Consider the following 122,254-nt stretch of genomic DNA (forward strand, 5'->3'; position numbering starts at 1 on the left):
GGTGGTAGTAGTGGTGGTAGTTGTGGTGGTGGTGGTAGTAGTGGTGGTGGTGGTGGTGATAGTAGTGGTGGTTGTGGTGGTGGTAGTAGTAGTGGTGGTGGTTGTTGTTGTTGTGGGGGTGGTGGTAGTTGTGGTGATGGTTGTTGTGGTGGTGGTAGTTGTGGTAGTAGTTGTGGTAGTAGTGGTGGTGGTGGTGGTAGTTGTGGTAGTGGTGGTTGTGGTGGTGGTAGTGGTGGTAGTAGTAGTAGTTGTAGTTGTGGTCGTGGTAGTAGTAGTGGTGGCAGTGGTAGTAGTAGTGGTGGTGGTAGTTGTAGTAGTAGTAATGGTGGTGGTAGTAGTAGTAGTAATGGTGGTGGTAGTAGTAGTAATGGTGGTGGTAGTAGTAGTAGTAGTAATGGTTGTGCTAGTAGTAGTAGTAATGGTAGTGGTAGTAGTAGTAATGGTAGTGGTAGTAGTAGTAATGGTAGTGGTAGTAGTAGTGGTAGTAGTAGTAATGGTAGTGGTAGTAGTAATGGTAGTGGTAGTAGTAGTAATGGTAGTGGTAGTAGTAATGGTAGTGGTAGTAGTAGTAATGGTAGTGGTAGTAGTAGTAATGGTAGTGGTAGTAGTAATGGTAGTGGTAGTAGTAATGGTAGTGGTAGTAGTAATGGTAGTGGTAGTAGTAGTAATGGTGGTGGTAGTAGTAGTAATGGTAGTGGTAGTAGTAGTAGTAGTAATGGTAGTGGTGGTAGTAGTAGTAGTAATGGTGGTGGTAGCAGTAGCAGTGGTGGTAGTAGTAGCAGTGGTGGTAGTAGTAATCCAGGTACTAGCAGAAAGTATATTGACACCTGTCACAGGTATACCTCAGGTATCCCTGGCACTAGTGGTCTACCTGTCACCCAGAGTGTGTGTTGTAGAGCCAGCATCCACAACACACACTCGATTACATTATTTCACATCAATTTTTAGTGCATGTAACACCACCTGTGCCTAAAAAATCCTAGTATATCTATCTAGTATATTTATCTAATATATCTGTCTAGTATATCGATCATTTTGCGACTATGGCTGTTCCCTTCATTGATATATTACGCAAATTTGACCAATTTGCTTGTGACAGATAAGTGAACTATGGATATAAGTCCAGATATACTCTCATGTTGACATTTTAGAGGCCTAGTTCCTAAGCCTTTCTTGAAGCTGTTGAGGGCTCTTTATTCTTGTAGTGTACTTAGTGGTAGTTGTAACAGATATCTGAGCTAGGTGACCAGCAGCAGCAGCAACCTGGTTCACCAGACAAGTCTGGTCCAGGACCACCAGTAACAACAATCTGGTTGACCTAACAAGCACGAGACAATCCTGGTACAGGTCCACCAGCAATAACCTGGTTCACCAGACAAACCTGGTCCAGGACCACCAGCAACAACAACCTGCTTGACCTAACAAGCACCAAACAAGCCTGGTCCAGGACCACCAGCAACAACCTGGTTCACCAGACAAACCTGGTCCAAGACCAGGCTGCAAGAGTAGGGCAGACTCTTGAAACCCATCAAAGGTATATCGATATACCACATAGGTCACTGCACTGAAGTAATCTGGCTAGCTGGAACGATTACCACAAACGAGGTTATCATACCAGCCCACCACCTCCCACCTGTCAAGTCAGAATGCCACAGCATACACAGCAGTTACCAGAAGATCTAGTGGTGTATATCACCACTAGATGGCTCTGGTTTCCTTCCTCACAGAATTTGTGGTTGCTTTTTGTGAATTCTGAAATATACAGTTGGTACATGAGACACCACCACTGCTATTACCACCACCACTACTACTACTATCACCACTACTACTACCACCACTACTACTACCACCACTACTACTACCACCACTACTACTACCACTACTACTACCACCACTACTACTACCACAACTACTACAATCACCACTACTAGTACCACCACTACTACTATCACCACTACTACTACTACCACTACTACCACCACCACCACTACTACCACCACCACCACCACTACTATTACCACCACCAACACAGCTACTATCACCACCACTACTACTACCACCTGTGGCATGCAAAGAGTACGTAACCTTTATTCGGCGCATGTACACACCCTCATTTACAGGCTATCTCCCCCAACCAGCGAACCAGGTGACTGAGGGATGATGATGGGGCCCCATCGTTCAACCAGTACTCAGGTTCCAGCCAATGAGAAGATGGTTTTGGCAATCGTGTGTACCACTCTCCTGTCTGCCCTTGTCATTCCCATTCTAGAGCTGGTTGAAGCACGGTCTGCTCTCTAGTGGCTTCTATTCTGCCTTGCTTACCGTGGAGTGCACTAATACTTATTGCTGTACATGGTGTATATAGTGTACATACTTCTGTTCTAAATTGGTGAAGGATAATATAGGTCAAAAATTTTCTGCCGTGTTTATTTTACTCCCTTTACACCCAGGATAACAGGCCATTTGGACTCCTGGGTTGTAATATGGGTAGCCTGTCCGAGAGCTGGAGCTAGACTTAGAGAAAGGGTTGAGCCTAGGGTGAAGCTGGTAGCAGGAACATTGTGTAGCTTGCTGTCTGGCATTGCATTAGGTTTGCCAACGCTTTACAAACTTTGTGTGTCAGTTGCTTTGCTATGGTCAGCCTCGCTATTGTGTGATCGTTCAACAGCTCGCTACTAGCTTGTTCAGTGTGCTCGCTTTGCTATGGTCAATCTTGTGTAACAGAGTGTAGCTTGCTGTCTGGCATTGCATTCAGCTTTGCCAACGCTTTACAAATTTTGCGTGTCAGTTGCTTTGCTATGGTCAGCCTTGCTATTGTGTGATCTTTCAACAGCTCGCTACTAGCCTGTTCGGTGTGAAGATTTTGCAGTCAGCCTTGCTATTGCATATCCACCTTGTAAGCGTATGTGTATTCTGCAATTGTACTGTGCATAGCTAAGCGTGTTCTGCAAATAATGTGTTACATTGGGGTATTCTGCAATCGTACTGTGCATAGCAAATAACTTATACATTGGGGTATGCCACCTAGACGAGTCAGACATCTGGTGTCGGCATATACTCTGTTTAACCTACCTAAATTGTCCCTACAGCGTTGTTGGCAAATTGCTCGTTCCATTGGCATTGATTATGAACGCACTCTCACGGCTGCACAACTGCGTTCACTGATCACTGACAAACTTCGAGAAGAAGAGATGGCACATCAGACTCCTCCCTCTACGGGAGCTAGGAACAAAATTCCTATATTCTCGCAGGAGGAAGATGATACATCAATGGAGCAAAATCGTCAGTCTAGCGTAGCAGGGTTGTCTCAAGGTGAATCAGCAGCGTTGGCACTTGAGCTGGCAAAAATCAGTCTTGAACAGACTAGGGAACAGAGAGCATTTGCAAAAGAAGAATTTGATAGGGAAAAAGAAAGAAGGCAGTTTTCGCATCTTGTAAATGATTTTAGTTTACAGAAAGCAGTACAGCTTGTTCCCCGCTTCAATGAGGCTGAACCAGAAATTTTTTTCGAAAGCTTCGAAAATCAGGCTTATGCCTTGAGGTGGCCGGAACAGCATTAAGCATCGTTGGTTCACACAGCATTGTTTGGTAAGGCACAGAAATTTACGTCAGTGTTAAATGACACTGATTTTTCCTATTATAAAGTAGTGAAGACCAGTGTTGGGAGCATATACTTGTATCCCAGCTAAGTATCGGAAGTTTTCTAAACTAAGCAGGAGACAGCTTGGTCAATCCCTGGTTGATTTTGTGGGACAGCAGAACAAAGCTTTTACCAGCTGGTATAAAGCAAGTGGTGTTGCTACCTTCGATGATCTTGTGCAGCTTATCCTGATTGACAACCTGCTGGAGTCTGTGGGACCAGAGGTTCGAGTCTTTCTGCAGGATCGTGACTTAACCACTGCATTGGAGGTAGCCAGGTTGGCTGATACCTTTGAAACTAACCGCTCCTTCTCCGAGCGGTCCAGTCTCTTTTCAACAGCCTGGCATGAGCAGAGATCGTCAACCTTGGAGAATGAAGTGCCAGCCAGAGGGAGAACGTCTACGTCAGCCAACTAAAGTCACCTGGTGAGCCACGCTTCTCAACTTATGGTCCTCCTGGTGAGAGACAAGCCCCTCATCATGGTGCAACTCGACAGCAGTATCCAGAGAGATACCAGCCAGAGCGACACCAGTTGCAACGTCAGCAGGGAGTTAAAGGCAAACCTGTCGTCTGCTATATGTGTAACCAAGTAGGTCACATCCGTCCCAACGGCCCGACAAACCCCAACCCATTGGGAAAATCTAATATCCCTAGTAACATGTCCCTAAAAGAAGTAGAAAAAGGGATGGCCCCTTATTACTGTAAGAGTCTTATTTCCCTTCAGGAAAACTCCGAAACAACTGAAGTCAAAACCTTTAGAGATACTGGAGCATATTGCTCACTTATAAGAGGGAATATTACCCCTTTCAAAGAACACTTCCTTGAATTCCTCTGTTTTATTGGAAGCATTTGGAGGAGCTATATATTCTGTCCCTTTGCATAAAATTTATGTACAGTGCAAATATTACACTGGGTACTTGACTGTGGGTGTATCCGAAGGATTCCCCGTGAAAGATGCCATGTTATTACTGGGTAATAACATTACCACTGCTAGTGTATGTCCCGAACCCATAATGATTAATTCTTCTCTGGTGTTGGCCATAACTCGGGCAACATCCCAAGGGTTGTCTGGCGAGAATGCTGACCTATCCTAGGACGACTCCGATCTCGGAATGGCCACATTGTTTTACGAGGAAAACTGGCCAGAGCCTCGTAGATCAAGTGAACAGACCCAGATCAAGCCTTCCTATTCCAAGGTTTTCAGGCAGCCATGGGTAAATCCTCTTTGGATCATCCGGTCAAGTATGAACTTAAAAATGACTATTTGATCTGCACTGAGACTGGTAAGGAGATAGAGGGCCGGCAATTGTCTGACAGGTTAGTAGTTCCAACAAAGTTTAGACCTCAAATATTGAATATTGATCATAATACTTCATTAGGAGGTCACTTAGGAATTACTAAAACATTATATAGAATTACAAAAGAATTTTATTGGCCAAAATTAAAGCAGGATGTGAAGAATCATATCCGGTGTTGCCGAGAATGTCAGCAAGTAGGGAAACCTGGACATTCCATTGCTGTATAGCCCTTGTGGCTTAGCGCTTCTTTTTGATTATAATAATAATGGACATTCCATTAAACCTGCACCTCTTCAACCTATACCTGCTGATGGAGAACCTTTTGCAGATTTAATTATAGATTGTGTAGGTCCACTACCTAGATCTAAGTTGGGAAATCAGTATTTATTTACCATTATGGATAGAGTAACTAGATACCCTGAAGCTGTTCCCATGCACAATATTAACACTAAAGCTATTCTTAAAGCTTTAACTAGATTTATTTCTTGTTTTGGCATTCCTAAAACTATTCAAAGTGATCAAGGTACTAACTTCACTGCCAAAGCATTTATGGAAGCATTAACTAGGTTAGGGATAATCCACAACTTATCCACTGCCTATCATCCTCAGTCCCAAGGCGCCTTGGAAAGATTCCATCAGACGTTAAAAACAATGATAACTTTTTGCATGCACTTTCCTTCAGACTGGGATGAATCATTACCTTTGTTGCTGTTCTCAGTGCGAGAAACGGTGCAAGAGTCTACCGGGTATAGTCCGTTTGAGCTGATCTTTGGGTACAATGTACGAGGTCCTCTTCGGGTGCTCAAAGAAGGATGGATGGGAGAAGACGTTAGCTCAACACTCTACAACCTTTCTTCAAGGTTGCAGGTGGCACATCAGTTAGCCAAGGCTAACCTAAAGGCAGCTCAAAATAAGATGAAACAGAGGTATGACAGAAATGCACAATTCCGCTCCTTCCATCCAGGAGACAAGGTGTTGGTGCAGGAACCTATACCTGGCCACACCTTGAAAGCTAGATTTACGGGACCTATGCAAATTGTAAGTAAATTATCTGGTGTAAATTATGTGGTAGCTCCCCTTGATAAGACCTCAAAAAACTAAAACTTACCACATTAATCAATTGAAATCTTTTCATACACCAGATAAAGTCCCAGTAATGACTCTGTCCTCTTCCTCTGAGGACGACTCTGACTCTTTGCACTCTATTTCTGAAATTAATGTCAAACTTCCAAACTCTGTCCTCCTCAAGGACCCTAGCCCTTTAATGGTGGGACTATCTGAAACTTAAGCAACAAGTTTAACTGTGCTTCTACAGTCATACCCTGATATTTTTTCGGATGTGCCGAAAAAAATGCACATTAGGTTATCATGATGTAGATGTGGGAAACTCTAAACCTATTAAACTCTCCCCCTACAGAGCTAATCCTGAAAAGCAGAGACTACTTCAGCAGGAAGTAGAATTTCTATTAGAGCATGGGTTAGTGGAGGAGTCGTCTAGTCAATGGGCGTCACCGTGCATCCTTGTTAAAAAAGCTGATGGAGGGTTTTGTGTGTGTACAGACTACCGTAAGGTGAATGAGGTCACAATCACAGATGCTTACCCTCTTCCTCGTCTGGATGACATAATCGACTTTGTGGGTAAGGCTACTTGTGTCCAAGTTAGATCTCCTTTAAGGTTACTATCAGGTACCTTTGATGGATAAGGCGAAGGAAATCTCTGCCTTCGTAATTCCAGGAGGTCATTATCAATATAGTTACCCCTTTCGGAATGAAAAACTCCCCCTCTTCGTTCCAGAAACTTATCCATCAGGCTATTAAAGGACTTGAAGGCATGGCAGCGTACCTGGATGATATTGTTGTGGTGTCTGATACTTGGGATCAACACCTATTTAGACTTAAGGCTCTTTTTGAGACCTTTCAGAGTTCCCATTTAACTGTTAATTTATCTAAGTCTTCCTTTGGCCAGGCCACTGTCACTTTTCTAGGCCATGAAGTAGGTAGTGGCAAAGTTGCTCCTAAACTTGCTAAAGTTCTTGCCATTAAAGATTACCCAGTTCCACATGATAGGAAATCTCTTCAACGTTTCCTAGGCATGATAGGATTTTACAGAAGATTCTGTAAGAATTTTTCAGACATTGTAGCCCCTCTTACCTCTCTTACCAGTCACAAAGTTCCCTGTAATTGGACCCCAGAATGTCAAAGTGCTTTTGATAAAGCAAAAAGATTATTGTGTACTGCACCCATTCTTTTGTCTCCAGACTTCTCCAAACCTTTCTCATTACAGGTTGATGCTTGTGAGTCTGGGGTTGAGGCAGTACTATTACAAAACGGGGACTAGGAGTTGCAGCCTGTAGCCTACTTCTTGGCCAAGTTGGAGCCGCATCAGAGGGCTTACTCTACCATTGAAAAAGAAGCCCTCGCACTGGTACTGGCTTTGGAGCACTTTGATGTATACGTGGGACAAACTTCGCAGGTGGTCACTGTCTACAGTGATCACAATCCTCTAGTATATCTCCAAACCATGAAGAACCACAACACTAGGCTCATGAGATGGACGTTGAGACTGCAACCCTATTTTTTGAAAATTGTACATATTGCCGGCAAAGAAAATATGTTGGCAGACTCTTTATCAAGAGTCTAACAATATTATTTATAATAATTATATATTAGGTTAGGATGTGTTAGGTTACTTGTGGTAACCCCTTCCAAGCTCTTTTTTTTATCCCCGGGTGTGGGTTTTTTTTTCTAGTGAGGGGATGCGGGCTACCGTCCGCCCGTGTCTTGGACCTAAGCTAGCCCGACTGTCTGCTGTCTCGCTCTGAGTTTAGGGTTTGGCTTTTTGTCACGAGAAAAGCTGAGCTCTATCAAAGAGTTGGATGGTTGAGAGGAAATGCGGTCCCATTATTTTGTGCCATGGCAGCATGGTTACCACTGGGAGGTGGGAGCCTAATCCTGAGCCTTCTCGGGGTGTGGGTGTGGCATGCAAAGAGTACGTAACCTTTATTCGGCGCATGTACACACCCTCATTTACAGGCTATCTCCCCCAACCAGCGAACCAGGTGACTGAGGATTGACGATGGGGCCCCATCGTTCAACCAGTACTCAGGTTCCAGCCAATGAGAAGATGGTTTTGGCAATCGCAGAGGTTATGTGGGTACCGCTCTCCTGTCTGCCCTTGGCATTCCCATTCTAGAGCTGGTTGAAGCACGGTCTGCTCTCTAGTGGCTTCTATTCTGCCTTGCTTACCGTGGAGTGCACTAATACTTATTGCTGTACATAGTGTATATAGTGTACATACTTCTGTTCTAAATTGGTGAAGGATAATATAGGTCAAAAGTTTTCTGCCGTGTTTATTTTACTCCCTTTACACCCAGGATAACAGGCCATTTGGACTCCTGGGTTGTAATACCACCACTACTAGTACCACCACTACTAGTACCACCACTACTAGTACCACACTACTAGTACCACCACTACTAGTACCACCACTACTAGTACCACCACTACTAGTACCACCACTACTAGTACCACCACTACTAGTACCACCACTAGTACCACACTACTAGTACCACCACTAGTACCACCACTACTAGTACCACCACTACTAGTACCACCACTACTAGTACCACACTACTAGTACCACCACTACTAGTACCACCACTACTAGTACCACCACTACTAGTACCACCACTACTAGTACCACACCACTAGTACCACCACTACTAGTACCACACTACTAGTACCACACTACTAGTACCACCACTACTAGTACCACCACTACTAGTACCACCACTACTAGTACCACCACCACTAGTACCACCACCACTAGTACCACCAGTACTAGTACCACCACTACTAGTACCACCACTACTAGTACCACACTACTAGTACCACCACTACTAGTACCACCACTACTAGTACCACCACTACTAGTACCACCACTACTAGTACCACACTACTAGTACCACCACTACTAGTACCACCACTACTAGTACCACCACTACTAGTACCACCACTACTAGTACCACCACTACTAGTACCACCACTACTAGTACCACCACTACTAGTACCACCACTACTAGTACCACACTACTAGTACCACCACTACTAGTACCACTAGTACCACCACTACTAGTACCACCACTACTAGTACCACCAGTACTAGTACCACCACTACTAGTACCACCACTACTAGTACCACCACTACTAGTACCACACTACTAGTACCACACTACTAGTACCACACTACTAGTACCACCACTACTAGTACCACCACTACTAGTACCACCACTACTAGTACCACACTACTAGTACCACCACTACTAGTACCACCACTACTAGTACCACCACTACTAGTACCACCACTACTAGTACCACACTACTAGTACCACACTACTAGTACCACCACTACTAGTACCACCACTACTAGTACCACCACTACTAGTACCACACTACTAGTACCACACTACTAGTACCACCACTACTAGTACCACCACTACTAGTACCACACTACTAGTACCACCACTACTAGTACCACACTAGTACCACCACTACTAGTACCACACTAGTACCACCACTACTAGTACCACCACTACTAGTACCACCACTACTAGTACCACACTAGTACCACCACTACTAGTACCACCACTACTAGTACCACCACTACTAGTACCACCACTACTAGTACCACACTACTAGTACCACCACTACTAGTACCACCACTACTAGTACCACCACTACTAGTACCACCACTACTAGTACCACACTACTAGTACCACCACTACTAGTACCACCACTAGTACCACCACTACTAGTACCACCACTAGTACCACCACTAGTACCATCACCACTAGTACCATCACTAGTACCATCACCACTAGTACCATCACTAGTACCATCATCACTAGTACCATCACTACTAGTACCATTACCACTAGTACCACCACTGCTAGTACCACCACCACTACTACTAGTACCACTACTAGTACCACCACTACTAGTACCACCACTACTAGTACCACACTACTAGTATCACCACTAGTACCACCACTACTAGTACCACCACTACTAGTACCACCACTACTAGTACCACCACTACTAGTACCACCACCACCACTACCACCACCACTACTACCACCACTACTACCACCACTACTACTTATTACTATGCAGTTATCATTCTAACACTATTTTACTACTACTACTATGGGTATTACTATGACCACTACCAATGTTGTATCTTTGGAAGACAGGTGTATCAGGTCACAGGTGACCTTACCTGGAGGGTGTTCCAGGGGGTCAGTGCCCCCTGGCCCAGTCTGTGACCAGGCCAACCATATACCAGCAGCCAATGTTGTACCTCTAATGAGTTTAGAGTCTACTCCCAGAGCCCAGCCATGAGCCAGGCTCGTCTGGTGCTAGCCAGGTCATTCCTGTGGTATACCTGTGCCCCATCTCCAGAGTTCTACCCTCACTGTCCACTTGATCAACCAGGCTGTTGCTGCTAGCAAGCTGCACACCCACAGTTATCACAGCCTGCTGGATCAAGCACTTTTAGCAGAAGGTAGAATTTACATGTATGTGACAAGGAGTGAACTGGTCTCCTCTTGACAACTTCGTGTATTCCCACAATATTTCTGCTAGTTACTGGGCGCAGTTTTTACGAGTCTTGGTCCTCACATGTTTAATATACATTATTCTACATGTGTGTACAAAATGTTTGCAATGCTGATGTTTATACTTGTAAACAAAAGTTGTTTATATAGACAATAGCACAGGGGATGGTTATGTCTGACTTGTTTGGTAGTTGTAACTTGTTTGTAAGTGTCGGTGTGTGTACTTGTGTTTGTAAGTGTCGGTGTGTGTACTTGTGTTTGTAAGTGTCGGCGTGTGTACTTGTGGTGTTTGTAAGTGTCAGTGTGTGTACTTGTGGTGTTTGTAAGTGTCAGTGTGTGTACTTGTGTTGTTTGTAAGTGTACTTGTGTTGTTTGTAAGTGTCAGTGTGTGTACTTGTGTTTGTAAGTGTCAGTGTTTGTACTTGTGTTTGTAAGTGTCAGTGTGTGTACTTGTGTTGTTTGTAAGTGTCAGTGTGTGTACTTGTGGTGTTTGTAAGTGTCAGTGTGTGTACTTGTGTTTGTAAGTGTCAGTGTGTGTACTTGTGTTGTTTGTAAGTGTCAGTGTGTGTACTTGTGGTGTTTGTAAGTGTCAGTGTGTGTACTTGTGTTTGTAAGTGTCAGTGTGTGTACTTGTGGTGTTTGTAAGTGTCAGTGTGTGTACTTGTGTTTGTAAGTGTCAGTGTGTGTACTTGTGTTGTTTGTAAGTGTCAGTGTGTGTACTTGTGTTGTTTGTAAGTGTCAGTGTGTGTACTTGTGTTTGTAAGTGTCAGTGTGTGTACTTGTGTTTGTAAGTGTCAGTGTGTGTACTTGTGTTTGTAAGTGTCAGTGTGTGTACTTGTGTTTGTAAGTGTCAGTGTGTGTACTTGTGTTGTTTGTAAGTGTCAGTGTGTGTACTTGTGTTGTTTGTAAGTGTCAGTGTGTGTACTTGTGTTTGTAAGTGTCAGTGTGTGTACTTGTGTTTGTAAGTGTCAGTGTGTGTACTTGTGTTGTTTGTAAGTGTCAGTGTGTGTACTTGTGTTGTTTGTAAGTGTCAGTGTGTGTACTTGTGTTTGTAAGTGTCAGTGTGTGTACTTGTGTTTGTAAGTGTCAGTGTGTGTACTTGTGTTTGTAAGTGTCAGTGTGTGTACTTGTGTTTGTAAGTGTCAGTGTGTGTACTTGTGTTTGTAAGTGTCAGTGTGTGTACTTGTGTTTGTAAGTGTCAGTGTGTGTACTTGTGTTTGTAAGTGTCAGTGTGTGTACTTGTTTGTAAGCGTCACTGTGTGTACTTGTGTTTGTAAGTGTCACTGTGTGTACTTGTGTTTGTAAGTGTCAGTGTGTGTACTTGTTTGTAAGTGTCAGTGTGTGTACTTGTGTTTGTAAGTGTAAAATAAACCCAGTGAGGAGCAGGGGTGCTGTGGGCACAATAAGAGAACACTGTATCAACATCCGTGGACCAAGACTGTTCAACATCTTACCAGAAGATATCAGAAACACTGCTGGAACAAGTGTGGAAGCCTTCAAGAGGAAACTGGACAAGTATCTTTACCAGGTGCCAGACCAACCAGGCTGTGATGGATGTATGGGGCAGCAGGCCACCAGCAGCAAAAGCTTGGTTGACCAGGCAAGCACCAGACGAGCCTGACCCATGGCCAGGCTCAGAGTAGAGAAGCTCTCGAAACTCTTCAAAGGCATATCAGAAGTATACATGTGTATACTAAGGTATATCAGAGGTATACATGTGTATACTAAGGTATATCAGAAGTATACATGTGTATACTAAGGTATATCAGAGGTATACATGTGTATACTAAGTAGAAATCCCTTATATTTACTCAGTCATCTTGTGCTGAGGAAACACAAGACAAGCCTCGATAAATCTACCAGAGTGTCAAACATTTAACACGCTTCAATTTTGTACAGATAAAATCTCAGTTTACTAGGAAACATAGCTAGGTGTAATAGGACAGACAGATATAACTAGCTATAATAGGACAGGCAGACATAGGTAACTTTTGTTCCCACAGTGTTAACGGGGGGGGGGGGGCTAACGGCACACTGCTGGTGTATACAATTTTGGTAAGTAAATATAAATTTCCCTCACTACAACATTATGTTCACTTGGAAAATTAGGTTAATTTGATTCCAGGAGCCCTACCTCTACCTCTCTCTGCCTCTCTTTACCTCTCTCCACTTCTGTGCCTCTCTTTACCTCTCTCTGCCTCTCTCTACCTCTCTCTGCCTCTCTTTACCTCTGCCTCTCTTTACCTCTCTCCACTTCTGTGCCTCTCTCTACCTCTCTCTGCCTCTCTTTACCTCTGCCTCTCTTTACCTCTCTCCACTTCTGTGCCTCTCTTTACCTCTCTCTGCCTCTCTTTACCTCTCTCCACTTCTGTGCCTCTCTTTACCTCTCTCTGCCTCTCTCTACCTCTCTCTGCCTCTCTTTACCTCTCTCTGCCTCCCTTTACCTCTCTCTGCCTCTCTTTACCTCTCTCCACTTCTGTGCCTCTCTTTACCTCTCTCTGCCTCTCTTTACCTCTCTCCACTTCTGTGCCTCTCTTTACCTCTCCACTTCTGTGCCTCTCTTTACCTCTCTCCACTTCTGTGCCTCTCTTTACCTCTCTCTGCCTCTCTTTACCTCTCTCCACTTCTGTGCCTCTCTTTACCTCTCTCTGCCTCTCTTTACCTCTCTCCACTTCTGTGCCTCTCTTTACCTCTCTCCACTTTTGTGCCTCTCTTTACCTCTCTGCCTCTCTCTGCCTCTCTTTACCTCTCTCCACTTCTGTGCCTCTCTTTACCTCTCTCCACTTCTGTGCCTCTCTTTACCTCTCTCCACTTCTGTGCCTCTCTTTACCTCTCTCTACCTCTCCACTTCTCTGCCTCTCTTTACCTCTCTCTGCCTCTCTCTACCTCTCTCTACCTCTCTCTGCCTCTCTGCCTCTCTTCACCTCTTTCCACCTCTCTGCCTCTCTCTCTACCTCTCACCACCTCTCTACCATTTCCTCATCCACTCCCCCTCCCATAATCTCTGTGTCTTCTTCCTGTCCCTCTTCATCCTTCACGTCCTTCCATCAAAGAAAAAAAATGTATGTAGTGACCATATCTCCTCACTTTGTCTACTCCATTCAGTCTATTGATCCAACCTTGTCAGTACATTTTAGTATATTGTATATTATTTAAAAAATTATTTAGTGTGATATACAGTGGACCCCCGGTTAACGATATTTTTTCACTCCAGAAGTATGTTCAGGTGCCAGTACTGACCGAATTTGTTCCCATAAGAAATATTGTGAAGTAGATTAGTCCATTTCAGACCCCCAAACATACACGTACAAACGCACTTACATAAATACACTTACATAATTGGTCGCATTGGGAGCTGATCGTAAACCGGGGGTCCACTGTACTTAGTAGCACTGCACACACAGTTGACATAGTTGTCTCAAGAAATCGTAATGACACGATTGCAAATAAACTCTATGACCGCGGGTTCAATCCCGGCCGGGGGTATGGTTGACATAGTTGTGTTTTATAAACCCCGGTGATGAATTTGAAGTTATGTGCAGTGATAGGATGCGTATACAGTGGCATTAAAAACATCTTCCTTCTTAGGTACTCTGTTAGCTGGCACACAACAATACATTCAGTAACCCAAATCTATTTTGGTCATTAATTCTTACAAATGTCAATATTCTGGTGATATATTACAGAGATACATTTTCTGAAACGTAAAATGGACCCAGCTCTGAATCAGAATACAGTGTGTATTTTTACATTATTTGTGGCACTTCAAGAACATAACCGTGTGCGAATTTATAGGGATGCCAGCACTGTGGTGCGAGGACTATTTTATATTAAAACATAACCTCGTGTAAATTTGTGGGTGTATACAAGTACATACTCTGGTGTGATAGGACGTTTTACAGCCTCTGCTCACTTAGCAACGTACTCGTTTACCGACAACTCGAACTTATTTCGGGCTCTCTGACCAGTATACATACCTAAATAATGTATATTAGAGCTGATTTCCTCTATTCTGTTTATTACAATATACAGTATGGTACTGTATAAACATTTAAAAATACACTAAAAATGTTATAAATGGTGCAAAGTTGACATTAAAACAATATTAAAGATGGTTGACACAAACACACTACCATTATAGTATGCTTCTTGCTTAGCGACGAATTCGTTTACCGACTTGGACTTAGGAATGGAACTCTGTCGTCAAGTGAGGAGAGGCTGTATGTTCAAATCATAACCTTGTGTGAATTTGTGTGAATGCCAGTACTGGGGTATAACAAAAATTTTTACTGACACTGTTTTGTGTTTTCACAGATGAGCAGCTAGAGGGAGGAGAGATTGGAAGGGACAGCAACAAAGCAGCGGAGACAGCGGAGGAATCCCACTCGAAGAGTAGAGATGCTAACAACTGGGAAATGTCTCAAGTTGTGTCTGGCAAGGATGTGCGAGTGCCAGTTAATGGACAAGTGGTGCATGTATCTGTCTCCTCGCTTGACCCCATGAGTGCCACGTGTGCCAGTCATTGTGCTGGAGCAGCTACCGAACCAGTCAGTGTTACTTTAAGTGGGCCATCCAAAAGAAATATGCCATCTGGAGTGAGTGTAAGTGGACTCGCTCATACAACCGTGACGGACTCTGTACACAGAAGCTTGACCACGCCATTAAGTGTGACGTTAAGTGGTTCTACATCCACTTCTATCAGTGCCAAAAATGGACTGGGTGGTCTGGGAGCTGTACACAATGAGTCACCCAGTCCACCAATGAGTAGCAGTGCCATAACTTTACTAACAACTGTAACCACCAGTGCCAATTTAAAAAGAGTGCCAGCAGTAAGTGATACTAGGAAAGAGCGGGCAAAGGTGGACGATGATCATAGTCAAGGAAAGTGCCCCTCAGAATTACCTTACACTTGTCCTGTATGTCAACAACCTTTTAAATCGAAAAGATCCTTCAATGCCCACATCATTGTCCACTGCCAAGTGAGTACATATACTTCACCTATACGACTCTATAGTATACTTCACCTATATGACTCTATAGTATACTTCACCTATACGACTCTATAGTATACTTCACCTATACGACTCTATAGTATACTTCACCTATGCGACTCTATAGTATACTTCACCTATACGACTCTATAGTATACTTCACCTATACGACTCTATAGTATACTTCACCTATACAACTCTATAGTATACTTCACCTATACAACTCTATAGTATACTTCACCTATACAACTCTATAGTATACTTCACCTATGCGACTCTATAGTATACTTCACCTATACAACTCTATAATAATAAGTTCTATAAATTTCTATATACAGTGGACCCCCAGTTAATGATATTTTTTCACTCCAGAAGTATGTTCAGGTGCCAGTACTGACCGAATTTGTTCCCATAAGGAATATTGTGAAGTAGATTAGTCCATTTCAGACCCCCAAACATACATACACACACAAATGCACTTACATAATTACACTTACATAATTGGTCGCATTCGGAGGTGATCGTTATGCGGGGGTCCACTGTAGTGCAGCTTTTTGTAAATGTGATTGAAAAAGTACATTCAAAATTGAATACCACAGAGAAAGACTTTCATAGTACATCTTGTTGAATTTTCAGTCATATCTTTCAATTGCATTTATGACAAAATGTATTGTGTAGAGAGCTGATTGTATTATTATTTATTATTGTATTAAACCTATGTGGTTCACCAGTACTGCTTCACAAGTGCTCATTTCAAGGATTGTTTTGATGGTATTAAAGGGTTCTTGATCCAAGGAAATTGGACCTACCTCCCCTTCATCATATACAGTGGACCCCCACATAACGATTACCTCCGAATGCGACCAATTATGTAAGTGCGTTTGTACGTGTATGTTTGGGGGTCTGAAATGGACTAATCTATTTCACAACATTCCTTATGGGAACAAATTCGGTCAGTACTGGCACCTGAACATACTTCTGGAGTGAAAAAATATCGTTAACCGGGGGTCCACTGTATCTTGATACTTTGTATTCCTCAAGAGCTGCATGATCCGTATGGGCCAACTATTATGTTCATTGTAATCAGATTTTATACAATACGTATATGTTCCAGTGTAAAAATAATTTTATAATTTTTAAACGTCATAAGTAACAGTTTTTATATACGCAAACTATTTATTTCTGCTTTCAGAAACGGTCAGTTATTATTATGAAATAATTATCGTAAATCTGCAAACATCGTACAGCGCCTGATTGTCAGCAGTGACTTAATGGTCCAGCATGGATTTAATTTTTTTCTTAACACAGTGACCAGCGCTCAGCGAGGCAGTGATCCAGATAAAAGAGGAAGCTTTCACCATCATTCTTTCAGTCTCTGAATGCATTGTCTAAAATTTTTGTGAATCACAGCAACTTTACACGAACGACTGACAAATTGGTTTATACAAACGACTGACAAATTTCTTGTTACAGCTGGTGAATGGCTCCAGCAATGGATCTAAACGTACAATAGACCTCTCAGCTAGTCCATCCCCTGATAAAAAGCGCTTGAAAGAATGTACATTACACGAACAGGTGAGTATACTAATATTTATTGTACTCTTTTCATATATGTACTATATAAATTTTTAACTGAAATATTTAGAGGCAGTCATCACCTAACACTTCAAAGGGGGGAGATTGAATGACTCTTGATCCAAGAAATGGAGCAATCCTCTCTATCCTTGAATCAAACCTGGATCAAATTAAGAGTTGATTTTAATTCCTATTTAAAGGGCCAAATTATTAAGGGTGTGATTTTAAAATGAGACACAAATAATCCAGACATAGACTGAAGCTCATGATGACATTTCAGTCAGACTTGGACCATTAACTAGTCACAGGGGTTCGAAGGGAAGGGAGCCAGTATATTTACCAGAGGGGGAAGCTGGGATTAATGGAATGAGAGGAGAAAGAAGTTGTAGTAGTAGTTGTTGTTCAACAGTGGCAGAGGGGGACAGTAAGAAAATATTAAGTGTTAGTGTAACAAGGGTCAGAGAGCAGAGTACAGTGGACCCCCAGTTTACGATCAGCTCCCAATGTGACCAATTATGTAAGTGTATTTATGTAAGTGCATTTGTGTGTGTATGTTTGGGGGTCTGAAATGGACTAATCTAATTCACAATATTCCTTATGGGAACAAATTCGGTCAGTACTGGCACCTGAACATACTTCTGGAATGAAATAATATTGTAAACTGGGGGTCCACTGTATTAGCAAAGTAATGGTAGTAGTGGAGGTGGTATAAGAACAAGTTAAAAGAAAAGAGAAAAAGGAGAACTAGTGAATACCATGAGGGTATAACACAAATCCAGAGGATAACAAACATAGAACAGAACCCCATCAGGTACAAGAAAGGAAAGGCAAAGAAAATACAGTGGACCTCCGGTTAACGATATTTTTTCACTCCAGAAGTATGTTCAGGTGCCAGTACTGACCAAATTTGTTCCCATAAGGAATATTGTGAAGTAGATTAGTCCATTTCAGACCCCCAAACATACACGTACAAAAGCACTTACATAATTGGTCACATTCGGAGGTAATCGTTATGCGGGGGTCCACTGTACAGGTAAGGAGAGGAGGAGATAAAGAACAGGTCAAGTCATGAGTGTCCTAAAATTTGGACCATCTGACATTGTAATGATAAAGGAAGGCATCTACAGAGACAAAGCCACGACTAAGTTTCATGTTAGGAAAGTTGTGTATAAGGGACGATTCAACAAGACAGTGATTGTGAAGACTCAAAGAATGGTAGACAGTTTTGGCAGAGGATCAGTTAATAGGATGACTGGGATCTCTGACATGACAGAAAAGAACATTGTTAATGTCAGCAAGGCTAACACTTATTTTGTGCTCTTAGTCTGTTAGAGAGTAGCTAGTTTCTCCAAAGTATTGGGGAGGACCAGAGGAGAATGAAATGGAGGAGATTCCAGAAGCATCAGCAGCAGGAGGAAAGGTACAAACTAGATTGCTACAAAGGGCAAAAAGTACGTTTGATGTCTAAGAAATGGAGAGAGTTGTAAAGATTTCAGAGACTGGGAAAATAGGGAAGGAACAGAACAGATTTCAAAGGAGTAGAGACTGGGAGAGAAGTCTGTTTAGCAGGTGAGAAGGCAGAGCTTATAAAATCAGAAGGGTAACCAAAGTGAGAGAATGAACTGCAAAGAGTGGAAATTTCTCAGTCAAGTAACAGAGGGTCACAGTTGTGGAGGACACAGAGAAAGAGAGAAACAAGAACACTTGACAGAGGAAGCATGATAAGAAAAGTAGTGAATGTACACGTCACTGTGCACTGGCTTGGGATAACAGAAAAAAGAAAGGCCTGTAGCTGAGCAATGGACATGTACATCAAGGAAAGGAAGCGAAGAGTTAGATTCCCAATCAGTTTTGAACTTGATTGCCTCTCCTTTTGTCTACCTGGTGGGTTCTTTGTTTATTCTCCCCTGGGTTTTTGTCCTACCCTTGTGGGCCGTTAGTTCTCCCACAGTACCCCTTTTTTCTCTTCTCTTTTCTCTTGTTCTTTGATTACCTTTACTATTACTACTATTGTTTGGCTAACAATACTACCTTTACTGTTACTACTATTGTTTCACTAACAATACTACCTTCGTATTGCCCCCCTCTGCCACTGTTGCACTACTACTGCTAGCTTTTCCACTACCAGCACCACCACTACTACACTACTTCCTGCTCTTGTTCTGCTACTCCTAGCCCCGCTCCTCTCTCATATATATATACTGGCTCCCTTCCCTTCCTGCTTCTGTGTGATTAGTTAATGGTCCAAGCCAGACCAAGTTTCAGTCTTAGATGTATGGGTTATTTGTGTATTGTTCCAGTCACAGTATTATGACTGTTCATTGTAAAACAAGGTCCCAATGATTCCTGAATATTTGAAAAGTTTTAATCATACTAAAGCAAATGTTGAAATATAACATTAATGGTCTTGATTCACAAAATCACAACACGATTGCAAACAAACCATGGATGGGTTGGGTTTGAATCCATGGCGAGTGGCTTATGCACTGGCCTAGAGTTTTATGACTCGGTTACCATGGGTTCAAACCCCACCTGTTCTGTGATTTATTAACCCTTTCAGGGTCCGTCCCGTAGATCTACGGCTTTACTTTCAGGGTCCAAACCGTAGATCTACGCCATGAGCTCAGCTCACTCTGATAAACTGTGAGTGGTACATTTGGGCCTAGATATGAGAGAATACATCTATGTGGTATGTGTGCACCACATAAAACAGATCCTGCAGCACACTGTGTATAATGAGAGAAAAAAAATGAAATCATGATTTTTCGATTAAAACAGCAACTTTGCAGTGTTTTTTCGTATGTTTTTTATAGTTGTATTTGCGATTTCTTGGTCTCATTTGATAGAATGGAAGACATATTACAGAAATAGAGATGATTTTGATTGGTTTTAGCACTGGAAATGGCTTGAAACTGAGCTCAAAGTAGCAGAAATGTTAAATTTTTGCCGATATTCAAGAGTAAACAAACGACCTCACACGTCTAATACACATCAGCTGGTGGGTCTAATATACATTCACAAATATGGTGATGATATTTATACAATTATTACAGTATTGCATAACAGTAAATCTTCTATTTTTTGGTGTGAATAAAAATTCATTATGTGAATAAAAAATCAAAATGGAATTTATTTGTAAAGCCTCAACACATAACTAATGAACAGAGGAAATGTTAGTTTAGTGCCAGGAATGCCTACATTGTTCATTCTGGACCCTATTTTGAAATTGGAATATTTTAAACTTTGTGTTAAATTGGCCAAATTAACAATTTCCGATCACTTTATTTTGTAGTTGAAACAGTTGACTTGGCGATTTCTTGTGCTCAATCGATAGAATAGAAGTAATACTAGTGAAATAGCTAAGAATTTGGTTGATTGGAATAATATAATTGGCCTAAAATAGGAGTCAAAGTCGGCAAAATCGCCGATTCGTAAATATCGCTGACACATCAAAATTCGCGAGAGCATAATTTCGTCAATTTTCCACCAAATTTCGTACTTTTTGTTTTATTACCTTCACAAAAAGATTCTCTACGATTTTATAAGAAAAAATAACAAATTTGTTTTTTGAAAATTCTTGGACACTGGTGCGTGACTCCAGATTTGGGCCTTGGACCCTGAAAGGGTTAATGGTCCTCATGTAGTTGATAAGATTTAAACCTAATAAAGCAAGCCATATAGGTAGTAGGTTGGTAGACAGCAACCACCCAGGGAAGTACTACTGTCCTGCCAGATGACTGTGAAACAGAAACCTGTAACTGTTTTGCATGATGGTAGGATTGCTGGTTTCTTTTTCTGTCTCATAAACACGCTAGATAACAGGGATATCTTGCTACTCCTACTTACACTTTGGTCACACCACAGACATGCACATGCATATATATATATATACATACATCTAGGTTTTTCTCCTTTTTCTAAATAGCTCTTGTTCTTCTTTATTTCTTCTATTGTCCATGGGGAAGTGGAAAAGAATCTTTCCTCCGTAAGCCATGCGTGTCGTATGAGGTGACTAAAATGCCGGGAGCAATGGGCTAGTAACCCCTTCTCCTGTAGACATTTACTAAAAAAGAGAAGAAAAACTTTATAAAACTGGGATGCTTGAATGTGCGTGGATGTAGTGTGGATGACAAGAAACAGATGATTGCTGATGTTATGAATGAAAAGAAGTTGGATGTCCTGGCCCTAAGCGAAACAAAGCTGAAGGGGGTAGGGGAGTTTCGGTGGGGGAAATAAATGGGATTAAATCTGGAGTATCTGAGAGGGTTAGAGCAAAGGAAGGGGTAGCAGTAATGTTGAAGGATCAGTTATGGAAGGAGAAAAGAGAATATGAATGTGTAAATTCAAGAATTATGTGGATTAAAGTAAAGGTTGGATGCGAAAAGTGGGTCATAATAAGCGTGTATGCACCTGGGGAAGAGAGGAATGTAGAGGAGAGAGAGAGATTTTGGGAGATGTTAAGTGAATGTATAGGAGCCTTTGAACCAAGTGAGAGAGTAATTGTGGTAGGGGATCTGAATGCTAAAGTAGGAGAAACTTTTAGAGAGGGTGTGGTAGGTAAGTTTGGGGTGCCAGGTGTAAATGATAATGGGAGCCCTTTGATTGAACTTTGTATAGAAAGGGATTTAGTTATAGGTAATACATATTTTAAGAAAAAGAGGATAAATAAGTATACAAGATATGATGTAGGGCAAAATGACAGTAGTTTGTTGCATTATGTATTAGTAGATAAAAGACTGTTGAGTAGACTTCAGGATGTACATGTTTATAGAGGGGCCACAGATATATCAGATCACTTTCTAGTTGTAGCTACACTGAGAGTAAAAGGTAGATGGGATACAAGGAGAATAGAAGCATCAGGGAAGAGAGAGGTGAAGATTTATAAACTAAAAGAGGAGGCAGTTAGGGTAAGATATAAACAGCTATTAGAGGATAGACGGGCAAATGAGAGCAGAGGCAATGGGGTCGAAGAGGTATGGGGTAGGTTTAAAAATGTAGTGTTAGAGTGTTCAGCAGAAGTTTGTGGTTACAGGAAAGTGGGTGCGGGAGGGAAGAGGAGCAATTGGTGGAATGATGATGTAAAGAGAGTAGTAAGGGAGAAAAGGTTAGCATATGAGAAGTTTTTACAAAGTAGAAGTGATGCAAGGAGGGAAGAGTATATGGAGAAAAAGAGAGAGGTTAAGAGAGTGGTGAAGCAATGTAAAAAGAGAGCAAATGAGAGAGTGGGTGAGATCTTATCAACAAATTTTTGTTGAAAATAAGAAAAAGTTTTGGAGTGAGATTAACAAGTTAAGAAAGCCTAGAGAACAAATGGATTTGTCAGTTAAAAATAGGAGAGGAGAGTTATTAAATGGAGAGTTAGAGGTATTGGGAAGATGGAGGGAATATTTTGAGGAATTGTTAAATGTTGATGAAGATAGGGAAGCTGTGATTTCGTGTATAGGGCAAGGAGGAATAACATCTTGTAGGAGTGAGGAAGAGCCAGTTGTGAGTGTGGGGGAAGTTCGTGAGGCAGTAGGTAGAATGAAAGGGGGTAAGGCAGCCGGGATTGATGGGATAAAGATAGAAATGTTAAAAACAGGTGGGGATATAGTTTTGGAGTGGTTGATGCAATTATTTAATAAATGTATGGAAGAGGGTAAGGTACCTAGGGATTGGCAGAGAGCGTGCATAGTTCCTTTGTATAAAGGCAAAGGGGACAAAAGAGAGTGCAAAAATTATAGGGGGATAAGTCTGTTGAGTATACCTGGTAAAGTGTATGGTAGAGTTATTATTGAAAGAATTAAGAGTAAGACGGAGAATAGGATAGCAGATGAACAAGGAGGCTTTAGGAAAGGTAGGGGTGTGTGGACCAGGTGTTTACAGTGAAACATATAAGTGAACAGTATTTAGATAAGGCTAAAGAGGTCTTTGTGGCATTTATGGATTTGGAAAAGGCATATGACAGGGTGGATAGGAGGGCAATGTGGAAGATGTTGCAGGTGTATGGTGTAGGAGGTAGGTTACTGAAAGCAATGAAGAGTTTTTACGAGGATAGTGAGGCTCAAGTTAGAGTATGTAGGAAAGAGGGAAATTATTTCCCAGTAAAAGTAGGCCTTAGACAAGGATGTGTGATGTCACCATGGTTGTTTAATATATTTATAGATGGGGTTGAAAGAGAAGTAAATACGAGGGTCTTGGCAAGAGGCGTGGAGTTAAAAGATAAAGAATCACACATTAAGTGGGAGTTGTCACAGTTGCTCTTTGCTGATGACACTGTGCTCTTGGGAGATTCTGAAGAGAAGTTGCAGAGATTGGTGGATGAATTTGGTAGGGTGTGCAAAAGAAGAAAATTAAAAGTGAATACAGGAAAGAGTAAGGTTATGAGGATAACAAAAAGATTAGGTGAAGAAAGATTGGATATCAGATTGGAGGGAGAGAGTATGGAGGAGGTGAATGTATTCAGATATTTGGGAGTGGATGTGTCAGCGGATGGGTCTATGAAAGATGAGGTGAATCATAGAATTGATGAGGGGAAAAGGGTGAGTGGTGCACTTAGGAGTCTGTGGAGACAAAGAACTTTGTCCTTGGAGGCAAAGAGGGGAATGTATGAGAGTATAGTTTTACCAATGCTCTTATATGGGTGTGAAGCATGGGTGATGAATGTTGCAGCGAGGAGAAGGCTGGAGGCAGTGGAGATGTCATGTCTGAGGGCAATGTGTGGTGTGAATATAATGCAGAGAATTCGTAGTTTGGAAGTTAGGAGGAGGTGCGGGATTACCAGAACTGTTGTCCAGAGGGCTGAGGAAGGGTTGTTGAGGTGGTTCGGACATGTAGAGAGAATGGAGCGAAACAGAGTGACTTCAAGAGTGTATCAGTCTGTAGTGGAAGGAAGGCGGGGTAGGAAAGGTTGGAGGGAGGGGGTAAAGGAGGTTTTGTGTGCGAGGGGCTTGGACTTCCAGCAGGCATGCGTGAGCGTGTTTGATAGGAGTGAATGGAGACAAATGGTTTTTAATACTTGACGTGTTGTTGGAGTGTGAGCAAAGTAACATTTATGAAGGGGTTCAGGGAAACCGGCAGGCCGGACTTGAGTCCTGGAGATGGGAAGTACAGTGTCTGCACTCTGAAGGAGGGGTGTTAATGTTGCAGTTTAAAAACTGTAGTGTAAAGCACCCTTCTGGCAAGACAGTGATGGAGTGAATGATGGTGAAAGTTTTTCTTTTTTGGGCCACCCTGCCTTGGTGGGAATCGGCCAGTGTGATAATAATAATAAAAATAATACAATGTTCTATATCCACATATGCATGTTTCTGCCTACAGATATGATATCCGTATTTTTGTTATATATTGTTGAGTCTGATCCACATTTTCAGTTTGAGTCAGTTCAACATGAACTTGCAGCCCCAGTACAGGACATGAGCTTGCCTTTGGACCTGAGCTGTCGAGGGTCAGCGGCAGCTAGGAGTTACGAGCGACCTGCGGCATCATCAACGCCAGAACCAAGGGACTGCATTATCATTCAGGAAAATGGAACACAAGATGAATTTGATCTTTCTTCATTGCCAAAACATGACCCTGCAGGAAATTTAGATCATTCTGTACTCTCTGACCGCGGGCCATTAGAGGATGAAAATGAAAATTTGGTGAATGAAGCCCGAGAACGAGAAAAAGCGTTTTTTAACACAGCTCAGAATGAGCAATATTTAACTGAAGATTCAACTGGCTTGGATCCTCCTCCACCTCTGCCGCTTTATGGGTCTGGAGGCGTTGTACGGCGGATTCACGTGAGCAGCGATGATGGACCTCCTATGGTATACAGTGTCCGTCTCCATGCAGAACAGGTATGTGTCACAAACTGTTTAAGTAATTTCTGAAGATGTTGCAACACATGTACAAATATGAGAAAATCCCAGTGAAAAAATAAATTCAGAAATAATTGACCACTTAACGTACATTTACTCATGCATTCTCATTATATTTTAGCATTAGTATTAGGCTGCCTATTACTAAATGTAAAAAGAAAAACAAGAGTTTTTCTTTTTAGGTCACCCTGCCTCAGTGGGATAAGGCCGGTTTGTTGAAAAAAAGAAATAGTCTACCTGAAATACACAGCATGTTAGTGGTTTTCTTTTGTGCCGAACAGTATTTTAATACATGTAAACTACATGACCTTTATACTGCAGAAAAGAAATTATTTTGCATATGTAACTAGCTCATCCAAAGATGCGTTTAAACAAATGAAAATACAGTGGTACCTCGAATTTCGAACAGCTCCCAACTCGAACAATTGTGTAAAAGTGTATTTTTGGGGGCCTGAAATGTACTAATGTAATTTACGTTATTCATTATAGGAACAAATTCGTTTGGTAACGACACTCGAACAGCCTTCTGGAACAAATTATGGCCGAAATTGGAGGTACCACTGTACTCTGTTTCATTTTCTGATATTTTTTATTAGGTAATTTGTATAGTAGTGTCAAAACTAATAGTTCATTTATTTGTAGCTTAAAATAAGTTAACAATGGCACAGCAAAATAATTAGAAAAAAAGGCATTTATTGTCAAGTGCAGTAACACCCATCATGGAGGAAATATCATGAAATTGGAGCTACACTTCCCTTCCTTGGATCAAACTTAATTACTTCTCATTCTGCATGAGCTGAATTTTCCCTACAAGTTTAGTAATTCCCAGTAACAATAATCTTTCAGTGCACTGGCAGTATCCAAATGAGGCAGGGTGACCTAAAAAGAAAAACGAAAGTTTTTCTTTATAAATTTAGCTATGTATACAGGAGAAGAGGTTACTAGCCTCTTGCTCCCGGCATTTTAGTCACCTCTTGCAACATGCATGGCTTATGGAGGAAGAATTCTGTTCCACTTCCCTATGAAGTATAACAATAAGGTAACAGAAAAATAAAATGTTGTATGCTCTTCATGGAGAAATATTCAATTAGTATCTCACCGCTCAGAAATGTATAATTCAGGGGTTCCCAACCTAGGGTGCACGCATCCCCTGAGGGTGTGAGACGGCATTTCAGGGGGTTCTACAAAGAGTTCTATCGAGTTCAATTTGTTCACCCACAATACTGCATTTGGTTTAGTTTGTGATTCAAAAAAATTAGAAATTTAACTTTATCTTCAAATGTGATATATTACTTTTGTAGGCGGTGCAACATTAATCCAACATTTGTAAGGGGGCGGGATATAGAAAAGGTTGGGAACCCTTGCACGTAAGTGGTTATACAGCAAGTGTATGAACCTTATGGGTTGTGCATGTACTGTAAACTTTTCTATAAAACTAGTCTATACAGTACAATTTTTTGCAAATTCAATTGAAAAGGTGCATTCAAAATTGAATAGCATATGCTGTGAAGGTCTTGTTATGGGCTATTCAATATGGATACACTTTTCAAGGGGTAGGGATCTTCCTTGGATCAAGAGCTCTTCACTAGCATTAAAGCATTCCACCTCTGAAGTCATCAACTGTTTCCAGGTGTTGGTGTCGAGGATTCTTGGCGTCAACGATGAGACGGGCGACAAGATGGAGCTTTACAAGTGTTTTATGTGCAGTGTTGCCTTTCCCTCAGTTTCACGGCTACAAGCTCATCTCTCTCAGCACAAGCAAAGATATGTGTGCTGTAAATGCAGTTTTTCCTGTGATTCACGAGTCCAGTTCTCCTACCATGTTCAGCGTGAACATCTCTCTCCTGTAATACAGTCTCGCAGGTAAGCACCTCCTTACAGTCCTTACCTGAGGCCTCTACATACAAAAATTTTGACGTTTTTTTTCTTGTTTGCTCTCCTTTTTTATATATTTTTTTCAAAGAACCGGCAGTATCCCACCAAGGCGGGTGACCTAAAAAGAAAAGCGAAGGGTTTTTCTTTGTAAATTTAGTAATTTATACTGAAGGGGTTACTAGCCCATTTCTCCCAGCATTTTAGTCGCTTCTTACGACACGCATGGCTTACGGAGGAAGAATTCTGTTCCATTTCCCCATGGAGTTTCGTCCTCTTCTAATTCCTAAATTTATTGTTTATGAACCCTCAGAGACCATATGTACATTTGGATGTATTATATTATCTTATTATCATATTGTCTGCATTGGAGATTGGAGGAAGAGAGTATGGAGGAGGTGAATGTATTCAGATATTTGGGAGTGGACGTGTCAGCGGATGGGTCTATGAAAGATGAGGTGAATCATAGAATTGATGAGGGGAAAAGGGTGAGCGGTGCACTTAGGAGTCTGTGGAGACAAAGAACTTTGTCCTTGGAGGCAAAGAGGGGAATGTATGAGAGTATAGTTTTACCAACGCTCTTATATGGGTGTGAAGCATGGGTGATGAATGTTGCAGCGAGGAGAAGGCTGGAGGCAGTGGAGATGTCATGTCTGAGAGCAATGTGTGTTGTGAATATAATGCAGAGAATTCGTAGTTTGGAAGTTAGGAGGAGGTGCGGGATTACCAAAACTGTTGTCCAGAGGGCTGAGGAAGGGTTGTTGAGGTGGTTTGGACATGTAGAGAGAATGGAGAGAAACAGAGTGACTTCAAGAGTGTATTGGTCTGTAGTGGAAAGAAAGCGGGGTAGGGGTCGGCCTAGGAAAGGTTGGAGGTAAAAGAGGTTTTGTGTGCGAGGGGCTTGGACTTCCAGCAGGCATGCGTGAGCGTGTTTTATAGGAGTGAATGGAGACAAATGGTTTTTAATACTTGACGTGCTGTTGGAGTGTGAGCAAAGTAACATTTATGAAGGGGTTCAGGGAAACCAGCAGGCCGGACTTGAGTCCTGGAGATGGGAAGTACAGTGCCTGCACTCTGAAGGAGGGGTGTTAATGTTGCAGTTTAAAAACTGTAGTGTAAAGCACCCTTCTGGCAAGACAGTGATGGAGTGAATGATGGTGAAAGTTTTTATTTTTTGGGCCACCCTGCCTTGGTGGGAATCGGCCATTGTGATAATAATAGCTTCACACCCATATAAGAGCGTTGGTAAAACTATACTCTCATACATTCCCCTCTTTGCCTCCAAGGACAAAGTTCTTTGTCTCCACAGACTCCTAAGTGCACCACTCACTCTTTTTCCCTCATCAATTCTATGATTCACCTCATCTTTCATAGACCCATCCGCTGACACGTCCACTCCCAAATATCTGAATACGTTCACCTCCTCCATACTCTCTCCCTCCAATCTGATATTCAATCTTTCATCACCTAATCTTTTTGTTATCCTCATAACCTTACTCTTTCCTGTATTCACCTTTAATTTTCTTCTTTTGCACACCCTACCAAATTCATCCACCAATCTCTGCAACTTCTCTTCAGAATCTCCCAAGAGCACAGTGTCATCAGCAAAGAGCAGCTGTGACAACTCCCACTTTGTGTGTGATTCTTTATCTTTTAACTCCACGCCTCTTGCCAAGACCCTCGCATTTACTTCTCTTACAACCCCATCTATAAATATATTAAACAACCACGGTGACATCACACATCCTTGTCTAAGGCCTACTTTTACTGGGAAAAAATTTCCCTCTTTCCTACATACTCTAACTTGAGCCTCACTATCCTCGTAAAAACTCTTCACTGCTTTCAGTAACCTACCTCCTACACCATACACTTGCAACATCTGCCACATTGCCCCCCTATCCACCCTGTCATACGCCTTTTCCAAATCCATAAATGCCACAAAGACCTCTTTAGCCTTATCTAAATACTGTTCACTTATATGTTTCACTGTAAACACCTGGTCCACACACCCCCTACCTTTCCTAAAGCCTCCTTGTTCATCTGCTATCCTATTCTCCGTCTTACTCTTAATTCTTTCAATTATAACTCTACCATACACTTTACCAGGTACACTCAACAGACTTATCCCCCTATAATTTTTGCACTCTCTTTTATCCCCTTTGCCTTTATACAAAGGAACTATGCATGCTCTCTGCCAATCCCTAGGTACCTTACCCTCTTCCATACATTTATTAAATAATTGCACCAACCACTCCAAAACTATATCCCCACCTGCTTTTAACATTTCTATCTTTATCCCATCAATCCCGGCTGCCTTACCCCCTTTCATTTTACCTACTGCCTCACGAACTTCCCCCACACTCACAACTGGCTCTTCCTCACTCCTACAAGATGTTATTCCTCCTTGCCCTATACACGAAATCACAGCTTCCCTATCTTCATCAACATTTAACAATTCCTCAAAATATTCCTTCCATCTTCCCAATACCTCTAACTCTCCATTTAATAACTCTCCTCTCCTATTTTTAACTGACAAATCCATTTGTTCTCTAGGCTTTCTTAACTTGTTAATCTCACTCCAAAACTTTTTCTTATTTTCAACAAAATTTGTTGATAACATCTCACCCACTCTCTCATTTGCTCTCTTTTTACATTGCTTCACCACTCTCTTAACTTCTCTCTTTTTCTCCATATACTCTTCCCTCCTTGCATCACTTCTACTTTGTAAAAACTTCTCATATGCTAACTTTTTCTCCCTTACTACTCTCTTTACATCATCATTCCACCAATCGCTCCTCTTCCCTCCTGCACCCACTTTCCTGTAACCACAAACTTCTGCTGAACACTCTAACACTACATTTTTAAACCTACCCCATACCTCTTCGACCCCATTGCCTATGCTCTCATTAGCCCATCTATCCTCCAATAGCTGTTTATATCTTACCCTAACTGCCTCCTCTTTTAGTTTATAAACCTTCACCTCTCTCTTCCCTGATGCTTCTATTCTCCTTGTATCCCATCTACCTTTTACTCTCAGTGTAGCTACAACTAGAAAGTGATCTGATATATCTGTGGCCCCTCTATAAACATGTACATCCTGAAGTCTACTCAACAGTCTTTTATCTACCAATACATAATCCAACAAACTACTGTCATTTCGCCCTACATCATATCGTGTATACTTATTTATCCTCTTTTTCTTAAAATATGTATTACCTATAACTAAACCCCTTTCTATACAAAGTTCAATCAAAGGGCTCCCATTATCATTTACACCTGGCACCCCAAACTTACCTACCACACCCTCTCTAAAAGTTTCTCCTACTTTAGCATTCAAGTCCCCTACCACAATTACTCTCTCACTTGGTTCAAAGGCTCCTATACATTCACTTAACATCTCCCAAAATCTCTCTCTCTCCTCTGCATTCCTCTCTTCTCCAGGTGCATACACGCTTATTATGACCCACTTCTCGCATCCAACCTTTACTTTAATCCACATAATTCTTGAATTTACACATTCATATTCTCTTTTCTCCTTCCATAACTGATCATTTAACATTACTGCTACCCCTTCCTTTGCTCTAACTCTCTCAGATACTCCAGATTTAATCCCATTTATTTCCCCCCACTGAAACTCTCCTACCCCCTTCAGCTTTGTTTCGCTTAGGGCCAGGACATCCAACTTCTTTTCATTCATAACATCAGCAATCATCTGTTTCTTGTCATCCGCACTACATCCACGCACATTTAAGCAACCCAGTTTTATAAAGTTTTTCTTCTTCTCTTTTTTAGTAATTGTATACAGGAGAAGGGGTTACTAGCCCATTGCTCCCGGCATTTTAGTCGCCTCATACGACACGCATGGCTTACGGAGGAAAGATTCTTTTCCACTTCCCCATGGACAATAGAAGAAATAAAAAAGAACAAGAGCTATTTAGAAAAAGGAGAAAAACCTAGATGTATGTATATATATATATGCATGTGCGTGTCTGTGAAGTGTGACCAAAGTGTAAGTAGGAGTAGCAAGATATCCCTGTTATCTTAGCGTGTTTATGAGATAATAATAATAGATAATGATAATTATGGGAAAGTAGAGAAGAATCCTTTCCCTGTAAGTCATGCTGTTATAAGAGGCAACTAAAATGCCAGGAACAAGAAACTAGTAACCCCCCCCTCTTTTCCTGTATAAATTACTAGATATAAAAAGAAGAAAACTTCACATTTCTTCTTTTATGGGTCACCTGGCCATGGTGGGAGATGGCCGGTGTGTTAACAAAAATTATCAAAAAAAACATGTAATATTGAAGACTAAGTAAAGATTGTTAGGTATGATCTGTTATATCATGCTATTTTTTAGTTAGTAATAGATACTGATATAAATGCTGGAATTTCTACATGCTATATCCTTCAAGGGTGCGGTGCCTTTATGCTAGTGCAGGGCTCTTGATCTAAGAAATTGGAGCTGGCTATCCTCCCTTGGATTGACCTTGATTACCTCCCATTCCCCAGACACTATATGACCATTATTATGGGTTTAACACATCCCTATAAATATACTAATGTAATCTACTTCCCACAGAGACAAAGTTGATGTGAGATGTGACCTGAGTGATGACTCGAGCAGTGCAGAAAACACAGTGACAGTTGCTGCACTCTTGTCAGCTTTAAGGGAGAAAGCTCAGGAGAACAGACCTATAAATTTAGCACCAAAGGACACATATGAGGAGGAAGAAGAGGATCATGGAAGTGAAGATTCCTATCCTGTATCTCCTTCTTCAGAATCACAGGAGGCTGCAGATCTGCAGGAAGGAGGCAGTGGAGAGGATCTTTTTAAGATGTATACATGCAGGTTTTGTGGCAAAAAGTTTGATCGTGCCTTTTCCTGCAATCGCCACGAACGAGTGCACACGGGATACAAACCGTGTTTTTGTCGTGTTTGTGGGCGGGGATTCTCTGAGCCAAGGAATCTCAGACACCACGTTATTCGATTTCATAGTGATGGATCCCTGCGTCATCTCATTAAGAGAGACAGGCGCAAGAAAGGTGATGAAGATTCACCAACTCCCTCAGTGTCTCCTGTACCTCTTAAATATCCTGAAAGTCGCTTAAAAGATGTCTTGAAAGAAACTGCAAATAAACTTATTTCAAGTTCCAATATTGATATGACAGGACTCTCAGGGAAGACTAATGGTTTAGAAATCACACTTACTAGTAAAACACTTCATGATACTTCTAGCAATTATGACGATGGGAGTAAAATAGGTGTGCTTCGGTCACCGACCCCACCGCAAGCAGATATAATGAAAGAACGGACAACAGGTGACGTTACAACAGCAGTCACAACGTACACTACCAACCTCACCAAGATTATTGCTGCCTCACTTGACAGTAAGTTACATTATCTTTTCTTCATATTTTTATTAGTGGCTTTCTTTTGTCCCTAACAATATTTTATTACATGTAAACTACATTCCCTCTATACCCGGAGAGGGTTTCGGAGAGCAACACCTCCACAGGCCTCATATACTGCAGAAAAGAAAAATTATTTCTATTTGTATCACTCATTAAGTAGCTGTTTTGACAGATAAGCATTGTGAGGAGTAGTAATAATCTGGGAGATCTGAACTGTCATCTCTGTGCTCCTCTGGCATGATAGTGATGGGGTGAATGATGGTGAAAGTGTTTCTTTTTTTCGGGTCACCTAGATGATATCAGAAATGCTGCTGGGAGAAGTCTCAAAAGGACATTGGGCAAATGTCTTCGCTAGGCTGTGATAGATATGTGGTGCAGCAGGCCACCAGCACTAGCAACCTGGTTAACCAGACAAGCACCAGATGAGCCTGGCCCATGGCTGGGCTCCGGAAATAAAGACTCTCGGGTATAAAGATATATCACCCTGCCTCGGTGGGAGATGACCAATATAAAATACAAAAATTGAGATTTTATAATTCTTGAGTACCTAACTATAAATACAACAACAGTAAAAAAAGAATACTGAATGTTATTAAATAGCTCGGAGGTTCATTTGAGCTGTGATGTCAACAACTGGGCGAGTGATAATGTATTTTCGTTTCTTGGGGCTCAACCTACCTTGATGTGACATGACTGGTGTTAAAAAAAATACAAATACAAATGGGACATCAAATACTTATTTTTTTATTTTCCATTATGGTGTATTCTCATAATAATCATTATTTGTATTATCATACACTTTAGTATACTAGGATGTTTATTATTATTATATCTAGGTAATAGGTTGGTAGACAGCAACCACCCAGGGAGGTACTACCATCCTGTGGTAGTAGGTTGGTAGACCAACCACCCAGGGAGGTATTACTGTCCTGTGGTAGTAGGTTGGTAGACAGCAGCCACCCAGGGAGGTACTACCGTCCTGCCAAGTGAGTGTAAAACGGAAGCCTGTAATTGTTTTACATGATGGTAGGATTACTGGTGGTTTTTTTCTGTCTCATAAACATGCAAGATTTCAGGTACGTCTTGCTACTTCTACTTACACTTAGGTCACACTACACATACATGTACAAGCATATATATATACATACCCCTCTGGGTTTTCTTGTTTTCTTATTAGTTCTTGTTCTTATTTCCTCTTATCTCCATGAGTAAGTGAAACAGAATTATTCTTCCGTAAGCCATGCATGTCTTAAGAGACGACTAACATACCGGGAACAAGGGGCTAGCAACCCCTTCTGTATGCATTACTAAAGTTAAAAAAAGAAACTTTTGTTTTTCCTTTTGGGTCACCCTGCCTTAGTGAAATACAGCCGGGTCGTTGAAAGAAGATTACTATTGTAATCATGGGGGAGTGCCAAACCTGTAGGGATTATACAGATCCTGTGGAGGGGAAATAGAAGGCATTCAAGCCTAATTTAGAGAACTGGAACACAGATTCAGTTCCCTAGATCAACAGCCCCTCACCAGCATCGAGGAACCTCCCTTGAGGGGCCTAGAATGTTTGTTAGTATACTAGGATGCCTGTGTATTATCTTTCACTTGTTAGTATACTAGGATGCCTGTGTATTATCCTTCACTTGTTAGTATACTAGGATGCCTGTGTATTATCCTTCACTTGTTAGTATACTAGGATGCCTGTGTATTATCCTTCACTCTAGTTTATTTCATAATTTGTTCTTTGTTTTTTATTTGCTTCTTATTCTGCTAAACTTTCAGTAATTTGACTTGTGATGCATTTATTGCTGAAGGAATGTTGGAGTTCGATGGATTGTCTGAACTGTAATATCAGCTCGCTTCTGGCAAGACACTGATTGATTAACAGTAAAAGTGTTTTATTCTTTGTCTGGTCACTCTACTTCAGTGGGAGGTGGCCAAAATATTTGAAAAATTATTTAAAAAAAGCTACATGCATATTAAAAATGTTTAAATTAAAACTTTGCCATCAGATTCAACACGTGGGAGCAGACGACATCCAGTTTTTGTGGACAGTTTCCGTAATGATGAACTTGAGCCTGGAGAAATCAGATTGGATCGACGTACGAAGATTATCGATGATGGAGAAAGTGGACGCCGCTTGGTTATCGCAGATGATCAGTCTGACGAGAGCCTAGACCATTCACCTCATTTTTCTAATTATGCTCCAAGGTAGGATGTAAATGTTATGCAGTGTACTGTCAGATGAATTTTGAAATGCCTCATGTTATCCCAGCATATAGATACAAGTATACTATTATTATTATAATAATAATCAGTCCAACTTGTGTACAGGTTCTAAAGCACCACATCAACAGTGTTTACTCAGACTTACAAGTATACTATATTTTTGTGCAGATTGAATATTGTGCAAGAGCCCATAGACCGGGACAAAGCCTTGATGCCCATCACAGACGACATTGGTCGTACCTTCTTCGAGTGTCCGTACTGCCACAAACTCTTCGGCAGTACTTCTGATATGAACCGTCATCTTGACTTTCACGAAGGTATGTCCTTGCTTCGGTTACCTATGTGAGTAGTAATTAGTGAAACGAGATGTTAGAGCGTGAGGAGGGTAATATTTTGTGAAGGGATTCAGGAAAACCAGTGAGCTGGACTTGAGTCCTGGAAATGGGAAGTACAATGCCTGCACTTTAATTAAAGGAGAAGTTTGGGATATTGGCAGTTTGGAGAGACTTCTGAACTGTCATATCTGGGCGCCTCTGCAAAGACAGTGATTGTGTATGAGTGAGGTGAAAGTGTTGAATGATGATGAAAGTATTTTCTTTTTGGGTCACCCTGCCTCAGTAGGAGACGACTGACGTGTTGAAAAAAAAAAAATTCAAATGGAAAAGTTAAACTTAGTGCCTGGAAAATGGAAGGTAATCAGGTTTGATACAAAAGGTAATGGTAGCTCCATTTCCTTAGTTCAAGAGCCCTTGGTTGGCATCAAGGCACCCCATTTGAAAGATAATGAACAAGAAATGTTAATTTATCAAGAATCGTGTATTTGATTGCATTTGTACTTTTGTGATTAAATTTTAATATAAGTTCTCTAATAAAACTATTCTATATAGTGTAATTTTTTTGCAAATGCAATTGAGAGAGATATCCAAAATTGAATAGCACAAACAGTGGACCCCGACTTACAATATTAATTCATTCTAGAAGGCTGTTCGGGTGGCGTTACCGAATGAATTTGCTCCCATAAGGAATATCATAAATTAGATTAGATAGTTTCAGACCCCCAAAAATACACTTACAGAAGTACTTACAAAAATACACTTACTTACATAATTGTTCAAGTTGGGAGGTGATTGTAAGTCTGGGATCCACTGTATTATGAAGGTCTTTTACTTGCTATTCAACTGTGGATACAATATTTTTTATTTCATTTTCCCCCAAAAAATTGCTACATAGAGAGGCTTTATAAAAGAGCTGACTGTTTCCCATTTCTGATGCAGAGTTTCAGAAAATAGGAGGAGACAGGAGTCCCCTTTGGGGACAGGAGTCTCCTTTGGGGACAGGAGTCTCCTTTGGGGACAGGAGTCTCCTTTGGGGACAGAAGTCCCCTTTGGGGACAGGAGTCTCCTTTGGGGACAGGAGTCTCCTTTGGGGACAGAAGTCCCCTTTGGGGACAGGAGTCTCCTTTGGGGACAGGAGTCTCCTTTGGGGACAGGAGTCTCCTTTGGGGACAGGAGTCTCCTTTGGGGACAGAAGTCCCCTTTGGGGACAGGAGTCTCCTTTGGGGACAGGAGTCTCCTTTGGGGACAGGAGTCTCCTTTGGGGACAGAAGTCCCCTTTGGGGACAGGAGTCTCCTTTGGGGACAGGAGTCTCCTTTGGGGACAGGAGTCTCCTTTGGGGACAGGAGTCTCCTTTGGGGACAGGAGTCTCCTTTGGGGACAGGAGTCTCCTTTGGGGACAGGAGTCTCCTTTGGGGACAAGAGGAGGAATGAAAGTTTTACTTTTGGGAAAGATCAGAACTTCATGTTTTATGCTAGTTTTTAAGACCATTGCTACAGGAGAGGTGCATATGTTTGCCAGATGATGAAGAATTAAACATGTGCAACATCTGGGTATCTTTATTTGTAGACATTAAGGTACCCAGATGTTACACATATCTAATTCTTCATCTTTGTTGGTATTATGTACCATTCTTGACAGATAATGATAGTTTGTGGAAATTAATGAACTTTCATGTTACAGATCTGCGGCCCTACAACTGTGAATACTGTGACTACTCTGCAAGAACTAACAGTCAACTGAAGGTGCACAAGATGAGACATGAAGGTACGTACAGTTAACCAAGCGGCCACGCTGGCGGGAGATTCGTCTGTAAAAACTTGCATTTGTAGTCACAGTGGTGCCTATGCTAACCTCCCTATGGAGTATAAATATACCTAGTTGGATGAATCTTATTGTATCCATCTGGCCCAGTGGCTAATGCATCTGTCTGGAGTTTTATGACTCTGACCACGAGTTCTGTCCCCGCCCATGGTATGGTTTGCCTTTCTCTCTCGAGTTGTCATCACTCTCTCTGTTTAACACTGGTGCGGCTCTACTACTGAGGGTTTTGGAAGTTAGCCATTCCGTGATGCTGGGAATGGGTCTTACAACTTGTCATCCTAGGAACCTAGGGCACCTGCATATGCCAGTTGTTCCAAGAACCTAGCCCTAGTTACTGTACCCAAACACTGAAAAATTTGAAGCCTGTGCAGAGAAGCACAGTATAAACCATAGAACGGGTGGGGTTTGAGCCTAAGGCACGTGAGTTCTAAAACTCTAGGCCAGTACATAAAGCACTGGGCCAGCAGCTACAATAAGATTGTTAAGTAAAAGGACACAAGTGCAACTAATGTGACATTTGATTGTGGCAAAGTTTCACTTTCCAGGAGCTTTGTCAAGCTGTTATGTATCAGCTTGACAAAGCTCCTGGAGAGCGAAACGTTGCCACAATAAAATGTCACATTAGTTGTACTTTTGTCCTTTTACTTAACATCTTCTTTCAATGCACCGGCTATATCCCACCAAGGCAGGGTGGCCAAAAAAGAAAAACAAAAGTTTCTCTTTTTAACTTTAGTTATGTGCACAGGAGAAGGGGTTACTAGCCTCTTGCTCGTTTACTTAACATATTGTCAGTAATTCTACCAACTTTAATACAAAAAGATTCATGCAACTAGGTATATTTATACACTATAGGGAGGGTAGCATGGGGCACCACTGTGACCACAAATGCAAGTTTTTACAGACGAATCTGCTGAACTGGCTGTGGTGAACTCTACCCCACCATTTCTGTGGTTTGTTTGCAATCGCATTATTACGATATCATAGACCTTGATATGATGCACTTTAAAATAAAGGAAAAAATCCACTGAGTAAATTGTACTTTTAACTCCTTTATCTTGAATGTTTATTGCATTATATCTTAAAGGAGGGGTTTGGGATATTGGCAGTTTGGAGGGATATGTTGTGTATCTTTATATGTATATGCTTCTAAACTGTTGTATTCTGAGCACCTCTGCAAAAGCAGTGATAATGTGCGAGTGTGGTGAAAGTGTTGAATGATGATGAAAGTATTTTCTTTTTGGGGATTTTCTTTCTTTTTTGGGTCACCCTGCCTAGGTGGGAGACGGCCGACTTGTCGGAAAAAAAAAAAAATCTATAAATTGTGTACAGTACCTAAGTACCTTTTTTAACATTATTCTGATTTAACAGCACTTGTACAGTCTCTGCCTTAGTTGTGTTGTTATTCCAGAGGTTTACTGCAATTTTATTTTTCATCATCTTTTTCTCTTTCATACATTGTTGCATTTACATGGTCATTGAAATGCAATATTTGCACATTTATGGCAAAACAGCTATTGCATGAATGATGGTGAGTGTGTTGTTGCTAGTGAAGGGCTCGGAGCTACTTCTTGGATCACACCTGATTACCTCTCATTCATGGGTGTCACATATTAATAACAATATTGTTTCAGGTATAAAACTCTACAGCTGTGATGTTTGCAACTACAACGGTGTTACTCAAAGTGACCTGAATCGACACAAGAAAACACAAAGTCATATTGCACGTAGTCGCAATGTCTGCTCCATGTGTGGCCTGGGCTTCTATACAGCATCCCAAAAGCAGGTGAGTAAGCAAGCGAGATGCTGTGTTGTGTAGTCAGAATATACATTCATATGGTAGTTAACTTGCTTTACTTGTATGGAAACAAGAAAGTAAGGCCTTCAAGGAAAATTTATTATTCCAGTTTCTGTGGTAATTAAGTGTATAAATAATTAATAGTAGCAAGTAGCTTAGTGGTCGAGTTAGTCATACCCAAAATAATATTTGCTACACATAATTAACTAGCAGTAAATAGGTACTTGGGTGTTAGTTTTCTTACACCTATTGCCCCTGTTCATCTGATAATAATAGGAAAAAATAATTTCTTTGCAAAGGTTACAATATATGTGTTTACATTTCATAACTTGATTGGTACAAAGAAAGCCACTGTCATGCCGAGGCATTTTGGGCAGACTTAACCTAATACGTAATGACTGCTTAAGTCTAGACAGGTAAAGAGTGGTAGATTACAAAAATCAATATTTTACTCTATTATATTCTGTTAGTAAATACATACCTGTGTGCTAGTGGACTGTTGTGGTAACATATCTTATAGCTGGGTTGAGGCAGGGGAATAAATCTTAAGACTGAACACTGAGTGTGTAAAGAATAATAATTTAGTAATAAATTGCAATTAGTTCTTAAGATATAGAGCAAATTCTAGGTAGTAGGTTGGTAGACAGCAACCACCCAGGGAGGTACTACCATCTTGCCAGGTGAGTGTAAAATGAAAGCCTGTACTTGTTTAACATGATGGTAGGATTGCTGGTGTCCTTTTTTCTATCTCATAAATGCGCAAGGTTTCAGGTACGTCTTGCTACTTCTACTTAGGTCACTACACATACATGTACAAGCATATATATACACACCCCTGTGGGTTTTCTTCTATTTTCTTTCTAGTTCTTGTTTATTTCCTCTCATCTCCATGGGGAAGTGGAAGAGAAATCTTCCTCTGTAAGCTATGCGTGTTATAAGAGGCGACTAAAATGTCAGGAGCAAGGGGCTAGTAACCCCTTCTCCTGTATAAATTACTAAATTTAAAACGAGAGACTTTCATTTTTCTTTTTGGGCCACCCCGCCTCGGTGGGATACGGCCGGTTTGTTGAAAGAAGAAAAAATATAGAGCAAATGTGTAAGAATATATTTTGTGCAGAATAAAAGGCTAGATTAATTTATAGTGTGGATACATAGCATGTTAAGTTTACCAAGATTATTTACCGTAGTAATAGCAAACAGTGAGGGTATAGTTGACTGTAACAAATGACTTACTAATAACACTTTCCAAATGGAAGGCATTTTGGTCAGACTTTAACCTTATTCACTGGATGTGAGAAAGGCTACATTTTATTTCAAAGAGAATTTATTATCATCATTCACTGCTACAAACAAGAGGTGAGAGTGAGGCAGTGTTGAGGGATGGGAGTCTGCTGAAACAATGGAGGGTTGACAGGTGATGTAGTAGGAGTGAGTCTGCATTAATAGTGGGAAAGCTCACTTAGAACTCTTGTTTCTTTCAATTTAGTTATGTTCTCTTGTAAAGGCGAGAGCTCATGGAATGTATGCAGCTGGATTTGCAGTAATTTTTATTATTCCAGCATTATTGAAAATGGTAGATTAAAAAACTTTTTTGCAAGAATTTAAAGGGACTTGTATTTCTTTCTTTGGGTTCCCCGCCTTAGTGGAAAATAACCAACATGTTCAAAAAAAGACGTTATTTGTGATTACTCTTTTATAAGACTGGCCATCTTCCACCAAGGCAGAGCGACCCAGAGAAGAAAACACATTCACTTAACCAGTAAACGGTCCAAACGTATATATACGTTTTTTCAACATTTGAAAGTATGTAAAAAAAGTAGATCTTCTTTTTGTTTTTCTACATTTGAAAATGTGTAAAAAAAACTTAGATCTACTTTTGTAGCACTACACATGTGAACGTAGATCTGCTTGGACCGTTTACGGGTTAGTCAGTGTCTATCCCAAAGTGTGCTGACATGACAATCAGATTACTCTGACTGTAGAATCCCCACCTTTCCTTCAGAGTGCAGGCATTACTTATATGTAATTACTGGACTTATTTTATGATTATTTGTAGCTACAGGAGCAGTGCTAAGTTCATGGTGTCCCTTATTTATTTTATCAAATAGCTTTTAAAACTTCTAGTGGTTGCAGCACACACATGGAGTATACAGTGAACCCCCGCATAACGATTACCTCCGAATGCGACCAATTATGTAAGTGCGTTGGTACGTGTATGTTTGGGGGTCTGAAATGGACTAATCTACTTCACAATATTCCTTATGGGAATAAATTCGGTCAGTACTGGCACCTGAACATACTTATGGAGTGAAAAAATATCGTTAACCGGGGGTCCACTGTACCTGGGGATCAACGCCTTTGCAGTCCAGTCCTTGACCAGACCTCAAAGCTACCTCCTCTTGTATCAACAGGTTCATGTAGTACAGTGTCACCCAGAGGTGGAAGGAGCATCCTCACTAATACAGATGAGCTTAGGCCCTCCAGTTGCACCTCTACTAAGGAGCACAGAGTACTCAACTCTTGCCTCCAGTACACCTGTGTCTGCTCCACCACCTGCAGCAGCCACGGCTCAGTAAGTATCTCAGAAAAACTAAACTGAGAGGTAAACTCTGGAGGTATAAAGTGGTTCATGCTAATCACACAGAAGAGTTCATTTTACATAACCCACAACATATTTAAGAGTACACAAAAATAAAATAGATTTATTATCCACAGTTCTGTACAAAATATTTTATGTAAAGAATGGCTGTGGGAAGAAATTCATATGAATGTTTGGTTATTATACCTTAAATTATTTTGAGTGTTATTATTAATTAAGTTTTTTGTATAGAAGATGTACAAGTTAAATTATACCGTATTTATTTGTTATTACAGTCGGGTTTGTACTAAAACTTATAGAGGCCTGGATAGAATATTGGTCATGTGCAAAGAAAAAATATATAAATGTCTACTTTTTAAGTTACGTCTCACAGGTGCAGACACTTGTCTGGTAAGTGTCAAATTTTTGACTTCTGGTCACCTTTGGTGTCTATGAAAGTTGATATAACATGCAGTGTTAAACATGATTCAATCACCGTACCAAGGCTGGAATAACTCACAACCTACAAATTGAAGATAATCTCAGTTGTGACTTAATTATTGTCTAGGATATCCTCAAAACATCAGAGGTTCCGAGTCCTTGTAAATACCACTAAACTGCCTAATAAAGCCAGTTGATTAATTATGGGTACGACTACTGACAATCTGTTAGGTAAATAGACATGCTACTATTAAGACATTGTGGCTACAGTTTGCTCATCATGAGCTTTGTCAAATCAATATAAACACTACAGAGCATGGACACAAAAGATATATAAAAAGGGTAAGGTGAGGTGTCAGGAAGGTTAATTGTAGTAATAGTAGTAGTACATGATGACTTCAGGTGATAGTGGAGCTGAATAGTTCTACTGGAGTAAATTTAGGGCTCATGTTTTCTGCTAGACAGTCTAGTAGGAAAGTGCTGATTGCAATGGCTGTGAGTGTGGAGGAGGGCATCCAAGTAATGTGCTAGATGTCTCCAGTATTTTGTTATATCCAGAAAGGTGGGCCCTAAATCTGTTCCAACACAACTCTTCAGTGAAGAATAACAAGACAATCTCATGACTGGAACAGTTTACCAAAAACTTGTACTTGGGGTAACCTTATGATGATGTCGCAGTCCATCATGGACCACTTCAACTCATCATATACCAAGACTACTACTACTACTTTTCAAGAAACCCAGGTCATATGCTAATGAGAAAATATTTGCATTCTTAAATCCATATACCCTTTACGAGTATTCTTTATAAGAGAGAAATTTTGTAAATACTTATTTAACTGGCACTGCATGAGATATGTCTTTGTTAGCATTTAGAATATTAGAAGTTATTATTATGAAAATGAAAGCTCTTCAACAAGAAGAAATGTCATAATAACTTCGTACACTATTAAGTCTGTAGATTCACTGAAACACATTTCTTACTATTAATTCTTAATCTGAAATTAGTTTCATTAACTGGCTATTTGCTGCAGTGGTAATATCCTGTGATCACTACAAGACACCATCAATAATTGTGGTAATATCCTGTGATCACTACAAGACACCATCAATAATTGTGGTAATATCCTGTGATCACTACAAGACACCATCAATAATTGTGGTAATATCCTGTGATCACTACAAGACACCATCAATAATTGTGGTAATATCCTGTGATCACTACAAGACACCATCAATAATTGTGGTAATATCCTGTGATCACTACAAGACACCATCAATAATTGTGGTAATATCCTGTGATCACTACAAGACACCATCAATAATTGTGGTAATATCCTGTGATCACTACAAGACACCATCAATAATTGTGGTAATATCCTGTGATCACTACAAGACACCATCAATAATTGTGGTAATATCCTGTGATCACTACAAGACACCATCAACAATTGTGGTAATTCTGCCTGTGATCACTTCAAGACATTGCCAGTAATTGTGGTGATCATCCCTTTGATCATTATAAGACACTGTCAATAACTGTGGTAATATCCTGTGATCACTACAAGACACTGTCAGTAATTGTGGTAATCCTGTCAGTGATCACCAGAAGATATCAAAAATTAATTGTAATAGGGTACCTAAAAAGTTTGATATCTTGCATTACCTCACACAAGTTTATCTGTCTTGTCCATTTTCATGTATAGAGAGAAGACTTACTACTATATACCTCTTGATAAATAGATGTACACGCATGCGACATGAAACACGTATGAGTGAATGACCTGTGGGCTGGTGCGTGCATCATTTTGAACACAAGCAGTATGTGTTAACCACCACTTAAGTTGTGCCCTTGTTAAGAGTATTGTGTTTTCAACAAATTGTACATTGTCATCGCATCCTCCCACACTTGAGAGCTGTTTACCTCTCAGTGTATATACACTGAGAATCTAAGCCCTATTTAGGTATAGTATAAGTTTTCTTGACTGGTGGTGAATAGGTTTTGTATAGCCTTAACCCTTGTGTAGTTGATAGGTTTGAAAAACCTCAACCTCGAAAAGGTTGGAAGGAAGGGGTAAGGGAGGTTTTGTGGGCGAGGGGCTTGGACTTCCAGCAGGCGTGCATGAGCGTGTTCGATAGGAGTGAATGGTATTTGGGACCTGATGATCTGTTGGAGTGTGAGCAGGGTAATATTTAGTGAAGGGATTCAGGGAAACCGGCTATTTTTGTATAGCCGGACTTGAGTCCTGGAAATGGGAAGTGCAATGCCTGCACTCTAAAGGAGGGGTTCAGGATATTGGCAGTTTGGAGGGATATGTTATGTATCTTTATACGTAGTATATGCTTCTAAACTGTTGTGTTCTGAGCACCTCTGCAAAAACAGTGATTATGTGTGAGTGAGGTGAAAGTGTTGAATGATAATGAAAGTATTTTCTTTTTGGGTCACCCTGCCTCAGTGGGAGACGGCCGATTTGTTAAAAAAAAAAATATATATATATTTTTTCAACAGTGCCCATCTCCCAACTGAGGTAAGATGATCCCCCCCCCCCAAAAAAAAAGAAACACATTCACATCCTCCACTCAGTTGCTGTCTAGCCAAAACTTATGCATTTGGGGTTAAATATATATTAAATGGACTTATTGAATGTAACCTACCCTATAATGTGAAAAAAAAAATGGTATGGTTATTATAAGTTTGTGGCACACAAGTCCTGCTTACATTCAGAAACTGACATAAATACATATAAGAAAACAGTGTAAAATGAGGATGGGTTGACGTATGTATAAACGAATAATTATTTTAATCGGTACACCGAGTCTTTTTTTACACTTCATTTAAAGGCAGAGTGAAGGGCAAAACATCTTCTAAATGCTGAACTAAGTGTTGGCTGATGACAAGTACAAGTGTTTTTTTTATGTTAATCGTGCTTTTGTGGTAGCTATGCTTACTAGTTCTCAGGTAATAGTCTTTTCCTGACAAAGTACTGTGTGACTATTTAAGAGTATCAACAATGATTAAACATAATTTTCACTTTGTGGTAGTTGATGTTAATGATGCCAGAGCAATCTGTGTTATAGTGCCTAAGTATAGTGGTGCTTTGATTACTTAAAAATTTCTGAAATCAAGAAAGTTCAGGATTATGTAATTACAGCCAGAATGCCCATAGGTTTGATTTAAGTTATAAATGTGACCAGATATAATACAACTTATTGTGTTAGAAAGCGTCTGCCATTGTCGTTTCAATCTCTGTTCTAAATGAGGGTTGTCAAGGGACTGTTGAAATGTGATTTGTCGACAAGTATCGTAGAAATATATCTTGTAGAGCAAAGACTTTTCATAGACTTCGTTTTGCTCTGAGAAGGGCTGTAAGCAGAGCTATTATCTGTTTTACTGTAAGAAGGGCTATCTCTCGTGTGCTCTAAGCAAAGGTATATCTGTTTTGCTCTAGGCAGGGCTATTTAGAGGAAACCATAGTCTATAAATGTGAATCTGTTCTACACACAGCATTTTTCTAAAGATACTGCTGAATTTGCAAATTCAAACACTTAATTTTGGTTCTAGTATTGTATTGAGGCTTCAAGGCTACTCTGCTTAAACCACTGGTGTATAAAATTGGTCTCTCCTAAAGACCAATTTATGAGAAAAATGTTGCCGGTCAAAACCTTTTTATCAAAATTTATATAATGCCAATAGTATTAATATTATTGTAGCCAGCCCAACACAGCCTTTCTGGAATATAAATATGGACATGTCTTATAGATCAAACAAGTATTTGAGTTGTAGGAAAGTGCATGTATGTATGATGAATCGACTAGTTTATATATATGTAATGATGAACTAAGGTATAGAGGGTTAATTATAAACATTTTAGTAGGCCAATTGTTATGATTTTTTATATATATAGATAAGATAATGTGCCAAATTATCAAGTTAGTATGTGCCATTATGGTGCCATTTTATTAATAAAAAGGCAACAGTCACAATTATAAAACTTTGTTTTCTGTAATGGGAAAGTATGGTCACCATTTGCTTTTCAGTAACTTTGTAAATGGTTATTGCATTTTGCTTGACCAGCTTGATGTGCTCTTAAGGAGGGGACAAAACTGTTCTCTGCCTTGATATCTTCAGAATAATTTCTTACTATGAAGCAGGGTGAGTCACGTACAAGTTCAGGATGTGTCTAGAAACCATGTTATGAGGTCCCTGTATGTATAGGTCCTCTGTGCTATAAGTTTATTACAATGTTTAATTACTTATCTGGGTGTGTGGGTCCACACACTGCCCTCAAATTAATACTGTCCCAATAAACAGAAATGTTTTGGGAATGATGTGTTTTATTAAATGTTTATTGTTATACAGTAAGCTTTACTTTCTGAGTGTAAGTAGTTTTGTAGTGCTTAATCTGTGGGTTTAAAAAATTACATAGTTTATTTACAAATGTTAAGATATTTTTAACTTAGTTGTGTAACAGTTATGATTTTTCTGGTTTTAATTGAAAGTACATAGCAGGCGGACATTACAATCAATAAAATAATTGTATATAAGTTTTTAATTGGTTAATTTTTAAAATGTAATACAGCCAGACCTCTGGATTCATGGCCTTAGAGATTTTAAGCATAGGAAAGAGTATGCAACAAATACCAAAGGAGGGTGTGGATGAGTGATGGAATTTATTGCAGTAGCTGTGCAGGGTGTCCCCCATAGTAATAAATCTATCAAATGAGTGAAGCAGGTAGACAGGCGCTTGCCTGGGTGTGAGGAAGGGAAGCAGAGAGAAGTCAGTAAGGGTGTGAGAGGAGGAAATGGGCAGCCAGGGTGTTTGATTGGGTATACTGTGGGATTTGGTTCTGCTTTTCTTACCTACATCCCTCTACCATCTAAATATTTTTATTATTATAACATTCTCTAAAGGCATTTGCTTTAATACCCTATGTTAATGTTTACTAAATAAATATGAGCCCACCACACTTGCTTAACAATCACTTAAGCTGAAAAGTGAAATCCAAGTCTTGAAAGTTGATATGATAGCCTGTAAGAGGAAGTACGAAAAGTTATTAGCAACCAGAACTGAGAGAAAGTATCACAAACAACTCAAGGATGTAGTGAATACAGAGGTCTGGCTGTACTAATTGGATAATGTCTGTGAGCATTTCCTCAACCATATTCACTCCCCTCTACAAGCCTGTGTAAATAATATAACTATACTGAATTACTGTCACTGGTTCTGAGGGTAACTGTCCTCTGTGGCTAGACCTCCTATTTCTATTTTTGTGAATTGTTTCTGGTGCTATGATATTGTTGTCTTTTATTTACAAATATATGGGCATAATGATTCCTATGAGTAGGGTCATTAGTAGATTTGAAAAATAGGAGAAGTCTGATTGTGATGGATAATTCCTTTAGTAATCTTTCTGTAGACTTCTTATGAATGTTTGTAGATTTGAGAGACTATTGTTATGACATTCCATTGGTAGAATATCAATTTATATTTGTTATATTCTATACATTCACTCCTTCATTGAATACCTTGAAAGTTAGATACACAAAAGTACTTTTATAGGACCTTCACATGGCTGTTTGCCACTTGAAGGGAATTCTGAAAAGCTTTAGTTATGGTGCCAATCATATTTCTTAAATTTGTTAGTATATTAACCATGAGTTAGAGCAAGTTAGCTGTGTACTGGAACACTTGTACAACAGAGGAACCTTTACTGTCTGCCATTACCACCTCTATATTGTGGCTACTGTACTTGAATATAGGTTACAAATGCTCTAAAGATCTATACATCTGAATAAATTTATATTATACATAACCATCCTTTGTACTATAGTACTGTTTTTAAGTTGAATGTAACATTTAATTTCTCGTAAATCTGTATACATGTGCAAACAGTAGAGGCTCCATTATATATTAACAGGAATCACTTACCTCTGTGTTGATTTACATTGAGAATGTCAACTAATTATTATTGCAAATAATATGTATTTTCTTGATAAATTAGACACATGTGCAACTCTTGGGTATCTTTATTGAGGAAACGTTTCGCCACACAGTGGCTTCATCAGTCCATATGTAGGAGAAACTTGAGGTAATCAGTCCCTCAACCTTGAGTCGATGTGTTCAGTCCATCAAGAGTTGCACATGTGTAATTTATCAACATGTTGGTTCTCTGAACCATTCATCTACAAACATGTATTTTCTTACTGTAAGATCATTGTTTTGGCTATGTATTTAATACAGGTGGTCCCTCAAGTTACAAGCATTGAGCTGCAGTATGAACCATTCTTTGCACTGGATGGCACACACAGGTCTTGAACCTCACATACAGTACAAACAACTTGTTTGTAAGTTGAAAAACAGGACTGAAACTCATTTGTATATTGTGGACCTCCTGTAATGTTGCTTTATTACTGCAGTACAGTAGTATTATATGGAGTTTTTATAATTTATAAATGCTGCAAGCATTATTCTTGCACTGAGGAAGTTTCCCAGGTCAGGTTAGAGCTTGAGTAGCCAAGAACTCAGGTATTGAAATTTGTGACAAGTAAACTTTATAATTCACGTTTTGAAATGTGAAAAAAAAAATATGAAATTATATTATCTGGGATAATAAGAGATTTATGTTCAGTTACAAGGGACCCAAATAACAGAAGTGAAATAGTTTTATATAAATACTCTATTGAATAATTTACTACTGTATTGTGGAATTTTAAGTAGAATTTATTTGTATATCTCGTGTCCAAAAGCTTTTTGCCTGATCATGTGATGTGTGCGCTATGGAGTTGTACCTCTTTAATTCAGGGAAAATATTTTCCATGATAGAAATCTCATTTATAAAGTAGACCATTTTTACATGTGAGCAGTCATACGTACTAGTATATTTCATAAAGAATTAGTACTTTTGAATCTCTCGTTGGAATACAGCACTTCTGTGCAAAGCGCTTGAATGGAATAAGTTTTGTGTTTAGCACTTTTAGTATATTCTTATAGGATATTAATTATTAAACTCTAATTCTATTGTAAATTTGAAGGCAAATAAATTTCTTGTACATTGCACCTGTGTCTGAGATATATTTTTTTGCAATAATGTATGAGCTGATGCAACCTGAAGACACTGCAACAATCAGTCAGTCCAGACAATTATCCTGGTCACTGATAACACAGTGAACCAAGAATTTTAGTGGTGCTAAATGTAATCCTAATATTAAGTCGTGTAAGTCTGAAGTGAATTTTTAAGCCCAAGTGACGTGCACATGTTGAAAATGTGCTCACACAAGATATAATTTATGAGCTTTGAAAATGATATGTAGTAAACTCTCTCATAACACATGGGTTATGTTCTTGAAAATTTGCACCTTCAGAAATATATAGCATTGTGTAAATTGTAAATCACATAAAAAAATAATATTATATTCTAGACACCTCCAAATATCGATCTAAGTAAAAGTTACTACAGTTTAACTAAACTTAAGGTTATTAAGCTGAATGGGGTTTGAAAAAATTTTTCAAATCATCCTACACTGTTGCTAAGATTCTTCCTTCTCTCACACAGGGCTTTGTGCCTTATTATTCACGACTTAATGAGGCTTCTTTGTATTTAATTGACACGTTCAGTAACATGTGGTACTTAGTTGTGTTATTCTTCCCAGCAAACCACAAGTTTTTATTGTCTCTAATTGTACAAATAGTTGATTTTCTCAGAATAAAAGTGTCAGCAGTATGCATCACCAGCTTAAAGCATATCTAAAATTTCCACTTTCTTCAATACTGTCAGACATTCACCTCTAGCATTGCTAACATGCCATGTTAGTGATGCTGAGATGAAAATAAAATCTTTTGATAATTATAATAAAAAAGAAGCGAAGAAGAAATCTTTTGATAAACAGTGTGGGTGGCAGTGGCTCAAAACATGTAAAAAATTCCAGTGCATAGTATTCAAATTTGCATGTAACCTGATTTCCATTTTACAGAATGTAATATCAAGATTTTTAGTGAGGTACAAAATTTTGGTTGCATTTTTTCTATCACATTTCTTGTTGTGATAGAGTTTACTATACTAACACTTGGCAACAGTAATAAAGAAAAGACAAAGGAGCAGAGGACACTTTTATTATGATGTATTGCTTTAGATTGAGTTTTAGCACGATGTGATAATACTTTATATAGAGAGAAAAAATCAGAATGGAGAGGGGCTCAAACTAGTCAGTACATATAGCAGTCTCGATGGTGTAACCACTTGGCAGCTGTGACTGAGTGGTTGGCCGGCTACATGTATGAACCAGGTTTAGAGTCCCCATACATTCTTCTGTGCACCTCAATTCTCTTCATGGTTAAAAAACTATAAACACATGTCAACTGTATAATATTAATGTGCTAACAGTTTAATTTGCAAAACAATGTTATGTATTAATGCTTCTGCAACGTTGATTAATAAATTAGATGAAATGGTCCAGAATAAAGGTCGGAGTCTTTCCACATTTGTACCGACAAATATTTATGTAAACTCCATAAATTTTGTTTTCACAATGGTTTTTGTGTATATATACTGTTAATATAATTTTACTCGTTTTTCTTATAATTAGTTTTGTGAATATATTTATTAGATCATATGTTCAAGAAACTAAGTTATGCCTGGACTGTCTCTGATAAACTGTTATGGAGATGTTAATTTTTTTTTTAATCTCACCTCAGTACATATGATTATTAATGTATAATTTAATGACATTTTCTTAAGTGCATTCCCAAATTTCATGTTAAAAGTGGGACTGAAAATGTGATTATCACATTAGTTTAATGGTGATAGAAAAACTGGTGACTAGTGGGAATTATTTTATGGTATCAACACAATATTCCAGAAAATATATACATTTCTATTTTATGGAATGATGTTTTGACATCTGATTTTCACAGAACCTGTGATACATTGTCATGTTAACCTATATAATTTATTCCATCCATTGCATTAGACTATACTTAGTTTTGCTGAAAACCTTTTATTTCTGTGCAAGTGTTGTATATATTAGTACCACAAGAGTCCTTCAGTATGACTTTTTTTTTTTTTTTTATTCTGTGGCTTAATTTTTGACTTCAAGTCCAGTCTTCCTAAGACAGGAAAAATGATTACAAGCGAGATGCTGTAGTGTAATTACTAAAATACATTCCACGTGTAATAAAGTGATAGCGTAATATCCCCAAGCTTTTGTTGTCACTTAAATGAAAGATTTAATACTAAATCAGCAGTGTTTCTTTGTTTTTGTGACTACCTTGCTTTGTGCTGACACCAAATCTTGACAGCCTGGTGACTTATAAATGGTGCACACAAAAGACAATAAAAAGAATTCTAAATGGTTAATATTTAATTATCCTGACAAAGAAATGTTAAACAATCAAATTTCTTTAGCTACTTAATGATCATCTGGGCTGTTGTGTCTACTTTGAACTGGTGCAGCCAGCATCAACAATGTCCTGGGTACATGACCATGAATATACACCACTTAAGTTTATGAAGACAATGTGAATAACATTAGATATAAAAGAAGACTATTTGGATTACAACACCATAGGGTTAGTAATCCAAGCAATGTGGCTTAATTGACTTATTTTCTAGGATCCCATCCACAACAGTCTAACAGCCACGTGAACAAGTTTAATGATAACGTCCAGGTATCTACTTAGTGCCAAGTGTACAAACCGGTCATCAAGATAATGACCATTATCAGTATAATTACAAATTAAGTAATGAAACCTAAACTGAAGATGAAAGAAAAGATTTTCACTCAATTCTGGACCAATATGAAGCTAAATAATATTTGATAAAAGTCCTTGATGAACTTAATTACAAAGTTTTTTTCAACTAGATTTAATATCTCTGGTCGTGCTGATGAATGCCACCATGGAAATATTTAATGGACACCACAAAAATAAGTGTATAATTTTTGGTCAAACATAAATTTATAGATAATTTAAACCGATTTTCCCATCCAAGAAGTTCATTTTTGACTACTGCAAGGCCACTAGGAAGTTTTTATCCTTCAGCTCAATACCTAAGTAGGTCATATTGGGTAGTAAAACTTGCAGACTAATAATGAACTTGACTTTTCTTTCAAAACAAATTTCTTTTTTCAACATAGAGATCATCCTCCACCGAGGCGGAGGGTGACTCATAATTATTTTATCTTACATGGGAGCATTGGTGAAGTTGTTAGTCCCTTAATAGTTGAACAGTAAAATAACTATATCTCTTGAATATGCAGCTTTTGCTGCATGGCAGCAGTGCTGGAGGTGGGACAGGACCTGGTCCCAGTCCATAATGTCCACAAGTAGTGGACATTATTCTTCATTCAGTGCATGAATTGGAGATAAATATTTTGGTCAGTCCTGAGGAAAAGGCAAGAGCGAGAGGTGAGAATACCTGATCTTACGTCAGTCTTCCTCCCTCTCTTAAGTTAATAATGGTCCAGGACCAACCCAGAATTGAAATATTTATCCCCATTTTTTGTGTTACTTGTGGTACTGTTGCAGCCACAGTCCCCTCAAGGAAGGTTCCTTGATGTTGGTGAGGGGCTCTTGATTTAGGGAATTGGATCTGTGCTCCAGTTCCCTGAATATCTTCCACATTCTCCCCCCCCCCATCCCAGGCGCTGTATAATCCTCCGGGTTTAGCGCTTCCCCCTTGATTATAATAAAATGCAGCCACAGTATTGTGACTACGACTGTTGCAACTACACTACTGTGACCACAATTATTCACAACTTCTAACATTAGGTTAAATAATATACGGTAGTAGTGACTGACATTTTTCAGTATTTATTTAACTAGCTTTTCTTCAATGATTTATAAGTGTATTCAGAGTATTACAATTTGACAAGAAAACCCTGAATTTTAACCCAGCAGAAACAACTTCAATATGTCACAGCTTCTTAGATTACTATATTTACAGGAGAACATTAAACCCCTGTGTGTTATCGAGTAGTGCAGTTCGTACCTACAAGCCATGAGCGGTCTTGACATTCTCATTGTACTGCTGACGCTCACGAACGATTTCCTGGTAGGCTTGTATGGCCAGTTGTAATTGTTGCTGCTGAAGAGAGTCATGCTCCACGTATGCCTGTAAAATTATATACATATCATTCAATTAAACTGAAGTGTACTATATTTTTTATTTTTTTAACAAGTCAGCCGTCTCCCACCGAGGCAGGGTGACCCAACAAGAAAGAAAATACTTTCATCATTATTCAACACTCACATATAATCACTGTTTTTGCACAGGTGCTCAGAACACAATAGTTTAGAAGCATATACCTATAAAGATACACAACATATCCCTCCAAACTGCTAATATCTCAAACCCCTCCTTCAGAGTGCAGGCATTGTACTTCCCATTTCCAGGACTCAAGTCCGGCTATATAAAAATAACCGGTTTCCCTGAATCCCTTCAGTAAATATTACCCTGCTCACACTCCAATAGATCACCAGGTCCCAAATACTATTCATTCCTATCGAACACGCTCGTGCATGAATGCTGGAAGTCCCTCGCCCACAAAACCTCCCTTACCCCTTCCTTCCAACCTTTTCAAGGATGACCCCTACCCCACCTTCCTTCCCCTACAGATTTATATGCTCTCCATGTCATTCTACTTTGATCCATTCTCTCTAAATGACCAAACCACCTCAACAACCCCTCTTCAGCCCTCTGACTAATACTTATTAACTCCACACCTTCTCCTAATTTCCACACTATGAATTTTCTGCATATTTACACCACACATTGCCCTTAGACAGGACATCTCCACTGCCTCCTCGCTGCTGCATACACAACCCAAGCTTCACACCCATATAAGAGTTGTGCAAGAAATGTATAAAATACCGACAATATGAAAGTTTAGACACATGTGCAACATCTGGATATCTTTATTATAGACGTTTCGCCATCCAGTGGCTTTATCAATACAGATTCTAGGACATAATTAGAAGACAGTAGAACTATATACAAAAGATGAGGCAATCAGTCCCTCAACCTTGGAGTTGGTGTTCACAGCATCGTGGTGGAGGAGAATCTGGAGCGAAGGCAAGAAGACTGGCGGTTATATAGGCATCCTAGAATCTGTATTGATAAAGCCACTGGATGGCGAAACGTCTACAATAAAGATACCCAGATGTTGCACATGTGTCTTAACTTTCATATTGTCGGTATTTTATACATTTCTTGCACAACTTGTCAGACACTGCAACATCATGGTGTCTTGGTTCAGAGGACATCTACAAGACCTTCTTCACGGCTGCTGCAACTAACCCATCTCTTTGGGAAGGACCTACTTCCACTGGGGAATCACGCCTACCAGTGACTATGCCCTCGTCTGCTACATGTCCTGATCCACTGACGCCTATATAACCGCCAGTCTTCTTGCCTTTGCTCCAGATTCTCCTCCACCACGATACTGTGAACACTAACTCCAAGGCTGAGGGACTGATTACCTCATCTTTTGTATATAGTTCTACTGTCCTTAATTATGTCCTAGAATCTGTATTGATAAAGCCACTGGATGGCGAAATGTCTACAATAAAAATGTCCAGATGTTGCACATGTGTCTAAATTTTCATGTAAGTGTGTTGGTACTACTGTACTTTCATACATTCCCTTCTTTGCCTCCATAGATAATGTTTTTTGTCTCCACATATACCTCAATGCACCATTCGCCTTTTTTCCCTCATCAATTCTATGATTAACCTCATCTTTTATATATCCAAGGGGAAGTGGAATAAGAATCTTTCCTCCGTGAGCCATGCGCGTTGTAAAAGTCAACTAAAATGCCGGGAACAATGGGCTAGTAACCCCTTTTCCTGTAATAATTACTAGAAAGAATAAGAAGAAAATTGTCAAAGTGGGAAGTCTGAATGTATTATTATCAGATCAAATAAAAATTGTATTTCTTTGTGTAGTTTGCATGTAATAAAATATTGTTAAGGACAAATAAAGCCACTATTATTATTTTATAGTCTATCTGGGGAATTGGAGGTGTCGGGTTCACTCTGAGGAAGAGGAGGGTAGCTCCAATTCCTAAGATTAAGAGCCATTCATCAGCATCAAAAACCTCATCATCCCCCCCCCCCTCTGAACAATCTTGTCTTGCCAGAAGTGTGCTGATATCACAATTCAGATTATCCTTTGACAGCAACATACTCACACCTGACTATCTCCAAGACTCAAGTCTGGCTAACCAGTTTCCTGGAATCCCTTCATATAAGTTATCTTGCTCAAGTTCCAACAGCACATTCATTAAAAACCACATGAATCCATTCACTATTTGACAGTCACACAAGCCTGTTGAATGCTCAAGCCCCTAAAACTCAAAGCCTCTTGTTACCCCCAGAGGTTTCCCTTACCCAGATTATTTTTCACTACTCTCTCACCACCTCCGCAACTGCTGGCAACAATGCTGGTCCATTTTGGCCAGCAACAAATTGTTTTCTATCAAACCACATTTTGACCATCTTTCCACCATTGTTGGGTTTTAGAGACCACCTCTCACACACATGACTCATGGATATCACATGAAGAAACAACTGGCACCAGTCTGGGAGGACTGTTAGGTTACATTATCCAACATTTATTAATAGATTGTCCTGTCTATCAGAATGCACACAGGACCCACTTTCAATGTCTAAATCACTCCAACAAACTCTTACTGAAACTCCCACCTTTGATGCACTCTCTCTCTTTGACTTATTAACTAAAACTAATCTATTACACCAACTCTGATTTCAATTTTGCTTGAACTAACCTGTAACTTTGCACACCTTGCCTTCCTGCAGAGCTGTGACCTTTCTGGGTTTAGCACTTAATTCATTAATAATAATTCTCCTTTACCCCTCCATCTAACTGTTCCTGGGATGACCCCTACCTATCATGCCTTCTACCCCAGATTCATACACTATCTTTATCATCCTATCCTTCTCCACCTCAACAACCCTTCCATATATACTCTGAATCCTCTCCAAATTCACACCACACATTATGCTCAAACACATCTCCACTGCCTCCAGTTTTCTCTTTGCTGTAACATTCAAAGCCCATGCCTCACACCTATACTAGTGTTACCACTGTACTCTGGTGCATTCACTTATTTTCATCCATAGATAAATTTCTTTCTACCACCCCTTTTCCCTCTCATCTTTCATGGACCCATCTGCTGATTATCTAATTCCTCTATACTCTTCTCCCTCAAATCTGATTTTCAACCTTATTGCCTAAGACTTTTAAATTACTTCATCATCTTGCTCTCTCCTATGTTCACTTTTAATTTCTTTCTTTTACATAACCTCCAAATTCATCCACCAACCTTTGCATCTTGTCAGAATCTTTAAAATTTTTATTTGATTCATGGGGAAGCAATAACCCCATGTGGGTCATACAGAACCTGGGAAAGGGAAAGTTTGTTCCAATTTCTTCAGAGTATCAAAGCACTCCCATCAAACTTTGCTTGGTTTTACACTAACAATATACAAATGGAACAAATTCCCGGGTAAAGTCAGCGAGGCGAAATCCCTGTGTGTAGCTTGTAAAATAGGTTAGACAAGTACACAAGTGTGTGGGGGTTGATGTGAGCTGGACTTGCTTAGTTTGAGCCAGAAGACCTGCAGCAGTGCTCATTTCTTAAGTGAGTGTGATTTGGACCTGCCTAGCATGGGCTAGTAGGCCTGCTACAGTGCTCCTTTCTTGTATTCTTATTGTAATAGCTAAAAGTCTCTGGCAGAAAAACAAAACAAAACTGTACATCAATACAGCACAAATAACCGAACACACCTTAAGCAACTCCAAGTGCTGATTGGGATCCACGTTTATCATTTTTGACTTGCAATCGGTGTGGATAAGCTGATACAGTCGCACTATGTCTGCACATGCTTCCAGCCTGTAGATCAAAATTACTTATAGTCAGAAGATTAATAATTGCCCATCATTTGAGGGGGGGAAATTACCACTAATACATTCACTTAGAATACCTTTACTGAAGATGTTTCAGTCCTTGAACTTCGATCCCTTCAAACATGTATGTTTTAAGTGACTATATTTGTGTCCCTTTGGTCAAACTTACTTGATATTGCACTATATTAGCTGGAACAATACACAACTAACACACTAATTGGAGATGAAATTAGATCATTATAAGTCAGTGTGTCACCCACCACACCAGGTGCACCCTTCACCCCGTCAGTGTGTCACCCACCACACTAGGTGGACACTTTATCCCCCGTCAGTGTGTCGCCCACCACACCAGGTGCACCCTTCACCCCGTCAGTGTGTCACCCACCACACCAGGTGCACCCTTCACCCCCTGTCAGTGTGTCACCCACCACACCAGGTGCACCCTTCACCCCCTGCCAGTGTGTCACCCACCACACCAGGTGCACCCTTTACCCCCTGTCAGTGTGTCACCCACCACACCAGGTGCACCCTTCACCCCATCAGTGTGTCACCCACCACACCAGGTGGACACTATCCCCCATCAGTGTGTCACCCACCACACCAGGTGGACACTATCCCCCATCAGTGTGTCACCCACCACACCAGGTGGACACTTTATCCCCCGTCAGTGTGTCGCCCACCACACCAGGTGGCCACTTATATCCCCTGTCAGTGTCACCCACTACACCAGGTGGTCACACTCATCTCCTGCCTGGGAGATCAGGGAAGTGCACAAAATTTACTCAGAAAATATATATACGTACTGCAATTTACCGTAATGAAAAACCATCTGATTTAAGTTATCCCTAAATAAATAAAACAAATAAACTATCAAATATAAGTCTTTCCCTCCCTAAATTATAAAAAAGATGACCAAATCTGGAAAATAAAATCTTGTTATATGAAAAAAAACAAAAGCTTACTTTTCTTGTTGTAAGAGACTGATTAACAAGTTTTCAATCTTTTTATTCCACGTTAGATAAAAACACAGCGGGCCATAGTGACGGGTAGAATGCAACAGCTGGTAGCAACGCTTTTTATCGACTGACTCGTACACCACACTGGTAATGCGAAGGTATTCTGGGTCATCTGGTTCAAACTGTGCGCAGGCAGAGTCCAACACAAACTCGTACTCTCCTCTCTCTAGCACATTCTGTTGGAAATTGAACTCAAACTTGAACTCTTCTCTCTCTTAGCATACTCTTTTACAAATATAATTCATTTTTTCAAGTTAATGGTTCCAAAGTTCACTGCCCCTACAGCCTATCTCATACTGAGCCTCCTTAACTGGAAAGGAAATATTGCAAGAATAAGATATATACTTCTTTCAGAGTGCAGGTACTGTATGTTCTGTCTCCAGGACTTAAATATGGTTAATCACATTTTAAGTCCTGGAGATGGAGATTCGGTTTCCCTAAATCCCATCATAAATACAGTGGACCTCCGCTTAACGATCACCTCCCAATGCGACCAATTATGTAAGTGCGTTTGTACTTGTATGTTTGGGGGTCTGAAATGGACTAATCTATTTCACAATATTCCTTATGGGAACAAATTCGGTCAGTACTGGCACCTGAACATACTTCTGGAATGAAAAAATATCATTAACCGGGGGTCCACTGTATTACCTTGCTCACACTCCAACACATGCCTGTTGGATGTCCACACCCCTTGATTATTATTATTATTACTATAATCAGTTTGTAACACACTGGCTGTCTCCCACCAAGGTAGGATGACTCAAAAGAGAAATACTTTCACCATCATTCACTCTATCACTGTCTTGCCAAGGGTATGCTGACCTTACAGTACAGATGCACCTCCAAACTGCAAATATCTCCACTCTTCCTTCAGTGTAGGCACTGTACTTCTCACTTTCAGGACTCAAGTCAAACAAACCAATTTCCCTGAATCCCTCCCCAAATTATTATTATTCTTCTTTCAATGCACTGGCTGTATCCCACAAAAGCAGGGTGGCCCAAAAAAGAAAAACCAAAGTGTCTCTTTTTAGATTTAGTAACATATACAAAAGGGGTTACTAGCCCTTTGCTCCGGCATTTTAGTTGCCTCTTACAACATGCATGGCTTACCGAATTATTGTGTCTTAGGGCAATGTGTTGTGTAAATATGCTGAGAATTGGTAGCTTGGAGATTAGGAGGTAAAGGGTTACTAAAAGTATTATCCAGAGGGCTGAGGAGGGGTTGTCGAGATGGTTTGAATATTTAGAGAGGATGGAGCAAAATAGGATGACCTAGAGGGTGTATAAATCTGTAGTGGAGGAAAGGTGGGATAGGGGCCATCCTAGGAAATGTTAGGGGGGAGGGGATAGAGAAAAATTTGTGTGCGAGGGGCTTGGATATCCAGCAGGTGTGTGTGAGCATTTTAGACGGGAGTGAGTGGAGGCAAATTTTTTTGGGACTTGATGAGCTGTTGGAGTGTGAGCAAAGTAACATTTGTGAAGGGATTCAGGGAAACTGGTTAGCCAGACTTAAGTCCTGGAGGTGGAAAGTACAGTGTCTACACTCTAAAGGAGGGGTGGGGATATTTACAGTTTGAAGGAACATACCTCTGGCAAGACAGTGGTAAGTATGAATGATGGTGAAAGTTTCTTCTCTTTCGAGTTTCCTTACCTCAGTGGGAGACGGCCAGTGTTAAAAATATAAAAAAATTTTTTTATTATTATTACAAGACAATGCTAAACCCATACAGCACCTGGGAAATGGGAGGTAATCAGGCTTGATCTAAAGAATCGAAGAATAGTTCCTATTTCTTGTATCAAGAGCCATTCATCAACATTATGCCTATACCCCCCTATGAATGTATTATACAATGTCATGTATCATAATTTGACATTTAAATGTTTATAGTATGAAGCAGTAAACTAGAACAAGACCACTGTTACTCGAGAGAGTGGGTCATCACATGACAAACATCCACATCAAGAGAATGGGACACCAGGGTAAGCCTCATTCACATGACCAAAAACTCTACCGAGTCATCACATGACAGAGAACAGCATCAACAGAAATTTTCTTGTATCTCTCCCGATAAACAAAATCTTTCTATTAATGTACCGTAAGATGTTCTTCCTGGAAGAGTTTCGGTGGCTTCAACTTGCGACCAGGGCGTGGGTTGTATATCTGGTTCATCCTTTCTGCCTCTTCCCATGATGCTTGACGAAGTGTTCCATCGGGGTCTCTCACGACAACAAGACGTTTCTGATAATGTGAAGCCATGTAATACAGATAGGAATTATAAAAAAACAGTAAAAACAACAAAAACTTACTTCAGTACAGTAGTACCTCGGTACCCAAACTTAATTTGTTCCAGAAGGCTGTTTGAGTGTCAATCTGTTCGAGTATTGAACGAATTTTTCCCCTAAGGAATAATGTAAATTATTCATTATGGTTGGCTGTTATCACTAATCTTCTTAGGCCCCATGGTGACTTATTTATACAAATAATATTTCACCATCATTCACTCCATCACTGTCTTGCCAGAAGGGTGCTTTACACTACAGTTTTTAAACTGCAACATTAACACCCCTCCTTATTTATACTTATTTATACAAATAATATTAAAAACACCAAAAAATGCAAAGAAACACAAAACAGTTTACAGCCAAGTTCTGGCAGGTGGTGTTTGGTCGAGTGCTGAGCAAACGGTGGACTACTGGGCGACTTTTTGTACCTAACAGTGTTTGAATACTGAACTGTTCACGTTGGGAGCTGTTCGAGTACCGAGGTACTACTGTATATTACTGTTAACATTAAATTACCTGACCAGTTCTACTCTAAGCCTGTCCTGAGACCAGACTAATTTGTTGACTGCCAAAACAACCAGCATGTTACTGCTAGCAACCCACCAGCCAACAAAACCATCACAAACTGGCTGATTTGACATTTGTATCATGAACCGATACAAAAATTTACATACAAAATACAGTGGACCCCCGGTTAACGATATTTTTTCACTCCATAAGCATGTTCAGGTGCCAGTACTGACCGAATTTATTCCCATAAGGAATATTGTGAAGTAGATTAGTCCATTTCAGACCCCCAAACATACACGTACAAACGCACTTACATAAATACACTAACATAATTGGTCGCATTCGGAGGTAATCGTTATGCGGGGGTCCACTGTACATGTAGTACAGCCTCTCTTCACTTAGCGACGTTCATACTTGTTTACCGACGACTCAGACTTATGATGGGCTCTCTGACCAATATGCAAAGCTAAATAATGTATATTAGAGCTCATTCCCTCTATTCTGTTAATTACAATGTACAGTACACTACTGTATAAACATTTAAAAATATACCAGAACTGTTATAAATGGTGCAAAAGTGACATTAAAGCAATATCAAAGATGGTCGACACAAACCCACTACCATTATAGTATGCTCCTCACTTAGCAACAAGTTTGTTTACCTATGTGGTCTTAGGAATGGAACTCCATTGTTAAGTGAGGAGAGGATGTACTGTACTTATAACTGCTATATATATATATATATTTTTTTTTTAACACGTTGGCAGTCTCCCACCAAGGCAGAATGTCCCGAAAAGAAAGAAAAAACTTTCATCATTCAACACTTTCACCATCACTTATACATAATCACTGTCTATGCAGAGGCACTCAGATACAACAATTCAGATGTCCCTCCAAACTGTCAATATCCCAAACCCCTCCTTTAAAGTGCAGGCATTGTACTTCCCACCTCCAGGACTCAAGTCCAGCTAACCGATTTCCCTGAATCCCTTCACAAAATATTACTCTGCTCCCACACCATATAAACACTAAACCCAAGTAACATAAGTTGTACTCCACCCTTAATAGCCAGAACTGCTCCATAACACCTCGGAGAGGAAGCTTCGTGTCTAAATTAGAAACAATAATTATAATAATTCACAAGAGTTGTGACTAAAACATTACAAAAAATATAAAAAATTAAACGTGCTAATATCCATGCTAGACTAGTCATAAATAAACAAAACACATAAAAGATGAAGTTCAATTAATATAGATTTATTAGCAACAATATATGCATAAATTGACAAGATACAGTACGTATACATATGCAGAGAATTCAGTGTGTATAAATTAAAAGGCAATTATAATCCAGAGGGGTTGAGGAGAGGGTACCGAGGTGTGGGCAGGCAGAGAGGATGGAGAGGATATACAAACTTAGGGTGGGTCATCCCAGGAACAATTGGAGGGAGGGGGTATCATCAGGCTGAGTTGGGCTGACATCCAGCAGGCTTGTGTACACATGTGAGAAGACAGTATCCACACCACACATTGTCCTCAAACACATCTCTACTGCCTCCAACCTTCTCCTTACCGCAACATTCATAAAAATGTGGGAGGAATTCAGGTTTGATCCTAGCAAGATTTTTTTTTCTTATTATTAACACATCAGCCATTTCCTACCAAGGCAGGGTGACCCAGAAAAGAAGAAATACTTTCATTATCATTCACTCCATCACTCTCTTGCTAGAGGCATGCTTACACTGCAGTTATAAAACCACAACTTATCAACATCCCATCCTTCAGAACGCAGGCACTGTACGTCAGGTCCTAACACCTACTTGTCTCCACTCGCTCCTATCTAACATGCTCACGCACGTTTACTGGAAGTCAAAGCCCTTTGCACACAAAACCACCTTTACCACCTCTCTCCAACCTTTCCTAGGCCAACCCCTACCCCGCATTCCTTCCACTAGTAGCCCCACATCTCCTAATTTCCAAACTACAAATTCTCTGCATTATATTCACACCACACATTGCCCTCAGACACGACATCTCCACTGCCTCCAGCCTTCTCCTTGTTGCAACATTCACCACCCATGCTTCACAATGATATAATATTCCCCTTTTTCCTTCCATGGATAACATCCTTTGTCTCCACAGACTCCTCAGTGAACCACTCACCTTTTTCCCTTCATCAATTCTATGATTCACCTCGTCTTTCATAGACCCATCTGCAGACAAGTCCACTCCCACATCTGAATACATTCACTTCCTCCAGACTCTCTCCCCCTCCAATCTTTCATTACCTAAATTTTTTGTTATCTCATCACCTTACTCTTTCCTATGTTCACTTTTAATTTCCTTCTTTTACATACCCTACCAGATTCATCTACCAACCTCTTCAACTTCTCTTCAGAATCCCCCAAAAAGCACAGTGTCATCAGCAAAGAGAAACTGTGAAACTCCCAATTCTTTAGCTCATCATGGTATCCCCATGAAGGGTTAAAATGTTTGTTGTATAGTACAATAACAATTGAAAGTCTTCATATCTATTTAAAATCAATTGTATTTAGCATATACTGTACTGTACTGAGGAGTCTGTGGAGAGAAAGAACTTTATCCATGAAAGCAAAGAGTGAAATATATGAGAGAGTAGTTATAGCAACACTCTTGTATGGGTGTGAAGCATGGGTGGTGAATGTTGCAACAAGGAGAAGGCTGGAGGCAGTGGAGATGTCATGTCTGAGGGCAATGTGTGTTGTGAATATAATGCAGAGAATCCGTAATTTGGAGATTAGGAAGAGGTGTGGGATTGCCAAAATTATTATCCAGAGGGCTGAGGAGGGGTTATTGCAACGGTTTAGACATGTAGAGAGGGTGGAACGAAACAGAATGACTTCGAGTGTATAAATCTGTAGTGGAGGGAAGGCGGGGTAGGGGTCAGCCTAGGCAAGGTTGTAGGGACGAGGTAAAGAAGGTTTTGTGTGTGGGGGGGGCGCTTGGAATTCCAGCAAGTGTGCATGAGCGTGTTAGATGGAGACAAATGGTTTTTAGGACTTGACATGCTGTTGGAGTGTAGGCAAGGTAACATTTATGAAGGGATTCAGGAAAACAAGCAGGCCGGACTTGATTCCTGGAGATGGGAAGTACACCGCCGGCACTCTGAAGGAGGGGTGTTAATGTTGCAGTTTTATAACTGTAGTGTAAGCATACCTCTGGCAAAACAGTGATGGAGCAATTTTTTTTTTTTTTTATTATCACACCGGCCGATTCCCACCAAGGCAGGGTGGCCCGAAAAAGAAAAACTTTCACCATCATTCACTCCATCACTGTCTTGCCAGAAGGGTGCTTTACACTACAGTTTTTAAACTGCAACATTAACACCCCTCCTTCAGAGTGCAGGCACTGTACTTCCCATCTCCAGGACTCAAGTCCGGCCTGCCGGTTTCCCTGAATCCCTTCATAAATGTTACTTTGCTCACACTCCAACAGCACGTCAAGTATTAAAAACCATTTGTCTCCATTCACTCCTATCAAACACGCTCACGCATGCCTGCTGGAAGTCCAAGCCCCTCGCACACAAAACCTCCTTTACCCTTGGTGGGAAACAGCCCATGTGTTAATAAAAAAAAAATTACTTCAAAATACCATATCAGGTTAGGGTGTGTAGAAGAGAGGGAGACTACTTCCCGGTAAAAGTAGGTCTTAGACAGGGATGTGTAATGCTACCATGGTTGTTTAATATATTTCTAGATGGGGTTGTAAAAGAAGTAAATGCTAGGGTGTTTGGGAAAGGGGTAAGATTAAATTATGGGGAATCAAATGCAAAATGGGAGTTGACAGAATTACTTTTTGCTGATGATATGGTGTTTATGGGAGATTCTAAAGAAAAATTGCAAAGGTTAGTGGATGAGTTTGGGAGTGTGTGTAAAGGTAGAAAGTTGAAAGTGGACACAGAAAAGAGTAAGGTGATGAGGGTATCAAATGATTTAGATAAAGAAAAATTGGATATCAAATTGGGGAGGAGGAGTATGGAAGAAGTGAATGTTTTCAGATATTTGGGAGTTGACATGGCAGCGGATGGATTTATGAAGGATGAGGTTAATCAGAATTGATGGAGGAAAAAAGGCGAGCAGTACGTTGAGGTATATGTGGAGACAAAAAATGTTATCTATGGAGGCAAAGAAGGGAATGTATGAAAGTATACTAGTACCAACACTCTTATATGGGTGCGAAGTTTGGGTTGTAAATGCTGCAGTGAGGAGGTGGTTGGAGGCAGTGGAGATGTCCTGTCTAAGGACAATGTGTGGTGTAAATATTATGCAAAAAATTCAGTGTGTGGAAATTAGGAGAAGATGTGGAGTTAATAAAAGTATTAGTCAGTGGGCTGAAGAGGGGTTGTCGAGGTGGTTTGGTCATGTAGAGAGAATGGATCAAAGTAGAATGACATGGAGAACGTATAAATCTGTAGGGGAAGGAAGGCGGGGTAGGGGTCATCCTCGAAAAGGTTGGAGGGAGGGGGCAAAGGTGGTTTTGTGGACGAGGGGCTTAGACTTCCAGCAAGCGTGCGTGAGCGTGTTAGATAGGAGTGAATGGAGTCAAATGGTATTTGGGACCTGACGAGCTGTTGGAGTGTGAGCAGGGTAATATTTAGTGAAGGGATTCAGGGAAACTGGTTATTTTTATATAGCCGGACTCGAGTCCTGGAAATGGGAAGTACAATGCCTGCACTTTAAAGGAGGGGTCTGGGATATTGGCAGTTTGGAGGGATATGTTGTGTATCTTTATATGTACAGTGGACCCTCGACCAACGATGGCATCGATTAACGATAAATCCTACTAGTGATACATTTTAACGCAAAATTTTTGCCTCGACTAGCACTAAAAAACTCGACCAACACTATTTGTTCAGTCAGACGCCTCCACTTCTGGCCAGTGTTTACAAGCCAGCCAGCCATCGCGGTCGCTTCCAAGCATACAATCGGAATATTTCATGTTATCACAGCCTTTTTAGTGATTGCACCTGCAAAATAAGTCACCATGGGCCCCAAGAAATCTTCTAGTGCCAACCCTACAGCAAAAAGGGTGAGAATTACTATGGATGTGAAGAAAGAGATAATTGCTAAGTATGAAAGTGGAGTGCATGTCTCCGAGCTGGCCAGGTTGTACACAAAACCCCAATCAACCATCGCTACTATTGTGGCCAAGAAAACGGCAATCAAGGAAGCTGTTCTTGCCAAAGGTGCAACTATGTTTTCGAAACTGAGATCGCAAGTACTCGAAGATGCTGAGAGACTGTTATTGGTGTGGATAAATGAAAAACAGATAGCAGGAGATAGTATCTCTCAAGCGATCATATGTGAAAAGGCTAGGAAGTTGCATGACGATTTAATGAAAAAAATGCCAGCAACTAGTGGTGATGTGAGTGAATTTAAGGCCAGCAAAGGTTGGTTTGAGAGATTTAAAGGGAAGGGAAGTAACCCCGGAAAAGGACTTGCCACCTCAAGTCCTAATGGAAAGGGATTCCCCTTCTAAACACTAAGACCATCAACACTCTCCCCTCCTCCCATCCCAACAATCATCACCAGATCTTCAATAAAGGTAAGTGTCATGTAATTGTGCATGTCTTCTTCAGTTTGTGTGTATTAAAATTAATATTTCATGTGGTAAAAACAATTTTTTTTTCATACTTTGGGGTGTCCTACACGGATTAATTTGATTTCCAATATTTCTTATGGGGAAAATTAACTTGACTAACGATAATTTTGACTAACGATGAGCTCTCAGGAACAGATTAATAGCGTTAGTCGAGGGTCCACTGTATATACAGTGGACCCCCGGTTTACGATCAGCTCTCAATGCGACCAATTATGTAAGTGCATTTGTACGTGTATGTTTGGGGGTCTAAAATGGACTAATCTAATTCACAATATTCCTTATGGGAACAAATTCGTTCAGTAATGGCACCTGAACATACTTCTGGAATGAAATAATATCGTAAGCCGGGGGTCCACTGTACTTCTAAACTGTTGTGTTCTGAGCACCTCTGCAAAAACAGTGATTATGTGTGAGTGAGGTGAAAGTGTTGAATGATGATGAAAGTATTTTCTTTTTGGGGATTTTCTTTCTTTTTGGGTCACCTTGCCTCGGTGGGAGACGGCCAACTTTTTTTTTTTAACATCATTAAATTTGCTAATACAGTAGCTCTGTTTAAACTACAATAGTTTTAAGAAAACTAGTCAAAAAGTTTGTGAGAATTGTGCAGTTTTAAGCAGTCAGAGACAAATTTACATTCAGGAAGGTGGAATACATGGAGGATCCCTCTAGTAACATATCCTCATCACAATATTTTCCTGGAATCACCTTTTTCCAGCCTGAAGCATATTGCCGTACTGCCAGAATTACATTTCAACATTTTCTCCATTCTCACTGAACACAATACAAATGAAAAAGATTTTCCTCAGCAATAATGCACAAAGTAGAAAACGAGGAACTTACCCTATCAGGCAATCCATAAGTAATGTCTGTGAAAACAAATTTGCAATTTTCAAATCCTGTGATGGCGGGATCTCTTGATAAGATGTTAGAAATGGCCTGGCGTTCCTTCAACACCGGAGGCATCTGAAGAATTTTACTCGAGAGTCTCTCTGCATTTTTCATTTTCTGTAAAATAAATTTTTGTGTTTGAAGAAATTCCTAGTAATAGAAGTTTTCAATAATTTAACATGGAATATGAGGGGGATTTCTGGAAAGCTTTAAACCCATAAGTGGCCTGGCTGGCAAGGCCCTAGCTTCACACATGGAGGGCCCGGGTTCGATTCTCTGTGGGGTAGAAACATTTCAACGAGTTTCCTTACAACTATTGTCCTATTCACCTCCTAGCAGCAAGTAGGTACCTGGGTGTTAGTCAACTGGTGTGGGTCACATCCTGGGGGACAAGATTGAGGATACCAATGGAAATAAGACGGACAGTCCCTCGATGACACACTGCCTTTCTTGGGTTATCCTGGGTGGCTAACCCTTCAGGGTTAAAAATCCAAACGAAATCTTAAGTATCACGCTAGTTTGATCTCAAGAGCCCCTGGAATATACCTAGAGTATACCTGGAGGCTGTTCTGGGAGTCAACGCCCCCACAGCCTGGTCCATGACCAGGCCTCGTGGTGAATCAGAGGCCTGATCAACCGGACTGTTACTGCCAGCCACACACCAGTGTATATAATACTGAATTACTGTAAAGAAACAAGTCACAATTTGCAAAGAAAACTTTGGACAACATTTTTGTCTGTCCTGGACTATTTAAAGTTCCGAGTGAATTAAAGTTTCTTTGCTAAATTATAGATTAGTTGTAAATTAGTTGTAAATTCAACTACTGTGCCAGATTAATGTTAAAAAAAAATAATTTCTATGTAAAAAACTTTCATTTTCAAATAAGATTTCTTCCCAACAAATATAAAACTCATAAACTATACAAAAAATTCATGGATTTATTGGTTTATCAACACACAATTTTTCAACTAAACCAAATGATCACAATCTTCTTTGGTCTCTTTCATAAGCAACTATTTACGTTTTGGATAATATCTGGCGGGTGTTCTGTTTGTCAACACCCCTGTGGCCCGGTCCATGACCAGGCCTCATGGTGGATCAGGACCTGATCAACCAAGCTGTTATTGTCACCTACATGCAATCCAACATATGAACCACAGCCCAGCTGGTCGGGTGCTGACTTTAGACAGCCAGGAGTCTATTGGTAATCTCTCTTATGTATGCTGGGAGGCAGTTGAACAATCTTGGGCCCCTGACACTTAGTGTGTTATCTCTTAGTGTACTCATAGCACCTTTGCTTTTCATTGGGGGGATGTTGCACTCCTGCTAAGTCTTTTGCTTTCATAGGGAGTGATTTGTGTGTGTAGATTTGGAACCAGTTCCTCTGGGAACTACTTGAATAATGTTAAACACCAATAAATAACCATTGACTTTGTCAATGGTCCAAGTCGGACCGAAACGTCGTCGTAAGCTTCTCTCTCTTATGTGCGGGTTATTTGTGTAGTGTTAAACACCAAATTAGTGATCACCAAAAAATCCGTGTTCTACTGTCATATTACGTATTCATTATTATTAAGTGTAATTATCTTAAATTCTAATTGTAAACTGCAGATATGCATTACTCTAGACATATTTTTTGGCATATTACAGCTTATTATAAAGAAACAAAATGTCTTTACTCGAGTTCCATTTACAAGGCTATTTCCAAAGTAAGCCAGTAAAAGGCCTTTCGTATGGCTGGAACTTTTATCAGCCAGGGAAGAACCTCGGTCATATGACCTAAGCAATACCAGGCAGGTTATCACAAGATAAACACCTGCGTTTACAGACCAGTACGCCTGGAAAAGGTCTCCGTCATATGATTAAAAGATCCACTGAATAGATCATCACATGACTAATAGCTGTAGCATTATTACTATTATATTCATGAGGGAAGAAGGAAGTATAATAGACTTGTTGGGGGAGGGGAAATCGAGGCAATACTGTTTGATCAAAGGAAGGGGAGATCAGGCCCTGTTCCTTTGATGAAGGTTGTCCCTGACCCCACCCTCACTGCCATCAAGGAACATCCCTAAATATAATAGGTAAGAAAAAGTTTATTCAGGTATACATAAATAGTTACATAGATTATCATACATGGCAGTATGTGTGTAGAGAACCTAGGATAACCCAAAAAAAGTCTAAGTGACTTATTTCCACTGGGGTCCTTTTAATACCTTATTATTACACTATAAAGGAATAAGGTAACATGAGTTATTTATATATACATGTATGTTAACTAAAAAAATAAAAAATCATTCTCCTCCCTTTCTGTGGCTACATTCATCAGGCACATTTTGGCACTCTTCTTGACCTGGTTCATGCTATGACTGGCTTTGACATGTGCAGGCAAAGTTATGCAAAGCATTTCAGGCAAGATTAATTCAATTCAAGTTTATTCTCTATAAGGGTTACAATGTGGGGTTTACAGGTTTTGGGTATTGTGTTGTTTACATGTTATAAAATACTAATTACAGAGGGGGCCACTAGGACACCTAGCATGGCTAGGCATTTCGAGCAGACTTAGATTAATTTTTAATATTAAATCCTTACAGATTATGGTATTAAGGCTAAGTGACTACATCATAATTTGTGAGTTTAACAATGTGAATGCTTTTGTTTTGGCACAATACAAAGTGTCTATATTGGAGTATCATAGGCAAACTTATGACTAGTTAGGATTTATTATTTTAAGATTAAGATTAGTATTTCTGGGTTTATAGTCAGTGGGTGAGTGAGTGTAATTGTGAACCACCAGGTGGTTATCATGTAGTTAGTTGTCGGGGTGTATCAGGGAGATAAGATGTTTTCTAACTGTAGTTTTGAAAGTGATGAATGTGTCTGCAGTTCTAGAGTTTTCAGGTAGGGTGTTCCAGATTTTAGGTCCTTTGAAATACATTGAATTTTTGTAAAGGTTTAGTCGAACACAGGGAATGTCATAGAGATGTTTGTGTCTGGTGTTATGCCTGTGGATCCTGTCACAACTATCAAGAAAGCATTTTAGGTCAAGGTTAATATTGGAATTTAAGGTCCTGTGGATATAGATTGCACAGTAGTAAGTGTGGATGTTCTGAACAGGGAGTAAGTTTAGATCTATGAAGAGTGGGGGGGGTGTGTTGCCAGGGATGGGATTTAGTGATTATTCTTACTGCAGCTTTTTGTTGGGTTATTATTGGCTTTAGGCGTGTTGCTGCAGTTGATCCCCAAGCACAGATAGCATAGGTGAGGTATGGATATATAAGTGAATGGTATAGTGTGAGAAGGGCAGTTTGTGGCACGTAGTATCCTATCTTGGAGAGGATTAAGAGGATTTTTTTTTATATTTTATTTAAAACAATGCATACAAATATACATATATAGTCACGTATATAGAAATGATATAAATACAGTGGTCCCTCAATAATCGTCCATAATCCGTTCCTGGAAGTGGGACTATTATCGAAATGGACGATTTTCGAATAAATTTTCCCCATAAAAAATAATGTAAATCCAATTAATTCGTTCCAGACACCCAGAAGTATCAACAAAAAATTTTTTTTTTACCTAAAAGATAGATTTACATGCACAAAAGAATGAACATTCAACATGACAGTTACCTTTATTGAAGGCTGTTGTTGATGAATGGAAGACAGGGAGGAGAAGAGAGGGAAGAGAGGTTATTTGGAAGGGGAATCCCCCTCCATAAGGACTCTAGGGCACTAATAAAATGTATAAATGAACATTGGTAATAGGGGTAGTTGATGAGTGGAACAGTCTGCCTAGTAGGGTGATCAAAGCTAAAGCATTGGGTAGTTTCAAATTTAGGTTGGATAAATACACGAGAGAGAGGGGTTGGATTTGAGTCGGACTTGCACCTGAGCTTATTGCTTGGGTAGCATTTGTTCTGTTAGTGGGTTGGATTTGTGAAGGACTGGCCTAGTATGGGCCAACAGGCTTATTGCAGTGTTCCTCCTTTCCAATGTTCTAAAATCTATGGCTTGGGTAGTTTCAAATTTAGGTTGGATAAATACACGAGTGAAAGGGGTTGGATTTGAGTCGGACTTGCACCTGAGCTTATTGCTTGGGTAGCATTTGTTCTGTTAGTGGGTTGCATTTGTGAAGGAGCAGCCTAGTATGGGCCAGCAGGCCTGTTCCAGTGTTCCTACTTTCTTAATTTCTTATTTAACATCACACTTACCAGTAGGGTGATGGAGGCTAGGACCTTGGGTAGCTTTAAGAGGTGCACCTCTCCTACCTACGGTTTATAAGCTCCTTCTCCGCTCATATGCCGTATTCTACTCAAGATTGATGGACTAACCACATCGACTCAAAGGTTGAGGGACTGATTACCTCATTCTCCTCCTATTCTTCAAGCTTCTCCTGTGTATGGACTGATGAAGCCACTGTGTGGCAAAACGTTTCCTTAATAAAGATTCCCAAGAGTTGCACATGTGTCTAATTTATCAACGTGTCGGTTCTGTGAACCATTCACCTACATAGTCATTATCCTCTGTCGTGTCTTTAATCACCGCAATACATAGGCAGATGGCTTATCTCCCCATAAAACATCTTCCATTCCACCTCTCAATTTTTTTTTTTTTTTTTTTTCAACAAGTTGGCCATCTCCCACCGAGGCAGGGTGACCCAAAAAAGAAAGAAAATCCCCAAAAAGAAAATACTTCCATCATCATTCAACACTTTCATCACACTCACATTATTACTTTTTTGCAGAGGTGCTCAGAATACAACAGTTTAGAAGCATATACATATAAAGATACACAACATATCCCTCCAAACTGCCAATATTCCAAACCCCTCCTTTAGAGTGCAGGCATTGTACTTCCCATTTCCAGGACTCAAGTCCAACTATATGAAAGTAACCGGTTTCCCTGAATCCCTTCACTAAATATTACCCTGCTCACACTCCAACAGATCGTCAGGTCCCAACTACCATTCGTCTCCATTCACTCCTATCTAACACACTCACGCACGCTTGCTGGAAGTCCAAGCCCCTCGCCCACAAAACCTCCTTTACCCCCTCTCTCCAACCTTTTCGAGGACGACCCCTACCCCTCCTTCCTTCCCCTATAGATTTATATGCTTTCCATGTCATTCTACTTTGATCCATTCTCTCTAAATGACCAAACCACCTCAACAACCCCTCTTCTGCCCTCTGACTAATGCTTTTATTAACTCCACACCTTTTCCTAATTTCCACACTCCGAATTTTCTGCATAATATTTACACCACACATTGCCCTTAGACAGGACATCTCCACTGCCTACAACCGTCTCCTCGCTGCTGCATTTACCACCCAAGCTTCACATCCATATAAGAGTGTTGGTACTACTATACTTTCATACATTCCCTTCTTTGCCTCCATAGATAACGTTTTTTGACTCCACATATACCTCAACGCACCACTCGCCTTTTTTCCCCTCATCAATTCCATGATTAACCTCATCCTTCATAAATCCATCCGCCGACACGTCAACTCCCAAGTGTATCTGAAAACATTCACTTCTTCCATACTCCTCCTCCCCAATTTGATATCCAATTTTTCTTTATCTTAATCATTTGATACCCTCATCACCTTACTCTTTTCTATGTTCACTTTCAACTTTCTACCTTTACACACACCTCTCAATCTCTCGCCATCAAATCTTGCATTCTGCATTTCCATCAATTGCGCTTTGATGCCCTCAATCTCTTGTACTGGATAAACCCCACTGAAACCTTCATAGCACTGTTTCAACTGCCCTTCTAAATATCTCTGTAAGCCATATTTCGAATGACATACCTCCTTTCCTTTCCTCATATAAAAATTCTTGATTCCTGGTTTAGCATATTCCTCCCACCATTGTAGTATATCGCCTCCCTTTTTCCCCTTGGTCCACTCATTTGTCCACCACTCAACAAAACTAACACCGTCGTCCTGCTCATCTAACAATCTCACATTAAGTTTCCAATAACTCATGTAACGCTTTGGCAAACCACCCATCCCACATCCACGGCCACTCCTCTATGATCTGAAAACACAATGTTTATAGTTTCTGTATTAGCAACCTGTAACCCGGGAGAAGTATAAATACAGTCTAATCGTGCCGCATATCCTCTCCTCACATAAGTATGCTCCACGTTCCACCCCTCCCCCCTCACTACATCCGCTAAGCCTGCTCCCCCTAAAGCATCACGTAGGACCCCCAACACACACCCAGCTCCTCTCGGCTCCACATCCTTCCTATGGATTACACAATTCCAATCCCCCCCAAATAATGTATATATAGGAACCCCTCGCATATGATAAATAAGAACATCCCTCACAAAATCTTCCTTTATGCGCCTATTGCTATCAGCAGGCATATAAACACTTAATAAACACACAGGAACCCCACCCCATGTACCATCCACCCTTACTAGTCTCCCATCCCCCCCTTCTTCCCAGTTTAACATTTGAAATGGACTGGTCTCCGCTATTAAAACTGCAGCACCTCCCTCGAGTTTACCTGTATACCCAGCATAAACTTTGTATTCGTCAACTAATAAATCCCGACCAAACTTAAAATTATGCTCTTGTAAAAGGATAACATGTACCCCATATCGCCTTAAAAAGGCACTGAACATCCTCCTTTTCACTTCGGCCCTGAGACCATTTATATTCAATGTTAAACACTTAAAAATGCTAACGGGGGCTTACCAATCGATCTCTTATCATGTGTTTCTTTACGTTTTTGATCAGTATTCTTTTCACTATGCCTGTTCCTAGTCATGTCTTTCTCCTTCTCCTTACCCCCTCCCCCCCTGACTTTCCTAGCCACATCAACTGTTTGTTTTTTACCCGAACGTTGTACAGGCGTAAGAATATCATCACTGTCCGAGGCAACTGCCCCCCTCTTACGTGAAGTCGCAACAGTGATCATTTCTTTCGGACTGCCTTCCTTGTGTATTTCAACTACAGTTTCACAGAGTCCTTGTGTTTGCCCATCCCTCCTACTCACATTGCCTCCCTCATGTACCCCTTCCTGATTCACATGTTGCTCATGCAAGCCTATATTCAGCATTCCATCTTCATGCTGATCATCCAAAAATTCCTTTATAACATTATTTATGGAAGCCGACACTTCACTACCCAAATCCACTTGTTCTACCCCTTCCTCCATACATATTTTTTCAACGTCCTGTGTTACCACCGGTAACATAGCACACTCCTCTGGATTATCAACGACAGTCTCACTCCACGGCCTACGTTCCCGAATATGTTCTCCTGTAGACTGGGACATCACCTCTCTTTCCTTTTCCCCTCCTGTCCCTGCTCCCTGTGTCCTGGCCGACGACCATTGTGGACACTGCAGCCACATGTTCAAATGCACCACACAATCGACAGGTTTTCCTTTGCCCGGCATATGTGACATAAACCTGAGTTTTAAAATCACTCAAAGCCACAAATGAAGGTATGGATCGTCGCAAGGACATTTTGAGAGTGAAAGATCCCTCATGCAGTCCCACATACATACCATCTGACCATCGTCCAATCGTAGCTTGATGTATTACTCCATATTCCTCAAACGATGCTTTGATGTCTTCTTCATCCGCCTCGAAGGGGACATTCCGTATTTTTACCCATGTATAGTACTTGGACACGTCCCTCATTCTCACTTCCAAATCAGGGTTAACTGTCATACACACATCCTGGTACTGATCCACCATTTTGTCATACGTCACAGTCGTCACAAATTTCACGAATATTCTCGTTGAGCCATTTAATGCAATGCCATACAGATCTTCAGTGTTGATTCCATATGTATCTCGTAAGATAGCAGGCAGTAGAACAGATGCATTTGTGTTATACACCGCGCCTTTCAGCACTTCTATGCATACAGTGTTGACACGTCTCCTGATAGCCTGCGCCATCTTGAGAAAATCTCGCAGTGCTACCAACAGACAGAAGCACAACAGCCAATGTCCGCTCTCCACCAAGGGTGTGTGACGACTGCAAGAGCTAAGGTGCAGCACAACCTCCCGGCCCGAAAGCGAAGAGGTCAATTTAAGAGGATTAAGCCTAAATTAACACTACAAAAGGGCATATCACTGTACATGATTCTATGAAATTAGTTGGGTTATAGTTAGTAAGTCTATATGTACTATTTTTTATATTACATGACAGCCGACATTATAGGTACTATTTTGTACATTAGATGACATTCAATTCAGGAACTCAAGTTCAATTTAATAAAGGAACTTGAAAAATTAATTTGGGTTACAGTCTAGTAAGGTTATAGGTAAGGTAACCATTAGAAGTAAAAAATTTTCCCATTTCTCCTTACAAACAAAACACCTCTGGCTACTTTTATAGCTCTCAGTATCTCACCTGTTTAAGTTCTTCATCTGTCATGAATTTATATTCAGGTGGACTAAGTTTCTTCTCATCAAACCTTTGCCTAAACACTTTGTTGAAGTCCGTCCCAGTAATTTTCTTCAATATCGTCTGAACATTTTCACTGAAAAATACCGGTGCTGGATCACGATCTGTTGACATAAAATATGTTGGTTTCAAATGCACAAGAATTACTGTACAGGTTAGCTAACCAAAATGAATTAAGAAACCCCCAAGTAAAGCAAAAATCACTTTTTAACCCTTAAACTGTCCAAACGTAGATCTACGTAGTGCTCCGGACGTAGATCTACGTCCGATTATACATGCTTTCTTATGTAAAAAAAAGTAGATCTACAATCGGAGCGCTACGCACGTCAACCTAGATCTACATTTGGACAGTTTAAGGTTAACAGTCTACAAATTCTGTTATACAGATAATCAGTAATTAAACATTTTTCAAGAGAAATCAAAGTAGTGGAGGATAACTCCAATTCCCTGGATGAAGAGCCCTTCACCAGTATCAGTGATAGACGGTACGCAGAAGAAAATTTTATTCGTAATATTTTACTGATTTTTGACCTGATTAAGCTTAACTCTGAGAAAAAACCATGAGACTACATGACCACCCTGCTTACCAAACACGCTTAAGAGGATCATGACTCAACTCTGTGCTGGTGGACCATCATTCTCAGTCACTGTTGGTGTCACTTACCAGTTGAACTGACTCTATAAAAAATACTTATACCATACCATCTTATAAACTTGACATTCTAACTCATAATCCTCTTCCCCCAGAGACTGGTATGAAGACAATGGTGAATTTTTTTTTTTTTCATGTAATTTATTCTTTAGCACTTTGTAGAACAGAAGGATATCATATTTTATGTAAGAAAACATCTAAATTCTATTGAACCTTATATGATAAGATTTTGATGGGATTTTTAACCTGGAGGGTTAGCTATTAAGGATAACCCAATAATGACTGTGCTTCATTGGCGACTGTCTTGTTTCCATTGTGGTCCTTTAATCTTCTTCCCCAGGATGCGACCCACACCGGTCGACTAACTCCCAGATACCTATTTACTGCTAGGTGAACAGTGACAGCAGGTGTGAGGTGAGGAACATCCAGGATAACCCTAACAACCCTGGGTTAACCTGGCTGGCTAACACTCCCTACCCTGGGTGATCCTGGCTGGCTAACATTCCCTACCCTGGGTTATCCTGGCTGGCTAACCCTCTGGGGTTAAAAATCCCAGCAAAATCTTAAATATAACCAATAAAATTCTTGGTAAATATAATACTTATTGTAGATTAAGTAAAGGTAACCCAATAAAGTCAAAAGTAACACACTGTTGAGGTCCCATTTAATTAGCACCTTGACAGCAACCTGAAATGCAACACCCATATCCAACACATGAAAAAAGTATGCAAAACAATACACAAATAACCAGCACATAGGAGAGAGGAGCTGACGACGATGTTTTGGTCTGACTTGTACCATTTACAGAGTCACTTGTAAATGGTCCAAATTAGACCGAAACGTTGTGGTAAGCTCCTCTCTCCTATGTGCGGGTTATGTGTATATTGTTCCAGTCACAGTATTGTGCCTTCTTGTCATTTAAGTATCCAAAACAGTTGGAATCCTCTCAATGTTACTATGTACCACAATCAGCCCAACTCTCACTATACTATTCACTCATCTATCCCTACCTCACCTATGCTATCTGTGCCGGGGATCAACAGCAACAACCCACCAAAAGCCAATAATAACCGAACAGAGAGCCACAATAAGGATTATTATGCAATCCAATGCAAGACAACACCTCCCCCCCACTCTTCAAAGACCTAAACTTACTGTACAGAACATTCACACTTACTACTGTACAACCTACATTTACAGAAACATAAATTCTAATATTAATCCTGAAGTAAAACACTTTGATAGTTGTGACAGGACCCACAGACACAATACCAGACACAAAAATCTCTACAACATTCCTCCATGTCCGGCTAAATCTCTACAAAAATTTGATGTACATAAAAGGACCTAAAATCTGGAACTTCCACCTGAAAACTCCAGAACGGCAGACTCAACCACCATTTTCAAAACTACTGTTAAAAAAAATCTTATCTCCCTAACACACCCCATCATCGCCACTAAGTGAAAACCATCTAATTCACTTTATTTGTATCATGAACACATCTGAAACAATATAGTCTTACTCTCGTTATCTGTAATTCCCCCATAATTTACATTCACCCAAATAACTGTACAGTGGAACCCCAAGTTTCGGTCGCCCTGAGTATCAGCCTCTTCGAGTTTCGACTTTTTTTCGGCTAAATTTCGTCCCGAGTTTTGGCCTGTGCCCCATTTTTCAGCCGGCATACCAGACCTGTCCGCCTGCCTGCACAGGAGTCGTGAACCAGTCAAGCTGTGTTTATCCCCGAGTGAACATTCCCGTGCGTGCTCATCCAAACATTTCACAATAAATTCATTGTGTTTAGTGCTTGTTTATTGATTGTGACTGTGAAATAAGCCACCATGGGCCCAAAGAAACTTTCTAGTGGCATCACACCACAGCTGAGGAACTTGCTTCAGACGAGGAAGAAGAGGGAGTGAAGGCGGCGTCTTCTTCAGTAATTAACGACATGTGCGGAATGTAGAATAAATCGCAAAGTTTTGTGGAAAAATACCACCGTGAGCAAGGTGAACCAAGCCATCTCTGCAACATGTTCAGTGAGAAAATAATGTCCCATTTTAGGCAAATCTTAAGAGATGCCAGAAACGTAGCACTCTTGACAGTTATTTTGTGCGACTGGTCCAGTGGCTCACGGTGGTCCTAGTGCATTAAAAGACAAAGAAGGGAAGTAAACCCAGATAACCTGCTATCTGTGCAAGAATGGTATATAATACCGACAAGATGATGAAATTAAGACACATGTGCAACATCTGGGCATCTTTATTGCAGACGTTTCGCCATCCAGTGGCTTTATCAATACAAATTCCAGGACATAACTTGAAGACAGTAGAACTATGTACAGAAGATGAGGTAATCAGTCCCTCAACCTTGGAGTTGGTGCGAAGATCACCATAGTCTTCAAGTTATGTCCTGGAATTTGTATAGATAAAGCCAGTGGACGGCGAAACGTCTACAATAAAGATACCCAGATGTTGCACACGTGTCTATATTTCATCAACCTGCTACCTAAAGTCTTTATGGAATGGGATTCCCCTTCCAAACAATAATTTCTCCCCCCCCTTCACCTTTCAGATCCCACCGCAACTCTTCAGTAAAGGTACGTAAATGTGATTTTAAATGTTTATGTATTGTATTACTCATTTAAGTACTCTATGTACGTTAAACTCTAGTTAATGTTCAAAAAACGTATTTTTTTGCGAGTCTGGAACGGATTAATTGTATTTACATTATTTATGGGAAATATTGCTTTGACTTTAGGCTGTTTCGAGTTTAGGCCTACCTCCTGGAATGGATTACAACCGAAACTCCGGGTTCGACTGTAAACATAAAATTTCTAATAGAGTTATTGAATAATAAATCTTAAGTTAGTCCTAAGTTTGTCTAAGATACTCTCCCAATATATAAACTTTAATATACCAGGAGTATACCTGGGGTATACCTGGAGTATACCTTGGGTATACCTGGGGTATACCTGGAGTATATCTGGGGTATACCTGGGGTATACCTGGAGTATACCTGGAGTATACCTGGGGTATACCTGGAGTATACCTGGGGTATACCTGGGGTATACCAGGAGTATACCTGGGGTATACCAGGAGTATACCTGGGGTATACCAGGAGTATACCTGGGGTATACCTGGGGTATACCTGGGGTATACCTGGGGTATACCTGGGGTATACCTGGAGTATATCTGGGGTATACCTGGGGTATACCTGGAGTATACCTGGAGTATACCTGGGGTATACCTGGGGTATACCTGGAGTATACCTGGGGTATACCTGGGGTATACCAGGAGTATACCTGGGGTATACCTGGGGTATACCTGGAGTATACCTGGAGTATACCTGGAGTATACCTGGGGTATACCTGGGGTATACCTGGGGTATACCTGGGGTATACCCGGGGTATACTAGGAGCATATCTGTAGTATACAGTAATATACCTGGAGTGGGTTCTGGGGGTCAACGCCCCTGCGGGTCGGTGTGTGACCAGGCCTGGTGGTGGATGAGGACCTGATCAACCAGGCTGTTACTGCTGGCCGCACAAATTGACGTATTCCCATTACTAAATTAACTAACATATATTTTATACTATCATAAATCTAATTAATCATTTCAGTTACCAAACTTTTATATCAAAATGCAACTAATATCAAAAAGAAGCGCTAAACCCACAAGTCACTACGAAATAATATAAAAAACATTGTAAACTTTGCCGGAAAATAAACATTCTTGGTCACTTTCAATATATATACTTCACATATAAATTTAGCTGCTAACTATATAAAAACTGCCTCACCATTATATATATTGACACTTGTACTACAATGCCTCCAGGATTTTCTCTGAAATGATCTCAAAACAGCGTTGTTAGTGAAGAAAATAGACCTGAAGTAGACCTGGAGTGTCACAGTAGCCGCCATCTTTGTTGTGGGTTATAAGGGTCACTCACACCTCACTCTTCTTATTATCCATATATCTTTATTTCTAGTAACTAAATAATTAACTTTACTCATGTATACATAAATACAGTTACATAGATTATCATACATAGCAGCATGTGTGTAGAGAACCTGTGATAACATAATAAAGTGACTTATTTCCACTGGGGTTTACACACCATATCTGACATCAATGACATACTGCTATAAATAATTTTTTATTATTATCAAAAGGGAGCATTAAATATACTACTATATACAAAGCCGCTTGTTATGTAGAGCATTTCCCGTAAATTAGGTCTAATTTGTCCCCAGGATGTGACCCACACCAGTCCACTAACACCCAGGATGTGACCCACACCAGTCCACTAACACCCAGGATGTGACCCACACCAGTCCACTAACACCCAGGATGTGACCCACACCAGTCCACTAATACCCAGGATGTGACCCACACCAGTCCACTAACACCCAGGATGTGACCCACACCAGTCCACTAACACCCAGGATGTGACCCACACCAGTCCACTAACACCCAGGATGTGACCCACACCAGTCCACTAACACCCAGGATGTGACCCACACCAGTCCACTAACACCCAAGATGTGACCCACACCAGTCCACTAACACCCAGGATGTGACCCACACCAGTCCACTAACACCCAGGATGTGACCCACACCAGTCCACTAACACCCAGGATGTGACCCACACCAGTCCACTAACACCCAGGTCAGGACCGGATTTAGACCTTGGGGGGCCCGGGGCACTTTAAGTTTGGGGGGCCCTCAACATGGAAATTAAGTTGAATTACAAGTAAGAAATGAACTAAAGTGAATGATAAACACCAGTTTTCATAAAAAAAATATATTAGGCTCCGAAAAAGACGTTTGAGGTTATTTTTCTCAATTTTCTTGACTTCAAGAATAACTTGGACTAATTTTCAGTTTGTAATATATTCACTCTACACTATATAATAATTACTAATGTGTTTTATATCTTTTCGGGAGAGATACATGATTATATACACCTGGAAAATCCTAGAGGGACTAGTACCGAACTTGCACACGAAAATCACTCACTACGAAAGCAAAAGACTTGGCAGACGATGCAACATCCCCCCAATGAAAAGCAGGGGTGTCACTAGCACGTTAAGAGACCATACAATAAGTGTCAGGGGCCCGAGACTGTTCAACTGCCTCCCAGCACACATAAGGGGGATTACCAACAGACCCCTGGCAGTCTTCAAGCTGGCACTGGACAAGCACCTAAAGTCAGTTCCTGATCAGCCGGGCTGTGGCTCGTACGTTGGTTTGCGTGCAGCCAGCAGTAACAGCCTGGTTGATCAGGCTCTGATCCACCAGGAGGCCTGGTCTCAGACCGGGCCGCGGGGGCGTTGACCCCCGGAACTCTCTCCAGGTAATATAATTTTAATTTCCTCACGTTTTCTATATCGGACTAATTTAAATTTCTCATCACTGACTGTCATATTGTTTTCTGCGGCCCATTTAAAGATTTGGTTGATGTCCGGCTGGAGTCTTTCAGTGTCCTCAGTGGAGGACACTGTCATGCAAATTCGGGTGTCATCTGAAAAGGAAGACAATAATGGTTTACCATTTATGTACCTTTGTAATCTTTTGACTACCGCCCACAGGATGGGTATGGGGTGCATAAAGATATTAAACTAAAGTGTGTGTGTGTGTGTGTGTGTGTGTGTGTGTGTGTGTGTGTGTGTGTACTCACCTATTTGTACTCACCTATTTGTGGTTGCAGGGGTCGAGTCCTAGCTCCTGGCCCCGCCTCTTCACCGGTTGCTACTAGGCCCTCTCTCTCCCCGCTCCATGAGCTTTATCAAACCTCGTCTTAAAACTGTGTATGGTTCCTGCCTCCACTACGTCATTTTCTAGGCTATTCCACTGCCTTACAACTCTATGACTGAAGAAATACTTCCTACTATCTTTCTGACTCATTTGTGTCTTCAACTTCCAATTGTGGCCTCTTGTTTCTGTGTCCCCTCCCTGGAACATCCTGTCGTGTGTGTGTGTGTGTGTGTGTGTGTGTGTGTGACTCAACAATCAATATTTGCACCAATAACTCATTACAGTTGTGACCGGGTGTGGAAGTGTGAATTGCTCATTACTCTATAATTTGTTCATGATTGTAGCCAAAGTATAAACGTAAGTAACCATTCTACAGAATTCATTACCTTTGTAACTTGTGAGCTCATTACCTTTGTACCTAGCTCAGCTATCAAAACTTTGGGGGCCCAGTCCCTGGACCCATTACGTACCTCTGTAATCTGTAAATACCTTTGTAACTTGTCATGATTGTGACCAGACTTACCTGGAGTTCATTACCTTTGTAAATTGTGAGTTCATTACCTTTGTAAATTGTGAGTTCATTACCTCTGTAACTTGCTCAGCTATCAAAACTTTGGAGTCCAGTCCCTGGACCCATTATGTACCTCTGTAATCTTTTGACTACCGCCCACAGGATGGGTATGGGGTGCATAATAAACATATTAAACTAACTAACTAACCAACATCAAGGAGACGATTTTCAACACGAGTCCATGGACATTGTTCATTAGAAATACGAATATGTGGCAAACGAGTGTTGTTGGGTCAGTGTCCAGGGCGTTTGAAAGTTAGTTGATAGTATGTTAACACAGTAACAAGACTGTTAGTTCCTTAATAATTACCAAGTGACAACCATCCCCCCTCCCCATCACCCTTCCACCAGTAACAACTCATCCCTAAGCCCCTTCACCAGCAGCCAACCCCCTCCCCACAAACAACCACTGACGTCATCACCCCCCCCTCCTCCAGGTCAATGGCGCCATTTAGTCATGGAGGTCAAGAATAGTGGCGCCACTAGTCACTGCTCTGCCAGCCACCACACCATCAACACCTCCAGCTCCATCAACCTCTGGTACTGTACAAAATTGATCTCTAATTTCATAGAAATATTTAACAGATTAGCTTTGAAAACATTTTTAATTTTTTTTTCTACAAAATATTGAAGGAAACGTTGTAAATACATAGTAAGATATCAAACTATTGCTCACTGCAGTTCACGAATAATTAGTAATGTCCATACTTTTATCTTTGCAGACATTGTTTAGGTGTGTTGCTGCTGGTGAGGACATCTCTGAAGACTTTCAGCTGCCCACAGCACGGTCTTCACCACACAGCAGCTGCCCACAGCACGGTCTTCACCACACAGCAGCTGCCCACAGCACGGTCTTCACCACACAGCAGCTGCCCACAGCACGGTCTTCACCACACAGCAGCTGCCCACAGCACTGTCTTCACCACACAGCAGCTGCCCACAGCACTGTCTTCACCACACAGCAGCTGCCCACAGCACTGTCTTCACCACACAGCAGCTGCTCACAGCACGGTCTTCACCACACAGCAGCTGCCCACAGCACGGTCTTCACCACACAGCAGCTGCTCACAACACTGTCTTCACTACACAGCAGCTGCTCACAGCACGGTCTTCACCACACAGCAGCTGCCCACAGCACGGTCTTCACCACACAGCAGCTGCCCACAGCACGGTCTTCACACAGCAGCTGCCCACAGCACGGTCTTCACACAGCAGCTGCCCACAGCACGGTCTTCACCACACAGCAGCTGCCCACAGCACGGTCTTCACTACACAGCAGCTGCCCACAGCACGGTCTTCACTACACAGCAGCTGCCCACAGCACGGTCTTCACTACACAGCAGCTGCCCACAGCACGGTCTTCACCACACAGCAGCTGCTCACAGCACGGTCTTCACCACACAGCAGCTGCTCACAGCACGGTCTTCACCACACAGCAGCTGCTCACAGCACGGTCTTCACCACACAGCAGCTGCTCACAGCACGGTCTTCACCACACAGCAGCTGCTCACAGCACGGTCTTCACCACACAGCAGCTGCTCACAGCACGGTCTTCACCACACAGCAGCTGCTCACAGCACGGTCTTCACCACACAGCAGCTGCTCACAGCACGGTCTTCACCACACAGCAGCTGCCCACAGCACGGTCTTCACCACACAGCAGCTGCTCACAACACTGTCTTCACCACACAGCAGCTGCTCACAGCACGGTCTTCACCACACAGCAGCTGCTCACAGCACGGTCTTCACCACACAGCAGCTGCTCACAGCACGGTCTTCACCACACAGCAGCTGCTCACAGCACGGTCTTCACCACACAGCAGCTGCTCACAGCACGGTCTTCACCACACAGCAGCTGCTCACAGCACGGTCTTCACCACACAGCAGCTGCTCACAGCACGGTCTTCACCACACAGCAGCTGCTCACAGCACGGTCTTCACCACACAGCAGCTGCCCACAGCACGGTCTTCACCACACAGCAGCTGCTCACAACACTGTCTTCACTACACAGCAGCTGCTCACAGCACGGTCTTCACCACACAGCAGCTGCTCACAGCACGGTCTTCACCACACAGCAGCTGCTCACAGCACGGTCTTCACCACACAGCAGCTGCTCACAGCACGGTCTTCACCACACAGCAGCTGCTCACAGCACGGTCTTCACCACACAGCAGCTGCTCACAGCACGGTCTTCACCACACAGCAGCTGCTCACAGCACGGTCTTCACCACACAGCAGCTGCCCACAGCACGGTCTTCACCACACAGCAGCTGCCCACAGCACGGTCTTCACTACACAGCAGCTGCCCACAGCACGGTCTTCACTACACAGCAGCTGCCCACAGCACGGTCTTCACTACACAGCAGCTGCCCACAGCACGGTCTTCACCACACAGCAGCTGCTCACAGCACGGTCTTCACCACACAGCAGCTGCTCACAGCACGGTCTTCACTACACAGCAGCTGCTCACAGCACGGTCTTCACTACACAGCAGCTGCTCACAGCACGGTCTTCACCACACAGCAGCTGCCCACAGCACGGTCTTCACACAGCAGCTGCCCACAGCACGGTCTTCACTACACAGCAGCTGCCCACAGCACGGTCTTCACCACACAGCAGCTGCTCACAGCACGGTCTTCACTACACAGCAGCTGCCCACAACACTGTCTTCACCACATAGCAGCTGCTCACAGCACGCAGATTCTTCAACCTACAAGATTTGATGAACTTAAGATTAAAGATAATTTTATCACAGCTAAAGTTAAAGGAACACACACACAAATGTGTTCAAGGAACACAAAATAATAATTTATTAAGCCTCAATCAACTGCTGTATTTGTCAGCAGGAGACAACATTCACACAATTCGGGAGCTTTAAGCTCGGGGAAAAAAAAAAATATACCTACCCCAACCCTATTAACAATAGTAACACTGAGGCGGACAGCCTCAACACTGCCATTATTAATAGTTTGAGGTATATTATATTTTTAAATTTCATGACCTGGCGTTTATCAGGGAGGTCAGCGTTGCGACGTTGGGCAGTGGAAAGTCTTGTACAAAAGTCTTCTAACACAGGCTATTAGTACACTGCAGACAACACGCGATTACCTCTGTCCTGCAATTAAACAAATCCTGACAAAAGTTTACACTGTACCTGGAGTTTACCTGGAGAGAGTTTCGGGGGTCAACGCCCCCGCGGCCCGGTCTGTGACCAGGCCTCCTGGTGGATCAGCGCCTGATCAACCAGGCTGTTGCTGCTGGCTGCACGCAAACCAACGTACGAGCCACAGCCCGGCTGATCAGGAACTGTCTTTAGGTGCTTGTCCAGTGCCAGCTTGAAGACTGCCAGGGGTCTGTTGGTAATCCCCCTTATGTGTGCTGGGAGGCAGTTGAACAGTCTCGGGCCCCTGACACTTATTGTATGGTCTCTTAACGTGCTAGTGACACCCCTGCTTTTCATTGGGGGGATGGTGCATCGTCTGCCAAGTCTTTTGCTTTCGTAGTGAGTGATTTTCGTGTGCAAGTTTGGTACTAGTCCCTCTAGGATTTTCCAGGTGTATATAATCATGTATCTCTCCCTCCTGCGTTCCAGGGAATACAGGTTTAGAAACCTCAAGCGCTCCCAGTAATTGAGGTGTTTTATCTCCGTTATGCGCGCCGTGAAAGTTCTCTGTACATTTTCTAGGTCGGCAATTTCACCTGCCTTGAAAGGTGCTGTTAGAGTGCAGCAATATTCCAGCCTAGATAGAACAAGTGACCTGAAGAGTGTCATCATGGGCTTGGCCTCCCTAGTTTTGAAGGTTCTCATTATCCATCCTGTCATTTTTCTAGCAGATGCGATTGATACAAAGTTATGGTCCTTGAAGGTGAGATCCTCCGACATAATCACTCCTAGGTCTTTGACGTTGGTGTTTCGCTCTATTTTGTGGCCAGAATTTGTTTTGTACTCTGATGAAGATTTAATTTCCTCATGTTTACCATATCTGAGTAATTGAAATTTCTCATCGTTGAACTTCATATTGTTTTCTGCAGCCCACTGAAAGATTTGGTTGATGTCCGCCTGGAGCCTTGCAGTGTCTGCAATGGAAGACACTGTCATGCAGATTCGGGTGTCATCTGCAAAGGAAGACACGGTGCTGTGGCTGACATCCTTGTCTATGTCGGATATGAGGATGAGGAACAAGATGGGAGCTAGTACTGTGCCTTGTGGGACAGAGCTTTTCACCGTAGCTGCCTCGGACTTTACTCTGTTGACGACTACTCTCTGTGTTCTGTTAGTGAGGAAATTATAGATCCATCGACCGACTTTTCCTGTTATTCCTTTAGCGCGCATTTTGTGCGCTATTACGCCATGGTCACACTTGTCGAAGGCTTTTGCAAAGTCTGTATATATTACATCTGCATTCTTTTTGTCTTCTAGTGCATTTAGGACCTTGTCGTAGTGATCCAGTAGTTGAGACAGACAGGAGCGACCTGTTCTAAACCCATGTTGCCCTGGGTTGTGTAACTGATGGGTTTCTAGATGGGTGGTGATCTTGCTTCTTAGGACCCTTTCAAAGATTTTTATGATATGGGATGTTAGTGCTATTGGTCTGTAGTTCTTTGCTGTTGCTTTACTGCCCCCTTTGTGGAGTGGGGCTATGTCTGTTGTTTTTAGTAACTGAGGGACGACCCCCGTGTCCATGCTCCCTCTCCATAGGATGGAAAAGGCTCGTGATAGGGGCTTCTTGCAGTTCTTGATGAACACAGAGTTCCATGAGTCTGGCCCTGGGGCAGAGTGCATGGGCATGTCATTTATCGCCTGTTCGAAGTCATTTGGCGTCAGGATAACATCGGATAGGCTTGTGTTAGTCAAATTTTGTGGCTCTCTCATAAAAAATTCATTTTGGTCTTCGACTCTCAGTCTGGTTAGCGGCTTGCTAAAAACTGAGTCATATTGGGACTTGAGTAGCTCACTCATTTCCTTGCTGTCATCTGTGTAGGACCCATCTTGTTTAAGTAGGGGCCCAATACTGGACGTTGTTCTCGATTTTGATTTGGCATAGGAGAAGAAATACTTTGGGTTTCTTTCGATTTCATTTATGGCTTTTAGTTCTTCCCGCGATTCCTGACTCCTAAAGGATTCTTTTAGCTTAAGTTCGATGCTTGCTATTTCTCTGACCAGTGTCTCCCTGCGCATTTCAGATATATTGACCTCTTTTAGCCGCTCTGTTATTCTTTTCCGTCGCCTGTAAAGGGAGCGCCTGTCTCTTTCTATTTTACATCTACTCCTCCTTTTTCTTAGAGGAATAAGCCTTGTGCATACATCGAGTGCCACCGAGTTAATCTGTTCTAGGCATAAGTTTGGGTCTGTGTTGCTTAGTATATCTTCCCAGCTTATATCGGTTAGGACTTGGTTTACTTGGTCCCACTTTATGTTTTTGTTATTGAAGTTGAATTTGGTGAATGCTCCCTCATGACTAGTCTCATTTTGTCGGTCTGGGGCTCCATGCATACATGTCTGAACCTCAATTATGTTGTGATCTGAGTATATTGTTTTTGATATGGTGACATTTCTTATCAGATCATCATTGTTAGTGAAGATGAGGTCTAGTGTATTCTCCAGTCTTGTAGGCTCTATTATTTGCTGGTTTAAATTGAATTTTGTGCAGAGATTTAAAAGCTCGTGTGAGTGTGAGTTTTCATCAGAGCTGCCTCCTGGTGTTTTTTCTGCAACAATATTATTTGCTATATTCCTCCATTTTAGGTGCCTTAAGTTGAAATCCCCCAGGAGCAAGATGTTGGGTGCAGGAGCTGGAAGATTTTCCAGACAGTGGTCAATTTTTAACAGCTGTTCCTGGAATTGCTGGGATGTTGCATCCGGAGGCTTGTAGACTACCACAATGACTAGGTTTTGGTTCTCGACCTTTACTGCTAAAACTTCCACTACGTCATTTGAGGCATTAAGCAGTTCTGTGCAAACAAGTGACTCTGCAATGTACAGGCCAACCCCCCCCTTTTGCCTGTTCACTCTGTCACATCTGTATAGGTTGTAACCTGGGATCCATACTTCGTTGTCCAAGTGATCCTTTATGTGGGTCTCAGTGAAAGCCGCGAACATTGCCTTTGCCTCTGCAAGCAGTCCACGGATGAAAGGTATTTTGTTGTTTGTAGCTGGCTTTAGACCCTGTATATTTGCAAAGAAGAATGTTATCGGACTGGTGGTATTGTTGGTACTGGGGGGGGATTTTTTTTTCGGCATTAGTATCTGTATCTGTTGGTTTGGAGTGGAGGCCATCGACTGTGGTTCCACTCCAGGAATGACTGGATTTGGTGTACGATTTCTGCCATTTCCTGCCAGTTTTTTTTCCTTCCTGGCACTAAAAAACCTCTCCCTCTTGAGTGGCTGTGGCTACCCAGGTTTTCCCCTGGCCTGGATGTTTTGTATCTTTTTGTCCCCTTTAGATGGTATGCCTGGCAATTTAAGTTATAGCACAGTCTTTCCTGTACTGAAGAGGTACACATTTCAGGGTGAAAAAGCTTACAGGAAGGGAGTTTGCATTTTCCTGTTTTCATATGGGCATGGCATTTTCTAGGGTGGTCATAGTTGCATGTCCCATCTGTTTTTCCAGATTTCCCATGCCAGCAGATACCAAGTGCATAGTATGTGCACAGTCTTGGTTTCCGCTTGCCTTGGGTTTCTGTGACTGTATTCCCTGTTGGTGCATGTTTCCCTGTCTTACTTCTATCCTCCCTAGCACCAACAATGGAGCTCCCACCAGTTGTTTTTGGTAATTTTTCCTCACTATTGCTATTGGAGTCCTCTTGTTTGCTATTTCCTGCGGTATTTCTAGTTTGCAATATTGGTTTTATCTTATCTTTGACTACACTTGTTTCCCTACTATGGCTCCTGTCCCCTATGAGGTCATTTATATGTATTCCTTCCTGCGTATAATTCCCGACTCCCTGGACAATATCTCCAGCTTCACCATTTCTGTCTCCCAGGACAGTATCTCCAGCTTCACCATTTCTGTCTCCCAGGACAGCACCTCCAGCTTCACCATTACTGTCTCCCAGGACAGTATCTCCAGCTTCACCATTTCTGTCTCCCAGGACAGCACCTCCAGCTTCACCATTTCTGTCTCCCAGGACAGTATCTCCAGCTTCACCATTTCTGTCTCCCAGGACAGCACCTCCAGCTTCACCAGTAACAGATACCTGGTCCTAACATTCCTTAAATACAGGCGTCTAACTGGAAAAAAAAAATCTACGCTATCGACTTTCATTGACCTGTCCCCCGAGAGTTTACCCCTCCCCCCCATTCAAACAATGGGGGGGAGGGGTAAACTCTCGGGGGACAGGTCAACGAAAGTCAAACCTGATTGTAAGTACCCTCCCCCTTCCTTGGATCATTCACAGTACAAACAGTTGCATCTTGATACAAAGACGCCCCTTAAAGGGCATCCAAATTTAACATGAAGGTAGTTAGGATCATTAACACAACCAACACTACGTGTCCCTCATAGTTTGCTATGAGGGACATGTAGTGTTGGTTGTTAGTTTGCTAAGCTACGGGTTATGTAAGAAGTTGTAGCTCTGTTGTATACCAGTCTCCTAACACTACTATGCTAGCCTGTATTCATAACGTATCTTATCTGCCACTTATGACTGGTATCCTGGGCACGACCTGAGAACTGCGTCACCAAGCCCCCCCTCCACTCTCTACCTCTTATTTTTCTGGGTTTCTAACCCAGTAGGGTTAATAATCCTAGTCTCATTAATACCAATCTAAATCACCCCCCTAACTACACTCATCAGCATCATATGTTAGTGCAGCCTTTCTGTCGACTAACACCACAGCAGATCACGAGGTTTTCATTATTTTCATCAATAACATCTGCTGCCAGAAGTGTTACACTTCACAACTTACAAACTATCAGACCAACTGCAATTCTGATCGCTAATACTTTTATATTCATAGGAACCTGAACGTCGCTTAAATTTCCCAAAATGTTTACACAATTTCAAGTCAATGAATCAATATTTAACTTTGTACAGTTTGACCAAAGGCATAAAAAACGTAGAACACCCACCACAACCACTACCCAAACCCGGAACCCACCAACATCCCGACGGAAACCATGTACAATAACAGACTGCAGACAGCTACTGAAGGTCGTTGGTGGGTTCCCAGGCCAACAGTTCTACGTAATCTATGCCTTCAGGGGAGATTACTCTCCCCTGCTATATGCATTCATAATGCATATAGCAGATTCTCCAGGTATATACTTTACCTATCATACTTAACACTGCCTAAATCTATAAGTTATTTTGATAGAAACTAAATAATTGTAGACCTACAAAGAGTTATATATACACCACAACTATGCAGCATACTCCAGGTATAGGCCTTGGTAATTTGTAGAACAATGGCGGCACAAAGGGAGGTGAAAATAAGATCAAGGGGGTCTGAGTAAGATTAACGGGGGTCTAGGTAAGGTCAAGGGGGGTCTAGGTAAGATCAAGGGGGGTCTAGGTAAGATCAAGGGGGGTCTAGGTAAGATCAAGGGGGGTCTAGGTAAGATCAAGGGGGGTCTAGGTAAGATCAAGGGGGGTCTAGGTAAGATCATGGGGGGTCTAGGTAAGATCAAGGGGGGTCTAGGTAAGATCAAGGGGGGTCTAGGTAAGATCAAGGGGGTCTAGGTAAGATCAAGGGGGTCTAGGTAAGATCAAGGGGGTCTAGGTAAGATCAAGGGGGTCTAGGTAAGATCAAGGGGGTCTAGGTAAGATCAAATAAAATTTCCCATAACTGTATATGTAGACGTATTACCCTTAAGGGTTATACACAGCTTGGGGAATGCTATACACAGCTTGGGGAATGTTATACACAGCTTGGGGAATGTTATACACAGCTTGGGGAATGCTATACACAGCTTGGGGAATGATTGCCCAACATTCCCCAAGCTGTGTACAACGCCTATGGTAATATATTTATATAGTTATGGGAAATTTTATTTGGGTAAATGTACACGCATGTAAACTAAATTGTTTGAATGGGGGGAACGGTAAACTCTCGGGGAACAGGCCAATTGAAGTCAATCAGGTTTGATCCAAGGAAGAGGGAGGGTACTTGCAACTCTTTGCATCAAGATACCTTCACTAGTACAAAGGTACCCCTTGAAGGGCATCCAAATTTAACAGGAAGGTAGTTAGGATCATTAGGACAACCAACACTACATGTCCCTCATAGCAAACTAAGCTAACAACCAACACTACGGGTTATCTAAGAAGTTGTAGCTGTTGTATACCAGTCTCCTAACACACTACTATGCTAGCCTGTATTCATAACCTACCTTACCTGCCAGTTATGACTGGTATCCTGGGCACGACCTGAGAACTGCGTCATCAAGCCCCCCCACCCACTCTCTACCTCTTATTTTTCTGGGTTTCTAACCCAGTAGGGGTTAATAATCCTAGTCTCATTAATACCAATCTAAATCACCCCCCTAACTACACTCATCAGCATCGTATGTTAGTGAAGCCTTTCTGTCGACTAACACCACAGCAGATCACGAGGTTTTCATTATTTTCATCAATAACATCTGCTGCCAGAAGTGTTACACTTCACAACTTAAACTTCAGACCAACTGCAATTCTGATCACTAATACTTTTATATTCATAGGAACCTGAACATCGCTTAAATTTCCCAAAATGATGAAACTGTGTAAAGTCAATGAATCAATATTTAACTTTGTACAGTTTGACCAAAGGCATAAAAAACGTAGAACACCCACCACAACCACTACCCAAACCCGGAACCCACCAACATCCCGACGGAAACCATGTACAATAACAGACTGCAGACAGCTACTGAAGGTCGTTGGTGGGTTCCCAGGCCAACAGTTCTACGTAATCTATGCCTTCAGGGGAGATTACTCTCCCCTGCTATATGCATTCATAATGCATATAGCAGATTCTCCAGGTATATACTTTACCTATCATACTTAACACTGCCTAAATCTATAAATTATTTTGATAGAAACTAAATAATTGTAGACCTACAAAGAGTTATATATATATATATATATATATATATATATATATATATATATATATACACCACAACTATGCAGCATACTCCAGGTATAGGCCTTGCTAATTTGTAGAACAATGGCGGCACAAAGGGAGGTGAAAATAAGATCAAGGGGGTCTGGGTAAGAGCAAGGGGGGTCTAGGTAAGATCAAGGGGGGTCTAGGTAAGATCAATGGGTTCTGGGTAAGAGCAAGGGGGGTCTGAGTAAGATTAACGGGGGTCTAGGTAAGGTCAAGGGGGGTCTAGGTAAGATCAAGGGGGGTCTAGGCAAGATCAAGGGGAGTCTAGGTAAGATCAATGGGTTCTGGGTAAGAGCAAGGGGGGTCTGAGTAAGATTAACGGGGTTCTAGGTAAGGTCAAGGGGGGTCTAGGTAAGATCAAGGGGGGTCTAGGTAAGATCAAGGGGGGTCTAGGTAAGATCAAAGGGGGTCTAGGTAAGATCAAAGGGGGGTCTAGATAAGATCAAGGGGGGTCTAGGTAAGATCAAGGGGGGTCTAGGTAAGATCATGGGGAGTCTAGGTAAGATCAAGGGGGTCTAGGTAAGATCAAGGGGGGTCTAGGCAAGATCAAGGGGGGTCTAGGCAAGATCAAGGGGGGTCTAGGTAAGATCAAAGGGGGTCTAGGCAAGATCAAGGGGGGTCTAGGCAAGATCAAGGGGGGTCTAGGCAAGATCAAGGGGGGTCTAGGTAAGATCAAGGGGGTCTAGGTAAGATCAAGGGGGGTCTAGGTAAGATCTAATAAAATTTCCCATAACTGTATATGTAGACGTATTACCCTTAAGGGTTATACACAGCTTGGGGAATGCTATACACAGCTTGGGGAATGTTATACACAGCTTGGGGAATGATTGCCCAACATTCCCCAAGCTGTGTACAACGCCTATGGTAATATATTTATATAGTTATGGGAAATTTTATTTGGGTAAATGTACACGCATGTAAACTAAATTGTTTGAATGGGGGGAACGGTAAACTCTCGGGGGACAGGTCAATTGAAGTCAATCAGGTTTGATCCAAGGAAGAGGGAGGGTACATGCAACTCTTTGCATCAAGATACCTTCACTAGTACAAAGGTACCCCTTGAAGGGCATCCAAATTTAACAGGAAGGTAGTTAGGATCATTAGGACAACCAACACTACATGTCCCTCATAGCAAACTAAGCTAACAACCAACACTACGGGTTATCTAAGAAGTTGTAGCTGTTGTATACCAGTCTCCTAACACACTACTATGCTAGCCTGTATTCATAACCTACCTTACCTGCCAGTTATGACTGGTATCCTGGGCACGACCTGAGAACTGCGTCATCAAGCCCCCCCACCCACTCTCTACCTCTTATTTTTCTGGGTTTCTAACCCAGTAGGGTTAATAATCCTAGTCTCATTAATACCAATCTAAATCACCCCCCTAACTACACTCATCAGCATCATATGTTAGTGATGCCTTTCTGTCGACTAACACCACAGCAGATCACGAGGTTTTCATTATTTTCATCAATAACATCTGCTGCCAGAAGTGTTACACTTCACAACTTACAAACTTCAGACCAACTGCAATTCTGATCGCTAATACTTTTATATTCATAGGAACCTGAACGTCGCTTAAATTTCCCAAAATGTTTACACAATTTCAAGTCAATGAATCAATATTTAACTTTGTACAGTTTGACCAAAGGCATAAAAAACGTAGAACACCCACCACAACCACTACCCAAACCCGGAACCCACCAACATCCCGACGGAAACCATGTACAATAACAGACTGCAGACAGCTACTGAAGGTCGTTGGTGGGTTCCCAGGCCAACAGTTCTACGTAATCTATGCCTTCAGGGGAGATTACTCTCCCCTGCTATATGCATTCATAATGCATATAGCAGATTCTCCAGGTATATACTTTACCTATCATACTTAACACTGCCTAAATCTATAAGTTATTTTGATAGAAACTAAATAATTGTAGACCTACAAAGAGTTATATATATATACACCACAACTATGCAGCATACTCCAGGTATAGGCCTTGGTAATTTGTAGAACAATGGCGGCACAAAGGGAGGTGAAAATAAGATCAAGGGGGTCTGGGTAAGAGCAAGGGGGGTCTGAGTAAGATTAAGGGGGGTCTAGGTAAGATCAAGGGTTCTGGGTAAGAGCAAGGGGGGTCTGAGTAAGATTAATGGGGTTCTAGGTAAGATCAAGGGGGGTCTAGGTAAGATCAAGGGGGGTCTAGGTAAGATCAAGGGTCTAGGTAAGATCAAGGGGGTCTAGGTAAGATCAAAGGGGTCTAGGTAAGATCAAGGGGGGTCTAGGTAAGATCAAGGGGGGTCTAGGTAAGATCTAATAAAATTTCCCATAACTGTATATGTAGACGTATTACCCTTAAGGGTTATACACAGCTTGGGGAATGCTATACACAGCTTGGGGAATGATTGCCCAACATTCCCCAAGCTGTGTACAACGCCTATGGTAATATATTTATATAGTTATGGGGAATTTTATTTGGGTAAATGTACACGCATGTAAACTAAATTGTTTGAATGGGGGGAACGGTACACTCTCGGGGGACAGGTCAATTGAAGTCAATCAAGTTTGATCCAAGGAAGAGGGAGGGTACTTGCAACTCTTTGCATCAAGATACCTTCACTAGTACAAAGGTACCCCTTGAAGGGCATCCAAATTTAACAGGAAGGTGGTTAGGATCATTAGGACAACCAACACTACATGTCCCTCATAGCAACCTAAGCTAACAACCAACACTACGGGTTATGTAAGAAGTTGTAGCTGTTGTATACCAGTCTCCTAACACACTACTATGCTAGCCTGTATTCATAACCTACCTTACCTGCCAGTTATGACTGGTATCCTGGGCACGACCTGAGACCTGCGCCACCAAGCCCCCCCCCCACTCTCTACCTCTTATTTTTCTGGGTTTCTAACCCAGTAGGGTTAATAATCCTAGTCTCATTAATACCAATCTAAATCACCCCCCTAACTACACTCATCAGCATCATATGTTAGTGATGCCTTTCTGTCGACTAACACCACAGCAGATCACGAGGTTTTCATTATTGATGAAAATAACATATGCTGCCAGAAGTGTTACACTTCACAACTTACAAACTATCAGACCAACTGCAATTCTGATCGCTAATACTTTTATATTCATAGGAACCTGAACGTCGCTTAAATTTCCCAAAATGATGAAACTATGTAAAGTCAATGAATCAATATTTAACTTTGTACAGTTTGACCAAAGGCATAAAAAACGTAGAACACCCACCACAACCACTACCCAAACCCGGAACCCACCAACATCCCGACGGAAACCATGTACAATAACAGACTGCAGACAGCTACTGAAGGTCGTTGGTGGGTTCCCAGGCCAACAGTTCTACGTAATCTATGCCTTCAGGGGAGATTACTCTCCCCTGCTATATGCATTCATAATGCATATAGCAGATTCTCCAGGTATATACTTTACCTATCATACTTAACACTGCCTAAATCTATAAATTATTTGATAGAAACTAAATAATTGTAGACCTACAAAGAGTTTATATATATATATATATATATATATATATATATATATATATATATATATATATATATACACACCACAACTATGCAGCATACTCCAGGTATAGGCCTTGCTAATTTGTAGAACAATGGCGGCACAAAGGGAGGTGAAAATAAGATCAAGGGGGTCTGGGTAAGATCAAGGGGGGGAGTCTAGGTAAGATCAAGGGGAGTCTAGGTAAGATCAAGGGGAGTCTAGGTAAGATCAAGGGGAGTCTAGGTAAGATCAAGGGGAGTCTAGGTAAGATCAAGGGGAGTCTAGGTAAGATCAATGTGGTCTGGGTAAGAGCAAGGGGGGTCTGAGTAAGATTAACGGGGTTCTAGGTAAGGTCAAGGGGGGTCTAGGTAAGATCAAGGGGGGTCTAGGTAAGATCAAGGGGGTCTAGGTAAGATCAATGGGGTTTAGGTAAGAGCAAGGAGGGTCTAAGATTAACGGGGTTCTAGGTAAGATCAAAGGGGGTCTAGGTAAGATCAAGGGGGTCTAGATAAGCTCAAGGGGGTCTAGGTAAGATCAAGAGGGGTCTAGGCAAGATCAAGAGGGTCCAGGTAAGATCAAGGGGGGTCTAGGTAAGATCAAGGGGGTCTAGGTAAGATCAAGGGAGGTCTAGGTAAGATCAAGAGGGGCCTAGGTAAGATCAAGAGGGGTCTAGGTAAGATCAAGAGGGGTCTAGGTAAGATCAAGAGGGGTCTAGGTAAGATCAAGGGGGTCTAGGTAAGATCAAGGGGGTCTAGGTAAGATCAAGAGGGGTCTAGGTAAGATCAAGAGGGGTCTAGGTAAGATCAAGGGGGTCTAGGTAAGATCAAGGGGGGTCTAGGTAAGATCAAGGGGGGTCTAGGCAAGATCAAGGGGGGTCTAGGTAAGATCAAGGGGGTCTAGGTAAGATCAAGGGGGGTCTAGGTAAGATCTAGTAAAATTTCCCATAACTGTATATGTAGACAATCATTCCCCAAGCTGTGTATAACATTCCCCAAGCTGTGTATAACATTCCCCAAGCTGTGTATAGCATTCCCCAATCTGTGTATAACCCTTATATTACCCTTAAGGGTTATACACAGCTTGGGGAATGCTATACACAGCTTGGGGAATGTTATACACAGCTTGGGGAATGATTGCCCAACATTCCCCAAGCTGTGTACAACGCCTATGGTAATATATTTATATAGTTATGGAAAATTTTATTTGGGTAAATGTACACGCATGTAAACTAAATTGTTTGAATGGGGGGAACGGTAAACTCTCGGGGGACAGGTCAATTGAAGTCAATCAGGTTTGATCCAAGGAAGAGGGAGGGTACTTGCAACTCTTTGCATCAAGATACCTTCACTAGTACAAAGGTACCCCTTGAAGGGCATCCAAATTTAACAGGAAGGTGGTTAGGATCATTAGGACAACCAACACTACATGTCCCTCATAGCAAACTAAGCTAACAACCAACACTATGGGCTATGTAAGAAGTTGTAGCTGTTGTATACCAGTCTCCTAACACACTACTATGCTAGCCTGTATTCATAACCTACCTTACCTGCCAGTTATGACTGGTATCCTGGGCACGACCTGAGAACTGCGTCATCAAGCCCCCCCACCCACTCTCTACCTCTTATTTTTCTGGGTTTCTAACCCAGTAGGGTTAATAATCCTAGTCTCATTAATACCAATCTAAATCACCCCCCTAACTACACTCATCAGCATCATATGTTAGTGATGCCTTTCTGTCGACTAACACCACAGCAGATCACGAGGTTTTCATTATTTTCATCAATAACATCTGCTGCCAGAAGTGTTACACTTCACAACTTACAAACTATCAGACCAACTGCAATTCTGATCGCTAATACTTTTATATTCATAGGAACCTGAACGTCGCTTAAATTTCCCAAAATGATGAAACTATGTAAAGTCAATGAATCAATATTTAACTTTGTACAGTTTGACCAAAGGCATAAAAAACGTAGAACACCCACCACAACCACTACCCAAACCCGGAACCCACCAACATCCCGACGGAAACCATGTACAATAACAGACTGCAGACAGCTACTGAAGGTCGTTGGTGGGTTCCCAGGCCAACAGTTCTACGTAATCTATGCCTTCAGGGGAGATTACTCTCCCCTGCTATATGCATTCATAATGCATATAGCAGATTCTCCAGGTATATACTTTACCTATCATACTTAACACTGCCTAAATCTATAAGTTATTTTGATAGAAACTAAATAATTGTAGACCTACAAAGAGTTATATATATATACACCACAACTATGCAGCATACTCCAGGTATAGGCCTTGCTAATTTGTAGAACAATGGCGGCACAAAGGGAGGTGAAAATAAGATCGGGGGGGTCTAGGTAAGATCAAGGGGCGTCTAGGTAAGATCAAGGGGGGTCTAGGTAAGATCAAGGGGGGTCTAGGTAAGATCAAGGGGCGTCTAGGTAAGATCAAGGGGCGTCTAGGTAAGATCAAGGGGCGTCTAGGTAAGATCAAGGGGGTCTAGGTAAGATCAAGGGGCGTCAAGGTAAGATCAAGAGGGCCTACAAAGTCTCTAAATATATACTGTATACCGCAATTTCAAAACGAATGCCCCCCCCACCCATGACGCTGTAATACAGACTCTGGAGATGTAAGCGCTAAACGCACAAGGCTATATATACTACTAAAAATATTTTTGGGGGCTTCAAAGCATAAAATTACTTGTCCAGGTCCTGTACTGAAAATAGGAAGACGTGCTTAATCCCACATTTCTGAGGAATTATTGATGTTTCCGGCTACAGTATATTCTGCCTAAGGTAAATTTATACCGTCATATGAAGCTAAAACTCTAGCTGTGTAGGTTTAGAAACAGGATAGACAAATAGACTGACGCAATGGTCGGAGAAGTGGCAGATGCAGTTTAATATTGACAAATGCAAAGTTCTAAATGTTGAACAGTTAAATAACCATGACACATATAAACTAAATAATGTAGATCTTAATATTACTGATTGTGAAAAAGATTTAGGAGTTCTGGTTAGCAGTAATTTAAAACCAAGACAACAGTACATTAGTGTTGGCAATAAAGTTAACAGAATTCTTGGCTTCATATCTAGAAGTATAAATAATAGAAGTCCTCAGGGTGTTCAACTCTATATATCCTTGGTTAGGCCTATAACAGGAGTCGTGAGGTTAGGCCTCATTTAGACTATGCTGCTCAGTTCTGGTCACAGTATTACAGAATGGATATAAATGTTCTGGACAACGTACAGAGGAGAATGACAAAGTTGATCCCATGTATCAGAAATCTTCCCTATGAGGATACACTGAGGCCCTGAATCTGCACTCTCTAGAAAGGCGTAGAATTAAAAGGGATATGATCGAGGTGTATAAATGGAAAACAGGAATAAATAAGAGATGTAAATAACGTGCTGAAAATATCTAGCCTAGACAGGACTCGTAGCAATGGTTTTAAGTTGGAAAAATTCAGATTCAGGAAGGATATAGGAAAGTACTGGTTTGGTAATAGAGTTGTGGATGAGTGGAACAAACTCTCGAGTACAGTTATTGAGGCTAAAACCTTGTGTACTTTTAAAAATATATTAGATAATACACGAGTGGGTGAGAATTGGATCTGACTAGGTTGTGCTAGTAGGTTTGATGCTGTGGTCCTTCCTTATCTGAAAGTGACCTGACCTGACTAGGTTGGGTTATTGGCTTAAGCCGGTGGGAGACTTGCACCTGCCTCGCACGGGCCAGTAGGCCTGCTGCAGTATTCTTTATGTTCCATGACATTTTTATCAGGGTATTTATACTCCCCCAGGATGCGACCCCTACCACTAATAAGCCTGCTCAGGACCAGTAGGCCTGCTGCAGTTCTTTATGTGAACACTGCCAATGGATACAAGGGAACATGTCCACTCGTGCCTGGGATCGAATCCCTGTTCTTCAGTTGACGTCACTACCAACTGACCCATGATATAAGAACATAAGAAAGGAGGATCACTGCAGTAGGCCTGTTGGCCCATACTAGGCAGGTCCTTAACAATCCATCCCACTAACAGAACATTTCCCCAACCCATTTTACAGGCTGGGTATCAGTTACATAATAACCATATTACACTAACTAAAGCTTCCAAACATCTAATCAGTCTTCAGTTCTAAGCTTTACAACCCATTTCTCTAATTTTATCACCACCTCATTAATTCTTAGCCAGTTAATACCTCCCACAAAGTTACTTTTGCTATCAATTACTTACAATCTTGCCTATACTCTCCCCACCACCTTCCTACTTAACACAATTACTTACAATCTTGCCTATACTCTCCCCACCACCTTCCTACTTAACACTATCACTTACAATCTTGCCTATACTCTCCCCACCACCTTCCTACTTAACACTATCACTTACAATCTTGCCTATACTCTCCCCACCACCTTCCTACTTAACACAATTACTTACAATCTTGCCTATACTCTCCCCACCACCTTCCTACTTAACACAATTACTTACAATCTTGCCTATACTCTCCCCACCACCTTCCTACTTAACACAATTACTTACAATCTTGCCTATACTCTCCCCACCACCTTCCTACTTAACACAATTATTATCTGCTTCAGTAACCAAACTTTAGTGCACTTTATAACCTGGAAATAACTTACCAGTGGGCCCCGCCCACCTTTAACGCCGCCTCCAGCTGCTGCATCTCCACACAACTCGGTTATCACACCTGTAACAAAACATTCACATTATAACCATCAACATTTAAATAAACATTACTAATATAAACATTAATATAAACATTACTAATATAAACATTAACAATATTTAACATGTTAAAGTTAACTTTTTCTCTAATAAATATTTCTCTCAAATAAACTTAATAACTAACAATTTATTAACAAGTCTGTATCTGGATCACACGGCGCAGGTTCCTTGGATCAAGAGACTTCCTCTATTTTTCAATAATGGAAAAATACCATTATGTGTTATGTAACACCTAATGTGAGAGTTATTGTTTGATCCGAGGAAGGGGAGTAGCTCCAGTTCCTCGGATCAAAACCCCTCCATTAAGGTCCCCCCCTCCCCAAGACCCCATAGAAAATTAACTTAAAATATTAATAATTTGGTGGCCAAACTGGTGGTGGGGACCAGGAGCTACACCTCAACTCTGCTGTTGTACTGACAAATACATCACCAGACAATACTTACGTTATTTAAGTGTATTAAGAGGGTGAGGAAGCGGTAAAACCGGCGGGGCAGCAGGAGGAGGAGCAGCAGCACATCCGTCGTATACGACCAGTGACGGACAACTGACCTTGAGGTTGGTCACTGACCTGACCTTCACTATAACACCATCACTGATGACCTAACTAACTCTGGCTACCACCACTAGATGGTGCTGCTACACCACCACTGTCAGTACTACTCGTGGTGGAGCGCTCAACCCGTGGGGGTCACGCACCACCTGGGAGGATAAGTTCACTCCCAGATGGCATACATCACATTCCTTGGATCAAGAGACCCTGACCACCAGACTCACAGGTAACACCTCCAATATTTCAACCCTCGCAGGGAGTCGAACCCAGACCCTGGGTGTGTGCAGCCAGACCTTCACCTCCCACGATATGTAACACCAGTTACAATATATAACACCTGGAGTTTACCTGGAGAGAGTTCCGGGGGTCAACGCCCCCGCGGCCCGGTCTGTGACCAGGCCTCCTGGTGGATCAGAGCCTGATCAACCAGGCTGTTACTGCTGGCTGCACGCAAACTAACGTACGAGCCACAGCCCGGCTGATCAGGAACTGACTTTAGGTGCTTGTCCAGTGCCAGCTTGAAGACTGCCAGGGGTCTGTTGGTAATCCCCCTTATGTGTGCTGGGAGGCAGTTGAACAGTCTCGGGCCCCTGACACTTATTGTATGGTCTCTTAACGTGCTAGTGACACCCCTGCTTTTCATTGGGGGGATGGTGCATCGTCTGCCAAGTCTTTTGCTTTCGTAGTGAGTGATTTTCGTGTGCAAGTTCGGTACTAGTCCCTCTAGGATTTTCCAGGTGTATATAATCATGTATCTCTCCCTCCTGCGTTCCAGGGAATACAGGTTTAGGAACCTCAAGCGCTCCCAATAATTGAGGTGTTTTATCTCCGTTATGCGCGCCGTGAAAGTTCTCTGTACATTTTCTAGGTCGGCAATTTCACCTACCTTGAAAGGTGCTGTTAGTGTGCAGCAATATTCCAGCCTAGATAGAACAAGTGACCTGAAGAGTGTCATCATGGGCTTGGCCTCCCTAGTTTTGAAGGTTCTCATTATCCATCCTGTCATTTTTCTAGCAGATGTGATTGATACAATGTTATGGTCCTTGAAGGTGAGATCCTCCGACATAATCACTCCCAGGTCTTTGACGTTGGTGTTTCGCTCTATTTTGTGGCCAGAATTTGTTTTGTACTCTGATGAAGATTTAATTTCCTCGTGTTTACCATATCTGAGTAATTGAAATTTCTCATCGTTGAACTTCATATTGTTTTCTGCAGCCCACTGAAAGATTTGGCTGATGTCCGCCTGGAGCCTTGCAGTGTCTGCAATGTCCGCCTGGAGCCTTGCAGTGTCTGCAATGTCCGCCTGGAGCCTTGCAGTGTCTGCCTGGAACCTTGCAGTGTCTGCAATGTCCGCCTGGAGCCTTGCAGTGTCTGCCTGGAACCTTGCAGTGTCTGCAATGTCTGCCTGGAGCCTTGCAGTGTCTGTCTGGAACCTTGCAGTGTCTGCAATGTCCGCCTGGAGCCTTGCAGTGTCTGCAATGTCCGCCTGGAGCCTTGCAGTGTCTGTCTGGAACCTTGCAGTGTCTGCAATGTCCGCCTGGAGCCTTGCAGTGTCCGCCTGGAACCTTGCAGTGTCTGCAATGTCCGCCTGGAGCCTTGCAGTGTCCGCCTGGAGCCTTGCAGTGTCTGCAATGTCCGCCTGGAGCCTTGCAGTGTCTGTCTGGAACCTTGCAGTGTCTGCAATGTCCGCCTGGAGCCTTGCAGTGTCTGCAATGTCCGCCTGGAGCCTTGCAGTGTCCGCCTGGAACCTTGCAGTGTCTGCAATGTCCGCCTGGAGCCTTGCAGTGTCTGCAATGTCCGCCTGGAGCCTTGCAGTGTCTGTCTGGAACCTTGCAGTGTCTGCAATGTCCGCCTGGAGCCTTGCAGTGTCTGCAATGTCCGCCTGGAGCCTTGCAGTGTCTGTCTGGAACCTTGCAGTGTCTGCAATGTCCGCCTGGAGCCTTGCAGTGTCTGCAATGTCCGCCTGGAGCCTTGCAGTGTCCGCCTGGAACCTTGCAGTGTCTGCAATGTCCGCCTGGAGCCTTGCAGTGTCTGCAATGGAGGACAGTGTCATGCAGATTCGGGTGTCATCTGCAAAGGAAGACACGGTGCTGTGGCTGACATCCTTGTCTATGTCGGATATGAAGATGAGAAACAAGATGGGAGCGAGAACTGTGCCTTGTGGAACAGAGCTTTTCACCGTAGCTGCCTCGGACTTTACTCTGTTGACTACTACTCTCTGTGTTCTGTTAGTGAGGAAATTATAGATCCATCGACCGACTTTTCCTGTTATTCCTTTAGCAGGCATTTTGTGCGCTATTACGCCATGGTCACACTTGTCGAAGGCTTTTGCAAAGTCTGTATATATTACATCTGCATTCTTTTTGTCTTCTAGTGCATTTAGGACCTTGTCGTAGTGATCCAATAGTTGAGACAGACAGGAGCGACCTGTTCTAAACCCATGTTGCCCTGGGTTGTGTAACTGATGGGTTTCTAGATGGGTGGTGATCTTGCTTCTTAGGACCCTTTCAAAGATTTTTATGATATGGGATGTTAGTGCTATTGGTCTGTAGTTCTTTGCTGTTGCTTTACTGCCCCCTTTGTGGAGTGGGGCTATGTCTGTTGTTTTTAGTAACTGTGGGACGACCCCCGTGTCCATGCTCCCTCTCCATAGGATGGAAAAGGCTCGTGATAGGGGCTTCTTGCAGTTCTTGATGAACACGGAGTTCCATGAGTCTGGCCCTGGGGCAGAGTGCATGGGCATGTCATTTATCGCCTGTTCAAAGTCATTTGGCGTCAGGATAACATCAGATAGGCTTGTGTTAATCAAATTTTGTGGCTCTCTCATAAAAAATTCATTTTGATCTTCGACTCTCAGTCTGGTTAGCGGCTCCTCCAACACTGACAACCTTTATCACCCAACAATTATGGTAGTGTTGTAGCGGCTCCTCCAACACTGACAACCTTTATCACCCAACAATTACGGTAGTGTTGTAGCGGCTCCTCCAACACTGACAACCTTTATCGGTAGTGTTGTAGCGGCTCCTCCAACACTGACAACCCACCCAACAATTACGGTAGTGTTGTAGCGGCTCCTCCAACCTGACAACATCACCAAACAATTACGGTAGTGTTGTAGCGGCTCCTCCAACACTGACAACCCTCACCACCCAACAATTACGGTAGTGTTGTAGCGGCTCCTCCAACACTGACAACCCTCACCACCCAACAATTACGGTAGTGTTGTAGCGGCTCCTCCAACACTGACAACCCTCACCACCCAACAATTACGGTAGTGTTGTAGCGGCTCCTCCAACACTGACAACCTTCACCACCCAACAATTACGGTAGTGTTGTAACGGCTCCTCCAACACTGACAACCCTCACCACCCAACAATTACGGTAGTGTTGTAGCGGCTCCTCCAACACTGACAACCTTCACCACCCAACAATTACGGTAGTGTTGTAGCGGCTCCTCCAACACTGACAACCTTCACCACCCAACAATTACGGTAGTGTTGTAGCGGCTCCTCCAACACTGACAACCTTCACCACCCAACAATTACGGTAGTGTTGTAGCGGCTCCTCCAACACTGACAACCTTCACCACCCAACAATTACGGTAGTGTTGTAGCAGCTCCTCCAACACTGACAACCTTCACCACCCAACAATTACGGTAGTGTTGTAGCGGCTCCTCCAACACTGACAACCTTCACCACCCAACAATTACGGTAGTGTTGTAGCGGCTCCTCCAACACTGACAACCTTCACCACCCAACAACAACATCATGGCAGCAGTTAGTTTAATTTTTCGTCAATTTGTTGTAACAATTACTTTTATTCCATTGTAGTTTTTATTTCACAAATGTGTAATAATAATGTAATAGATAAATATAATTATAAATATAATTATCGCGTTAATCACTACCATAATAATTATTCTAATTAATGTTATTCTTCCTAATACCTTTGAAATAATTGTTTAATCCAAGTGGAGGAGAGCTCTGGTTCCTTGGATCAAGAGCCCTTCATCAGCATTATATACAACCCTCCTGGGAAATAAGAATCGAACCTGTGATCCCCTTCCTTGGATCAAACCTGAATTGGTGCCATTCTTCCAAGCACTTTATGACCCTAACAGGTTTAGCGCTCTCCCGTCAATATAATAAAAATAATAATGTTGTTACAATACTGGCCTAGCATGGGCCTGTAGGCCTATGGTAGTGCTAAAACTTTAAGCCCAGGCCTAGCATGGGCCAGTAGGCCTATTGTAGTGCTCCTCCATTCTTATGATATTAAGTTCCTTTCATTTACCGTCCATAATTTCCTTCCTTTTACGTAATTTTATTCTCTGTCTCTGTCTCTCTCTTTTCTGTATAATCCTCTATCTAATCTATCTATATCTCTATCTTTGTGTGTGTGTTTGTTTTCTCTGTATTGAAATGTATTATGTACCACCAGCAAGGGGTCGGAGGAGAGCGCCGAGAAGTCGTCAGAGATGGAGAACAGAAAGACAAGAAGCGGAAGGAATCGATTCTGGATTTAAGCAAGTACTTAGACAAGGCTATAAGAGTCAAGTTTTCCGGCGGCCGTGAAGCTTCGGGAATCTTGAAAGGCTTCGATCAGCTGCTGAATCTTGTGCTTGATAACACTATTGAATATCTTAGAGGTAAAATGAGGCTCTGATGCAAATTATTTTAAGTGCACCTGGAGAAGGTTTTTGGAGTCAGTGCCCCCACAGCCCAGTGGCCCGGCGGCTAAAGCTCCTGCTTCACACATGGAGGGCCCGGGTTCGATTCCTGGAGGGTGGTAACATTTCAACACGTTTCCTTACACCTGTTGTCCTGTTCACCTAGCAGCAAGTAGGTACCTGGGTGTTAGTCGACTGGTGTGGGTTGCATCCTGGGTGTTAGTCGACTGGTGTGGGTTGCATCCTGGGGGACAAGATTGAGGACCCCAATGGAAATAAGTTGCAGTCCTCAATGACGCACTGACTTTCTTGGGTTATCCTGGGTGGCTAACCCTCCGGGGTTAAAAATCTGAACGAAATCTTATCTGAGACACAACCAAGACGTGAAAACCCATAAGATATTTTACTAGGGAAACATTTTGGTTTTGAGACCTTGCTCATTGTATGTTGGTATTGCTCTATATACCAGGTTGATGCTATTTTCTAAATGTGTTTTTCCAAAATTGAAATGTGTATTTGTAAAAATAACTGACGTGATAAGATTAATGTACGAAATGTACACCTGCTAGATATTTTATCCCATGGTTAGCTTTTTTAGCTAACCTTCCTCTCCTTGTTATGTTACTATTATTATTATACATAGGGGAAGCACTAAACCCATAAGGGTTATACAGTGCCTCAGTTTGATCCATGGAAGGGGAAGATAAGCCCTTGGATCAAGAGCCCCTACCCAGCATCACAAAACCTCCCTGGAAGGGCTAACCATAAATAAATTTCTGGGGTGTTACTGTTGTGAATTACATGGGAAAAAAGGACCCCATTGATAACAATCATAATATTAATTATTTCTACAAGTATATGTACAGTGTCCCCTCAAGGAAGGTTCCTTGACACTGGTGAGGGGCTCTTGATCTAGGGAATTAGATCTGTGCTTCAGTTCCCTGAGATAAGCGTGATATCTCTTCCCCCCCCCCCACGGGCTCTGTATAATGCTACAGGTTTAGTGATCCCCTCTTGATAATAATAGTATGTACATGTACAAGGTATACAGACCATAGCTGACATCAGTGACATACTACTATATAGAAAGCCTCTTGTTATGCAGAGCATTTCCCGCAAGTTAGGTCAGTTTTGTCCCAGGATGCGACCCCCACTAGTCCACTAACACCCAGGTACCTACTTAGTGCTAGGTGAACAGGGACAGCAGGAGTCTTAAGGAAACACGTCCTGATTTTTCCACCTATACTGGGGATTGAGCCCTGGACCTCAGTGTGTGAGCTGAGAGTGCTACTAGTTGAGCTACTGGACACTGTTTTGTATTGCTTTGCTTCTTTGGATTATCCTTGTATATTAACTGTCTGGTTACTAGTGTGAATAAAGTCCCTTTTTGTATTTTTTGTATTTCAGATCCAGACGATCCATACAAACTGACAGAAGATACAAAAGAGCGGGGCTTAGTTGTGTGTCGTGGGACTGCCGTCGTACTCATCTGCCCAATGGACGGTTGTGAAGCGATTGCAAACCCTTTTGTACAGCAAGAAACCTAACCACATTAACTGTCATAAGTATTTCACATCGTATATAACTTTCATTTAAAGTACATGATCTCATGTTACGAGATGTCGAGAATGATTTTCTACAATTTATATTGAAAGATGGCTAATGTTTGTTTTTATTTATGTAATAGCTATACATTGGTATAACTTGCATAAAAATATACATTAGTATAAAGTATACTACTGACTGAGGTATTTAATGTTCCAGAAATGAGAAAGCCTAGTTTTGTTCCAAATTATCTTCATTAGGAAAAATTATAAAGATGTATCCATAAAGTTAATGTTAAGTTTGATGCAAATTATCAGCCTAATTAAATATTTTGAATTCATATGCTAATGTAAAAAAATTTGTAAAATGGAAATGTGACTATATACTTTAATAAAATATTAAATAATACAAAGGAAATTATGGTTATTACCCAGTTCTTTTACTTACCTTCAAGAGAGGAATGTCTTGATCTTAATGAAGGGCTGTTGGTTCAAGGAACTGAAGCTCCCCTGTCCCTTGGATCAAACTGCTTACCTCCCGTGCCCTATGCTCTTCATTACTCCGTACAGGATTAGCACCTCGTCATGAAAATACAGTAGGACCCCCCCATATCCGCAGGATACGTTCCAAGGACCTGCCGTGGATAGTAGTAAACCCTACATATAATCCCTATGCATACCTATTACAAAGTTTATTTCATAAATTATCCACAATAAGTGGAGAATTATCATTTTTTCACTGATGGGAAGCACTTCACAGCTTCTCTTAGGCTCTGAAGAACTACAACTTCTCTACTTTTGTGCTTAGTGGCCATTATTATGCAAAATTAAGAGGTATTTTTGGGTCATAGTAAACCGTGGATAATGAAACCACAGATACTGAATCACTGGATATGGGGATTCTACTTTAATCATATTATACCTTTACTTTGTGTGTTTATGCGCTGTATGAATTCTAGCTTCTGGCAAGACAGTGATCGAATGAATGATGGTGAATGAGGTTAGAAAAAAAAAAATCTGAATCACAGGTCTCGTGCTAAACATGTAGGGTTCAATCAGCGCCCAAGGGAATAAAAGGCAATAGGGTTCGATCCAAGGAAATGAAAAGGTTAAATTTTTTGTGTGGAAAATGCTTCAGTGACATAAGGAACCTGCCATGATGGGTGACCTAGCAGTAGCAACCTTACCTCACACCAGTAAAGTTGGCAGACTGAGTATCTCATACACTCTACAAGAATTATATTGGCTGTATAGTCCTTGTGGCTTAGCGCTTCTTTTTGATTATAATAATAATACAAGAATTATTGAGTATCTTTCTGCAAATGTATAAATATCCAGACAAAAATTAGAAAATATATAGACTAGAATCTTGTAAATTTTACTAGCAAAATGCACAATGTTGATACAGACGGAGATGCAAGATTCTGTTACGTTAGCAGCTACTGTCATGGACACAAACTGTATGTGTGCATTTTGTAACTCCACTGTTAAGCCCAAACAGGTTTACTGCATTTTGGTGAATGTAATAACAACAATAAATAACAAAAAAAGGCACAATACCGTGACTGGAACGATACACAAATAACCCGCAAATAGAAGAGAGAAGCTTACGACGACGTCGTAAGCTTCTCTCTTCTATTTGCGGGTTATTTGTGTAATAACAACAACCCAAACATTGCTTGTACAACACAAGGCTTTGTTAAAAGCTCCATGAATTTTTTATTTATTTTAAGAAAAGTTAGTTTTTCTGTAATATGATGGGAAATCGGGCAATTTGTTATAACAGGCATAAATTGTATAAATATTTTGGATTGTGGTAACAGTATATTACATGTATACCTTCTCATTTTGTTAACCCTTTCAGGGTCCGTGCCGTAGATCTACGACTTTACGTTCAGGGTCCAAACCGTAGATCTACACCATGAGCTCAGCTCACTCTGATAAGCTGTGAGTGGTAAATTTGGGCCTAGATATGAGAGAATACATCTATGTGGTATGTGTGCACCACATAAAATAAATCCTGCAGCACACAGTGTATAATGACAGAAAAAAAACTGAGACCGTGATTTTCGATTAAAACAGCGACTTTGCAGTGTTTTTTCATATGTTTTTTAAAGTTGTATTTGGGATTTCTTGGTCTCATTTGATGGAGTGGAAGACATATTGCAGATTGGTTTTAGCACTGGAAATGGCTTGAAACTGAGCTCAAAGTAGCGGAAATGTTAAATTTTTGCCGATGTTCAAGAGTAAACAAACGACCTCACACGTCTAATACACGTCAGCTGGTGGGTCTAATATACATTCACAAATATGGTGATGATATTTATACAATTATTACAATATTGCATAACAGTAAATGTTCTATTTTTTGGTTTGAATAAAAATTCATTATGTGAATAAAAAATCAAAATGGAATTCATTTGTAAAGCCTCAAAACATAACTAATGAACAGAGGAAATGTTAGTTTAGTGCCAGGAATACCTACATTGTTTATTCTAGTCCCTATTTTGAAATTGGAATATTTTGAACTTTTCGTTAAATTGACCAAATTACCAATTTCCGGTCACTTTATTTTGTAGTTGAAACAGTTGACTTGGTGATTTCTTGTGCTCAGTCGATAGAATAGAAGTAATACTAGTGAAATAGCTAAGAATTTGGTCGACTGGAATAATGTTATTTGCCTAAAATGGGAATCAAAGTCGGCAAAATCGCCGATTAGCAAATATCCCTGACGTCAAAATTCGCGAGAGCATAATTTCGTCAATTTTCCATCAAATTTCGTACTTTTTGCTTTATTACCTTCAGAAAAAGATTCTCTACCATTTCATAAGAAAAAATAACAAAATTTTTTTTTGAAAACTCTTGGACCCTGGTGCGCACTTCGAAATTTGGCCTCTGGACCCTGAAAGGGTTAATGAAAGTTCTCACATTCTCTGTATTATTTCTTGCCTATCATTATTTTGGAATTTTTTTTTGTCAACTGATACAGCGTAAAAAAATGCATACTTTATAACCCTTATGAGATTAGCATCTCCATACAATAAAAATAAAAGCATTATTTTTTTTTTTTAACAAAATGGCTGTCTCCCACATAGGCAGTGTGACCCAAAAATAAACACTTTCACCATCACTGTTTTGCCAGAGGGGCACTGATACTACAGTTGAAAATTGCAAATCTTCAGAGTGCAGGCACTGTACTTCCTACCTCCAGGATTCGACTCTGGCTAACCAGGTTCTCTGAATCCCTTCATAAATGTTACTTTACTTTGCTCACACTCCAACAGCACGTCAATTCATGAAAACCATTGCCTCCACTTGCTCCTACCTAACGTGCTTGCACAGGTTTGCTGAAAGTCCAAGCCCCTCGCACACAAAACGTCCTTTACCTTTTCCATCTAACCTTTCCTAGGACGACCCTATCCCACCTTTCCACCACTACAGATTTATACACCCTCCAAGTCATTTTATTTTGTTCCATCCTCTCTAAATGTCCAAACCACCTCAACAACTCCTCTTTAGCTCTCTGAATAATAATTTTAGTAATACTGCACTTCCTAATCTCCAGTCTATAGATTTTCTGCATAATATTCACACCACCCATTGTCCACAGACATATATCTACTGCCTTCTTGTTGCAACATTCACAACCCATGCTTCACGCCCATACATTCACTCACGTACAGTCCTCTCTGCTTCCATGGATAACGCTCTGTCTCCACAGACTCCTCAATGCACCACTTGCCTTTTTTCCCTCATTAATTCTATGATTCATATACCCATCTACTGACAAGTCCATGCCCAAATATCTGAACACATTCACTTCCTACCTCCAATCTGATAACAGCCATCAGGCCCCACGGCCTGGTGGCTAAAGCTTCACTTCACACGGCAAGGGTCCAGGTTCGATTCCTGGCGAGGGTAGAAACATTGGGCGTTTACACCGGTTGTCTATGTTACCCATCAGTAAAATGGGTACCTGGGTGTTAGTCGACTGGTGTGGGTCGCATCCTGGGGCAAAACTGACCTAATTTGTGGGAAATGCTCTGCGTAACAAGCGGCTGTCTATGTAGTAGTATGTCATTGATGTCAGCTATGGTCTGTATACCTTGTACATGTACTGGTTCAAATTCAATTCAATTCAAATTCAAAGTTTATTCTCTATAAGGATTACAATGCTGAGTTTACAGAAATTTGGTTATTGTTTGGTTTACATGTAGTAAAATTGTGATTACAGAGTGTACCACTAGAACGCTTAGCATGGCTAGGCATTTCGGGCATACTTAGTTTTATTCTTAATTGTAAAATATTACAAATTATGAGGTAAGTTGGTATTATGGCTAAGTGACTAAATACTAGTTTATGAGTTTAGCAATGTGAATGCTTTTGTTTTGGCACAGTATATAGTTTCAGTATTGGAGTATCACAGGATTCATTATTTTAAGACTGAGATTAATATTTCTGTTTATGGTCAAATGAGTGAGCGAGTGTAAGTGTGAACCACCAGGTGGTATTCGTGTAGTTAGTTGACGGGGTGTATCAGGGAGATAAGATGTTTTCTAATGGTAGTTTTGAAGGTGATGAATGTGTCTGCAGTTCTAGAGTTCTCAGGTAGGGTGTTCCAGATTTTAGGGCCTTTGACATACATTGAATTTTTGTAAAGGTTTAGTCGGACACGGGGAATGTCGTAGAGATGTTTGTGTCTGGTGTTATGCCTGTGGGTTCTGTCACAACTATCAAGAAAGCGTTTTAGGTCAAGGTTGATATTAGAGTTTAAGGCCCTGTAGATATAGATTGCACAGTAGTAAGTGTGGATGTACTGAACTGGGAGTAAGTTTAGATCTTTGAAGAGTGGGGGGGTGTGCTGCCAGGGATGGGATTTAGTGATTATTCTTACTGCAGCTTTTTGTTGGGTTATTATTGGCTTTAGGTGTGTTGCTGCAGTTGATCCCCAAGCACAAATAGCATAGGTGAGGTATGGATAAATAAGTGAGTGGTATAGTGTGAGAAGGGCATTTTGCGGCACGTAGTATCGTATCTTGGAGAGGATCCCAACCGTTTTGGATACTTTTTTGGCTATATGCTGGATATGGGTGCTGAAATTCAGGTTGTTGTCAAGGTATAAGCCTAGGAATTTCCCCCCATTATTTCTGGTAATTAGAGTGTTGTCAATCTTAATGTTAATTTGTGCATCTCCTGCTCTGCTACCAAACATAATATAGTAAGTTTTGTCAGTGTTAAGCGTAAGTTTATTGGCTGTCATCCAAGTCGATATTTTAATCAGCTCCTCATTCACAATGGTGTTGAGGGTGGCAAGATTAGGGTGAGAGATGACATAAGTCGTGTCATCAGCAAAGAGAATGGGTTTCAGGTGTTGGGATACGTTTGGAAGGTCATTGATGTATATGAGGAAGAGCAGGGGACCAAGGACACTTCCCTGCGGAACTCCAGTATCAAGTGGCCGTGTTGCTGATGCTGTGTCTTTAATGGTGACGTACTGATACCTATTAGTAATGTAAGATTTGAAATAAGCAAGCGCATGGCCTCTTATACCGTAGTGGTCAAGTTTGTGGAGTAGGATTTGGTGGTTTACTGTGTCAAAAGCTTTTCTTAGGTCAATAAAAATTCCTAGTGGATATTCCTTATTTTCCAATGCTGTGTAAAGCAGATCTAGCATTTTTATGATTGCATCATTAGTGCTTTTATTTTTCCTGAATCCAAACTGGCAGGGGTTGAGTATGTTTTGAGCCGTTATAAATGAATACAGTCTCTTGTACACGAGTTTCTCAAAGATTTTGGATAGCAATGGTAAGTTAGATATTGGCCTATAGTTGTTTAAGTCTGTAGGGTCACCACCTTTATGTACTGGTGTAACCCTTGCCATCTTGAGTAGTTTCGGGAAGGTGCTAGTCTCTATTGACTTGTTAAAAAGTAATGAAATAGCATGCGAAAGGACATGGGCCGCTCGCTTGTACAGTAATGGTGGGACATGAGACAGATTCCCCGAGTTATTTTTAAGTGACTTTATGATCCCAATGACTTCCGTGGGCTCAGTTGGTGCAAGATAGAACGAATTAGGGAAATTACCATCTAGGTAGTCCCCGGCATGGGCATTGGTATGTGGGATTTTACTGGCGAGATTAGATCCTATGTTTGAGAAGAAGTCGTTTATCTTGTTAGCTGTGTCAGTGGGATGTAGTGGTGTTTCATTAGGTTTAGTTAGGACAATATTCTTGGTTTTTCGCAGTTTGTGGGTCCCTAGAATCTGAGAGAGTGTTTTCCAGGTCTTTTTTATATCTCCTCTAGTGTCTGTGAATCTACTGGAGTAGTATAGTTGTTTGGCTTTCTTTATTACTTTGGTGAGAGCTGATGAATAGTGTTTAAGAATATCTTTGTGTATTAAGCCCTGTCTATATTGCTTTTCATATTGGTGTTTCTTGTCTATGGATTTCAGAATGGTGCTGGTTAGCCATGGGCAACCAAGCCGTTTGTTTGTGATCTGTTTTGTTTTTATAGGACAATGTTTGTTGTATAGTCTAAGTAATTTGTTAAGAAAGATGTCTTATTATGATTATTATGATCTTATTATGTTATTATTAATATTATCCTTACCACCTTGCTAGCCGGGTCGCCATATGGAGAAGACCCGGGCCGGAAGTACCGGCGAACCTCTAATGAATGAATGAATGACCACCTTGCTCTTTACAATGTTCACTTTTAATTTCCTTCTTTTACATACTCTCCCAAATTCATCCATTACCATCTCCAACTTCTCTTCAGAATCTCCCAAAAGCACAGTGTCATCAACAAAAAGCAGCTGTGACAACTCCCACTTTGTGTTACATTCTTTATTTTCCAATCCCACACCTCTACCCAACACCTGAGCATTCACTTCTCTTACATCCCTATCTAAGGCCTACCTTTACTGGAAAATAATCTCTCTCCTACATACCCTAACCTGAGCCTCACTATCCTTGTAAAAACTTGTAACTGCTTTCAGTAACTTACACCTGTTCTATACACTTGCAACATCTGCCACATTGCCCCCCTATCCACCCTATCATACGCCTTTTCCAAATCCATAAATGCGCTGGAAACCTCTTTACCCTTAAATAAATACTGTTCACTTATATGTTTCACTGTAAACACTTGGTCTACACTCCCCCTACCCTTCCTAACGCCTCCTTGTTCATCTGCTATCCTGCTCTCTGTCATATCCTTAATTCTGAACAACTCAACCATACACCTTACCAGGTATACTCAGTAGGCTTATTTCCCCTATAATTCTTACACTCTCTTTTGTCCCCTTTGTTTTTATACAAGAAACTATTCACGCTCTTTGCCATCTCTAGGTGCCTTTCCCTCTTTCATCCTATGGGTTTAGCTCTCTCCCATGATTATAATATTAATAATTTCTCTCTTTTATACACTTATTAAATGTAAGTGCCATCCATTCCAAAACTATATAGCCACCAGGCCCGGTGGCCTGGTGGCTAAAGCTCCTGCTTCACACACAGAGGGCCCGGGTTCGATTCCCAGCAGGTGGAAGCATTCCAACACATTTCCTTGCACCTGTCCTGTTCACCTAGCAGCAAATAGGTACCTGGGTGTTAGTCGACTGGTGTGGGTCGCATCCTGGGGGACAAGATTGAGGACCCCAATGAAAATAAGTTAGACAGTCCTCAATGACGCACTGACTTTCTTGGGTTATCCTGGGTGGCTAACCCTCCGGGGTTAGCCACCCAGGATAACCGAACGAAATCTTATCTTACCTGCTTTACCCCCTTTCATTTTACTCACTGCCTCACTCACCTTCCCCACACTCATATCTAGCTTTTCTTCATCACTCCTAAAAGATGTTTTACCTTCCTCACCAATGCATGAAATCACAGCTTCCTTCTCTTCATCAACATTTAACAGTTCCTCAAAATATTTCCTCTATCTACCTGATACCTCCAACTCTCCATCTAATAACTCTCTTGTTTTTAACTGTCAAATCCATTTGTTCCCAAAGCATTCTTAACTTATTAATTTTACTCCAAAATTTTTTCTTATTCTTGGCAAAATATGTTGACAGCACCTCACCCACTCTCTCATTTGCTCTCTTTGTACATTCCCTTAACCACTCTTAACCTCTCTTTTTCTCTCCATATACTTCTCCCTCCTTATATCATTCATTTTGAAAAGCCTCTCATATGTTAACTTTTTCTCTCGTACCACTCTTTACCTCATCATTCCACCAAGCACTCCTCTTCCCTCCTATACCCACAAACTTCTGAACACAACACTACATTCTTAAATCTACCCCATACCTCTTCAACCTCATTACCTATAATCTTACTAGCCCATCCTTGTATGAGTAGTTACATCTTACCTTAACTACCTTCTTTAATCTATAAACTTTCACCTCTTACTCATTGATACCATTCTCCTTGCATCCCATCTTCCTTTTACTCTCACTGTAGCTACAACTAAAAAATATGATACAGTATATCTGTTGATAGGAGTGAATGGAGACAAATGGTTTTTAATACTTGACGTGCTGTTGGAGTGTGAGCAAAGTAACATTTATGAAGGGATTCAGGGAAACCGGCAGGCCGGACTTGAGTCCTGGAGATGGGAAGTACAGTGCCTGCACTCTGAAGGAGGGGTGTTAATGTTGCAGTTTAAAAACTGTAGTGTAAAGCACCCTTCTGGCAAGACAGTGATGGAGTAAATGATGGTGAAAGTTTTTCTTTTTCGGGCCACCCTGCCTTGGTGGGTGACGGCCAGTGTGTTAATAATAATAAAAAATATCTGTTGCCCCTCTATAAACATGCCTAACCTATAGGCCCGGGCTACTTCCACTAGTGGGATTTTCTACTGATGATTCTGCCTACCACTGCTCCACCTCATCTGTCAGCAGTATAAAAGCCCCGTCTCTGTGAATATGCTGTACTATTATCAAGACTAATGGACTGAACACACACTTCCACGATTTTTCTGCACTGGACTGAAGAAGCCACAATTCCAGAATAAAGATACTTAAGTGTTGCACAAGTGTCTTATTTATAATACCTAAGGAATAAAAAAACTAACTCCCAATACAGTGGACCCCCGGTTTATGATCAGCTCCTAATGCGACCAATTATGTAAGTGTATTTATGTAAGTACATTTGTATGTGTATGTTTGGGGGTCTGAAATGGACTAATCTAATTCACAATATTCCTTATGGGAACAAATTCGTTCAGTACTGGCACCTGAACATACTTCTGGAATGGAATAATATCGTAAACCGGGGGTCCACTGTACTTACAAAAAATGTGAAAAATGTATTATATTTTTACACTAAATTCAGCACGAGTAATAATAACTTTTTACTAAGTCAACTGTATCTCAAAACTGCCGTCTTATTCAGTTGCTGCCGCCTACTGTAATGTGCTCCACTTTATTCTGTACAGACATTATTCATGCTGAATTGTAACACAAAACTTTAATTATAAGTCATAATTTTTATATAACCATCTGTACTAGCACTAAGTACAGTGGACCCCCGCATAACGATTACCTCCGAATGTGACCAATTATGTAAGTGTATTTATGTAAGTGCGTTTGTACGTGTATGTTTGGGGGTCTGAAAGGAATAATCTACTTCACAATATTCCTTATGGGAACAAATTCGGTCAGTACTGGCACCTGAACATACTTCTGGAGTGAAAAAATATCGTTAACCGGGGGTCCACTGTACTTCGTAAGTGCTAAGTTTAGTCTACAATGTTACACACAACAATTATAATCATGAGGGAGCACTAAACCCATAGGATTATACAGCGCATGTGGGAGGGGGATGGAAGGTATTCAGGCTTAATTCAGGGAACTGGAGCACAGATCCAATTCCCTAGATTAAGAGCCCCTCACTAGTGTCAAGGGACCTCCCTTGAGGGGTACACACAACACAAGGTTTTCCCTGATACCTGTATACAAAAAGAGTTGTCCCAGAGTTGACTCACTGCACTAAGTCTAGATAATAAAGTGTCATGTGTGACGTGCGTACTCCAAGATCTTTTACCTTTAAGAGGAAGCCCTTGATATGTCAATGGAGCTCTTGATCTGAGGAATTAGGATAACTTCTCTGTCCTTGATTAAGGCTAAATTCTCCCGACCCCTTCTTTCTCTTTCCTTTTCTCTCTCTGATGGAAGTAATCACAAGTGGCTCTGGTCTAAACAAAGCTTCTTGGCTAGTCTAAGATGGGATAACTTGAACAATAAAGCAATAAGAATATTACAAATACAGTGGACCCCCGGTTTACAATATTATTTCATTCCAGAAGTACGTTCAGGTGCCAGTACTTAACGAATTTGTTCCCATAAGGAATATTGTGAATTAGATTAGTCCATTTCAGACCCCCAAACATACACGTACAAACGCACTTACATAATTGGTCGCATTGGGAGCTGATCGTAAAGTGGGGGTCCACTGTACTATCAAGGAGAATTACCAATGACATTTCCTAAATGTTGCAGGGGTCAAGTCTTAGTTCATGGTCCCACTTCTCAACTTGCAAAAAGAACAAAAAGATACAACACCGTGACAAGAACAATACACAAATAACCCGTACATAGGAGAGAGGAGCTTACAACGACAATTCAGTCCAGCTTGGTCCATTTACAAAGTCACAGACACACTACTATGTAAATGGTCCAAGTTGGATTGAAACGTCATCACAAGCTCCTCTCTCTTACGTGCATTTTGTGTATTCTCAACTTGCACTTGCCAGATTTACTCTTCTAGCCTTGTGAACCCTGTCATACCTACCCTAAAAACTATGCATGAAGTCTGACTCCACCACTTTGTTTCGGTCATTCCACTTCCTGACCACCCTGGGACTGAAGAAATATTTCTTGACATATAGGTAGTAGGTTGGTAGACAGCAACCACCCAGGGAAGTACTAACGTCCTGCCAGATGACTGTGAAACAGAAACCTGTAACTGTTTTGCATGATGGTAGGATTGCTGGTTTCTTTTTCTGTCTCATGAACACGCTAGATAACAGGGATATCTTGCTACTCCTACTTACACTTTGGTCACACTTCACAGACACGCACATGCATATATATATACATACATCTAGGTTTTTCTCCATTTTCTAAATAGCTCTTGTTCTTCTTTATTTCTTCTATTGTCCATGGGGAAGTGGAAAAGAATCTTTCCTCCGTAAGCCACGCGTGTCGTATGAGGCGACTAAAATGCCGGGAGCAATGGGCTAGTAACCCCTTCTCCTGTAGACATTTACTAAAAAAGAGAAGAAGAAAAACTTTATAAAACTGGGATGCTTGAATGTGCATGGATGTAGTGCGGATGACAAGAAACAGATGATTGCTGATGTTATGAATGAAAAGAAGTTGGATGTCCTGGCCCTAAGCGAAACAAAGCTGAAGGGGGTAGGGGAGTTTCGGTGGGGAGAAATAAATGGAATTAAATCTGGAGTATCTGAGAGAGTTAGAGCAAAGGAAGGGGTAGCAGTAATATTGAAGGATCAGTTATGGAAGGAGAAAAGAGAATATGATTGTGTAAATTCAAGAATTATGTGGATTAAAGTAAAGGTTGGATGCGAAAAGTGGGTCATAATAAGCGTGTATGCACCTGGAGAAGAGAGGAATGTAGAGGAGAGAGAGAGATTTTGGGAGATGTTAAGTGAATGTATAGGAACCTATAAACCAAGTGAGAGAGTAATTGTGGTAGGGGACCTGAATGCTAAAGTAGGAGAAACTTTTAGAGAGGGTGTGGTAGGTAAGTTTGGGGTGCCAGGTGTAAATGATAATGGGAGCCCTTTGATTGAACTTTGTATAGAAAGGGGTTTAGTTATAGGTAATACATATTTTAAGAAAAAGAGGATAAATAAGTATACAAGATATGATGTAGGGCGAAATGACAGTAGTTTGTTGGATTATGTATTGGTAGATAAAAGACTGTTGAGTAGACTTCAGGATGTACATGTTTATAGAGGGGCCACAGATATATCAGATCACTTTCTAGTTGTAGCTACACTGAGAGTAAAAGGTAGATGGGATACAAGGAGAATAGAAGCATCAGGGAAGAGAGAGGTGAAGGTTTATAAATTAAAAGAGGAGGCAGTTAGGGTAAGATATAAACAGCTATTGGAGGATAGATGGGCTAATGAGAGCATAGGCAATGGGGTCGAAGAGGTATGGGGTAGGTTTAAAAATGTAGTGTTAGAGTGTTCAGCAGAAGTTTGTGGTTACAGTAAAGTGGGTGTGGGAGGGAAGAGGAGCGATTGGTGGAATGATGATGTAAAGAGAGCAGTAAGGGAGAAAAAGTTAGCATATGAGAAGTTTTTACAAAGTAGAAGTGATGCAAGGAGGGAAGAGTAGTATATGGAGAAAAAGAGAGAGGTTAAGAGAGTGGTGAAGCAATGTAAAAAGAGAGCAAATGAGAGAGTGGGTGAGATGTTATCAACAAATTTTGTTGAAAATAAGAAAAAGTTTTGGAGTGAGATTAACAAGTTAAGGAAGCCTAGAGAACAAATGGATTTGTCAGTTAAAAATAGGAGAGGAGAGTTATTAAATGGAGAGTTAGAGGTATTGGGAAGATGGAGGGAATATTTTGAGGAACTGTTAAATGTTGATGAAGATAGGGAAGCTGTGATTTCGTGTATAGGGCAAGGAGGAATAACGTCTTGTAGGAGTGAGGAAGAGCCAGTTGTGAGTGTGGGGGAAGTTCGTGAGGCAGTAGGTAAAATGAAAGGGGGTAAGGCAGCCGGGATTGATGGGATAAAGATGGAAATGTTAAAAGCAGGTGGGGATATAGTTTTGGAGTGGTTGATGCAATTATTTAATAAATGTATGGAAGAGGGTAAGGTACCTAGGGATTGGCAGAGAGCATGCATAGTTCCTTTGTATAAAGGCAAAGGGGACAAAAGAGAGTGCAAAAATTATAGGGGGATAAGTCTGTTGAGTATACCTGGTAAAGTGTATGGTAGAGTTATTATTGAAAGAATTAAGAGTAAGACGGAGAATAGGATAGCAGATGAACAAGGAGGCTTTAGGAAAGGTAGGGGGTGTGTGGACCAGGTGTTTACAGTGAAACATATAAGTGAACAGTATTTAGATAAGGCTAAAGAGGTCTTTGTGGCATTTATGGATTTGGAAAAGGCGTATGACAGGGTGGATAGGGGGGCAATGTGGCAGATGTTGCAGGTGTATGGTGTAGGAGGTAGGTTACTGAAAGCAGTGAAGAGTTTTTACGAGGATAGTGAGGCTCAAGTTAGAGTATGTAGGAAAGAGGAAAATTATTTCCCAGTAAAAGTAGGCCTTAGACAAGGATGTGTGATGTCACTGTGATTGTTTAATATATTTATAGATGGGGTTGTAAGAGAAGTAAATGCGAGGGTCTTGGCAAGAGGCGTGGAGTTAAAAGATAATCACACATAAAGTGGGAGTTGTCACAGTTGCTCTTTGCTGATGACACTGTGCTCTTGGGAGATTCTGAAGAGAAGTTGCAGAGATTGGTGGATGAATTTGGTAGGGTGTGCAAAAGAAGAAAATTAAAAGTGAATACAGGAAAGAGTAAGGTTATGAGGATAACAAAAAGATTAGGTGATGAAAGATTGGATATCAGATTGGAGGGAGAGAGTATGGAGGAGGTGAATGTATTCAGATATTTGGGAGTGACGTGTCAGCGGATGGGTCTATGAAAGATGAGGTGAATCATAGAATTGATGAGGGGAAAAGGGTGAGTGGTGCACTTAGGAGTCTGTGGAGACAAAGAACTTTGTCCTTGGAGGCAAAGAGGGGAATGTATGAGAGTATAGTTTTACCAACGCTCTTATATGGGTGTGAAGCATGGGTGATGAATGTTGCAGTGAGGAGAAGGCTGGAGGCAGTGGAGATGTCATGTCTGAGGGCAATGTGTGGTGTGAGTATAATGCAGAGAATTCGTAGTTTGGAAGTTAGGAGGAGGTACGGGATTACCAAAACTGTTGTCCAGAGGGCTGAGGAAGGGTTGTTGAGGTGGTTCGGACATGTAGAGAGAATGTAGCGAAACAGAGTGACTTCAAGAGTGTATCAGTCTGTAGTGGAAGGAAGGCGGGGTAGGGGTCGGCCTAGGAAAGGTTGGAGAGAGGGGGTAAAGGAGGTTTTGTGTGCGAGGGGCTTGGACTTCCAGCAGGCATGCGTGAGCGTGTTTGATAGGAGTGAATGGAGACAAATGGTTTTTAATACTTGACGTGCTGTTGGAGTGTGAGCAAAGTAACATTTATGAAGGGGTTCAGGGAAACCGGCAGGCCGGACTTGAGTCCTGGAGATGGGAAGTACAGTGCCTGCACTCTGAAGGAGGGGTGTTAATGTTGCAGTTTAAAAACTGTAGTGTAAAGCACCCTTCTGGCAAGACAGTGATGGAGTGAATAATGGTGAAAGTTTTTCTTTTTCGGGCCACCCTGCCTTGGTGGGAATCGGCCAGTGTGATAATAATAATAAAAAATATAAAAGTACGATAAAATGGACCCCTTACAGGGGATGTCAGATAAAATGAATAAATAGTTTGGCCTGAAAAAAGCTCATGTAAATTCAATGGAATGTCTGATTAAAATAGCATTGAAACAAACCAAATCTGCAATACTGAATGACAGTCCGATCCAGTCATATACTCAATAAAACAGACCAACTTCATTTAATCACAAGTATGTATGGTCCAGGCTTCATCCAGGGCTTATCCATTTGCAGTGTGTTGATAGAGACAAGCCTCATATCTAACTGGAAATTATGTTGCCAGAAACCAAATACACCTACCATCCAACTTACGACCTGCTCGACATACGACCACTCGACTTACGACCGTGTTTTGTATGCCAAATTTCTGAGAAATAAACAACTATTTGTGTTGCACACAGTGTTTATCCTAAACCTTACAGTATAAAATACAGTACTAACAACATAAAAAGTAAAGTAAAACATGAAATACCAAAATAAAACAA

At 41.2% G+C, this 122,254-nt stretch overlaps 3 protein-coding genes and 1 long non-coding RNA gene across 10 annotated transcripts in view; 2 read left to right on the forward strand and 2 right to left on the reverse strand.

Moving 5' to 3' along the window:
- LOC128703900 (zinc finger protein 433-like) overlaps positions 1-50,788 on the forward strand; it is a 118,955-nt gene extending 68,167 nt beyond the window's left edge. For 2 of the 5 annotated variants that reach the window (XM_070104883.1, XM_070104887.1), the window contains exons 2-11: positions 14,868-15,532; positions 17,018-17,119; positions 24,472-24,939; positions 26,591-26,823; positions 31,412-32,220; positions 34,251-34,449; positions 34,636-34,784; positions 36,485-36,568; positions 38,257-38,408; positions 40,832-50,788. In XM_070104883.1, coding sequence (XP_069960984.1) covers positions 14,868-15,532; positions 17,018-17,119; positions 24,472-24,939; positions 26,591-26,823; positions 31,412-32,220; positions 34,251-34,449; positions 34,636-34,784; positions 36,485-36,568; positions 38,257-38,408; positions 40,832-40,996 — 3,026 coding nt within the window. In that variant the 3' untranslated portion in view covers positions 40,997-50,788. Of the gene's footprint in view, positions 1-5,656; positions 5,977-6,355; positions 6,577-7,222; positions 7,364-14,867; positions 15,533-17,017; positions 17,120-24,471; positions 24,940-26,590; positions 26,824-31,411; positions 32,221-34,250; positions 34,450-34,635; positions 34,785-36,484; positions 36,569-38,256; positions 38,409-40,831 lie in introns of all 5 variants that reach the window. The other 3 variants (XM_070104886.1, XM_070104885.1, XM_070104884.1) reach the window with 3 other exon arrangements.
- Positions 50,789-52,224: 1,436 nt separating this feature from the next.
- On the reverse strand, positions 52,225-82,980 carry mRpS22 (mitochondrial ribosomal protein S22). 3 transcript variants are annotated; one of them, XM_070104888.1, is made up of 7 exons: positions 82,838-82,980; positions 75,092-75,249; positions 66,657-66,821; positions 59,479-59,622; positions 57,327-57,556; positions 56,245-56,350; positions 52,225-52,548 (listed from the first exon to the last, which is right to left on the reverse strand). In XM_070104888.1, the coding sequence occupies exons 1-7, from the start codon at positions 82,884-82,886 to the stop codon at positions 52,426-52,428; spliced, it is 975 nt and encodes a 324-aa protein (XP_069960989.1). In that variant the 5' UTR covers positions 82,887-82,980; the 3' UTR covers positions 52,225-52,425. The 3 variants fall into 3 exon arrangements, with proteins under 3 accessions (XP_069960989.1, XP_053654744.2, XP_069960990.1); XM_053798769.2 differs by lacking the exon at positions 82,838-82,980 and adding an exon at positions 79,598-79,758; XM_070104889.1 differs by lacking the exon at positions 82,838-82,980 and adding an exon at positions 79,687-79,709.
- Positions 82,981-84,377: 1,397 nt separating this feature from the next.
- LOC128703903 (uncharacterized) lies at positions 84,378-101,358 on the reverse strand. Its single transcript, XR_011394682.1, has 3 exons — positions 100,964-101,358; positions 100,414-100,481; positions 84,378-84,840 (listed from the first exon to the last, which is right to left on the reverse strand). It is a non-coding gene; the product is annotated as an uncharacterized lncRNA (long non-coding RNA).
- A 3,329-nt stretch (positions 101,359-104,687) lies between these two features.
- Positions 104,688-107,714, forward strand: LSm7 (U6 snRNA-associated Sm-like protein LSm7). The gene is made up of 3 exons (XM_053798771.2): positions 104,688-104,847; positions 105,512-105,719; positions 107,148-107,714. The coding sequence occupies exons 1-3, from the start codon at positions 104,839-104,841 to the stop codon at positions 107,285-107,287; spliced, it is 357 nt and encodes a 118-aa protein (XP_053654746.1). The 5' UTR covers positions 104,688-104,838; the 3' UTR covers positions 107,288-107,714.
- Positions 107,715-122,254: the final 14,540 nt, after the last annotated feature.

The sequence above is a fragment of the Cherax quadricarinatus genome, chromosome 95, assembly GCF_038502225.1.
Source record: "Cherax quadricarinatus isolate ZL_2023a chromosome 95, ASM3850222v1, whole genome shotgun sequence".
NCBI classification, from domain to species: Eukaryota; Metazoa; Arthropoda; class Malacostraca; order Decapoda; family Parastacidae; genus Cherax; species Cherax quadricarinatus.

Bases quoted from the DNA above. Each gene is read 5' to 3' on its own strand.
- mRpS22 (XM_053798769.2), bottom strand. From the start codon at position 79,721: ATGGCGGCTACTGTGACACTCCAGGTCTACTTCAGGTCTATTTTCTTC. The intron at 57,557-59,478 runs GTACATTAATAG...AATTTCCAACAG, and splicing joins TCCAGGAAGAACATCTTACG to AATGTGCTAGAGAGAGGAGA. The intron at 56,351-57,326 runs GTAAGCTTTTGT...TTTGATCTACAG, and splicing joins AGTCTCTTACAACAAGAAAA to GCTGGAAGCATGTGCAGACA.
- LSm7 (XM_053798771.2), top strand. The intron at 105,720-107,147 runs GTAAAATGAGGC...TTTGTATTTCAG, and splicing joins CACTATTGAATATCTTAGAG to ATCCAGACGATCCATACAAA.